Source organism: Vidua chalybeata, chromosome 2 (genome assembly GCF_026979565.1).
Source record: "Vidua chalybeata isolate OUT-0048 chromosome 2, bVidCha1 merged haplotype, whole genome shotgun sequence".
In the NCBI taxonomy this organism is placed as follows: Eukaryota; Metazoa; Chordata; class Aves; order Passeriformes; family Viduidae; genus Vidua; species Vidua chalybeata.
In genome coordinates this window covers 2,627,713-2,732,758 of record NC_071531.1, presented here as the reverse complement: position 1 = coordinate 2,732,758, position 105,046 = coordinate 2,627,713, and the positions used below count along the sequence as shown (strand labels likewise).

The 105,046-nt window shown below is 44.4% G+C and overlaps 1 protein-coding gene and 1 long non-coding RNA gene across 2 annotated transcripts; one reads left to right on the top strand and one right to left on the bottom strand.

Moving 5' to 3' along the window:
• Positions 1-16,932: 16,932 nt before the first annotated feature.
• On the bottom strand, positions 16,933-92,132 carry DYRK1A (dual specificity tyrosine phosphorylation regulated kinase 1A). The gene is given in 14 exon segments (XM_053934602.1): positions 16,933-20,383; positions 21,553-21,677; positions 22,143-22,449; positions 22,685-22,825; positions 23,127-23,273; positions 24,437-24,723; positions 26,083-26,230; positions 26,887-27,063; positions 27,065-27,076; positions 28,034-28,126; positions 40,082-40,287; positions 67,892-67,970; positions 91,597-91,785; positions 92,110-92,132. Coding segments are annotated over 12 exon segments (2,277 nt in total). The 5' UTR covers positions 67,902-67,970; positions 91,597-91,785; positions 92,110-92,132; the 3' UTR covers positions 16,933-19,759.
• Positions 92,133-92,538: 406 nt separating this feature from the next.
• On the top strand, positions 92,539-101,567 carry LOC128783658 (uncharacterized). The gene is made up of 3 exons (XR_008429223.1): positions 92,539-92,622; positions 94,255-94,381; positions 101,166-101,567. It is a non-coding gene; the product is annotated as an uncharacterized LOC128783658 (long non-coding RNA).
• The last annotated feature ends 3,479 nt before the right edge of the window (positions 101,568-105,046 follow it).

The following is a 105,046-nucleotide window of genomic DNA, read 5'->3' as shown; positions in this document are numbered from 1 at the left end:
TCTCACAGTTTTATCAGTTCCTCTGGATTTCCAGAAATTATAACCCAGTGGCAACTCCAGTGTAAAAGTGCAGTTATTTCACCATTTCCACTGCCCTATTTGTTGCCTCTTGATGCTCCAAGAGTTTCCCATGGAGAGCCCAGAGACACATCCAAAAATAGAGTTCCAGAGGGACTCGGATCTTCCTGTTTCACCACAAGTGTGAAATCTGGTTTCTATTCCAAGCAAATTCACAACTACAAACCACAGCTCATCCCTCCTTCTCCCCAGCTCACGTGTCATCCACACAGAGTAAAAACTTCAGAGTTTCTGGTAACATCAGCTGCTTTTAGAGTTTCTTTTTTCAGAGGGCAGGAATAGGGAGAGCTCTCCCTACAGTTTTTCCTTTTTTTTTTTCTTTTTTTTAAATCAAAGGCAGCACCTCCAAACTCACAGCTGAAGCTGTTTTCCCTCAAATCATTACAGGCAATCATTTGCACTGACTTTCCTGGAGAATTTAAACTGTGAGAATTTCAACTGTTATCCCACCAAATTCTCCTCCACGTGTTGGATTGGAGTCCTCTGGAATCATTCCAGCACAGGGAAGGAATGTTCCTGGCTCACCAGGATGGATCCTCACAGTCACCTTCCCTGGCCACTTCCCCATCATCATATCCCAAATCCCTCACTGGAGCATCACATCCCTACAACAGCTCTTTAATCTTCCCAGATCTTCCCAAAATGTAACTCTGATCAAATAGAAAATAGCATTTTTTTTTAAAAGAAGATTATGATATCACAATGAGAAGTCTCTAATCTGAGAAGATCCATGGGATTTGGGCTGGGGAAGCCAAACTGTCACAATTTGGAGTCATTCCAAGGAATCTTGCCCAGAGGGAAGGTGGAAGTCACTTCCTTTTCACAGCAACATTCTTGGTTCAGCTGGATGGGGTCACGGAGCTGCTTCCTGAATCTCAGCTCGTGCTCCTCAGGAATGCTGAACACGGACCAGCTCTTCCCAAAATCACTTGGAATTGGCTGGAAGGGACCTCAAAGCCCATCCAGTGCCACCCCTGCCATGGCAGGGACACCTCCCACTGTGCCAGGCTGCTCCAGCCCCAGTGTCCAACCTGGCCTTGGGCACTGCCAGGGATGGAAATCCAAAAGATTCCTGGAAAGGAGGAATAAAAAGGAGTGCAAAGTGCACAGATGAAGCCAACAGAATTCCTGGGCACAGGGCAGGGCCAGCGGAACCAGGAGTTCAGAGCTCAGCCATGCTGAGCCATTTTTTACAGCTTAATGTGTCATTTCTCTGATATGCACAAAACTCCTATTAATAAATATACTAAATAAAGCATGACCAAAACTATTGCTTAAAAATGTTGGCCAGACAAATCATCACCACAGAATTCCTATTAATAAATATATTAAATACAACACGACCAAATTTATTGCTTTAAATTCTTGGCTGGACAAATCACCACCATGAAATCTCCATGATGAGGATAGACAAGGGAGAAAATTCATAATTTCAACCCCACACAGAATTTTTTCCCCTTGTGAAAGGCAGGAAAGTAACTCCAAGAGAGATGCCATCGTTTCCAAACTCCCCGGATTCAAAAGAAAGAGGGATTTGTTCAATGCACAAAAATCATTTGTGCTCTTCAAGACTCCAACTTCCCTTTGTCACCAAGAATGACACTGAAATTCCCCAGGAAACTGGCAGAGAAAAGTGTGGCTTTATTTCATAAAATTTAAATAATAAATTCCGTTTTCTTTTTTAGGGAGTGTTTGTTCTCTCTTTGTGTCAGTTCTGAATGGTTTGCCAAAAATCTGCACGGCCATATGACCTTCCAAGAGTATTTCTAGCTTTGTAAAAAAAAGTAATTTATTTGAGGTCTTTAATTATTAATTACTGAGGAATCTGTGGATTAGAACTGATAATTAAAACAAGATCAATCCAGTGAACTGTCTCAGAGAAAAAAAATCCCAAAAATTAAATCCCAACACTTCACAGATCAGAACAGAATCTTCCACTTGCAGGTTTTTTTTTTCCCCTCACATTTCCAAAATAAATTAATGAAGCATTTTTGCTATGAGAACAAATGTTTTGTTCATCTGGAGACTTGCTTGAAATAAGTTTAAAAAAAAAACATTTTTGCTCAACTTTGCAGATAATGAACAAATTCAGGCATCAAATTAAATCAGCTCTCCTACTGTAAAATGGAATAGGGATTAATTTTTGTTATTTTAATAAAATACACTGCTGGAGATATCTGGAAATGAAGAAATCTGCCCTCACAATGAGTCAGTCACTGCCAGATTTTGATCACAGATAAAATTAAACTATTCCAAATCTGACATTCCGTACATTTTCATCCCCAAAAAAAATGGATTTTAGGAAGGGTTTGGACCGAAATGTCAAGGACCCACTTGGGATTTAGGAAGTGCAGGCTCAACTTCCTGCTGGAACTGACTCAGAGAGAGATTTTAAATCTTGGATTGTCTTAAATATGGAATTGTAGATGCTCAAACCACAGCTCCTTCCTTGCCTGGCAGGTTCCACCCAGCAGGGTACAAATTATCAAAGTGAGGAGGAGAAAAAGAGAAAATAATGAAAAATGGAGGTAAGGAGAAAGAGGAAAAAAGAAAGAGAAAAGGTAAAAGAGCAGGGGGGAAAGGAGGAAAATTTTAAAAGGGAGAAAATTAAAAAGGGGGGAAAGGGAGAGGGTGGGAAAGGGGGAAAAAGGAGAAAATTGAAAAAAAAGAAAAATGGGAAAAAAAAAGAGAAAAATTGCAAAAAAAGGAAGGGGAAAAGTGGGAAAAAAAGAAAAAAAATAAAAGGGAATAAAGGCTAAAAGGGAGGAAGGGGGAAAGAGAAAAAGGAAAATCTGCAAAAAAGAGAAAGGAAAGAGGGGAAGACAACAGAAAAGAAAAACTCATTCCCAGAAGAGTAAGAAATACTAATGTAGAACCAAATATCAAACTCCTTTTTTCTGCATTTTTGCCTGAATCTCAGAAGTTGAATATTGACAGGACTAGGTTAGACACTCAGGAAATTGTATCTGCCTTAAAATACTCACAGAGAAATTTAGGAATAAAGTAATAAACCAATATTTGCTCAAATCATCTCGGTAAATAAACAGGAACCATCAAAATTCCTGATTTTCCAGGGAAGGTGTGGTCACCTCCTGGCTGTCCCAGCGTGTCCCTGGCGCTGTCCTGCCAGGTGAGAGCAGATGTGAGGCAGAAATAATTCCAGTACACCTGGCAGTGGGTAAAGATCAGAGTATTCCATTTAAAAAGCAGATAAAATAATGTATTTAGAGAGCCAATAAAAGAAAAAAACAGGTGAAAATGTGTTCTAGGAAATGATTTACTCACTTTAAAATGAGGTGATCTCAGTCTCTGGGACATCTTGAAAATTGCTTTTGCACAGTTTCAGGGAGCTTTTTCTCACATTATATCAATGTTTATTTCTCTTTACACCTCCTCTAAATGTTGCACCAGCAGATTATCACACTACAATCAGCTTTCAAATGACAAAATATTTCTTTAAATGTGCTTTTATAATTGGGAAAAATTTAATTTTAATTTACCAGGACTCATTTTCTCAATGAGAACTCAGCCTTTTATTCCATCCCTTGTCCCTTGTCTCTCTGGTCCTTGTCCTGCACTAAATCCTGCCCATCCTTGGGCCACATCCCTGCTCCTCATTGTTCAAATTCTTTCAGAATTTACCTCTGAAAAGCTCACAAGAATGAACTCTAAACCTTATTTGATCATCATTTGGAGTGGAATAAACTGAATTGAAGCCGTTGAAATTTTGAGTGAAGTGCCACAAACTGATTCTGTGCAATCAAACAAATCCACTTCAAACTATTCCAGCAGCTAATTTAGATAAATTTCCCTAAGCAGACAAATCTCAGCTACAAAGAGAGACAGAGATAACAGAACAATATGAAGAGAAAAGGCAGTAATGCAGAATTTTTGTTAAACTAGATAAGGCTTCAATATCAGTGAACACCATTATTAAGGTTTTTGTGACAATCACCAAAAAAAGCAGAAGTTTCAAGGAGGAAAATTAAATCTATACATAAAACTATAATGCTTATTATTTATGGAGAGTTACTCTCCAATACAGAAGAGGAACAGGAGGAAGAAAAGAATACTTTTGATCATTTACACTTTTAATTTATGATGTAAAAATTTGCGTTTAAATATAAATTCCATTTGAATTTCGGGGCCGTCAGTCTGAGTGGAGCTGTAGGAACAGACAAGGGAGGAGGAGAGAGAAGGATCTGAGTTTTCCCCAAGTCACAGGGTGGGATGGGACAGAACTGGGGACAGGTGGGGAGAAGAGAAGGGATCCAGGAGAACAAAGGAGCTCCCCCAGCACACTCTGGAGAGAAATCCTCCGAGGAAAAGCTGCAGGAGCAGCTCCAGAGGGAAGAACTCCAGGAGGTGCCACTGCAAAAACCCAGAGGGAGGGAGAATCCAGGAGGTTTGGTGTTCCAAAGGCTCCAACACCAAGCTGGGGCCACACGAAGGAGCATCCCAGGATTTTCCTGCAGGGAAAGCTCCCCCATCCCTTCTGCTCCAGGGAGAGCAGGGGACAAGGGACAGCAGGAGGAGGTGGCACTGCTGAGGGAGGAACAGCAGGGAGACGGGGAGAGTGCTCGTGCTGTGAGAAAATGTCACCAAACCCACACAGCCAGGTGTTCCCTTTTCCACTCATTTTTTTCCCTCCATATCCTCATCCTGTCTCAGGAAAACCCCCTGTCCTTGCCTATTAAAAATCAGAATTGCATGAGAAGGGTTTCATAAGGGTTTTATTCCTTTCTCTTTTTTTTTGTGGTTCCCTGTAAATTCTTTGCTTTCTTTGAGCTTTATCTCCCTCGGGAGAAAAGGAGGAGACAGAACCAAAACTCCCTGAGGGATCAGCCAGGAGCCCTTCCAGGGGCAGGGATGGAAGGGGACCAAAGGGGGAAAAAAAAACCAAAAGTCAAAGTCCTTTTCCTCTTCCATGAGCTGCTTCTTCTGTTCTCTAGAATTCTGGCTGCTTTTCAGCTTTTTCCAAACGTTGAAAATCGTGGATTATTTGGAAGTTTGCTTGATGTAAGAATTGCCAGGCCAGAGGTTGAACTTTGAGCTACGGGGGAGCCTTGGACAAGGCAAAGATGGACTGGAGAGAAACCTGGAGCTGGCAGCCTGATCATCAGAAACTGCCAGAGCAGACAAAGCTGGGGGCTAAAATAATATTTAAAAATTAATAACTGGAGGGAGTTTTGGAACTGGATGAGTTTTAAGGTCTTTTCCAACCCAAACCATTTTGTGATTCCATAAGAGTGGAGGTCAAACACAGCACCACATCCCCTCTCCACTGAATATTCAGATTGAATGATTCAAATTATTCTTGCTAAAAATCATGAAGAATGGGTAAGAATTTGAGCAAATTCTGTGTAGCAAAAAAAAATCCCTCAAACCTGGGATTATGAATCATTAAAACACAAACCAAGTCCTACACCTAATACATATAAAATATGGTCTAATACATATAAACGGTCTAATACATATAAAATATAAAAAAACTGAAAATCAGGCTCTGAGATTTTATTTTTTTGTGGGAAAAAAAAAAAAAAGAAGAGGAGAAAGAGAATTTTCTATTATTCAGTCCCCTGCTGGTATTAAAGAACTGATTGCACTCAGATCCAGTTTTATATGATGTCCACAGATTATTTATCCCTTCACCCTGAATTTTACACCACATATGTTAACTCCTGGAAAAGCGACAGAGATGACAAAAAGAATCACTGACTTTTCAGGGAAAATTATCATGCACAGAACTCCAGGAAAAGTTGCTTTTATACAAAGAAATCATGAACCCACACCCTCCAACACCAGGAACGTGTTATTTGAATTAACACAGTGATGCTGCTGTTGAATGTTTTGCTAAAATGTGCTGGAAGAAGAACAAGAAAGCAACATTTTAATCAGTATTTGAATTCTGTTTGGTTGGTTTTTGTTGCTTTTTTTTTTTTTTTTCCTCAAGGGAACTGAAGTTGTTGCGGCACCAAATCAGGACATTTGGTGTTCGGGCTCGGGAGCGGAGTCGTGCGCTGAGGTCAGGGGTGTGCAGGGATTCCTTTCCCAAATTAGGGCCTGGCAGTGCCACCAGAGCTGCTCAGCACGTTGTGGGACGGCCTCAGACCCTTCTGGTTTGGTGATGACACATCCCTGAGTTCCAGGGAGCAGCGTGGGCTGCAGAGCTGCTGCTCTGCTCCCCTCGGAGCAATCCCAGCCCCATCCCAGGGCCAGGCTGCTCCCATGGGATCAGCCCCTGCAAGGAGCCGGAGCCACCAGCAGAGCTGGCTGGAATCAACCCAGGAAAATTTGGTTTATTTGGAGCAACAACAATAAAGAAAGAAAATTTTGCTGGTATGGAGAAGTCCTGGTGGTTCTCAGTGAACAGCAGGAAATACAAGGAGATTTTATGTGGAACGATTCATTTCTAGAGGGATTTTTTTATGTTTGATCTTGTTCTGATCGATGAAAATCAATGTTTTCTTCTGAATATCTTAAGATTTGGAGTACTTGGAAGTGTCCAAGCTACCAGTGGTTCACAATTTACCATTTTCACATGGAATCATCAAGGTGGGAAAAGACCTTCAGGATCACCCAGTGCCACCCCAGCCCCACCAGCATCACCCCAAACCCTGTCCCCAAGGGCCACATCCAGACTTCTCCTGAGCACTCCCAGAGACTCCACCACCTCCATGACAGCCTGGATTTTTACATTAATACTGAAAAGGAGAGGAAAGTGGGGTTTTTAGTAAATGTTTCTCCTGTAAAGTGCAAATCAGTCAGAGGGGCTCAAATCATGCAAAAATATTTCACTCTGGCTGGGAAGAAAAGAGGGAACTCTCAGCCAGGCTCTCCCTTCAGCTGTATTTCATGGAAAGGTCCCTGATACCACCCAGGCCAGCCAGGTGTTCCCTTTTCCACTCATTTTTTCCCTCCATATCCTCATCCTGTCTCAAAGACCAGAAAAAAACCCCATCCTTGCCTATCAAAAATCAGAACTGCATGAGAAGGGTGGATGGATTTCATAAGGGTTTTATTCCTTTCTTTTTTGTGGCTCCCTTAAATTCTTCACTTTCTTTGAGCTTTACCCCCTCCACTCTCTTCCTGTCACGTTCCACTCTTGACTGACGTGTCCAAGTGCTCCTGCTCTGGACCCTGGATCAGATCCAGTCACCTGATACAGCAGCTCAGCTGCTTCTCCAAGGTTTTTCCTCTGCTCTGGGCTTGGTCAGCTCCAGAAACCTTCACTTGCCAAGGGACCTCCAGCTCTAGAAAGTTGCATTTTGTATTCCATTCCTGCAGTGGCACGACTGAGAAGCATCCCCTGCAAAGATGCCTTTGCTATTTTTACAGATCCTCCCAGCAGCATTTGTGCTCTCAGGTTTCCTCCCCGGGTGGCTGTGGGATTTTTCCAGTGTCTCTCATTATTAATAGCTGCTCCTCCTTCGTATCTCTTACCTCAAATCCACTCTCAGTTATTTCTGTGTTGACAGTTGCAGCCTCTGCACTTTATCTGATCCATCAAGTGTGGCTTCCCCTTCTGGAATTCTGTTCTGCTGATGCATCGTGGTCTGAGTTAGAACTTCTGCCTCCCTGCCCCAGAAACAGCACAGATTCCACTTTTGCTGCATTGGAGCTTTTAAAATTCCCTAATGAACATCAAAACATCCTTTTTGGTTTTCCCACGTTGTGGAATTCAACCTTGTGAAGTTTCTCTGCCCATGGTACACCCAGGCAAAATCCAGAGCTGCTGGACACTGGGGATTTTGTTTCTTCAGCAGAGTCTTGTGAGCTTTTCCTTTGTCTCTTTACCTGGGATAAGTCACAAACTCCTCAGGACATTCCTTGTTTCCACAGGGAAGGAGCAGGAACACCCATCCAGCAGAACTATAATAATTTGTTTTATTGGGTGGGTCAGTTTGTGCCCAAAAGAGAAGTTATTCCAACAGAACCAAAAAGATGCAAGACTGAAAAAATCTTTTATAAAAAGCTCCCTTGTTTGCATTTGCATCTTTGCTGCAAAGATTTTTGCAGCAGGGTTTGTAACTCAGAAAAATTGAAGGAGTTTGTCTGAAGTTTCACTGTCAAGAATCAGAGCATCGACACAAAAATCAGGGGTCACCATCACTCCAGAGCAGAGGGGAGGGGCTGCACACACCTGAATTTACTCTCCCCACACTGAGGGGATGTGTCCAGACATTTCCTTTCACAGAATCATGGAATGGTTTGGGTTGGAAGGGACCTCAAAGCCCACCCATTCCCACCCCTGCCATGGCAGGGACACCTCCCACTGTGCCAGGCTGCTCCAGCCCCAGTGTCCAACCTGGCCTTGGGCACTGCCAGGGATCCAGGGGCAGCCCCAGCTGCTCTGGGAATTCCATCCCAGCCCCTCCCCACCCTCACAGGGAGGAAATTTTTCCTAATTATCTGATTTAAACCTGTAATTTTCACTTTGAGGCCATTCCCTGGCTCCTGTCCCTGCATCCCCTGGAAATTGTCTCTCTCCAGCTTTCCTGGGGCTCCTCCAGGCCCTGCAAGGCCACCCTGAGCTCAGCCCAAAGCTTCTCCTGTGCAGGTGAACAATGCCAGCTGTGCCAGCCTTTCCTCCCAGCAGAGCTGCTCCAGCCCTCTGCTCATCCTGGAGCCTCCTCTGGGCTCTCTGCAGCAGCTCCAGCTCCTCCCTGGGCTGGGACAGGGCTGGGGCAGCTCTGCAGGTGGGCTCTCACCTGAGGGGGCTCAGGGGCACAATCCCCATCCCAATCCCAATCCCAGCCTCACTCCCAATCCCCATCCCCATCCCAATCCCAGTCCCAATCCCCATCCCCATCCCAATCCCAATCCCAATCCCAATCCCAATCCCAATCCCAATCCCAATCCCTTTCCTGCTGCCCACCTGCTTTGGGTGAAGGCACAGGTAAGAAATATTCTCTCCTTTTCCAAAATTAATACTTGAGGGGAAATCCCAGCGGGGGTGTGTGGGATTAAACCAACGTCATCCCAGATAAGAAATGCACCATCCGTGTCCCAGGCCAAACCAGATTTCAGGAACATTTTCCCTTTAAGAGAACACCTTAAAGTGAAGTTAACCCCTCTAAAAATGAAAATAATTGAATGCTGAGGCACTTGTTTTAGTTGGCTTGAACTTCTGCAGCCTCAGTGCAAAGCATGAGGCCCGTGAGAATTTGGAAGGCTGCTGCTTCTAAACATAGGCTCAGAATTCGGGAGTGCTGAGGGCTGGCAGAGCAGCAGGTAAAATTAGAGCCCGACAAACCATGTCAGATGTGTCAAGAACCCACTGCAACCTCAATATTTTTCACGTTTTTCAAGTAGGCCCTTCCACCCCGGCAGAGCAAAGTTTATTTCAGATAAAGATGGGGAGTTCCTGGTCAGAATTCTTCCAAACTTGAGGAAAAAGAAGTCAGGAGAAATAGCCCTGCTCGGATCTGCTTTTTCCTCCTTCTCCTACGAGCCCTCCTAAATCCTTGGTTGGGTTTTGAACCACGCCTGCTGCAGCTCCCAGCGGTGGGACTGTGGGCAGGGTTCAGAAAGAGAGGGACAAGGAGCTTTTTGTGGGATGCAGCTGAGGCTGGACCTGGATTTGGGACGAGGGAGAAGCTGCAGGACAGGCAGCCCTGGTGGCCCTGACATGGACACAGAGCGGGATCTCCTGTGGGATCTCCAGTAGGATCTCCTATGGAACCTCCTGTGGGACCTCCTGTGGGACCTCCTGTGGGATCTCCTCTGGGATCTCCTCTGGGATCTGTGGGATCTCCTGTGGGATCTCCTATGGGATCAGTGGGAACGCCTGTGGGATATCCAGTGGGATCTCCTGTGGGATCTCCTGTGGGAACTCCTGTGGGATCTCCTGTGGGACCTCCTGTGGGACCTCCTGTGGGATCTCCTGTGGGACCTCCTGTGGGACCTCCTGTGGGATCTCCTGTGGGACCTCCTGTGGGACCTCCTGTGGGACCTCCTGTGGGATCTCCTGTGGGATCTCCTGTGGGATCTCCTGTGGGATCTCCTATGGGACCTCCTGTGGGACCTCCTGTGGGATCTCCTGTGGGATCTCCAGTAGGATCTCCTATGGAACCTCCTGTGGGACCTCCTGTGGGATCTCCTGTGGGACCTCCTGTGGGATCTCCTGTGGGATCTCCAGTAGGATCTCCTATGGAACCTCCTGTGGGACCTCCTGTGGGATCTCCAGTAGGATCTCCTATGGAACCTCCTGTGGGACCTCCTGCGGAATCTCCTGTGGGATCTCCTGTGGGATCTCCTGTGGGATCTCCTCTGGGATTTCCTATGGGATCAGTGGGAACTCCTGTGGGACCTCCTGTGGGACCTCCTGTGGGATCTCCTCTGGGATCTCCAGTGGGATCTCCTGTGGGATTTCCTATGGAACCTCCTGTGGGACCTCCTGTGGGATCTGTGGGATCTCCTGTGGGATCTCCTGTGGGATTTCCTATGGAACCTCCTGTGGGACCTCCTTTGGGATCTGTGGGATCTCCTGGGGGATCTACTGTGGGATTTCCTATGGAACCTCCTGTGGGACCTCCTGTGGGATCTGTGGGATCTCCTGTGGGATCTCCTGTGGGTTCTCCTGTGGGATATCCTGTGGAACCTCCTGTGGGATCTTCTGTGGGATCTGTGGGATCTCCTGTGGGATCTCCTATGGGTTCTCCTGTGGGATATCCTGTGGAACCTCCTGTGGGATCTCCTGTGGGATCTGTGGGATCTCCTCTGGGATCTCTTCTGGGATCTCCTGTGGATCTGTGGGGTCTCCTGTGGGATGTCCTGTGGAACCTCCTCTGGGATCTCCTGTGGGATCTCCTCTGGGGTCTCCTGTGGGATCTGTGGGATCTCCTGTGGGATCTGCAGGATCTCCTGTGGGATCTCCTCCCCAGCCACAGCAGCACCAAATTCCCCAGGGAGCGGGGATGGTTTAAGCAGCTTTTTGTGCCTTCCTGGAAGCAGCCAGGAAGTTTTTCCTGACCTGCACTAATCAGGACTGATGCCCCCAGGGCTGAGGGGGCCTGTTCTCCTCAGGGTGTTAATTCTGATTTACCATTATCCATCAGCTCTGCGACGCTTCCCCGGTGGATCCAGCGGGATTCATGGCACTGAGTTACATCACATGGAAAAATTTGGATTTTCCCACTCAAGAATTCCATTCCATTCCAACTTTTCAAGCAAAACAATTTCACCTGACAAAGTTGTGCAGAAGGTCTGATATAAATACCAGGTGTAAATACCAGGTACAAATATAAATACCAATATAAATACCAGGTGTATTTTTAATTTCTACTTTTTTTTTTTTCTTTTCTCATTAAATAATCAGCCTGAGTCTTTCCAAAGTTACCCAAAAAATTAGGCACTTGTTAAATACAGCCTGCTAAGCTTCTGCTTTACTCAGCCTATTATTTTTTTTTGGACCTGTTCATGCAATCAAGGTCTTTGCCTTCAAGTCTCCATCCGGGAGAGTTTTTCCATTCCCTTCATCCTTTCTTCTCCGAGTCCTTCCCCCTGGGCCTTTCCACGGAGCTGCAGAGATCCCACGTGCCATTCCCTGGATTCCAGCCCCAGGGAGGTTTCTCAGGTTTCTCAGAGCTTTCATGAACTTTGTCCCATTTTGCCACATCATTTCTGGGATCTGCCATCACCCTCTTCCCAAATGTCTGGTGAGGATACAGAAAATGAGAAAATCTGGATTTCAGCACTTCCCAAGAGGGAAAATTACAGCTCTGCTTTACACCACGACACGTTGTGACTCCCAAGTTTTTTCCCTGGGCAACCCTTTTTCTTTAGGAAATTTCCAATTTAGGGAGAAAAGTTCTCTCAACCATTTTCACACCTGCAAAACAAAAGGTTATAAAGACAAAAAAAACTAACCAGAAAATGGGGAAATAGTTGAAAGAGAACTAAAAAGTATTAATGGAGCATTTACAGGTCCAGTAGAATCTAATTAGAATTATATAGGGGGGGGGGGAAAGCACCAAAAAAAAAAAAAAAAAAAGTATGTCCTTTCCTTCCTCAGAAGTGAGAATAAAGATAAGGATAGGGGAGAAAAAGACCTGCAAAGGAGTGAAAATAAGCAGGAAGGGTTAAAAGGATTGAAAAGAGAGAAGGGAAAGGAAAGGGAAAGGGAAAGAAAGGAAAAGGAAAAGGAAAAGGAAAAGGAAAGGAAAAGGAAAAGGAAAAGGAAAAGGAGCAGGGAAATACCAAGAAAGGAATCCAGAGGATTATGAAAAGGAATCTTTTCATGGAGGGAAGAAGAAGGAAAATACCTGAAAAATCAGTGAAAATTAAGTTAAAGCACTGCAGGCAGTGGGAAAGGGCAAATAGGGAAAAGGGAAGGGAAAAGCAAGAAAGGACCTGAAAAGCAAACAAAAGTCTCTTAAGGATTGAAAAGGATAGGGAGTGGGAATAACTGCGTGAAAAGAATGGAATTATAAGAATAGGAAAGCAAGGAAAAGGCAAGGGACCAAGAGAGAAAAAAAATAAATTAACCAGAAAAATATTGGAATAGATGGGAAAAAATGGAAGTCAAAGCAGGGAGGGGATGGAAAATGAACAGAAGGAAGAAGAAATGTACCTGGAAAAACATTTGGAAAAAAAGTGGAGGAGGAAGGGGGAAGAAATTTGAAAAGCACTGAAGTGAGGAGAGGAAGCACAGAAATTCAAAGACTTTCAAGAAGTCTTGAAATAACTGGGGAAAAAAGAAGGGGAAAAGAGAAAAGATTGGGAAGAAGAGGGGGAAAAGACCTGAAGGGAAAGCAAAGTGAGGGGAAAGCAAATGCAAATCAAGGGTGGCAAAGGAAGCAGGAAAGACAAGCAGGAAAAAAACAAGCAGGAAAGATGGGAAGTGAAAATACAGGAAGAATAACAAAAATAAAGGGAGAGTGTTGAAAGATCCTGACAAAATAATGGAAGAGAAGTCAAAGGAAGGGAGGAAAAGTAAAAGCAGGGAAAGATCTGAAAGCAGCAAGAAGAAAAAGGGAGGAAAGACTTGGGAGGAAACCGAAAGGGGGAGGAGGGAGCAGAAGGGAAGAGCAGGGGATGGGGAGCGAGAAAAAACAGGGGAAGAATGGCAGGAAAACAAAAGGAAGGAAGACACAGGAAAAGCTGTGAGAAGAGAGGAAGAGAATAAAGAAATACAGGGAGAAGGAAAAGCAGAAAGAACGGGAAACAACAGGGGAGGGAAAGAAGGGAAAAGTAGTGGGGAGAGAAGGGAAAGACAGAGATGGAAAAAGAAGGGGTGAAAAGAAAAGCAGAGGGAAAATTCAAAGCTGAAAGATGGGAAAAAGAGGGGGGAAAACGTGAAAAGGGAGAAAAAGTGTAGGAAAGGGGAGAAGGGTCAGAGTGGAAAGTAGGGAAGGAGAAAGGACAGGAATTTGGGAGGGGACCAGAAAATACTTTGAAGTTTTCCTGAAGAGGGAAATGAACTACAGCTTCAACTTAAAACCAGACGAAAAGGGCATTAAAATTCCTTTAGCCAAAGTGACAGTGTTGGACTTCTGACAAAACTCTGTCACTGTTCCCATGAAGGAACTCTGGGACATCTCTGCTTTTCCAGGCTCTGGCTCCTGAGATTCCTGGATTTCTCCTCCCAGGCCACTGAGGCTGTGACACTCAAGTTTGGAGAACTTAATTCCCAAATGGGCACGGCCCCGAGGCTGCCAGAGCTCCAGGAGAGTTGGGACAGCACTGCCAGAGACTGGGATTGCTGGGGGGTCTGGGCAGGGCCAGGAGCTGGGGTGGGTGATCCCTGCGGGTTCTCCCCACTCAGGACATTCCATGATTCTCTGATTGAAGTCCCTCAGTTTATTCTTGACTCCAGAGGTCTCTAAAATGGCACTTTCCTTCGAGTACAAATTAGGAGAGGCTTTGTTGAGCTCAGCTCAATGTGCTCGGTTCAGGATGAGCCTTTCTTCCTGTCTTGGGTGAAGGGAACTCCATCATCACCATCATCATCATCACCATCATTATCATCATCCCTGCAGTCTCAGAATAATTAATTCCATCCACCAGCTGCTGATATTGATGGGAAGGAGTCCTGGATTCCTTTTCTGCTTGAGATCTTCCATTAGTTTCTTTAGAACAAACATTTGATTTTCCATGTATCATTTTCCAATCAGTAACTCACTGGTTTTGGACAATCAACATCCATCAAATCCATCTCCTTTCTCAAGGGGAGGCCTGCAGGAGGGGGATTTGGTTATTAATTTCTCCTGCCTTAGCCATGCTCCTCTTTTATTACTCAACACCACAGGCAATACCCATAAAACCTGAAGTTTCAAGAAATTGTTAAAATTTCTGTGATTTCACAAGAGATTCGTAAATCAGTGCTCAGCAGGACTCAGTGATCACACAACGACAGATTTCAGAAGTTTTTAACCCATTTTTAACAGAATCAAAGAAAGATTTGAGTTGGAAGGGACCTTAAAAATAATCCATATCCTCCCCCTGCCATGGGGACACCTTCCACTGTGCCAGGCTGCTCCAAGCCCGTGTCCAACCTGGCCTTGGGCACTGCCAGGGATCCAGGGGCAGCCACAGCTGTGCCAGTGTTTTACCACTCGTGGTAAAAAATGCCTTCCTTATATTTAACCTAAATCCAGCTCCTTAATGTTGAAAGCCATTCCCCCTTGTCCTGCCCCTCCATCCCTTGTCCCACGTCCCTCTCCAGCTCTCCTGGAGAGGTACCAGAAGGGGCTCTAAGATCCCTCTGGAACCTTCTCCAGGCTGAACAACCCCAGCTGTGATTAACTGTGATGCTCCAGAACATCGACCATAAAAGATAATGAGCAGCAACTACAAATCCCCTCAGGTTTAGGCTGATCCCATAAATTTGACAGGGCTCCTATGGAGAACTGCTGAAATCAAATCAAGGCATCAGTGAGGAAGGAACAGCTCAACAGCCACCATGGAAAATGAAAAACCAGCTGCAAATTTCCAACATGAAGCTGTTTCTGTAGAAGCCCACAAAACCAGGGATGTGGAGCAGAAACCACTGCTTGAGCAGGTGCCTTCCTTTGCTGGGCAGGTATCGTGCACTTTAACATGAATCTTTCCAAGTAAAGTATCACAGAATCCCAGAATCCCTGAGGTTGGAAAAGCTCTCCCAGCCCATGGAGTCCCAGCTGTGACAGCTGTGCTGCCACCTTGTCCCCAGCCCAGAGCTCTGAGTGCCACCTCCAGGGGACACCTGCAGGGATGGGCACTGCAAAGCTCCCTGGGCAGCCCCTGCCAAGGCCTGAGCAGCCTTTCCATGGGGAAATTCCTGCTGCTGGCCAAGCTGAGCCTGCCCTGGCCCAGCCTGAGGCCATTCCCTCTCCCCCTGGCTGTCCCCTCCTGTCAGGGACTTGTGCAGAGCCACAAGGTCCCCAGTGAGAGAATTCCAATAAATAAATTATCCAAAAGTCAGGCTAAACACCAACTCCCCTCAGGAGATAACTCTCAGCAGTATCTCTACTCTGCAGCCACTTCCTTGTGTATCTTTGACCAGAAAAAACATTTCCTTTCTATCCAGACTGATCTTACTGGGATGAGTTTGTTCTATAAACCAACACGACAGGTTCTGTGTCACCAGGCTGGAGTCTGCACTCACTCCCTCATTAGGAAGGACGTTCCTGAAGGGCTTCAACAGGAATTCTTCCACAGAGGATCTTTCAAAAGTCTTTTTTTCAGTTGTCCAGTATGAAGTATAAGCACATGGATGGTGTGATGGAAACAAGGATGGCAGAGTGATAAATAATGGAGATGAAGTCACATTTCCAGGTGAATCCAACCCTTGTGGCATCCAGGTCCCTCCAGACACCACGGTACTTACAGGATGGAATCCTAAATCCTGGCAGAGCAGCCATTCCCCAAGGACTGAGCAATCAGGATGGAGAATCATCTAAATTTACAATCTTTTAATGCAAAGAACTGAGGCTGAAAGGCTGAAAACTGCAATCCTGGCAGGGATAAACAGACAAGGAACCGAGTGAGAGGTCCAAGGATGTACCTGCACCTCCTGCACGCACGCAGCAGGACTGGCAGCACTCCCAGGGGCTGTGTGCAGCAATTCCACCTTTTACAATGGGTTTGGAAACATCTGAGGTTTCAGAAGAGCCACAAGAGCTTTACAGTTGAAGGATTTAAGGAGGTGAATCAAGTGAACATATTTTTACGTGGAACAGTTTCAAACCGGAGTTGTTACTCGTCCTTCTGCCAGGCTCTGGTGGCCACCAGCTGTAACTGAGCAGTCCCAGAGCTGAAGGAGGACTGGAAATAACCTGGCTGAATCACTCCAGAGACACAGACAGCTCCTCCCACTTGGCAGAAACTACAGGAAAATCAGCTTTTTCAAAACTAGGTCCTGCTGCACCCAAAGGCAGGGAGTTGGTGAGGCAGGAGGAACTGGGCTGGGCTCTGGGGATAACACCAGGCCAGTCCCAAAATCCCATTCCATGGCCTCAAAACCAGCTCACCTGGGACTGTGCAGAGCACATCACAACACTCAGACTAAGAGATGAGCATTAAAGAACTCAAACTACAAGCACAGTCCATGAGAATCAAGCAGAGCTGTGTTCACACATCAGGGATTTGCAGACCTCGCTGGTTTTCAATTAAAAACTCCAAATTAGCTGTTACGCCTCCAACTTTTACTTTCATATTTTAAGTCTGTTTCAATGTATCTGATATTTACATATTATAGGATAATTATACCTACCATACCATGGCTTGGAGTAGGTTAATTGCATAGGAAGACTTACTACGTTTACATTTTTTCTTTGTTTTTTTGTTAAATTACTCTTTTTTTTTTTTCTTCTTTTTTTTTTTTTTTTTGTTTTTTCCTTTTTAAAAAGCACAGTAAAGAGTCTGAGGACAAATTATTCAACTGTTTATCATACATAAGACTGCATGACTATAATACAAAGGGCTTGTCTTTTCATTTAACGTTACAATATACACAGCAAGTCCGGACTAGATCTTACAATCTGAACACAGGTATTTAACCTTTTCCATGCTGTTTATGTTTACAATGCACAGAAGTCCTGTAACCAAACTGTGTAGTAAAGCACACAAAACTGGACTGTAACATAACACAGTATGCAGAAGCACTGGATTTTATGATTTTTTTTTTTTTCCTTCTTGATGTAGAGGTTATTTCTTTGAACTGCTTTAGGTTTGGTGGGTTTGTTTTTGTTTTTTTTTTTTTTGGCGCTTGCTAAGGGGTGGCAACCGGCGCGCGTGGTGTTACCCAGATTCCCTATTACCCTTATATTCCTAGACAGCAGTAAGAACTGGATTCCTTTTATTTGATATTGCTAAACTCAGCATTCTTTTCTAGAGGTGACAGCCTTCCAAATCCTCTCAACTCCTCTGAATAACTGAGCTTCAAAAGAAAACCAAACAAAAAAAAACGGGGGAGAAAAAAAAATCCACTTTCATCGACAGGGTTGATGTGTCGGTACAAAAAGAAATATTTGATTAGGAAAACCATGATTTACAAAAAAATGCTAATCCCAAGGATTCGTTCCCATTTACATGGTAGTCAGCTGCTGTGTTGCCACTGTGAGTATAAAAAAATTCCACCTTTTCGACTGAAAAAACGACTTGGCCGCATGGAATTGACCATTTGCTGCTAAAATTAACTTTTCCAAGGGCTTACTGGCAGAGGTAGATCACTGCTTCTGTAAGAGAGGATGGGCAACACTGTTCATCTGGGATGGGCAATCAAGGAACTCACCTTCATCCTTTCACCAAGGTTTTTCTCCTCACGCAGCTTTTTTTTTTTTTTTCCTTTTCCCACAAAAAATAAAAAAAAAAAAATCTCTTGGATGGGCCCGTAAATTTTGCAACTGCCAAGCTGACTGTGTTATATTAAGGCAGCATTACCCAAAAATTAGGCACCTGTTAAATACAGCCTGCTAACCTCAGGTCTCCCGTGAGGGTTTTGCTTTACTCAGCCTATGATTTTTTTTTTGGACCTGTTCATGCAATCAAGGTCTTTGCCTTCAAGTTTACAATTTTGTTAATAAGGAATACAAGAATCAACTGCTGGTTTCATAGCTTCTGGATCTAGTGTCCCTTTTAACCTTCAGAAGCCTGAACACATCGATAATGTAACAGATGTTATAGTCTCCAAGTAGATGTCAATCTATTATCTTCAGTACACAGATTGCTGTAAATGTATTGGCTATGAATTCAACAACAGTTCCAGTTTTGTTTAAGCAATAGTACAGCCATAATTTTTCAACTGACATTTAAAAATGGTCTAGTTACACCTTGTGTCAAAGTGCAGAACTGCTACATTATTGGTTACAGACATCTATGTGCTATAAAAACAGCTTTGGTACAATAAATTATCAAAAAAGAAAATAAATTTTTGTAAAATTCACAGCATAATTGTGAGGCAAAAAAGCAGTCACATAAAATTCTGCATTTTTTTTTTTTTTAAAAATGTTCAGGATGAACAGAAGACGTCTTTGTGCAGAAGTAATGGTGGAGAAAACCACGTGCCGAGAAAAAGCAAAAGAAAAAAGTAAAAAGCAGGAAGGGACACAGTTGTAGCTATTTCCATCAAACGCAAACCACTACTCCTGTGACCTTCAACCAATAAGGAAGTCAACTTTATGACACACGCAAAGTGACCTTGCAATACCTTACAATAAGTGGGTCACAAAAGTCTATTTTAAAAGAAAGGCCTCTTGAATTACCCATTCTCTGTGTTTTCAGCATTAAGGACTGTCTGCAAAAGCATGTCCAAAAGTGATTGCATCTGAAATGGTAGGCTCTTCTAACTTAAGAGTCCAAATCCATAAGGCCAAAGGTTATCCCAAAGACCACCACTTAGACCTCCCCAGGACTGGCCAGGACCGACCCGTTGATTGCTTCTCAGTGCACCTCAGTTATGAAACCAGTCAGATTTCCATCCTAACTGCCCGTGGGCTCCAAAAGGTGGCACCCACAGGATTCCCATCACAATTGCTGCTTTGATCCTCAGTAGATTCAGAAAAGGAGAGTTCTGCTCACCGCCACTTCGCATGCTCAATGTGCCTCACAAACTCCGTCACAACCGTCCCTTTTTACAGCTGAAGAATAATATATTTGTGTAATCTGAAGGTCCCTCTTTCTTACAGTACTGCATTTCTGTGCCCATGGTTGTTTGGGGAACTAAAAAAAATATATATATTACTCACTCCCCCTCCCACCCAAAAAACTTCAAAGGGCCTTTTTTTAGAAATCATGTGCAATGCCTTTAAAAAGAAACTAGTTTGCAACTATGACTAACATTTGAACAATAACCCCTGTCGAATGAGAGCAAAAAAAAAAAAAAAAAATTAAAATTTAAAAAAATCAAAACCCCTCCCCAAAAAAACCAAACTATGACTAGGTTGTGGCAAGTTAAAATGGGGGAAGCAAAAGGTGAACACCACTAAGCTATCCGTTAAGGTGGGTCCAGACATGGCTCTTAAAAAATAAAAAACAACCAAAAAAACCTCCCCCCAGCAAAAAACCACCAAAAAAAAAAAACTTCATTGTCCCTTTGCAATCTTTTCAAGTTTAAAAAAATAGTCAACTTTGCCCTCCTGTAGCGGTTCAGTGAGTTTATCTCCTTCTGATTCAAGCAGCTTTGCACTTTGTTTTTTTTTTTTTGGAAAAACACCACTTCTATAAAAACACACAAGAAACAAACTTAGTTTCAGTTTAGTCACGAGCTAGCCACAGGACTTTGCTGAACACAAACTCCTGTCATGGGAGACTCTTCTCTATCAATGCCTTGCCTCATGGCAAGGTGTCCTTCAGTCATGTAATGAGCAGGACCTGTATTAGCAGAAAACTGGTACGTGGGATGTCCAGCTATGCCAGTTTCTTGGCGCGGATTAGAGTAGACTGTTAAATTCATGTCCATAGCTCCGTTCTGTCCAAAGTCCAAGGTATTAGCAGCCACTGGGCGGTTCTGATAGGCCTGATTGCCTTGGTTACCAGTAGAGGAGGAAGATGTAGAGGAAGAAGTAGTTGAGGAAGACAGGGATGTCATGGAGTGGTGACTGTGGCCCACCTCCATAGAATCCTGGGTGGAGGAGCTGTTTGTTGGAGAATTGTAGACTCTCGGCCTGGTCCGGCTGCCCAAGGCTTGCTGTCCATGGTGGTGGTGGTGGTGGTGGTGATGGTGGTGGTGGTGGGAGCTGTTGCCGTGGTGATGGTGTAATGCGTTCTGTTGCTGAGGGTTTACATGGAAGGTGGTTTCCTGAACCGGGTGGTTCTCGACGGTGACCTGGGTGGGAGCTTCGGTGGCGGTCCAACCGATGGGAGGGGGAAACTGCTGCCGAACCTGCAAAATTCCAATTAAAATGCTGACTCAAAGCTGCCATTTCACCCAGTCACAGAATCATAAGGGCTGGGGAAGACCTCCAAGACCATCCAACCTCTGGCCACCTCATCAACTGAGTGCCACATCCAGTTGGTTCTCGAACAACACGAGAGATTAACTTATTCGTATTTATGCCGATTTTAAAAACCTTAACCAAGCCTTGAAGTTGCACAGTTATTCTAGAAATGCAGGCATGTACTTAAGAATAATTTCCAATACTTTTCTATCTTGAACAACACGAGAGATTAACTTATTCGTATTTATGCCGGTTATAAAAACCTTAACCAAGCCTTGAAGTTGCACAATTATTCTAGAAATGCAGGTATGTACTTAAGAATAATTTCTAATACTTTTCTATCTTGAACAACATGAGAGATTAACTTATTCGTATTTATGCCGATTTTAAAAACCTTAACCAAGCCTTGAAGTTGCACAATTATTCTAGAAATGCAGGTATGTAGTTAAGAATAATTTCCAATACTTTTCTATCTTGAACAACACGAGAGATTAACTTATTCGTATTTATGCCGGTTATAAAAACCTTAACCAAGCCTTGAAGTTGCACAGTTATTCTAGAAATGCAGGCATGTACTTAAGAATAATTTCCAATACTTTTCTATCTTGAGCAATAGATGAGAGATTAAGTTATTCGTATTATGCCAATTTTTAAAAATGTTAACCAAGCCTTGAAGCTGCATGATTATTCTAGAAATGCAGGTATGTACTTAAGAATAATTTCCAATACTTTTCTACATATACCTTAAGAAAAATGAATGCACATCCTGGATGTTATTTTCAAACACTTAAGGGAAGTCTGGTAAGTGACTTTGCTGTCAAAATTATAGGAACAGCTTTACGTTATAGTAGTAACAACAGCATTTGTACAACACTTAGAAAAATAAAGCCCTGACCTCTGGCTGAGGAGCCTGGAGACAATAAGCAAAGCAAATGAAATTAAAATGTTGTAGCTCATACCTTGAAAGGTGCCAACAGCATTAGAGGAACCACTGGAACAACACAGCTGATTAAAGGCTACTAAAAAAGCAAGGTCTGTCTACACAGCAATTAACTGTCTGCATGGGGGAGAATCCATGGTTGTATCTGTCCTGCACTAAGATGTTCTGCATTACCTGTGGGCTGTGTGTCTCACAGTCCATAGCTTGCACAGCAGCAGTGAAGTGCCCACCGCTGTGTCGATGCTGGTGCGTGGGGTCCGACCGCGCCCTTCCGCTGTTGCTCGTGCCAGAAGATCCACCTGGAAAACCCCAACATGCTCAGTGACTAAAGGGACACGGAATCCACAGCTATCAAACAATGGCAGCATAAAAGTTTTATAAAATGCTTCAAGGGAAAAGTATGAGATCAACGTTAACCACTCACATTTTTGCTCATCTAGTTGGGCTTTTGGGGGTTTTCTGTTTACCTGTTCCAGCTGATTAAAATCATTGTTTAGTGATCATGACTGGTATTTTTTGACGGTATGGGAAAAAAATAACATTTCACAGAGTCATGGAATATTCTGAGTTGGAAGGGACCCACAGGGATCATCCAGTCCAACTGCACAGACACCCCCACCAAGCCCAGCCTGGGCATCCCTGGCAGTGTCCAAAGGCTCCTGGAGCTCTGGCAGCCTCAGGGCTGTGCCCATTCCCTGGGGAGCCCGTTCAGTGCCCAGCATTAGGAAGCAGAATTTTATCACCTGTTCATGACCAAAACCCACCTGAGCTTGAAGATGTACTAGAGGTGGTTCCTGAAGACTGTGACTGCTCCATGGCAGGACTCGTGGACACGCTGTTACTCGTGTTGGTACCTTCGTCCGCCGTTTTCTTGAAGAAACTGTGCTGCAGGGCGTAGTAGGGCTGGATTCGTGTCTTGGGGTCATAGTCAAGCATCCTTAAGATGAGGTCTTTGAACTTCAAGTAGTCAGCTACAGTATGACCTGACTCCCCAGCACGGCGCCCACCCGGCCCTCCTGTCTCAACTCCCAGGATATTGTGGAGTTTGCGAGTTCCCGGTGGTTTGTATTCCTGTGGGGAGGGAGGAATGGCTTGGAATCAGTGTGTGAAGCACAGATTCTCTGTCAAAACTCAAATCAAATCAGGAAACTATTCAACACAACAGGAAATGCTGTTTAATTGGCAAGAGAGAACAAAACAAAACAACAAAGCTGCATTTTCAATAAGACGATGAAAAACAAAGTAACAGCTCACCATTTTACATATTTTAATATATATTTATTATTATCCTAATTGTTTTACCTACCCTTTTTCCATCTTTGGTCTTCTTCAAGTTCCAAGTGCTATCTGGCAACTTCTCAAAGAACTTTCTTGCTTTGGGTGCTTGGTCGAGGATGTGGGTTGGTGGTATCCCCAGAACTTCCACTATTTTATTCATCTGATCCACCTGTCCCAAATAAAATGGGTTGGTGAAGGACAAGTGACAGCCAGCCCAGCTGTGGCACAAATGTCAGATACTCACACAAGTTCTAAGTTAATTAATTTAAGAAAAATTTAATATGGACAAAACAGATTAAGGAGTAAGAGGGAGACACGGAAAATTATGAGCAGGTAATTTTGTGTCCTGACAAAAGTCCTGTTATTGACGTCTAATCCTTTCAGAATTACCAGATTTATTCCAATAAACGGATTAAAATCATGATGGGGATGAAGAACAAAAGAAAACCAGTTCCTGGTAGATAACTTACCTCATTTGCCCCACTAAAGAGAGGCTCTCCAGTGTGCATCTCGACTAAAATACACCCAAGGGACCACATATCAATTGCAAGGTCATAAGGCATTCCCAGTAGCACCTCTGGTGATCGATAGAAACGACTCTGGATATATTGGTATATCTGCAGGAAAAGCATCTCCAAGTCACAATCACACACAGCATCCAAAAGGAATGGAAATGCCAAGTGACAAAACGCAGCTGCCATGAAATCCCATTTTGGTGCAGGGAAAGATGAGGTATCAGGGATAATAAAATCTATGCATATGTTGCATTAATAGAATTATCTAACTGTTAATTTTTAGGAAAATATTATGGAATTTTGTTTTTTAGGAAAAAAAGCAGGAAAATATTTTTAGGAAAAAATGCAGGAATTTCAGCTTGAGTCATGTCATGTTTTTGTAATTGTGATTCTTAACATTTCAAAATTATCTTACTATTGATAAATAATGGATTTGGAGAAATAATTCAGATGTCACTTCACCTCCTGGTGTCTTCCTTCAGCCCTTCCTTTTAGTTTATAGCAAAAAGTTCTTTTCTTAATCTAAATCTCTGTCTTATTGCTGCTTTCAATGCAATATTCCATATTCTGATCCACTCTTCCTAAATTTATCCTGGGAAAAAGGAATGGGGTGCTACTGGCCAGTGCCAGCTCCTCAAGAGACAATTGGGGCACTTTTGGTGAAGTTAGTCCATGAATTCCTGAATTCTTTTCCTACAGATCCAATCTGCAGTGTGACTAATCATAAACAGGGGGCATTGCTGAAGGAATGTTCATGGAAAGAGGAATATAGATGGAATAAGATAATAATAAAATTAATTTTTACTTAGTTTTTTGTTTTATTTATTAGCACTGCAGATTTCTACAACCAATTGCTGGTGCATTCTCCACTGATAGCACAAAAAACACAGCCAAGGAGAAAGAAAAAAACATGGAAAATTTATCATATGGTGGATTTTTATCTACTGGGGCACTAAAGGAATTGGAAGATTGCCAAATTGTTCAAAATAAGGTGTGGATGTGACACTTCTGGACTGGGTTTAGTGGTGAATGTGGTGCTGCTGCTTCATGGCTGGACTTGATCTTAAAGATCTTTTCCACCCTGACAATTCTGGGATTCTGACACTCATATTTAAAGCTCTTGTGGACTGTGGATCTCTATTTAAAATCGAGTTATTATTTTAAAACCATCATGAATGAAGTTTCAGTGAGCTAGATGAGTATTATAACCTAAAAATCCTGCATTTTTCAGCAGGAAATTCGCCGATTTCCCCCCCCAAACTCACCCTCTGCCCGAGCTGACACGAACTGCCAAAATCCACGATCTTGATGGCGCTCCTTTTGGGGTTGCAGAGCAGGATGTTCTCTGGTTTTAGGTCACAGTGAATGATGCTGAGCTCGGGGGTGGCCAGGAAGAGCAGGGCCGTGCACATCTGCTGCGCGAACTTGCGCGTCAGGTTGAGGGACACGCCGCGGAAGTTGGTGTTCCTCAGCAGGTCGTACAGGTTGTAGGACAGCATCTCAAACACCAAGCACAGGTGGTTCCTGAACATGAAGTGACGCTTCAAATGCACTGGGGACAAGGGGGAAATGTCATTAATGCACACTGAGAATGATGGGTTAATTACAACACAGCACGTAGGAAGGAGGAGCGTCAATAAAATAACTTTTAAACTTAATTTAAATAACTTTTTCTTCCCTGGTTCTGTGGTGTTTACAAAATATTTCTACCACGCTTGGAGGACAGGAAGACATTTTCACATCCTCAGGTGCACCACAGTAAAACTGGAAAATCTTGTGAAATCTTTTAAATGCTTTCATCCATGTGTAGGAAGCTGAGCACCGAGTAAAATAAGAGCATTGGGTTTTTTCCTGGTTCTGTATTATTTACAAAATATTTCTGCCATGCCTGGGGTACAGAGGGACATTTTACACATCCTGGGGTGCAAAAATTTGTGAAATCTTTTAAATGCTTTAATCAAGGTGTAGGGAGCTGAGTGCTGAGTAAAATAAGAACATCAGGTTTTGCCTGGTTCTGTGTTACTTACAAAATATTTCTGCCATGTTTGGAGGACAAGAGGACATTTTCACATCCTCAGGTGCACCTCAATAAAGCTGAATTAACCAAAACTTGTGAAGGGATATATTATCAAAGTAAGTTATCATTCCCTTATGTGTAGAGAGGAAATGTTTAATTGTGAGAATAATTTAAAATACACAACGAAATAGCTGCAATTTATAAGCTGATCAATAAATAAAACTGATCAATATCCCCAAGGAATTGTATTCATTTCCTTCAGGCACAATCTCAGTTGATGAAAGGAACCAATCCAAGCCTTTTTTTGTTTTCATTAAATAAGTGAAATATTCATCACATTCCTCTGTTCAGAGGCCAGCAGGGTTTGCCATTGTCAAACCTTCAACTGCCACAAGAAAATTGAAATAGGAAAAACATTTCAGAGAAAAAGCAACACGCTCTCCTTCCTGGCACAATAAAATCTTGAATATGAGCACCATGAGAATTCAGACTTTTAATTAAGGTGGATTTTTGGTCAGCTTGGTGTCCATGGATTTGTTTTCTCCATTGTCCCACAGCAGTGACTCCGGTGTCCTTTACAACTCACCTGAGAGGGCACATTTTGCTCCCACCCTGATGCCATTTCCTGCCACACATCCGTCTCCAAATTCCTGTTCTCTCACCTTTGGAATTCTCCTCCCACCATTCCATGTCCTGCTGGGCTTCCTACACTTGATTCCAACTCCTCCCCACGCTTCCTGAGCTCACTGGACCCACCAGCTTGGCAGGAACCACCAAATATCATCACAAATATTCCAGAATAGATTTGGCAATCAGCTGAAAGCAGCCTAAGCTCTAGAGCAAGATCTAAACCGTTCATAATACAACAGAAATGAGGAGCAATTCATTCAATACCTATGTAGTACTTCATCTCAGTGTCATGTTTGTTCATCAGCTCGAGCAGTCTCACTTCAATCTGGGCCTGGTTTAGGAAAGCCTTCTTGTTTTTGATGATTTTGATGGCCACCCACTCCTGCTCCACTCGGTCATAAGCCTTCACAACCTGCAAGAGAAGCCAAATCCATCAGGAAAATCCAATTTTCAAACCCCGCCCAAACTCCCTTGTTCACCTTTTTGAATTCAGAATTCTCCTTTTTAGTTCTATTTCTTCTGATGATACAATCAAGCTACAACTCATTTGGTGATGTTTATTGCAGTGATGTCATTTTATATGCAAATGAAATTATCTAAACCAACACTGTAAAAGGACTGGTAAATCTGAGAAAAACTAAAACCAACAAAATAAAAGCTCCATCTTCCTTCCAGCCTTGGCTAAAGCTGCAACCAACAAATGCTGCTAATGACATTTATAGGAGGTAAGATCCAGTACTAACTATTAAGTTAAAAACCCAATTCAAACTAAAATCCTCACTCAAACTAAAAACCTGAATCAAACCAAAACCAAACTCAAGTTAAAAATGTTAACAGATGGCAAAAGGTGGAGGATTTCTCGTTGTAAAATGCTACAGACACTGAAATATATTCAAATATTTTCTATAATAACATGTAATAGCATAAGATATGAGTGTCTGAACAGGCACTCAGGGGAACAGGAGTGAGAAAAAACAGTTTTAATTTCAAAACAAAGCAACAAGAGCACTTCAAATGAAACACAGCTGTGATCCACAGAAAGGATATGAACACCTAACGAGCCATTACCTGTCCAAAGGATCCTTTGCCTATTAAAGAGTCGATTTCATAGCGGTCCATCCACTTCTCCCCATTTTTCACGATGTAGTCGTAGTTGTCATCGTCATAACCATCATTGTAAACTTTCCTCTCCTTTTTGTGACTGGAATCATCTCCCTGGCCCTGCTGATGCCGCCGTTTTTTTTTTTGCATAGTAAACCTGGGAGGGGAAAAGGAGCTTCCTTAAGAGCCCTGCTTAGAACAGCAGCTCAAGAAAGAGGAAAACCAACTTTTATTCAGCGTCCCGTGGTTTGAAAGTGCAACTTCTACAAGTGGAAAACCAAGCAATCCTCTCCTCCTATTGCTGTGTTTGAAGTCAGGTCATTATTCCGAAGGAAAGTCTTGAATAATTGAAGAACTGGGAAAGCAGAGCTGAATAAATGTACTAACACTGATAAGTAATAGCAATAACTCTGATCAATGTGCTAACACTAGTAAATAATTGTAGTAACTCTGATCAATGTGCTAACACTAATAAATTATAATAATAACACCAATTAACGTAGTGACACTGATCTCTGGAGTTCACAGGTGCCAAAGGAACAGGAACACCCCAGCACACTGTGCACACAGTAAAATTCAAAATGCTAACTAGCATGGAAACAAGAATTACCACTTGATGTTCCCACAAGACTGGGGAAGACTTCCAAGGAAGTCATTAATCACCATAAAAATCCCTTCACATTCCCTTTAATTGTCAAAGTTTGAAACTAACTGATGCGTGCCTGTATTAACCTGAACAACTTTGTATTTTCCATTTGTCTATAATATTTAATTCAATAATTAAGGGAAAACAATTCAGCATTTTCCTTATAAGCTCTTAGAAACATTAATAAAGTTTTATTGAGCTCAACATGTGCTTGTGCCACTCGTGTCTCCTCGTCCTGCAAGCTCAACATTTGTTTATAAAACAACAGAAAACAAATCCCAGGATAAAAGATTTCCTGTGTGCTGGACAGAAACAGGACCACGACCGCCATGACCTCCAACAGGATGTGAACAACTGAGAGAAAACTCGAATTTTTGGATCTCTTGATGAGATTATTCATAGAAAATCCATTTAAATCTTGTATTGTAACAAACATCAGAGCACACTGAAGCCAGCTGCAGCCATTACCTCATTAATATGCTTGTATGTTTTGATCAAATCTACGGAGAGTTTCCTCAGTGGAGCAGTGGCTGGATCACGAAAAGTTTGGGGCATCCGCCTCTGGAATGGGAATATGACAGAAATTAGAACAGAAATAGGAATTTAATGGTATAGTTACTACATCAAATTGTGAAATTCCTCACAGAAATGAGTTATTTAAATGTGACACTTTTGTTTTTTTTAACTGACAGTAAAAAAATTCCCACACCCCCTTCTTAGCTATTTTTTAGTATATTAAGAATTTTTAATGTATTAAGAATTTTTCAAACCAGAGTAAATTCCAAGATTCCTACCTCTCCTGCCACTACACCCAACAGATTTAATCCAAATCTCCTCTGACAACAAAGACTCTCCTCCATCACCCCTCAGGACTGACACATGAACTGTCACCATATTTAAGGCACAGCTCCAAAGGAACTTCACAGCAAGTTCCTTTGGAAGTTCACACAAACTGCTGGAGAACTGGGCCAGCTCACCACATTCAACTGCATTAAATTCCAAATAAAACCAAACTCCAGGGCTACCAAGAGACAAACCACCTCCAAAAGCTGTGTCCAGCACTGCTGGGCAAGCTCTGGGAATTCTGTCCCACCCAGCTGGAGCTTTATGGGGACTCTGGAGAGTGGCTGATCCCTCAGCCTGCTCCTCTCTCCATCCCAGAGCACAGATGGCTCTGGAATATCCCAGGGAGGAGAGCCCAGAGCCTCTCTGGGCTCTGCTCAGGGCTGGGCACTGCCCAGGGCAGAAGTTGTGCCTCCTGTGCAGGGAATTGCTGGGCTCAGCCCCTGCCCGTGGCTCTGGGGCCATTGCTGGGCCTGGAGCAGAGCCTGGGGCTGCTCTGCCCTCCTGCACACAGGGACAGACTGGGACAGACAGACAGGGACAGACTGGGACAGACTGGGACAGACTGGGACACACAGGGACACACAGGGACACACAGGGACACACAGGGACACTCTGGGACAGACTGGGACAGACTGGGACAGACTGGGATACACAGGGACAGCCAGGGACACTCTGGGACAGACTGGGACAGACTGGGACACTCTGGGACAGACAGGGACACTCTGGGACAGCCAGGGACAGACTGGGACAGACTGGGACAGACAGGGACACTCTGGGACAGCCAGGGAGAGACTGGGACAGACTGGGACAGACTGGGATACACAGGGACAGCCAGGGACACTCTGGGACAGACTGGGACAGACTGGGACAGACTGGGACACTCTGGGACAGACAGGGACACTCTGGGACAGACTGGGACAGACTGGGACAGACTGGGACAGACAGGGACACTCTGGGACAGACTGGGACAGACTGGGACACACAGGGACACACAGGGACAGCCAGGGACAGCCAGGGCTGAGGCCCCTCTCACTGGGGCTCCTCTCCAGGCTGAGCAGCCCCAGCTCCCTCAGCCTTTCCTGGGCACGGAGATGCTCCAGGCCCTTGCTCAGCTCCAGGAGCTCCTGTCCCTGCTGTGCTGAGGAGCCAGAGCTGGACACAGCACCCAGAGGTGCCTCCAGGGCTGGGCACAGGGGCAGGGTCACCCCAATGTCACACCCTGCAGTGCCCATCCCGATGCACCCCAGGACACTCTGCTGGCCCAGGGACAGCTCGGTGTCCCCAGGTCCTTCCCCAGCAGCTCACCCCAGCCTGGGCTGCTGCCTGGGGTTGGTCCCCTCCAGGTGCAGGACAGAAAAGCTCAGGGTGAGTTTAAGCAATTCCACTGGAGAAAAGCTTGTTGTGTGTATGTTCTCCATCAGAATTATTGAACTAATAAATGAGTTATTAAATGGAGGTGTCTAAGGAAGGCCTGGAGGTGGCACTCAGAGCTCTGGGGTAGGGACAAGGTGGGGACAAGGCACAGCTTGGATTCATCTTGGAGACCTTTCCCAACCTAAATGATCCTGGAATTCGTATCAGTGATATAAACTTGAAAAAGCAGAAGTCACCTTCTGTGACTGAAGAGAGTTTGCCATTGCCAAGTCTACCTGCCCTTCTATTTTTTACAGGATAACTTAATACTTATAAATGGTTGCTGCATGAACAACTCTTTCTTTTCTTCCTCTCAATGACAAAATAAGAAGAATCACATCAAATTGACCCAAAAAAGTTCTCATAGAAAGAAATTATAGAGGGTTTGTGCTTCTGAAACTGGACATGCACTGAGGTACCTGAGGGACCACCCTAGAAAGCCAAACTCCCATTCTCCTCCTGTGTGGGCAGGGGGAAAAAACATTAATTTTATTTTATTACAAGTACAAGCACTTTGTAAACACCAGGGAACTGTCTGAAAGTTTCCTAAACAAACCATCAGACATTTACAAAACATTTTTGTTTCTTCCTTTCATCTGGCAAACAAATGTGGCCCATGCAATAAACCCCACCTAAAGGGGATCTTTAGGTTCTCTCCCACAGCACTGAGCAGCAGCAAGTCCTGATCCAGCTGTCACTGTTAAAAGCATCTTCAAATCCAAATATTTCCTTCAAATTCCTTAATTCTGACTGAGAGAGGGTATGGGAATATGGGAACACTGGTGGGTTTTGCTGGTGAAAGAAACCAGGATGTGGCAGAGGAATATCAGGAATACTGGCAGGGCCCAGCCTCTGAGCAGCACAGGGACTTGATTTTTGAGGGAAAAGTCTCAATCTGGAAGGATTTCATAGTTAGACCAACTATTCCCACAAAAAATTGCTCTAATTTGGAGATGGAGTTTGTATGACAAGTCTTGATGTTTATTTTCTAATTTATAAGTCAAATTTGCTTGCTTACTTCAAAAATAAAGATCTTATTTCCACTCTGAAATAAACAGCATGGTAGAAAAAAAAATTATCTGAATTATCACCATCCAAAAACTGTCAGTAATTTAAATTCTGCAGGCTACAGCAGCCACTCCCTTCTTTACCAATTGTGCATTTTGACATTCACACATTTCTGAGCACACTCCTGAACCTCTATGAACTTTTCCACAGGTTCTATTCTGCTCCCCATGGTTCATAAAGTTTTGGGTTTAATTTTTTTTCCTCACACTTTTATAGTGTGGAATTTGTAATATTCCCTTCTTTTTCCAAGAGAGATTCTTTCTTCCTGATGATGTCAGACCATGGAATGAAGTAATTTTGTGTTTTATACAACAACACTGTCCAATCCTTTATTGTTGGGGTTACTCTGATTTCTGACTTGGATTCGCGGAATGCTCAACCACCAAAGAAAGGGGAAAAGAAAATATGGGGGGAAAGGGGAAAAGGGGAGGAAAGGAAAAGGAAAAGGGGAGGAAAAGGAAAAAGGAAAAGGGGAAAAGGAAAAAGAAAAAAAGGAGAAGGAGAAGGAAAAGGAGAAGGAGGAGAAGGAGAAGGAGAAGGAGAAGGAGAAGGAGAAGGAAAAGGAAAAGGAAAAGGAAAAGGAAAAGGAAAAGGAAAAGGAAAGGAAAAGGAAAAGGAAAAGGAAAAGGAAAAGGAAAAGGAAAAGGAAAAGGAAAAGGAAAAGGAAAAGGAAAAGGAAAAGGAAAAGGAAAAGGAAAAGGAAAAGGAAAAGGAAAAGGAAAAGGAAAAGGAAAAAGGAAAAGGAAAAAGGAGAACTCCCATTTCACAAGCTTCAGTCTCTATCTGGTGGCCAGACAGCAACACTGCAAGCCCAGATCTCCCTAAAACCACAAATCAATGAGATGCTGCATCTCAGGTCTGAGAGACAAGAAACTACTTTAAATTGTAATTAAATAATAATGAAATACCCACAAAAAAGGTCCCATTTATGTGTCCTCAACACATTGGTGACAAAGAACATTTAATGGGAAGTGTGACTTTTAACTCAGGTGTGCTGTTTGTGCTCCCAGCCTTTGGGGATGGAACACAAAACAAATTTCTCTCTTCATTTTCTTTTTTTGTCCAAACAGATGGCATTGTTCCTTTTTAAAATATTTTTATTTTGATTATGGAGACTCCTGAGCCGTTTATGGGCTGCTTTAATTCAGATTCTTTTTACAAATAGAAAGATCCACCACCATCCACATTCATTAAAAGAAGAAAGGAAAAAAAAAAGATCAATTCAGCTTGTGTATAGCACACGTTCCACTTCACAAACAGAATAAATAATGAAGATTTCATTGTGTCAGGGCAACTTTTAGCAAGAATTCCAAGTGTAATTGTTTAACTGACCTGCAAGGCCACACTGATGACAGAGACTGCTGAAGTTAAACCATCACTGACAATAATGTTGAACAGGTAGTGGCAGTATCTGAATTAGGAATTTTAAATTGCTGCTACAACATGAACTTGGTAATAATCTTGATGTGGTCAATAAAATATCTGGCCAAGATCTGGTCAGTAAAACCTCAAATTATGCAGATAATTATTTTTATATAATAATAGATAAAAATTATATCTATATATCTGTATCTATAAATATATATAAATCATGCAAAGTATGTTAGATAAACAGATCTAGAAAGGTGTTTAACAGTCAGCCTGACCTTCCCATGCCAGGTATTTCATGAAAGCTGAACTGCTGGAATTTGTTATCATTTGTTACCAAAATCTCATCTCAATTCCTTTATCAGGTAAATCGATTTTCTAATAATTTTGTAATTAAATGAAGAGAGTTTCAGGCAATCTGAGCATCCATGATGGAGATAAACAGAGCAGCAAAAAAAACTTTGAAGTTGTGACAACTTTTAAGCTCTTTTATTCCCATCAGGCTGCACTGAACTCACAAGATGGAAGCAGTTAAAACTGCACAGAGAAATATTAATTTATTACCACTGCAGGAGAAAAATCCCAGAGATCCCAACTTTTCTGTTCTCCCTGGAACATGTGCTCCCACACTTCCCTGAAACTGAAGCACTCAGCAGCCACAGCCAAGAGCAGGACCCCTCCTGCCAGCACTATTTGAGAAATAAAAGCCTTAAAAAATAACTCCTGAAGGGAAAAAAATGCAAAAAGACAGAGCTGGGAGTTTTTAACTGTAATTTAAGACCTCATAAATAAGTGAAAAACAAAACAATCTGCCTGGTCTTGGAGTATCTTCCTAGAATTCTTTGATCCTTGTCAGTGATGGGTTTGGGGACCAGAGCCAGAAAGCAATAAGTGCAAGAGAAAATTATGTAAATAATCCTTTAAGAGCAACTTATATGTATTTATATTATTTACATTTAATATAAATACAGATCATTTATATAATCTGAATATAAATTGTCATTATTGTTCCCGAACCTTTAATCTGCAACTGTGAATGATTCCCCAAATACCAGAATATGGCTTGCAAGCCACTACAGGCCCAAATGCAAGCAGGACAGAGCAGGAATGAAACAAAGAAATTCACATGCAAGACCTGGCTTCCCTTTCTCTGCTTATGAATTAAAATCATTCCAGGAAGCTGAAGCAGACACTCCATAAAAAAAGGAGTGAGTCTGCAGCAAAGACACACAAATAACCTGATAATCTAATGTAATCTAAATACATAGATTACATAGAATTTGAATATAAATTGTCATTATAGTTCCCTAACTTTAATCTGCAACTGTGAAAGTTTCCCAAAAACCAAACTACAGCCTGCAAGCCACTACAACCCCAAACCTAAGCAGGAATAAAATCAAATAAATTCACATTCCCTTTCTCTGCTAATGAATGAAAATCATTCCAGGAAGCTGAAGCAGACACTCCATAAAAAAAGGAGTGAGTCTGCAGCAAAGACACAAAAATAACCTGATAATCTGATGTAACATATATAGATTTTATACAACTTGAATATAAATTGTCATTATTGTTCCCTAACCTTTAATCTGCAACTGTGAAAGATGCCCCAAAAAACCAAACTACAGCCTGCAAGCCACTACAACCCCAAACCTAAGCAGGAATAAAATCAAATAAATTCACATTCCCTTTCTCTGCTAATGAATTAAAATCATTCCAGGAAGCTGAAGATGAGACTCCATAAAAAAAAGGAGTGAGTCTGCAGCAAAGACACACAAATATCCTGATAATCTAATGTAATCTAAATACATAGATTACATAGAATCTGAATATAAATTGTCATTATTGTTCCCTAACTTTAATCTGCAACTGTGAAAGTTTCCCAAAAACCAAACTACAGCCTGCAAGCCACTACAACCCCAAAACTAAGCAGGAATAAAATCAAATAAATTCACATTCCCTTTCTCTGCTAATGAATGAAAATCATTCCAGGAAGCTGAAGCAGACACTCCATAAAAAAAGGAGTGAGTCTGCAGCAAAGACACAAAAATAACCTGATAATCTGATGTAACATATATAGATTTTATACAACTTGAATATAAATTGTCATTATTGTTCCCTAATAACCCTAACTTTAATCTGCAACTGTAAATGATTCCCCAAAAACCAAACTATGGCCTGCAAGCCACTACAACCCCAAACCTAAGCAGGAATAAAACCAATAATTCACATTCCCTTTCTCTGCTAATGAATGAAAATCATTCCAGGAAGCTGAAGATGAGACTCCATAAAGAAAAGAAGTGAGTCTGCAGCAAAGACACACAAATAACCTGATAATCTAATGTAATCTAAATACATAGATTACATAGAATCTGAATATAAATTGTCATTATTGTTCCCTAACTTTAATCTGCAACTGTGAAAGTTTCCCAAAAACCAAATTATGGCCTGCAAGCCACTACAACCCCAAAACTAAGCAGGAATAAAATCAAATAAATTCACATTCCCTTTCTCTGCTTATGAATGAAAATCATTCCAGGAAGCTGAAGCAGACACTCCATAAAAAAAGGAGTGAGTCTGCAGCAAAGACACAAAAATAACCTGATAATCTGATGTAACATAGATTTTATACAACTTGAATATAAATTGTCATTATTGTTCCCTAACTTTAATCTGCAACTGTGAAAGATGCCCCAAAAAACCAAACTACAGCCTGCAAGCCACTACAACCCCAAACCTAAGCAGGAATAAAATCAAATAAATTCACATTCCCTTTCTCTGCTAATGAATTAAAATCATTCCAGGAAGCTGAAGATGAGACTCCATAAAAAAAGGAGTGAGTCTGCAGCAAAGACACAAAAATAACCTGATAATCTGATGTAACATAGATTTTATACAACTTGAATATAAATTGTCATTATTGTTCCCTAACTTTAATCTGCAACTGTAAACGATTCCCCAAAAACCAAACTATGGCCTCCAAGCCACTACAACCCCAAACCTAAGCAGGAATAAAATAAAAAAAAATCACATTCCCTTTCTCTGCTAATGAATTAGAATCATTCCAGGAAGCTGAAGCAGACACTCCATAAAAAAAGGAGTGAGTCTGCAGCAAAGACACACAAATCAGCCGTGAGAGCACCCTCAGGTGCTCGGTGGAGCTCAGGGATGGGTTTTGGAGAGCAGCTTTCCCGGCAGCAGCAGCTGCGGCCAGCAGAGGGGGGCTGCAGCTCGGGAAAGGCTCCGCTGCAATCCCGAGCTGGGAAAATCCCGGTTTTCCCAAGGCTCCGGCTGCTCCAGCCCCCGGGAACAACGGCAGCAAAGGGGCTCCAGCTCCTGGCAGCCAGTTCTGCCTGCACCCTGGGGCACCAAATGGGGTGTTTTAGGGCACCCTAAAGTTTCTTTTTAGGGCACCCAAAGAAGAGACTTTTGGGGACCCAAAGAAGTTATTTTTAGGGTACCTGAATGAGTTACTTTTAGAGCATCCAAAGAAGTTACTTTTAGGGCAGCCAAATGGGGTGTTTTAGGGCACCCAAAGAAGTTTTAGGGCACCCAAAGATGCTACATCTAGGGTACCTAAGTGAGTTACTTTTAGGGTACCCAAAGAAGTTTTAGGGCACCCAAAGAAGTTATTTTTAGGGTACCTAAATGAGTTACTTTTAGGGTACCCAAAGATTTAGGGCACCCAAAGATGCTACATCTAAGGTACCTAAGTGAGTTACTTTTAGGGTACCCAAAGAAGTTTTAGGGCACCCAAAGAAGTTATTTTTAGGGTACCTAAATGAGTTACTTTTAGGGTACCCAAAGAAGATTTCGGGTACCCAAACAGTTTACTTTTAGGGCATCCAAATGGAGTATTTTAAGGCACCCAAAGAAATTAGTTTTAGGGCATCCAAATGGGGTGTTTTAGGGCATCCAAAGAAGTTACTTTTAGGGTACCTAAATGAGTTACTTTTAGGGTACCCAAAGAAGATTTAGGGCACCCAAACAGTTTACTTTTAGGGCATCCAAATGGGGCCCTAATAGTTTGCTTTTAGGGCACCCAACGAAGTTACTTCTAGGGTACCTGAATTAGTTACTTTTAGAGTACCCAAAGAAGTTTTAGGGCAGCCAAACAGTTTACATTTAGGGCATCCAAATGGGATATTTTAGAGACCCAAAGAAGCTACTTTTAGAGTACCTAAATGAGTTACTTTTAGGGAACCCAAAGAAGTTATTTTTAGGGTACCTAAATTAGTTACTTTTAGGGTACCCAAAGAAGATTTCGGGTACCCAAACAGTTTACTTTTAGGGCATCCAAATGGGGTATTTTAAGGCACCCAAAGAATTTAGTTTTAGGGCATCCAAATGGTGTGTTTTAGGGCATCCAAAGAAGTTACTTTTAGGGTACCTAAATGAGTTACTTTTAGGGTACCCAAAGAAGATTTAGGGCACCCAAACAGCTTACTTTTAGGGCATCCAAAAGGGGCCCTAATAGTTTGCTTTTAGGGCACCCAACGAAGTTACTTCTAGGGTACCTGAATTAGTTACTTTTAGAGTACCCAAAGAAGTTTTAGGGCAGCCAAACAGTTTACATTTAGGGCATCCAAATGGGATATTTTAGAGACCCAAAGAAGCTACTTTTAGAGTACCTAAATGAGTTACTTTTAGGGAACCCAAAGAAGATTTAGGGCACCCAAACAGTTTACTTTTAAGGCATCCAAATGGGGTATTTTAAGGCACCCAAAGAAATTAGTTTTAGGGCATCCAAATGGTGTGTTTTAGGGCATCCAAAGAAGTTATTTTTAGGGTACCTAAATGAGTTACTTTTAGGGTACCCAAAAAACTTAGGGCACCCAAAGAAGTTGCTTTTAGGGCACCCTAACAGATTATTATTTTTATATCTGCACCCTAGCAGATTATTTTAGGGTACCCAAGCAGGATGGTTTTAGGGCACCCAAACAGTTACTTTTAGGCTGTGGAAAGCTGTGGCATCCAAGCTGTCCCGACGGTCCAGGCTGCTGATGTTAGGAAATTCCAGGAAACTGAAGCTCCCAGACCCAATCCTTGTCTGTCTGACTGGATGGGAGCCACTGCATGGAAATGATCCAACCTTAAAGGATCAAACTCCCTGAATCTGCCTGAAATCCCCTTTCTCCTCCTCCTGTTTTTATGGATATATTAAGATCAAACTATCAAGGCTTTTCCAACAGCCAGTTCCTTTTGTTGAATATTAAAACCAGGATTTTCTGGAAGAGAAACATTGGACAAAAGAAGGCTCAGGGGGGACCTTGTGGCTCTGACAGAAGGGGAACAGGGACAGGAGAAGGGGAAATGGCCTGAGGCTGGGCCAGGGCAGGCTCAGCTTGGCCAGCAGCAGGAATTTCCCCATGGAAAGGCTGCTCAGGCCTTGGCAGGGGCTGCCCAGGGAGCTTTGCAGTGCCCATCCCTGCAGGTGTCCCCTGGAGGTGGCACTCAGAGCTCTGGGCTGGGGACAAGGTGGGCATAGGGCACAGCTGGGACTCATCTTGGGAGATTTTTTTCCAGCCTAAATGATCCTGGAATTCTGTGGTATGAACTGGCAAAGGCAGAAGTCACCTTCTGTGACCAAAGAGAGCTTGCTATTATAAAATGCTGCTCTGTGTTAGAAGCTCTACAAGGAGATGACAGAGAGAAGAAGTGGTGGGATTCCACCAGAGGATTGAAACAACCACTTAAAGATGGTTCCAACAATGTTCTCTGCAAGGTTCCTTTCCAGAATTGACATTTACAGGACAGAACTTTATCAAGTTTTTTGATAAAAAACTTTCATCAAGGCCAGAGAGAAGTGGCAGCATATTCATGGCAATACCTTGAATAAAAAAGGATTCCTTGTAGGAATGTCATAAAGAAAGAATCTGTAACATGCAGGGATCAATGGGACACAAACCCCAGATGTTTGCAGATCACATCTGGAGAGAAAAGCACAAAGCCTTCAACCACAGAGGTCAAGGTTTTTGTAAGAAGAAAAAAAGTTATTTTTTAATTAAGATGAACCAGAGCTGTAAAGGGCAACCCAAAAGAAAGAACAAGGAATTTATTCTGCAGAGAGACCAGGTCCAGAGCAGGTGATCTGAGCCACCAGCAGGAAGATCTCAGCTGGATCTGGCTGTGCAGATAAAATCAGAAGTGCAGTGCAAAGGCAAAAAAGTCTTTGAGAGTCCCCACAGAGGCTCACACAGAACTTCCACTCCAAGCAGGAACCTGGTGAGGAGAACTCTTGGTGGGACTGGGTGATGGAGAAGCACAAGAACTTGAGGGAGGAAAGAGGCAGGGAAGGTAAAGTCAGGACACTTCAGGAAGTTGGCCACCATCAAAGCCAAAAACATTGATTCTATAAAATTGTGTTGGTGGTGCAAAGACAGCTTGATTGCCGTGGTCAAGGTGGCAGCTGATTATTTCCTCCAAAATTCCTCCAAAATTTCCTCAAAAAAAAAAAAAAAATTCCTTAAGTTTGTTCCCAAAGTGCCTTGAAAGGATTCAGGTGCAACTTTTCTTGACTGACCAGCCTCATTGTAGAAGCTTTGGGAGACCTCTAACCCAAAAAAACTCACACAAAATGCCTCTGTAAATCCCCAAGCTAAATATTATTATACAGGAGATTTCCTCTTCCTCCTGTTTGGCCCTCAGGGAAGGAAACCCATCCTTGGCCAGCTCCATTCACTGGAGATCTCCAAATCCTGGCCATTCTCATCCTTTCTAATCCTTTCCTCCTCCTGCAGAAGCATCTTCCCACAGCACCAGAGCATCTCTTGATGGTTCTGGAGGCTTTTCTACCTAAAACATCCTGAGCAGAAAACACACTTTAGTGAAACACTCCTCATCAGTCTGCACCAAATTTTCAATTTCTGACCTACAGGCTTTGTTGGAACCCATCTGCCCTTATCTTTCCACAACTGGGCCAGGAAAGTTTTAAAAACCAACAGAACTCCCACTTATCCAGAACCACAGCAGCTCTTGTGGCTCCTGCCACTCCGAGCTGGGGAGCTCTTCCAGCAGTCCTACCTACTCAAATGAAATGTATTTTGTGCAAACATCTGTATTCCAAATACACCAACCAGTGACTCTGCATTGCAAAACTGTCCATTAGGGTAAGTAATAAAGCAATCAGCTGCTAACAAACAGCACAAAAATTTAAAAAAAACAGTTTTTTTTTTTTAAAAAAAAGAGCTTTATAGAGTTCTCCACTTGGCCAATCTTTCTCTCCCCTTACTTAAAAAAATGTTACAAGTAGAATAATCATAATAAATATGTTCCAGAAGTTTAGAAACAACTTTTTTTTTAAGTTATAGTATACATATATACATGTATATACATATATATATAATATAAAAATATATAAAATATAAAACTATATAAAATAGAAATATTTTAAATATACTGTTGTATATTCATTCCATCCTACAGAGTTAGAAGTTAATTAGTTAAAAAAAAAAACCCTACAAGAATAAATGCCCTGATCCTGTAATTTATGGTTGTATAATAGAGGGATAGAGAGGGACGTTTCACAGGGGTTGGGGTGGATGACCTTAAACTGAAGGAGGGCAGGGCTGGATGGGAGATTGGGAATTGGGAATTGTTCTGGCAGGGTGGGGAGAGGCTGGGATGGAATTCCCAGAGCAGCTGGGGCTGCCCCTGGATCCCTGGCAGTGCCCAAGGCCAGGTTGGACACTGGGGCTGGAGCAGCCTGGCACAGTGGGAGCTGTCCCAGGTTGGAACTTGACCTCTAAAGGTCCCTTCCAACCCAGGTTACTCCACAAGTCCACCTTCAAGAGGTGCAGCTGCAGGAGGAGCCGTGCCCCGTACCTGGTTTGTCAGTGGCAGTGGCTGCTCCAGCTGCTCCGCGTAGGATAAGGCCGAGACCTGCTGGTCGCTGATGCTCTGCTGCCGCCGGTCACTGTACTGCTGATGCGAATGGGACATCTGTCCAGCCATCTGAAGGCCAGCAGCATGGAATGAAAACGATGGTGCAAGCCGAACAGATGAAGGTTTGCATGCTGAAGTCTCTCCTCCTGCAAACACAAGGTGAGGGTTAAGGTTGTAAATCTTGCTCTGTGTTCAGGCTACCGGAGCTCATCGGCACCCAGGGGTTGTCACGGGAGATCCCACAGGGAGTGATCCCAGCATCATCCTCAGGGAAAGGTTATCTGCAGGGCTGGACAGGAAGGGACTTCTCACAAGGACAGGGGGAATGGCTTTAGGCTGAGAGAGGGCAGGGTTGGATGGGATATTGGGAATCAGGAGCTGTTCCCTGGCAGGGTGGGCAGGCCCTGGCACAGGTGCCCAGAGCAGCTGTGGCTGCCCCTGGATCCCTGGCAGTGCCCAAGGCCAGGCTGGAGCAAGCTGGTCTGGTGGAAGTGTCCCTGACCATCAGAACTCCATCTTTAAAGGTCCCTTCCAAGCCAAAGCATGCTGCGACTCTAATCCTGAGCATCCCTTTTCTCACATCTCCACCTGGGTGCCATAACTCAGTCAGAGTTTGACAGGGGTTATTCCAAACACACAAATTCCACGTATGGATTCCACAAAAGCCAGAAAAACACACAAGTTCTGCCTTTCAGGGCTGCTCCCAGCAGCTTTCTGGACTGACTGTACCAAAGGAAAATCCAGTGTCCAGCCTCAGCAGCTCATCTTTGTTTGGGGATAAGGTTTAGGGGTGATGATGGTGGGACTGGGATGATCCCAACGGGCTCTTCCAGCCCTGGTGATTCTCTGAATCCCCGATTCCTCTGTGTTTATGCCTCCCTACAAAGCACAGCAAACAAAGAGCAGCTGCAATCTGAAAGCAAAATTATCACTAAAGATTAAATTTAGAAGGAAGGTGTTAAACAGCCAAGCACCTGACCAGCAAAGGGAAATCCCCACTTCCTTTACAGTCCAAACCTTGCAAGAAAATACAAGCACTAGAAAACAGTAGATGAGTACAGCCAAAATTTGGCTTTCTTAAAAAATAACTCTGTCAAAAGAAAACTAAAATATTAAAATTGATACTGCACCATTGACTCAACACCTATCAGGGCAACAGAAGAATTGCATGGATGAAGTCAAACACCATTTTACATTGATTATATTAAAATATTAACCATTTTAAGCTAGCATTGCACAGAAAATTACTTTTAACTCTTCTACAAAATGTCCATTAAAAACTGAGAATCAGAGTTAATCTTCCATCTCTACAACTTGGTGGATTTAGTGAACATTTCCTTTTCAAGATTCACTGAACACTCCTGTAAGAATGGCTGAACATATGTAAGACATCATCCAGTATCTCTACTTTTTGCTCTTTTAATTTCTGAGGTTCTGCTTAACCTGAAAAAAATCATAATCTCACTTAGCAACATCACAGTGACTGAAGTAAAAGTCAAAACAATATTTAAATCAGAGAGTCAAAAATACCACTAATTCTGAAGTGTAGAGCCAGTTACTTTCAAAGGTTTAAATCTTGTATTTTCTTACCTCAGGCCATAGGTTTCCAGGAGAGAGATACCTGGCCAATTACATAACGTAATAAAAACAAATTTTATTTCAAAAAATTCTGCCCTCCCATGCATTCCTGAAAAAGCAGAAAGCTCAAATATAAACCCAAAAATCCTGGCACCACGGGGGTTCCCATTTACAGTCTGACTTCATAGGATCTTCTGACATTCCAAAAATCACAACAAGTCTGAGGATAAACTGAATAACGCACTACACACATTTAAAATAAAGTAAAAATGAAAAGCAGAATAGTGTTCAAAGTTTAATTATCCCACAACACAACAGTTGTGATGTTTTGGTTCAGCTGGAAACTTTTCATGCTTGTAGACCTTTTCCTCCCAAGTCCACCTGTACCCAAATCTGTAATTTTGATTTTTTAGTTTATTATTTTTTTTTTTTTTTTTTTGAGATTTGCTGTTTATGACTAATAAAAAGGTCCCTGTTGGCTTGGAGGACAGCCCCACACCAAATGTGACACCACGAATCCAAACTGTGTCCAACAAGAACCTTCTCAGCCCAGGAACACAAACGGTTCCACAGCAAACCTCAGACAAAAGGACAAGATCAGAGCCTGAGCAGCCCGGTGACGTGAAGGATGTCAAGGAGATGGATGGGAATTGGCCACCTCATCCCTGTGTTCCCATCCCAAATGGAAAAGGATTTGAGTCACCCCTGGAATGGGACCGACCTCACCCACCTCAGCAACCACTGGCTCAGAATGTGGGAGCTGTAAGCACAAGGATCAGGGACCATGGAATTCCCCCCTCCCAGCTGGTCCCTGTGCCTGCCAGGAAGGCCCCGGGGCTCACAGCCCTGGCCACCAGCACAGACAAGCCACGCTCAGCCCTGATGGAGCCCCTGCCCTTGCCACATCCCAGGCTCTGCTCCTGACCCCTGCAATCCTATCCCAGCACAGCTAATCCCAAGGGAACACGCCGAGAGACACTCTGTGACACAGCAGGAGGAAAGGAGGGGAAAGAAGGACTGGTTAGAATAGAAATCTCGACCTCCTTTAGTTTTAGGTCGAGGAGTGGCTCCAGAAATAGGGACATTTGTGCACAGCCATTAATTGAGGCTCACACAGCCTCTGGTGGCTCTGAGATTGGTTTTTTGGCTCATCTGGAGAGCTCCAGACACCCAAAAAAATCAGAGATCTGCTGACCACCAGGGCAGGACGAAAATCCACGGGCACTTGATCCCACAGCACATCCAGAAGTTCCACAGGACAGAAATATCTGTGAACAAGGTGTAGTCAATCATCAGTTTTCCTTTTTAACCACTACGAGTTCAAGTGATCACACCTTGTAAAGCACCTTGGGAAGAAAATGAAGCAAAAAACCCCAAAACATCTGCCAGGATCTCTAAGCATGAAGTACATTAAGGGAAAAGATTATGGATTTGGAGTGGGTAGAATTGTCTTACAAATAGGTCTTACCTAATGTTAGTTCAGGGGAGGCATAAAAATACCCACCTTGATTTGTATTTGCACTCAAAAGAGTCACACAGAACTCTCTGAAAATAGACACACTGCAAAAATGGATTCCCTCAGAAAGGAGAAGGTTCATTTCTTAAAGCATCATCTCAACACAGTGGAAGAAGTTCAAGAATATATTTATTTATTTGGTGAGGATGGAAAATACTTCTGTCATTCAAAATAGCTGTGTTTTAAATGGATTTTTTTTTAAATGGATGTTTTAGGCCTCTCCATCCCTGGAAGTGTCCAAGGCCAGGTGGGATAGTGGAAGTTATCCCTGCCCATGGCAGGGGGTGGAACTGGATGATTTTTAAGGTCCCTTTCAACCCAAACCATTCTGTGATTTTATGATTTTTCCAAGCAACAAAGAAATTATTAACTGCAGACGTAACAAATATTTGAGACTGTGATTACTGAGGAGTCTGTGAATGAACTACAACTGGTGTAGTATTGGAAATGCTTGTGTAAATTTTTGCATAGATTTTTAAGAACTCAATGCAGATTCAATTTCCTACCTCATCCATTTGAGATCCTCTTATTCCCATTTTGACATCAGTCCACGTAACTCATTTAACTCAGCTAAACTTCCTCCCAAAAAAAGTATTTTTGGTGGTAAAACACATCCCTGGCCTTTCCTTTCAGCTCCAGCGAGGCACAAACATTCACTGACTGATGGGGGAGAGCTGCAGGTGACTGAGTGATCCCAAGAGTGGATCATCAATGCAGAAAACAATCAGTGGATTGTAGCCAAAGCCCAACTGGCCACAGGACTGGGCAACCTCCAAAGGTCTCCTCCAGCCTCAAGGTTTCCATATTTGTGGGTCACAAAAGTCAGCACAAAGTGAGATTTCTCTCTGGATCAGGAGTTGTTAGAGTAGCTCCTCTCTTGGGTGGGACTGCACCTGAAAATCCCAACAGGAATTCCAAGGTTTCTTTGCATTCCTGTCACCCAGCTCATTAAAGATCTACTTTGCTTCTCAAAGTATCTTTGTGACTCTCTTTGTCCCTCTGTCAAACCTTAGTGTTCTATTGAGGTGTATTCATAGTGAAATTTAAAAAAAGAGGCAAAGTCAGACAAAAACCACTAGAGCATTAAAAAAGTGACATTTCCTTAATACGTCTTCCTACTTCTCATCTCACAATTAAAAATTAGCCCCCCAAAAAGGTGACAGTTTGCACCCTGTGAGTGATGGAAATCTGCCTTCAGGACTGTCAAAAGCATCTCCCAAGTGCAGCAGCAGATCTTGGTTCCATGACATGATAAAGAGTTATCTTGCTGATAACAGAACCTTTTTAACAGCCTTAAACACTTCCCTGCCTGCTGATGGTTGTGCAAGATGAAGCAGGTAAAAGCAGTGAAAGTCCCATCAGCATTTATTTCACACTTCTAAAAGTTTAAATGCAGGAATTCCCCAAGTTTGGAAGCATCCAAGGCCACGTTGGACAGGGTTTGGAGCAACCTGGGATAGTGGGAGGTTTCCTGCCCATGGCAGGGGGTGGAATTAACATGATCCATGATCTCAGGCTGAAGTGTGAAACTTCCTCTGCACAATTCATCTGCCACTCTCTTTGCCTTGCTAGAACTTTTCTTCCTTTTCTTCAACATTTTCCCTCCTAAGATCATTGCTTTGACCCAAAATGTTGTGAGCTTCAGTCTCTCCCTCCTATCCCACCCTCCCTTTCCATGTTTGGGCTGTTGAGCCATGTGCAGATATTCCCTCTACTCCCTCTCGGGGCTATGCTGAGTGAGAACCTGCCAGAAAACAGAGAATAAAAGTGTGAAGTGTCTCGTTCACCACGAAGGGTGTTCTGCTTCCCACACTCAGAGTTCAGGAGCTTTTGGGGCCACACCACAGAACAAGCACGGTTCTTACTGTGCAGGACAGGTTCACACTTTAAATCTTTTTATTTCCAACCCCTGCTAAACCACCACAGGTGAAGGCAAGCAATTCTTGTTGCTTTTTTCTGTCTTTAAATTAGTTATGTGAAAGCAGCCCAGTGTCCACTCTAAGTGTGTTAGCTGAGGAATTGTACAACCCTCTTCCTTCACAGAAGATTCGTTGTTTTGCAGAGTTCTGGTCAACTTTATTTTTCAAAATCTCTGCTTGGAAAAGCTCTCAGCACCCATGAGCACTATGACAGCTCAGCTATTGAAGAGTGTCTGGAAAAGGGAGCCAGATCCCTGCACTGCTCTAATACCCAACCACCTCTGAGGTGTATCAGCACATCCTGAAACAGCCAGGGAGCAATCAGCAACAAGCACTTGTATCTGAGAACTCTCTGTTCAAATAAACCCACGCTGAAGACGAGTTAGACCTACCAGAGTTCTGCCTGAGCATCACAAACGTCAGCCCTGGGGGGCTGCAGAGTTTAGAACAATCATCCTTCAGGCAATGAGCAAACGCCAACCTGAACTCTGCGTGAACTCCTGCAGCCCTGCTCTGCCCATTGTCCCCACACACGGGTTTGGAGTGACTGCCTGAGGACGTGGGGGTCCAGGGACCTCACTCTGCTTGGTCTGGAGTGGGAAAAGCTGAGAAAACCCAGGGAAAAGCTGAGAGAACTCAGGGAACAAAGGGAAATTACCTGCGGCAGCTACCGGAGAACAATCCCGTTATAAATATCCCACAGAGTTCCTCCTCTGGAGGAACTTTATTATTGTGGGGGAATTATTAAGAATGGCTGCTTCAGAAGTTATCCTACAATAACTATTCAGGCAACTTCCCTGTACAGAAATGCCAAACACTGCTTTCCCTCCCAGCAGAATGGAACCCTAAACTTAGAAACAACCCCGCTCTCCAACCCCATTCACGGGCCAACACACCCACGGGTTCCTCCTGCTGGCCAGAGCTGCAGGGAAGTGCTCAGGAGGTGACATCAAACTCCTGGGTGCCATCTTTTCCCAGCCTGGAGGAAAAGCAGGCCAGGAGAGGTTCATGAACTGTCGTGCCACTGCTGAGCCTGTCTTGGCCAGCTCCTTGCCTGGATGAGCTGCACAAGGAGGTGGACTTTGGGCAGGACTTGTGGTCTGTGGCTTTTGTGCAATCAGAGGACACCAGTTCCCTTTCCTGGAGAAAAACTGGAGCTCAGACCTGTCACAGGGAAACACTGTGGGAAATATCTTCAAAAAAAAAAAAAAAAGCCACTTCAAAAATCTGGTACCAGAAGGACTGAACGGTGCTGCTCATTGTAATTCTCCCACTACAAGAGAAAGAAGTTTCCAAAACTCATTTCATCCACTGGCAACACAGTATATAAATCTGTGTTTCATTAACTTATAAATATGACTTTGAGTACACTCCGGAGAATCTCAGAACTGAGAAAATGTTGTGAAAGTGAAACCACTTTTTTTAAATAAATGAAGCCCAAGATTGCCAAAATTCTCAGCTAAGACCTACAGGAAACACAGGCACTCTGAACTTTCAAAGTCCAAATTAAGCTCTCTGAGACCTCTGCTTCTCCATTTCTGCCCTGGAGAAGCACCTGCTTGAAAGCACAGCTAAAAACCACCTGGAATTCCACAAGGAAACAGGGACAGGCCCACAAAGGACTGAATGGACTGAAAACCCACTCAAATGAAGAGAACTGTGCCCAGAAATTAGGAAAGCCCAGAATCCTTCCCCAGCTTTAATTCTGTGCCTCCATGTCAATAAGTTATGATTCTGTTTAGCTCCATGAATGCCCTGTTTGTTTTAGGGGGCAGAATGGAAGCAGTGCTCGCTGAATAGGTGGCCATACAATAGATCTTTTTATTTTCATTGTGTTTAACATAATATCCCTTGCCACTCTTCAGACTGTGCTCCAAATAAAATTATTCCTGGCTGCTTATATATTCTATAGAGCGGTCATTGTTTTTGCATCCTCGGAATTCACAAACAATCATTTCCTTCTGTAGAATTCTGGATTTTCTCCTGTTCTGCACAAAAACGGCCAGACATGGGATGAACACAAAAGGGCTTCATAATTTAAATTTCTGCACATTCAGGACTTTGCAAAGACAAGGGGACACATCCTAGCAGGTAAATCTCAGTTTCACAGAGCTCCACAGAGGAGCAGCTGTACAGGTTAGGTTAAAAAAGCTCCTTTTTGATGCACTGCCCTGGTGTGATCCTCCGAGAGAGGATATCCCAGGATTTAGAGAGGAAACGACTGGACACACACCAACAGAGCTCTTAGTGAAGCTTTTCCCCTTTTCTAACACACTTCAAGCTCTTCCCAAGTTTTCCTGCCACACTGGAACTCTGTCCAGCTCCTCAGGAGCACTGGTCAAACTCAAGGACTTTGGCTGCTGATTCACCCCAGAGTGTATTTATTTATTTAATGACAAATGAGTGAGTGAAACAATATCTCAGCAGTCAATACTTTATTACTGAATCTTTAATGACCTGTATTTCAAGAAGAGACCTAACTTTTATTTCAAAACTGACAAATAAAAATTACCCAAATCCTCGTTTTCCAGAGGTCACTGATGCTGGTGAAAATGTGCCCAGGCTGAGTTTCTGAGGTTTTTTGTCTCCCCCTACAAATTCATGTGCAATTTAAGATTTGATGCAATTATTCTAAGGTTTATCATTTTTCTAATTGAATGAAAAGCCTGCCATTAAATGGAGGGAATATAAAGGAGAGAGGAAATGGAGATAAACTTTATGATCATGGTGAAAGTTCAAAGACTCACAGAAACAATAATGTTGGAAAATACCTCCAAGATCATCAAGTCCAACCTTTGACTGAACAAACATAACAGCTCTTAAAGCAGAAATAAAGACTGAAGTGTGAATATTATTCCAAACACAGGTTTCCAGTAATTACTTAACACCAACTACCTCTGCATCTTTAATCCTGCTGAAAGACCCACACCTGCCCCTCAGTTCCGAGTGAAAACCACAAATACAAACAAAAAAATTCTGTCAAATTCAGTTAATAAGGAAAAAAATCTTTTATAAACCGTGGTAATCTCCTAATACAGCAGAAATTTAGTGACAAGAAGTTTAAATGGACATTATTTTATTCCTTAAACATGCTGTAAAAGAACCTCTAAACTTACTCTTCAGAAGGCTTCAAGCAAACTCCCAAGTACACACAATTTTTATTAAATCTAAGTTTTTGGTTCTAGAAATCACTAAGTTTCTCTATGAAAATATTGGCTTTATCCAAGAGAAACTAAATTCCCCTCTGTTGAACCTGAAGTTTTCTGAAGGGTTTAGAAAACAGCCTAAAAATTAAAATTCCACCACAGTAAAAATCAGACTTAACTAAAAATCTGCTCTGGTGACAGGAATTCCCACCATTACTAGCAAATGCCAGGTGGTATCAAACCACAGACACATACTGATACTAATGAGAAAGGGAAGAGGAAAAAAAGGAAAAAATAGCAGGGAATGTAGCTGGATTGACTCAGTTAAACAATGTGTTACCCTCACAGCCAGTTTTAGTGAGTTGGAAGGAGAGAATGTGAGCAGTTATGGAAGAAAATACAGGAACTGGACACTGAGGAAGGCGGAGGGAGGGAGTGGGGAACAGGAGTGAAGGAGTAAAGTGATCCATGACTGAACAGGAGAAAAAGCTGCTTGGGAAAGCAGGGAAAGGAAGAAAGGACAGATACAGATGCAGATTTAAGCAGCAGAATATATTTTAAGCTCAGATTCCCCAATATTCTTAGACAGGAATGATATATAGGACAGAATAAAAATCCAGGACTCAACTTAGAGCTGAGGAAAGGCTTGGTCTTTGGTGTGGAGTTTTTTTTTTTGTTTTTTTTTTTTTTTTTGGTTTTTTTGGGTTTTTTTTGGTCGGCTGAGATGTGAACACCCCATTTTTGAAAGGTGAGCGTGTGCGTTCCAGAAATAGATTATTCTGAAGAATAATCAGATTCAGATCCTAACCTCGGACAGCGAGAAGGGGGCGAGGCGAGTGTATCAGCGTTCCGCTTTCTGCGGGAAGCTGGCTACTTTAAGGCGTTTTATTTTAAAAAAAATAAATTTAAAAACGGAGGGGCAGCAGCAATTAGACGGAGCGGCGGGCGGCTCGGGGCCCGCCGCAGCCCGGTGTGAGGGCGGCGCGCACCGCGCAGGCGCGCGCGTGAGGGGGAAGCCGAGCCCGGCGCTCCCCTCAGCGCATCCCCGGCTGCCGCAGCGCGCCCCAGCAACAGCGCCTCATTAGCATAGCCCACCCCGGGCCGCGCCGCGCCATTGGCCCGCAGCGCCGCGGCGCGGACCAATAGCGGCGCGCTATGCAAATGCGGGCGCGCAGTTGCCAGGGCAGAGCTGGCGCGCGGCGGCCAATGGGCGCGGGCTCCATAAACAAGGAGCGCGATTGAGCTTTGTCACATTCGCCGGGCGCTGTTAACACTTTCCAGTTTAGGGCGAAATTAGCTCCATCTCCCGAGGATCAGGCTCATGTTCTACATTTCACCCCCACAGCAAGGGCAGGGCGGCGCAGCCATGATACACGGGATTTACGGATAAGCGCGCCCGCGTTAGGATTTCGCCTTGCCCGGCTGCGGGACGCCTTCTCCAGGGCTGGGATGCGAAAGATTTCCCCCAACGCTGGCGGGTGGGAGCGAGCCCGGCTGGAATTCTTGCCGGGGCTTTAAAAAGCTCTAAAGTTCCCTGTCGCTGCCTTCCTTAGGCAGGTCACCTCCTAAAATTACTGTGTCAGGCTACTCATGTCCTTCCCTTTTTCCTTCCCTTTTTCTCAAAGATCTGAATTTATGTTTCACTGGTTTGGGTTTAACCCTAAAGACACAACATCCTTTATTATTATTATTATTATTATTATTATTATTATTATTATTATTATTACTAAAATTCTCCCCCCAACCCCGCGACAGATTTTAAGCAAATGAAATTTCAGCTCCTTCCACCGCCGCTAACGACTGAACATGAGCGATGCTGAAGCATCCTACGAGAAATAAGCAGATTTTTTTTTTCTTTTAAAGGAAAAAAAAAAATTATTATCTGACAGCATATTGGTGTCTCTGTGCCTGTGACGGTGTGAATCCATCACTGACCAGCACCGCTCGCAGGGCTGCTGGGGAGATCCCCTTCCCACGCGCAGGGGGGATGCGGATGTGGAAAACCGGCGGCTGGAAATGCAAAGGGTGACAGACAGACAGACTTACTCTGGAAGCCCCCGGCTGTCCCTGCAGCAGCAGCAGCACTGTCCCCCCTCTCTCTCTCTCTCTCTTCTCTCTCTCTACGCCGTGGCGGCCGCAGCGGTGCCGGGCATGTTTTACTGCACTTTGCCGAGCCCGGCAGCGATGTGCCAGCGCCGCTGCGAGTCACTCACCTGCCGAGGGGGGTGGGGGGTGCTTCCTGTTCTCCGGGGCTCCGCCAAGGTGCCACCGGCCAGGGGACAAGGTGCCACCGGCCAGGGGACAGGGCACGGAGCCCCCCGAGCCGCCGGGGTGGCCTGGCCGCGCTGGCACGGCGGGGACAGCACCTGTACCTGGGCACGGGGAAGGAGGGGGCACGGGCAGAGCGATCCCTGCTTTTAGGGGTCCCTGGCACGGCCCAGCTTTGCGGAGCTGCAGCGGGGAACCTGATTTTACCAAGCGCCCGAAATGTCAGTTCCAACAGAACTTCAAAGTTTTACCGGCTCCCCTCATTCAACAGCTTCATTTTGGACATCTTAGCAGCAGTGAAACTACTGCAGTATCTCCCTCCATGCCTTGGAACACCAGCAGCTCCCTCAGTGAAGCTCCTGAAATCTCTCCCTCATTCAACAACTTCATTTTAGACATTTTAGCAGGAGTGAAACTACTGAAATCTCTCCCTGTATGCCCTAAAACACCAGCAACTCTCTCAGTGAAGCTCCTGAAATCTCGCCCTCATTTAACAACTTCATTTTGGACATTTTAGCAGCAGTGAAACTACTGAACTATCTCCTTCCATGCCCTAAACACCAGCAACTCTCTCAGTGAAGCTCCTGAAATCTCTCCCTGTATGCCCTAAACACCAGCAACTCCCTCACAGTGAAGCTCCTGAAATCTCCCTCTCATTCAACAACTTCATTTTGGACATTTTAGCAGCAGTGAAACTACTGCAATATCTCTCTCCATGCCTTGGAACACCGGCAACTCCCTCAGTGAAGTTCCTGAAATCTCTCTTTCATTCAACAACTTCATTTTGGACATTTTAGTAGCAGTGAAACTACTGAAATATCTCCTTCCATGCCCTAAAACACCAGCAAGTTCCTCAGTGAAGCTCCTGAAATCTCTCCCTCATTCAACAACTTCATTTTGGACATTTTAGCAAACTACTGAACTATCTCCCTCCATGCCCTGGAACACCAGCAGCTCCCTCAGTGTGTGTGCACTACACACCCCAAAAATCAGTGCCGCCCATTCTTTATCTGGTGGCAGCTTTTGGAACCCATTTATTGCATTCATTCCGTGCTCATCTCGCAGCCCCTGCAGCAGCAGCAGCAGCGTTACCTGACCAGGGGCTTACAAGATTTTCCGAGCAATCCGGGCTGGGCCGGGACTTTGCAGCACTAATCCTTGTGCTGGGCTGCTCCGCTGGCCTTTCAGGGAAATACTTTTCTCAGCACTTAACCGAGAGTTCCCCGTGTTGGTGCAGCGCCTCCTCCTTCCCCCACCTCCAAAGAACATTACTCACAATTTGCAGTTTGCAGCGCAAAACTAATTAGAGATGGAATAAATTACCTGCTACATGGCAGCACGTCAAACCGCACGAGAGGTGAAAAACACCCAATGTTTTATCCCAAATCAATACCTGGCCTGATGGCTCAGGCATTTCCAGCTGAACATAAAGTTAGCATAAATATCGGCATCGTTTTTAAAGCTCTCCTTTTGTACAAACAGATATGTATTAAAAAAAAAAAAATTAAAGAAATCTTTTCCTACACATCAAACCTATCAAGGGAAATTACTTGAATTATTCTATTTCCCATTTGTAGTTACTGAGGCACAAGATATATTTAAACAGTTGGTAGAGAAAAAATGGGAAGCATCTCCCATATCAATGTACAGCCAGCATGCCAAACCATGAATGTAAGCGCTAAACAAGGGATGAATACATCATGTGCAAGAGTCTCACATGATATAAATTATTCAATACCTGACCAAAGAGAACAGCTTTCAGGAGAGAGGGGGAGGATCTCAAAGTACTTTTGTAGTTTGAATACAGGCAGGGTTAGGAATTGATGCAGAATCTTTTGAACTCGGTTAAATAATCCCATGTATTTTCAAACTATTTCACTGGGTGACATCCACCCAGCTCTGGTGTCTACCATAAATAAAGGTGGATTTCATCTAACGCAGCGATGACAATTTTAAAATAAAACCAACTGTAAAAATAAAATAACTTGGCACATGGGCAAGTGTGTATTTTCAGAATTTGGGCTGTCCCCTCCTTCCACTTGCAGGATTTGCACAGCCCTATTGATATTAAAAGTCTTTTTTCCTTTACTAATCCCAAACTGCCCTTACAGTTTGGGATTTTTGGGATTGGATTTGAGATTGCTGTTAACCTATCACACACCTTTAATAAGGACCAACACACACACACGCAGAGGCTTTTCAAGTGAAAAAGTGAACTACAAAAAAAAATCCACCATTATAAATTCCACCTCGATTATGGGGAAGCTGCTGGTGTGATGATTCCAGGGAATTCCCTCGCTGGCTGATTTCATGGATGATTTTCAAGTAATTCATGTCACTCCAAGGGAAATTTATAGCACTTAAATTTTAGCTACAGAGCAGTTCCGTTGCATTTGAAGACATTGCACTGCTTTGATACTCTGTATTAATAACACAAATTCTGACAGAGTTCCTAAAAACCAGAATACTTTGTATTAATAACACAAATTCTGACAGAGTTCCTAAAAACCAGAATACTTTAAAACTCTTATGCACACTGTCCTTATTAATCCATATCACAGTTCATAAAATAATAACATTCCAGGTTTTATCCTCACTCCAAAGTTGCCTGGAAGCACCAGAACTATTCCATAAAATCCTCACAGGCTGTGAACTCCACCTTAAACCATTTTTCTGCTGCTTTGTCAATGATTTGATAACTGATATTCTGACACCTGCATTTTACAGCAGGAATCTGAAGCCAGTCCTGACAAACTCCACTCGAGTTCCCAAGTCACTAAACAATAAATCATTCCCCAGTAAAAAGTTTCAGTATTTCCATATCCAGCTTAGCGTTCATCACAGAAAATCAAAAAGAAAAATCAGAAATAAATCCAGGCAAGAGGGTTGAAAAGTCCAGTCAAACCTCACAATTCCAAAGCACACATCTGAAAGCCCAATTTCCTGCCTTTGTAATAATTCCTGTATTTAGTACACACACTTTTAAGTTTAAGCAATTACTTCTTTTGATTTGCCTCACCTTGAAGTAGCAGCTTTTAAGGAGAAAAAAACTTTAAGTGTGGTTGGATCTGTACTTCCAGCTGGAAACCACCAAAACTTGGGGATGCCAAACTTCACTAATCCAAACACTATGACCCCAAAGTGGGGCTCACTGTAATCTGTATTGATTTCTCTCAAGTAACACAAATTTCAACCCGGAAAATTTATAACACAACAACAAAACAAACAAAAAATTATCATTATTCCTTTAGGATAATACTGTGATTATTTTTGAAATGTAACTTACATTTTTCCTTCTAAGGTTTTACTGTTTCTAGCATAAACTAAAGAGCAGGTATTAAAGCTATGAAAACTGGGGGTTTGTTCACACTAATAATAACGATGAGAGCAACACTACCCAAGTATCAAGAGTTGTGCAAATTTTAAAAAATACATTTTGTCTGCATCTTATAGAATCCTAGAATGGTTTGGGTTGGAAGGGATCTCAAAGCCCACCCAGTGCCACCCCTGCCATGGCAGGGACACCTCCCACTGTGCCAGGCTGCTCCAGCCCCAGTGTCCAACCTGGCCTTGGGCACTGCCAGGAATCCAGAGGGATCCAGATCTGGGAATTCCATCCCAGCCCCTCCCAGGAAACAATTCCTGCCCAATATCCCACCCAACCCTGCTTTTCTTCAGCTGATCTGCATCCATAAATCTGATTCCCAGTTACAACAACTCCCATTTGCCATGAGTGGGCTCCTCCTTTCCAAGAAGTGCCACCTGTCCCCTGCAGGGACATCATGGAAGATGCACAAACCAACGACACCCTGTTCTGGCTGGAACATTTGAGCCTCTCCTTCCATCAGTCTCTGGTTTTTCTGGAATGTCAATTCCCTGAGCAAGCTCCTGACAGCTGCCTGTCACCTGCACCTACAGCATCCATATGGGCCACCAAAAAAAGCAGGTGACTTCCAAGGGGTGCAGGGAGGGAAGGAATCATTCCAGCATTTCCTGAAGGATCTGTAAACGACACCAAGGAAAAGCTGAGCGGATAATTCGCCATGGTTTGGTGTTGGGTTGGGTTTCCTCACCTCCAGAGAGGTGCAGAGGAAGCATTTCACCTGAGGAAAGAGTTGGATATTCCTAAGGAAAGGTGATGATGGAAAATTATTTACAGGATCTAAACACCAAACACAGAAGGAATTCTTCAAGGTTCATCCAACAACTGTGTTCTGGGAAGAGATCACCCCAAGTCCTGTTCATAGCAGAAATGTTAATGAAGTTCCAGCCTCTAAAGGTTTTTAATTCAAACAAAACTGTGCCCTGGTCTAGTCAGGGAATGTTCCCAGTTCCTGAGGACACTGTGAAAACCACTTCTACAGGCACTAGACATGACTGTCCTGCAATGCAAAGGAACCATGACCTCCTACAAAGTCATGTCACCAAGGCTGAAGTCACTGCAAGTCAAGAAAAGTGAAATAATAACACACAAACTCTTTATTTAGAAGATCAGGTATTAGTGAGCTTCGAAGCTTCAGCACTGAGGATTTCAAAGTGTTCTCAGGGAACAGAACACTCAGCTCCATGCATGGCACAGGCAGGACTCTGAACACACATGTGAGGATGAGTCTTGGAACAGCCTGACTCTTCCCTGCCAGGCAGATGCTGGAAGAAAAGGGAAGAAGTTGGAAGTGCCCTCCTGCCATGAGTGCCACTCATTGGAGTGAGGGCTGTGCCAGGCTGTGGTGGGAAGAGATGACTGAGAAGGGGTGCAAAGAAATGTCACCCCAGAGAAATGTCACCCCAAAGAAATGCCACAATACAGTCCCAAGAAATGTTACTCCAAAGAAATGTCCCCCCAAGCAGGACATCACTGAGGGCAGTTATCAAACACTCCTCAAGGTAATGGGACTTTAGGTTGGCCAGAGCAGCTGGGGCTGCACCTGGATCCCTGGCAGTGCCCAAGGCCAGGTTGGACACTGGGGCTTGGAGCAGCCTGGGACAATGGAAGGTGTCTCTGCCATGGCAGGGGTGGCACTGGATGGGTTTTAAGGTCCCTCCCAACCCAAACCATCCTGGGATTCCATGAATTTAGAGGAGAAAGTATTAAACAAGCCCAGGATCTGCCACCTGTAAGATGTTTGTAGAAGACAAGAGCCACGTAACTCATTATTCTCATCACTGCCACAGAGCCCAACTTTTCACCAAGTCCACTGAAGAGCTGAAAAGCCCTACCAGAAAACAAGAGCAATATTGTTTATTGTGCTCCAAAGCCACTGCAGAAAGCAGGGCCTTGGTGCAGAAGGAGCAGCAAAAGCCCAAAGCACCTGCTCCTGCTCTGCAGCACCAGTTGTTCTGCCAAGCAGTGGCGACACTCGAGGCTGTGCTTTGCCAAAGCATCTGGGTTGAAAGCACCACGGTGTTGTTCTCTGGCCCTGCTGGCCAAGCGAGCACAGAACTGCTTCCAAATGTCACTCAAGCTCACACAGCTCCTCAAGACTTCTTTGGGAATTTGTGGGATTGCTGTGATTTCTTAGCAGCTTCAGAGCCCAACCGTGTCTGAGCAGAAGATGCCAGAGAGGACTTCCCTTCTTTTTCTGCTCCACAAAAGGGGAGACTTCCCAACATCTCTGCAAACAGGAGGGAATGGACAGAGGTGGAAAATTGTCTTTGCCATCATTTGTGAGAGGAAAGCATGGCAGATTCTCCAGAGGTCATGGCATTGACCACCTTTAGCCAACACTCCAATGGTTCAAAGCATCATCAAAGATGAAATTGTTTTGCCAGGGGAGGTTCTGATTGGATATCTGGAAAAACTTTCCATGCAAGAGTGGTCAGGCCTTGGGCTGAGCTGCCCAGGGAGGTTTGGAGTCACTGTCTGTGGGAGTGCTCAGGAGGAGTCTGGAGTGGCCCTTGGGGACAGGGTTTGGGGTGATGCTGGTGCTGCTGGGATGAGGTGGGACTGGATGATCTCGAACACCAATATTTCACAACCCTTCCAGCAAAGAAATTCCTCCTGCTGTCCATCCCAAGCCTCCCCTGGCACAGCTTGAGGCCTTTTCCTCTTGTCCTGTCCCTGTTCCCTGAGTGAGCAGAGCCTCCTGTTCCCTGGGAAGCTCAGACACCAGGGCAATTTCGTGTTCCCAGCTCACAGGATTTCACTCCTGAGGGCCAGAAGCACATCAGGCACAGAGTCACACCTGGAATTTCCTGGGCTTGTCCCTTCCCTTGTAACTGTGTTGAGGACCCCAGAAAGGGCTGGAGTAAAGACCCCCCTGACTCTCCAAAGCTGAGCACAGCAATGCTTCTCCATGGAGCACCTTGTCCAGGTGCTTCCAAAAACTTCCCGAGGCATTTCTTGTTCTCCAAAACTGATCAGTTCCTATCTCTGAATGGGGAAAGCCAGGCCCCTGTCAGAGGTGCCATTACTCCAAAGGTGCAGTACCTGTCTAATTACCTGGTCTTTGATGAAATTCCCACGATTCACTAGGAGCTGATGCTGAAAGGAGCCCAAATCACTTTGTTTAAGTGGCTGCCACCCGGACTTGCTCAGAAGACACCGATTCACTTTTCTCTAAATTGATCAAAAGGCTTATCCAGGAGGGAGATTAACCATCTTCCTAATGGGTTAGGGCAGCTTCTTGGGAAGACAAAGCTACTGCTAATCTGTTATCGAGGATAATGTGGATTTTTGATAGCAAAAAATACTGCTAATAAACTGGGATCCACGGGAGAAAGTGTGACACGAAGTCAAACCCTAAAATATTGTAACCAATCTGTAAATGCTGAGCACCTGTAGCTGTGCAAAGGGCATTTGTAGGGAAGGAATTGGTCCCTGTGAGGATGGGGCAGAGGTTGTCCAGAGAAGCTGTGGATGTCCCATCCCTGGAAGTGTCCAAGGCCAGGTTGGACAGGGCTTGGAGCAACCTGGGATCATGGAATGTGTCCCTGCCCATGGCAGGGGTGGGAGTGGGATGAGTTTTAAGGTCCCTTCCAACCCAAATCATTCCATGATTCTAGGAAAGCAAGAATTCCCTTCTCCTTTACCAACCCCTTCCCAGAAAAAAAAAGTGAAGCAGGTTTTTCATTCATGTTGCACAGGCTATAATTCATGGGATTACAGGACACAAATGATTCCTCAGGTGTCTGAATATTCACGGAGTGTTTACTCAAATACCTGTAGCCAGAGTGAAAGACTTGAAGTGAAAAGACGTCAGTACGGATCTGGAAGTGTTTTGAACCCAAATCCCTGCTCCAGACGAAGTTAGCTCCCAAATTCTATTTAAGGAAACTGCCTTCTATTGAAGAAGTGGAGTATTCAGCTGGCTCCGTTTTGGTGGCACTTTTTCTGAGCAGAGAAGTGTCAGAATTTTTGCATTTGGATGGCAGCCTATAGAGCCTGGATTTCTCCCAAGAAAAAATGAAGTTGTGCTTCTTGCCTTCCCCTGGAGCTCCACATGCCTCCAGACATAAAAGAAAACACCAAACAAAGAAAAAACACAACAACTACTTTTTGCCTTTCTCAGGATCCAAACAGTTGTTGCCTGGGGCCTTTTGCTACCAGAATCTTTGTTGGAAAACAAAGCCGAACACACAATTTAAGCTGAAGGTGCAGAATCTTAACTTGAAAACTGACCCATTGATTTGGGTGTGAAACAGCCTCTTTTTTTCAGAGGAAAAATCTCTTTTCTTCACAAGAGAAGTCATGAAGACTCCTGAAGTCCATGAAGTCAGCCCAAGCCAGAGGACAAGAACAACTTTACAGATAAAATTTCTCAGAAGATGGAAGAAAAGCTGAACTTTCGAAGGAAAGTAACACAAAATTCTCCCAGGCTTTGTAAGGGAGAAAGAAGCAAAGGAATATTCCTGCAGCTGCAGGTCAGGAAAAAAGAAGTTATATTTATATATAATATATTTATATATTATGTATATATAACAAAAGATAGAGCAACCCTGGGGTTTTTTGCTTTGACAAGAGGAGGAAAAAAGATATTTTCTTGTGAGACATCCGAAGTCCAAAGAGAAAGGAAAAAGGATTTAAGGACAACAGTGGAATTAACAGCTGAGGAAGCATGGAAGCAGCAGCTGAGTACCCCTGGATCCAGCACATCCCAGGAATCCTTCCCAGCAGGCAGGCAGGACAGGGAAGCAGCAGAGATGTGTGCTGCTCCATGGGATGGGCTCCAAGGCTGGGAATGCTCCGGGTACTGACAGGGAAACAGCTCTTTTAGTCTGGGAACTGGTGCTCTGAAACCTCCTCTGACCACATCTGCTCCTGCAGCTCTCTGCTGGCACAGTTTACACATCAAGTCTCTTCCTTGAGACAGCCTCCTTCCAACCAGTGAAAATGGCAAAGCAGGAGAGGCTCAGCTGTGAACTGAATTTTGTAAAATCCTGGGGTGTAAAGAAAGGAAAACACGTCAACAGCATCGGCCAATGACTGCTCTGCTCAGCTCCAGATTTTGGGCTGTGACCCTTTTCCTTTGCAAGATTTAAAAGAGGCTCATGCTCTTATCAAACACCTGCCCAGGGGCATTAAAGGTGAGGAATAATCAGTTTATTCTGAGGCTCACCAATGACAAAACACAAGATCATCACTAAGTTAAAGCACACAAGACTAAATTGTATTTTTCCCAGTTATTTATTTATTACAATTATCTGGGATCAAAGTTTTCCTTCAACATCTCAGCTTGCCCAGAGCAGCTGGGGCTGCCCCTGGATCCCTGGCAGTGCCCAAGGCCAGGTTGGACACTGGGGCTGGAGCAGCCTGGCACAGTGGGAGGTGTCCCTGCCATGGCAGGGTAGGAATGAGATGATCTTTTAACTCCCTCCACATTCTGGGATTCCATGACCTCAACAAGCCAAAAATGGAATTTTGGAGAAAACTCCAGAGATGTGAACATTGAAGCCCAAAAAGAAACACTGCCCAGAAATACCCTAAAACTCCACACCGTGGATCCATCACTGCACTCAGGGAAGTCTCCAAGAATTACTCAGCATTGTGAAATGATTACTGTAAAATTACTCTACAGCTGGAAGTTTTAGAAAGGTCTAACTTCAGAAACAAGAATAAATCAATGACCAGAATGCTGCTTTTTTTACACAGGCTTGAAGGGCCTAACACAGAGCCTACCATGAACATCTGGAACTCACCTGAAGTGAAGCTGTAGATGGAATTATGATGGACATCTGCTGCCTTTCAGGTATTTTGCTAACCTTCAGTAAGTGAAATATTTCAAAGGGCCTAATTCCTATTTTTATTCCAAACTAGAACAAAGCCTCTGCATTACTGGAAGGTACAAAACTTGGTAAATAGATTTGGTGGGGTGTTTAAATTTATTTTATATTTTATAAGCTAATATATGTAAGCCATTATTGCATACCTACATGAAGATAAAATCAGTTTTATATTCAGCTCAACTTGTGGATCTACTGAGAGGCATTAACAGCAAGTCAGAACTCACATTAATATGGCAGGTGAAATCACAGATACTTTTACCAATAGACAAAATCTTGGAGAAGCAGTTCCTTTTAGGCACCTTCAGGACCTTGGAGGAGCATGAAGATGTCAGCCCTGTTACAGCCAAGCTACAAAACCATGTCTGGATCTCCAGGTATTGCCAGAAACAGTTTATTTTCCTGGAGTGGAAAGGCAGTCCTGAGGAATTGTGGGCTTTAATCACAGTATTAAATATTTTTGCTATTTAAAGGCCTCACTGCCTACAAAACCAGGTAAAAATGAAACCAATTTCATCCACCTTTACAGACAACATCCTTCTGTTTATTTCTTGGCACAGCACATCTGCTGATCCCCCTCCATCACATCTGAGGGAGCACAAACAAGTGGCAAGGTCACCCCAAAATACTGAGCTCAAATAGGCAAGATGCTCAAATATTAAAATTTTCTGTGATTTTAGTAAAGAAAAAGCAAAGTGCTGGATGGTTTAGCCAACTTGAGGCTGGATTCTCTGTTCACAAAGTGGATTCAATGAGGTGAAGGAGAAGTTAAGAGCATGCACAAAAAGAAACCAGTTAGAAGATCCAAAATCAATCAGTAAAAGAACTCCACACTCTGCTCTCTGCTTGTATCCCCAGATTTTTAAGGGATTTACAACAACTAATTTATTAGGAAAATGCCAGCACCAACAGATTCCCACAGGGAAGGAGGAAATCAGGAACAAATCTATTTTCTCAGCCTGGAACAAAATTTCAGCCACCTGTTCCACCTGTCCAGCAAAGATGTTCAACAGCTGGCTCTGTGTGCAATGAACTCAAAGCTAGGTCCCCAAAGATATTTTGGGATTTAACTCAGGCAGAAGTCACCAGGGGTTAGGTGTGAGTGTCAGGGAGTGCTGAGCCTCAGGAACCAGGATTTTCCCTTGGGCTGATTGATCCATGCTGGGCTGGGTATTCCCTGCTCTTCCCAGGACAGATGCAAGGTCAGAACCTCAAATCTGATGTGTCACTGCTAAAAACAAATTCTGTTTCTTGCTTTCTAATCTAATCTCTGTCCTTAACAGCTTATCAACAAATGTGGTTTTGAGACTGTGGCATCACAACAGAAATCTGAGAGTCAAACATTCCCACTTTTCCATTTTCCAAGCTTAGTTGTGTTCCTAAATCCAGCAGGGTTTAACCAGACCTGCTCAGATGACGTCTTAGCTGCACCCAGTGACATCAGAGGGCTGACAAATGTGTCCTGGAGCTGCCTGATGGAAATGTCCAAGCTGTCCATGGAGAGCTGATTGCACACTGAGACATGGAAACTCTGGTAAAACCTGCTGAGAAGGACTTCTCCCCTGTGCATAACCAGGAAAGAACTCTGTCATCAAGCTGAGCACATCCTGGGTTGCTCTGGAAAGCTGGGAATCCACCAGCCTGATCCCAGTGAGGAATCAAGCAAACACCACTGCCTGGGCAGAGGGTTTGATATAAACATCAAAAACCACACAGCACAAGATGAACTGAACAGGAAGCACCAGCCTGACTAGAAAAAGAGAAATACAAACCTTGCAAGTCACAATGTCCAATTTCAGCAAGATTTAGGAGCAATATTTGCCCAGTTCTTGCCTCCACCTGCCTGATAAAGTATGATAAATGGAATCCTTACCAAGAACTACTCAGGCCTGGCCGTTAAGAGAACCATCCTATGGTGTCTGTCTGTATTTTAAAACCTAACCCCAAAGGAACAGAACTTTAGGGATGGGGGGAGAGGTTGTTTCCACCTGGCTCCATGATTTATGAAGGATGCCTCCTACAAACATCTGCTGCCCTGCTTATGGATTCAACACAGAATATGCTCAGGAACTGAAGTGGTACCATTTTACATCAAGCTTGTCCAATGATGAGGAATTTTGGGTCTTGTGTCTCCAGAAAGGCTGCTCAGGCCTTGGCAGGGGCTGCCCAGGGAGCTTTGCAGTGCCCATCCCTGCAGGTGTCCCCTGGAGGTGGCACTCAGAGCTCTGGGCTGGGGACAAGGTGGGCACAGCTGGCACTGCCTGGGCTGGGAGGGCTTTTCCAGCCCCAGGGATTCCATGAAACACCCCTGGAGTGCTGCTGGTGCAGCCCTGCCCCCTGGGAGTCCTTCAGGAGCACCAATTTCAGGTGTGATCCTTGGAAAGCTGCAGAAGCTCCCAAACTGGAGCCAAAGCCATGGGAAGGAACTCCCTGAGGGCATTTCCCTGGAGCACAGGGCTGAGATTCCCTTCAACACCCAAACCCTCACTCCAAACTTCAAACCCTCCCAAGCCAGGCCAGCAGGACCAACCCAGGAACGTTTGCTGCCAAAAGCAGCAGGAACAGGACACAAAATGGGATGGACAAGACAGGGCCACTCCCAGCAGCCCTGAGCCAAGGTGTCCCAAATCCCAGGGACAAGGCACAATTCTGAGACCCCATGGGCAGCTCCAAACTCAGTCTCACATCCCATTGCTGCCTTGCCCAAGAGAACCTTTCCTTTTTGTTCCCACCCTGAACACTGACTTTAAAGGCTGCAGAAAAACCTCTGCATTTCCAGCATTATGTTCATTATAGACTTCAGGCATTCTCAGTGTACTGACCACTCATTGAGGAAATGGGAAATAAATTTTAATAGTTATTATTGCAATTTTTGATCTGAATTTTAATTTGGTTTTGTTCAAAATCCATTTTTTCTTTGCTCTTAGAAATCAGCAACAGAAAAAAAATTCAGTCTTGCAATAAAGAAATCTCCTCACAATTTAAAACTTCATTGAAAGTCACTTCAACAGGTTTTAAGCAGAGGGTCACATGTATTGGGAGGTAAAATAGATAGAAATTACTTTTCCAGAATATTAGAACTACATATAAGAACAGCAGCATCTAAAGATTTTCTGGTTCAGATGCTGTGGTCTGTTCTTGAGTAAGGAAAGCAGCATCCTCCACCAAGCTCTAATTCCATGCCAAAATCCTGGAACAGGATTTTTGTTTCCTCTTAGATGGGGGTTGAGGCTGAAAACTTCAGTTTTCAATATCACGGGTAGTGAGCCATTCTGGAGGAGGGGAATAAAAACCCCTTTTCTTTTAAATAGGCAATTCTTAAATATGGATGCACGAATCTAACTTTAGCTGTCCAGGTTTTCACATTGCTGCTCTCAAATCCAGAAAGTAGAGCATTAATTTAGTCTGTTGACTTCAAGGTTATCATTCATTGAGGTCAATGACTCCATCTCTGAAAAGCAGAACTTCCACTTGCAGGCTGAGGAGCAACTGCAGTGGCACAAAAACTCCCAAAACCAGCACCAAGCCCTGCTGCAAAGGGATTTATTTACCCATGGAAAACCAGGGCTTAATACCAGGAATATCCAGGGATTAATAATAATAATAATAATAATAATAATAATAATAATAATAATAATAATAATAATAATAATTTCCCAGGAATATCCAAGCCCTCATTAGCTGCTTGTATTTCAGACTTTCAGCTCTGTTTCAGACATGATTTGGGTGGGATCTTCTGGGCTGGACCTGAACATCCACCACAAACCCCCTGGGAGGACCCAGCCAGCCAGAACCCAACGGGAACCAGAAATAAAACCAGTGGGAGCCACGCTGTGCCCCAGCAGGGAATCAGCACCTGGACCTGTTCTGCTCTTTCCAAACCTGGCTTTTTGCCACCAGCTGGACCCTCCAGGTGTGCAGTCACCTCAGTGGAGCCAGGGCCAGCATCTCCACTGGCACAGGAACAGCCAGGGCAGGGAAAACTCAGTGCTGGCCCAGGAATTCCTGGATTTTCCTGGTAAATCTTCCAGTGGCTGTGGCTGAGCCAGTTCAGGTAACACAGGTGAGCTCCAAACACCACGGACACACTTTGTTCTGACTGCACAACAACAGAGGGGTTTTCTGCTTTGGTCTGTGACTTTTTTAACTACTGACATATAAAAATATCCTTTAAAATAGCTACAGGCTCAATGAAATCAGCAACTAAAACATGAAATAGGAGATGTGAGAGCCATGGGCCAATTCTCCACTTCCACTGTATTCTTCCAGAAAATAAACACCTGGACACCTGCAGGCCCTAAACTCAGCCCAATGCAGGAACTTCTCAGAAATCCCTCCTCTGGATTTGTTGGATTTTAATAAGGGATCCAGCTAGGGGAGGACAGGTATCAGTGTGAGAACTGACTATTTAACTGCTCTTGCAGTATCCTTACTGAAAAGTACTGCATTGGCTTTTTCTCTTTTCCAAAAATGACCATTTTTATAAAATTAAGAGCAATATGAGCACCTCCAATGTCTTATCAAACTTGACTACAGCATTATCACATTTCCTTGGTTCTCAGCATCTCTGGTGCATCCAAGATAATTCCATGTTGATGAGAATAATTTGCTGTAACCATTATGTTACTCTGTTTTCTTACAAAGGTTACAAAAAGAAGCTTTGAGCTCTTCAAAAGCTTAAAAATCAGACAACTCAGTATTTTTAGATCCATATTCCTTAGGCTCCAGCATAACTACAAAAGTCAAAACCAGAAAGCTGTTATAAAACCAAATGATTTTTATAAGGAAATCTCCATAAAAAAAGAGAAAAAAAAAGAACAACCAACCACTGAGTTACACAGGAGCAGGACAAGGGGTAGCAGGAACTCTGGAAACACCAACTTTTAAACCCAAGATGAATCTCAGCTTGTAGGAACCCACACAATCCCAAATTTGATGCCACCACACCATGAAAAGTGAATATGGGCAGGATGATTGATCACCAGCCTAACTACACCCAGAAGTGTCTGCTTCCTTGCTTTCCCAAAAGGTCCTGGAGAGACTTGTAAAGGACAAAGAAGTGGAAAATTCCCATTCCGAAAACACTTTTTAATCACATTCTAAGGTATTACCTGTGTTATCACAACATGACTGAAATACAAACTTGGCTTTTCCTGTGAAGAGCTGAACCCCAGCTTTGCTTATTGCAGTGTTTCAGGGAAAAGCAGAACAGATCCTAAAAAATCCACAAGTAAACATGGAATCAGAGAATCACTAAGGCTGGAGAACACCTCTAAGATCATCAAAGTCCAACCATTACCCCAGCTCTGCCCGGTCCTTCTCTAGACCATGAACTCAGGTGCCACATCCACAGGTTTCTGAACATTTCCAGGTGTGGTGATTCCAGCACCTCCCTGGGCAGCCCCTGCCAAGGCCTGAGCAGCCTTTCCATGGGGAAATTCCTGCTGCTGGCCAAGCTGAGCCTGCCCTGGCCCAGCCTGAGGCTGTTCCCTCTCCTCCTGTCCCTGTTCCCTGGAGCAGAGCCCGACCCCCCCGGCTGTCCCCTCCTGGCAGGAGCTGTGCAGAGCCACAAGGTCCCCCCTGAGCCTCCTTTTCTCCAGGCTCAGCCCCTTCCCAGCTCCCTCAGGAATTCTCCAGCCCCTTCCCAGCTCCCTTCCCTGCCCTGGACACGCTCCAGCCCCTCCAGGTCTCTCCTGCAGGACCAGAACTGGGCACAGCCCTCGAGGGGCCTCTCAGAGCCAGCCCAGAGGGACAATCCCTGCCCTGCTCCTGCTGGACACACAATTCCTCACCCAGCCCTGCTGCCAGTGGCCTCTTGCCCCCCTGGGCCCCCCTGGGCTCGTGTCCAGCCCCTGGCACCAGCACCCCCAGGGCCTTTCCCAGCTTTCCAGCCCCTCTGCCCAGCCCGGAGCTCCTGGGGTTGTTGTGACCCAAGGGCAGGACCAGCCCTCGGCCTGGCTGACCCCATCCCATGGGCCCAGCCTGTCCTGGTCCCTCTGCAGAGCCTTCCCACTCTCCACGTCCACACTCCTGCCCAAACTGGTGCTGCCCACAAAGTGACTGAGGCTGCACTCGATCCCCTGCTCCAGATCATCGATGAAATTACTGAAAATCTTTCAGTTCTCCAAACAGCACCTTCAAGTGCCCTTTTGCTGAGTGTCCCACATATTATACAGGGCAAAAAGAGAAGTTAAACATACTGCAAGTTTGTTTTCCTGGTGAGTCAAACTGGAAAACAGCATTTAATATCCCCATTTCTTCAAATTTTCTTTTTTTTTTTTTTTTTTTTAAGCAGTGGACCTTAATACATTTCTGTGTTTTCAACCTAAGGGGTGATCTAAAATTAAAGTATTCCATGGCAGAAATGAAAAATTCTTCTTCTTTAGGGGATTGTTTCCCCAGTTGTGCTGTGGTTGATTGTAAGGCTTTAGAGCAGCTTCCAGGACAATGAAGTGAAGCCCACTGAAACAAAGAATTTATTGACCCTGTAGAAGCTTCCCCACTTTAACCAAAGGTAGTTTAGACATTACCAGGCACCTCTGATCAATCACCCTCGAGAAACCTTTTGAAAATGCAGGAGAGCCATCCTCAAGAACCACAAAACCTTTCAATTTCAGGCCTGAGCTCTCCCCAGCCACTCTGAACTTGGGACCAAGATCAGCAGAGTCACCAAATGACTCCTCCTGTCACTGCACCACAAAATTATCACAGGGCAGGGTCTCATTTTAAGGCCTGCAAATCTTCATTCTCAGAACCTCAGCACACCAAGCCTGGCTCTCCTAACAAACAGAAAATGCAAATAAATCTGGGGGCATAAACATCTCTGTCCTGGTTTTTCATCTGTATTTATCAAGGGGCTTGTAAATAAAGAATTTGGGCTGCAGGAGACAGAATTATCACTTAAATTTCAAAATCTTGTATCCATTTCTATTCTGCAAGCTCATAATTCTACAAGCTCAACACCATCAGAAATTCTGACCAGAACTGAAAGTGCTGAAGTTGGAAGTTTTACATCAGATTAAAGTATTGCAATGTGAAACTGAATTCTCTCAAACACTGCCATACATAAGGTACAATTTCATAACATTATCTTTCCTTTCACTTGTGGGATGAGTATTTTTAAAGCTTTCAAAACATTTTCTCAATATTTAGGTTCTATTTTAATCTGTCACTGCCTACTACACAGAGCTCCCCAAATCTGATGGGACATCAATTTTCTACACTTTTAATGCTGCTCCTCTAGATTAAGATACTGAAAATGAAGTATGAAAATAAAATATCCCTTTGGAAAAGTTTTTCCTTCTCCTCTCCTTTGCCCAACCTAATTTTAGAATTCTTTAGACCTGCTTTGACTTGAGCTTTCAGCACACAACTCACAAACATGGGAGTGGAATGAGCGATGTTTGGTTTTCAGGGAATGAAATCTCCACTTCCAGCATCTTGGTCCTAATCCAAAGGCTCCATGTAAACAGACCCTCCAAAGCTGTTTATGCACCAACAGCTGATGCAACTGAAAACTGTCAATCAGGAGATGAGCTGGATGCACACGGAAATCTGCCTGGCTTTTTTTTTTTTTTTCCCCAGCCCTAAGGATTCCTGGGGTTTAAAGCTGAACAAGCAAACCAAAGATCTGGTTGAAATAAGGGCATTTGGGTAGAAAAAATTAGACCAACCCTCTTGGACAAATTCAATTTTATTCTATTTCTACTGCTCGTGATTTTCTGTGCTGTGTATTTCCAGCAAAAGTAAAAATCAGCCACTGAATCTGCAAATACACTTGGCACTTCCAGGATTTTTGATTAGCCAAAACATGGGAGAACTTCCTAAAAATATCAATCAGCACCTTCAGAATCATTCCCATAACAACTTTGAAAACAGTGTTTCCATTCAGGAAAACCATTTTCTTCTTGGAAGAAGAAGAGTTTTCCAAGTTGCAGAAGAGTTTCGAGAGGGCAAAGAAAGATTTCCAAATTCTGTCAGTTCTTCAATATTCTACTAAGTTGGAACAACGTCATTTGGGGGGACAGAGAATGGAACAGCAACAAGAAGCACATCAAGAACATCCATCATTTTTCATTGTAAAAAATCCTAAATATCAAATCACCTGTATGCATCGTCTTCTTTCAAGTCTCATATCATCCTGCGGGGTTGTGGGGACAGGGGGAGTCCAGCAGCAAACAACACTGAAAAAGGGAAAATAAACAAGAATAAACTTCTTAAACTGCAGCCACCACTGCTCAGTTCAACCCCGAGCTAAACTGAGGAAATCCAAATAGAAAATGAAGTTTTCCAATAGGAAAAGCAAAGAGAGGCATCACAAAGACTTATCTTCTACTGATATCTGGTTCTAGAAAAATTTTGTAAGTGTCAAAATGGCAAGTATTAACTTAAATTTCAACTAGGCATTGAATAAATCTCAAAATTAACATAATCCCAAAAAATTGTCAGTTACCCATCTTTACCAAGCACTTAAATGTTTGGATTTCCACAGAAATTCAGTACAATATTTCTAAATGAAAATTTAACTGAACTTGTGGGATTTTCCCAAATCTACAAGATACAGAACTATAAATGCATATCAATTCCTAAATGTTAAAGTTCATTTCTCCTCATAGCCTGATGAAATTAAATTAGGTTCACTTTGCTGCAAATAATTAAAATATGCTCAGAAAAATAAAATTGTATTTTCCATAGACAAAGAGATATAAAGACAGGAGTTTCTGCCTATGTATTATATATAATATATAATATATGGTATATATGATATTGTATATATTGTATTTTATATATTATATGTTTTATGTTATAATTATATATATATATAATATATGTTACATTATGTATTCTATATTATAACAATTATTATATATTTCTGTCTTTTTAAAAGAAAATTCCAACAGAAATTAAGAAGAACAGCAGGATTATGAACAAAAAAAATTAAATTAAAACCCCAAACACAACACCCAGCAACTAAGACTGGTCAAAGTATTTCTCAGGGAATTGTTTTTCACTTGTTCTCCAACAATCATTGGTACTCTACAACCTATGGAAACACCAAACCCCTTTAGAATTACTGAGACTTTTAGAGAACTCTGCAAATGACTGACCAGCTGGAATTGGAGAGTTATTATTATTTAAACACCTCCTGAAATATGTAACTTCAGGCAAGTGTGAGCAGCCTAAAATGCTCTCAGACCCTGCACAACCGGCGCCGTTCGCTCCATTTCCCCCCGACAATGAGAGTTCAAAGCCTGCACAGCCCACCCTGGGCCCTGCCTGCCCTCCTGCCACCACGCTGGCCTTGTCCCTGTGCCACTCCAGAGTCACACACGCCAAAGGGAAGAGGGCAGGAGGACAAGGAACTGCTTTTTGGATCCATATAGGAGCAGGTGTTGCAGTGGTGGTGTTTTAGGAGCGGGTGAATTTTTGCTGTCGTGCCCCCCCAAAAAAGGGGAAACCCTAAAAGTGACCATTCCACATCCTGAACCCACAGCCTTTTTATGGCTGAGGTTCCACAGAGCCCTGGGATGGCACTGCCACATCCACAGCTGCCAGGAGCACTGCTGAGGCCACACCAGCTCCTACAAACTGGGCACTCCTGTGCCTAAATCACTTTGGTTTGAGTGAAAGGTGCTGAGGGAACACCTCCCACAGAGAGCTGAGCCCCCTGACCCAGCTCAGGCAGTCTGGGACCCAACAGCAAAGAAGAAGGAAGAGCAAACTCTTCTTTAAATGAATTAACAGTGGAATCCCAGTGTGGTTTGGGTGGGAAGGGATCTTAAAGCCCACCCAGTGCTACCCCCCTGCCATGGCAGGGACACCTCCCACTGTCCCAGGCTGCTCCAAGCCCCAGTGTCCAACCTGGCCTTGGGCACTGCCAGGGATCCAGGGGCAGCCCCAGCTGCTCTGGGAATTCCATCCCAGCCCCTGCCCACCCTGCCAGGGAACAATTCCTAATTCCCAATATCCCATCTAACCTTTCCTCCTTCAGTTTAAAATCATTCCCCCTTGTCCTGTCCCTCTCTGCCCACTTAAAAAGTCCCTCTCTCTCTTTTCTTCTAACCCCCTTTAGGTACTGGAAGGGCTCTAAGGTCTCCCTGATCCTTCTCCTGTGCAGGTGAACAATGCCAGCTGTGCCAGCCTTTCCTCCCAGCAGAGCTGCTCCAGCCCTCTGCTCATCCTGGAGCCTCCTCTGGGCTCTCTGCAGCAGCTCCAAGTCCTGGAGCACCAGGTTTGTCCATCCCACACAGGTGCCCTGAGGCTGCAGAGCCTCAGTCCCATCTCTGAAAGCTCTCTCTGGCCCATATCCTTTATTCCCTTTGCCTGCAGCACCTCTGGGTTTACAGCAGGATTACAGGAAGCCTTTGCCACAGCAGCAGCTCAAGGACTGAAGGACTCTCTTGTCTTTACCCCCCTGCAGCTCAAGCACTGCTTGACCCCTCCCAGTGCCACCAGTGCACGAGCAGTTTCAATCCTGACCCAGCTTAGTTCACACTACCACCAGAGCTGGAGCAATTTTCAGCCAAAATATCATGGAGTGTTCAACCACTGCCTCCTGCCCATTCCAGAGTGGGAATGCTCAGCTCCCAAAGCAGCTGCAGAGGTAACCACTGAGCCCTGAGTTATTTTAGAATTTCGAAGACACTTTAAGAGCTACCAGCACTAAGGAAGAGCTGCTGATGTGAGAAAGTCATTAACAGGTTATTAACAGGAATCAACACATTTGTGCATTTCAGAGCTGACCAGGAACACAGATCCACCCCAGCTTCAGTCTCCTTCCAGCTCTCCATCAGCCCACCCTGGAGAACTGGAGAATTCCAGAGTGGAAAAGCAGGTGGAGCCCTGTTTTCCAAGGAGGGGGTTGAAATCTTAGCAGAGCCCAGAGCTGGTGAGTCCCTGTGACAGTAACAGTGTCACAGACACACCACATAAAAGGGTAACGATTTTAGGGTTTTTTTAAATAGGTACAACCAAATTGCACCCCGTGGCTGCAGGGGCAGCACCTTAAACTCAGTCAGTGTCCTCGGCTGTGTCTGTATTGCCAAGTTCTTAAAGCAAAAGGCCTTTTAGACAGCCTGCACAAAGGCTTCCTGGTTTAGATAATAAATTGATGATAAGAGGAGGCAAGAGCAAATCCTATTCATCACACAGTCTGTAAGATCATTACTAGAAGAATCCCCTCAGTAAAAACATTTACTGGGCTTCAGGAACCCAGTTTGATCTCCTTACCAGTATAGAACAGAAGTGAATTGGAAATAAAGGAGGAGAGGAAGGAGCAGATGACAGGAAAGGTGTTAAAAAGCAAATTATTGAAAGTGGTACAGCAAAGAGAAGAATAAAAGCTGAAGTCTTTTATTTAAACAAAGAGAGCAATTCTTCGAAATCATCTGTGCTACAACTTTACCTCGTGCTTTTGTTTCCTGCTTTCCTCTTCCCTCCCCAGCCGAGGCTCCTGGATCTCCCAGGGAATGGGATCCCCAAGCAGAGCCACTCCCTGGCCATGAGCAATCTCAGTGTGGAGTCACACAAGGCTTAGTCAGCCACGCCGAGGATGCTGAGCACGTTCCATTCCAGGTTACATCCACAACATTGTGGAGATGGGGACACTGAATAACAAAACTTCCTCACGTCTCTGACTTCTCCTCACATCCCAAGCCTGCTTTCCTTGCTGGCCTCTTGGAGAATTAAAGTTTTATTCCCTGTATTCCTTAGGAGCATCCATCCCTTCCTGCAAAACTCAATACCTAATACACATCAATAGGTTCAGTGCAGATCAAAGCTGGGTTTAGAGCAATCAGATTTCTAAACCCCCAAAAGTTAAAGTGCAAAAACCATTATTAACATGAAAATTTAATTAAAAGAGAAGTCTGCTGGGGAGGGGTTTACTTTTTACATTTTACTAATTAAAACCCTTCATAGAAGGACTTCTTTTCCTTATTCAGGAACACTGTATTGTAAGATTCAATATGGAATCTTTTTATAAAGCCAGATTCAAGTTTTTCCTCTGTGAAAAGATTATTTTGTGATTTTTAAAGTCATAGTGGTGGAATACAAGAAACCCCTGCATTTCTCATGACTACACACACTGCTGGCAGAGCTGAGCATAATTCAGGTCACTGACCTTCGGTGAACACAGGCAGGCCTGTTGCTAGCAACATAAAATATAAATACTTACTTAGAAACCGAATTTTTTTATTTATTTACTAGGAAAATTATCCTGAGGTACCCACCATGAAATGGGAGTTATTAACACAATGGAATATAATGGATTTAGACATCTGAACTATGCAGAGGCAACCAATGATGTGGTTTGGTGTAAAACAAAGTGAGCAAGAGATTCCTCAAAGACCCAGATTTGATGTTTTATTTCAAACACTGCACAGGGAAATGTGAAGTAAAATTAATCCAATTGGAATTAGATTAATAAATCTGCCAGGGTGCTCCGTGACTGACAGCCTCCCAGAGGGACAAAGCTGAGGAATTTCAGCATCATTGTTTTGCCAGCACCCAGCACATGCAGAGTGCTTTGTTACCAGGGAAATCCCGTGTGTTTAATGTCCAAATTAACACCCATCTGAAAGCTGAACACACCCAAATTCACTGCTGTTCTTGTGACCAACACAGCCGATGTTCCACCTAAGGAATAATTCACGAGAATGAAAAGGGGAAAAAAATGGCCAAGCTGGACTGAGTTCTGCTTTGTACAACAACTCGGGTTCACCTGCAAAATCACAGCAGAAAATTCAAAGTAGATTATGATTCCAGCATGAAAGTCCAATATATCCCTTCCTTTTCTGGGCACCTGCAGGTTCCTATGTACCCCACAGCAAATGTATTGAGTACTAAACACAGGTAAATTAATTTGTGATCAGCATCACATCTGTCCTGTTCCCAAAGAAGTCACAGATCCCCTTCTCCAGCTTTAAGTCCTGTGGGATTCTGGAACACCTTTTAGCTGAATGTTTTCACTGAAACAGCAACTACTTTAGGACTACAGAATCAGGGAATCATGGAATGGTTTGGGATAGAAGGGACCTTAAAGATCATCCCTGGGCAGGGACACCTTCCACTGTCCCAGAATGCTCCAAGCCTGGCCTGGGACACTTCCAGGGATCCGGGAGCAGCCACAGCTGCTCTGGGCAAAGGTTTTAAAATTCACCATCTTCAGGTTTTAAAATTCATAGTTCAGTAAAAATGAAGTACCTCTCTTCAGGTGACTGTGTGTATTCTACAGAACCATGAGCAGAGTGACCTTCTGAAGGCAGCTCACCCTCACACATGGGCTGCAGGTTTCTCCTTCTTAAACGTGGAAAGAGAACGTTCAAAATCTGGAAATGGACCATTTTCCTACATCACTGGGCAAAAGTCAACAACAAGCAAAACTGAGTTGATAGCAGACTTCCCCAGCACAGCCCTCATCTCCTGAGGAGCTGCAATGTGCACTGGGAGCTCCCACATCAGGACTTGTGAGATGCCCAAGCACAGCTCAACCAAAACATGCCCAACCATGATTTTTTTTTTTTGTGTGTGCTGCAAATGATTTTCAGGGTTCCAAAAGCACTGGTTCCTCTGAAACCAAGATGCTGTGAATGACTGGTTTCACTCTCACGCTGAATTTACACCACGTGATGCAAGAAGCCATCGGTGAGGTGTGAAAGCTTGTGGAAGCAGCTTTGCTGAAATCACCGAGTTTCTCACCCAATTTCAGACCTGGCACAGCAGATCTGCAGTTGCAGCAGAGCAGGGATTTCTTTCCAGCAGCAGCAGAACTGAAGCAGCCTCTGCCCTTCCCACTGCTGCAGCTGCAGTGGGACAGGGGCACTCAGCAAAGTGCACTGGGGGAATGGGGAGCAGCAGAAATCCACAATTCTTCATCCCAGTTCAGTGCTCTAAGCTGGGCCACTGCAGATGTGCAGTGGTGGTGTCAAAATACCCTCAAATGCACCTAAAACACAACCAAGTGTGATTTTATCACCCACAGAGCAGTGGTGTCACACCAGGATTAATCCAGGCAGATTTCAGAGTGCAGTTTGAGTCTCTGAAATACCTGATTTATAACACGCCCGTTTTTCTATAATACACAATTTTTTAAAGTCTATTTAGGAAATGTATCACTTCTAAACATTAATTGCTTCCCAGGTGTCTGAAGGAACTGAAATGTTAAATTTATAACTGACCCATCCAGCCAGAGAAGTCAGGATTTGTTTTTTTAAATATTCATTAATTCATGTGAACCCCAGAATAAAGCCTGTGGTTTTAGGAAGAATTAAACTGACACAGTGAGGGGGGAGAGGAGGGGAAGAAAAACCCCACAACAAAGGTTGAAATACTTGAGATTTTTTAGATAATTTGCATCTGATGCTTAACTTACTGACTAAAAAAAAAAAATTAATTTTAGAAGCACAAACTGCAAATATTTTCAGTCCACTGACCTTATAAGGAACCTCCAATTAGAGGGGGGAGTGGCTCTTTTTTCCACCCACTTAGTAGTGCCAGACAAAAGTCAAACCACTGGATTTGCATTCCCCTCCCTCCAGCAAACAAAAGAAAAAGATGCTACAGCTGGAACTGCCCATCCCCTGCAGTATCAGGAGCATGGGAATAAAGTCATGTTCCAAAGCAGAACATACATAAAGGCTGTAAATTACTTTATCCAGAGGAATATAACATTTTTTGCAGAGCTGAGATTTTTTTTTCTGCAGGTATTTTTTTCCTACAGATGTCCTCAACAAGGCAAATAATTCCATGTACAAAAACTGTTTCTGTTCCTTGTGGTTGGGAAAAGAACTTGAGAAATGCAAAGCCAAACATGCCCTGCTACAGAATTGCATTCATCACTTCAGAACGTCAGACCCAGAAGTCTCAAGGGAGCACAACCTTCCTACTTCTCCCTGAATTTCTGAGCCATAGAGGAAGAAGAATTACAGAACACCTAAAGCTGCCTCAAGTTTCCACAGAACGTGGCCAAACCACTCAATTTACAGATTTTTTTACTGCAACCTTGATATTACTACAGCTGATTATTCTTCCACTTTAGTGGTCACTACTATTCCTCTTATTTTTGGTTGTATTCTTTATTTACAAACTGGGCTGTTTCTCAGACACCTGGCAAGGGAGGGGACTCAGGTGCAGCCACCTGAACTTTTACATCCAGGACTAGAGCTGGAAAAATCAAAATCAACCTTACTCAGACCACAACAAAGATAAATAGTTTATGTATTTATGAAGAGTCTGTGCAGCTGCTGTCCCATATTTAAACAAAATAAAACTACTTCTCCAGCTCCATTTTGGCACAAGACAGTTCTGGTGTTGCTCTCAAAGATTTAAAGTTACTTATTTCAAGTATAACAGTGTAGATGTTTGTTGCCCTGGTACCTTTAATCTTGAAAGTTTCCAAAATATTTTAATACATGGAGATAGGCACAGATTTAGTCTCCCAAATTAAAAAAAAAAAAAAAAAAAAAACACCAAACAAAAACCAAAATAAAATAAGCAAACACACAAAACCAATCAAACCAAGGTGTAAGTGCTGGCTGGCTCTGCACAGAAATGGTGCTAATTTGTAAAATTTTGGTTAGTGGCTTTTTTTTTTTTTTAGCCATGTATAGGTTTGTGAGCATTTTTAAGGACTTTTGGAGCTTTTCAAACACACCAGGAACTGCTGTTTAAATGCTGCCCCTCACAGCTCCCACTGACACTGCAATGCCACAACCTTTGCCTTTCATTATTCAGATTTAGACTGGACAGACATAGCTGGGTCCTTTCCAACTGCTCTTCCAGCTCCTTTTAACTTGGAAAACACCACACCAGCTCCAGCTTTCCCCAGACATGTCAAGATAGAAGCACCAGGTTTAAAATCCTTGCTCATCACACTTTCAAACAGCACTTCCCGTGAAGTTCATCACCTCTGAAAACTGACAGAGGCCAGGTTCAGCCTCCACGACAATCAGATGCATTCAACTCCACGGGAATAAATGGAATTATTTCATTAAAATCATTACTTTTAGGCTGAAGTCTCCCAAAAGCCAAAGGTGATGCTGAGGTGGCTGCTGTGCTCCCAGAGGCCTCCCTGTGCCACACCTGGCACTGCCCTGCTGTGAGTCAGGGCTGCAGCTCAGCAGCGCCGAAAGCCCGGCTGCAGTTCGGTCACTGCCCTGCTGACTCTGCACAGCTCCACAGGATCCCGAGTGACAATTCCTGCCTTGGAAGGGACCTGAGAGTCACCCAGTGCCACCCCTGCCATGGCAGGGCCACCTCCCACTGTGCCAGGCTGCTCCAGCCCCAGTGTCCAACCTGGCCTTGGGCACTGCCAGGGATCCAGGGGCAGCCCCAGCTGCTCTGGCAATTCCATCCCAGCCCCTGCCCACCCTGCCAGGGAACAATTCCCAATTCCCAATCTCCCATCCAGCCCTGCCCTCTGGCACTGGGAGCCATTCCCTGGCTCCTGTCCCTCCAGGCCTTGTCCCCAGTCCCTCTGCAGCTCTCCTGGAGCCCCTTCAGGCCCTGCCAGGGGCTCTGAGCTCTCCCTGGAGCTCCTCTCCAGCCCCAGCTCCCCCAGCCTGTCCCCAGCACAGAGGGGCTGGGACCATGTTTATGTCCCTCCTCTGGGCTCGCTCCAGCAGCTCCACACTCTGATGCTGAGGTCCCCAGAGCTGGAAGCAGCATTCCAGGTGGGATCTCACGAGAGCAGAGGGGGAAATTCACTCTACATGAAAGACATGAATAAATAAAGCTCCCACATTTTCCTCACATTGTTCACTCCAAGCCCTTCCATTTCTCAGAACACACACCCTCATCAGCTCCAAACGTTTTTCACTAAATATGAATCATCCCTGGGACAGTGTTTGTTAACTTGCCATCATTCAGGATGGGTTTACGTTCCATCTGTAGCACATTTGCCATGGCCTTATTCCCCGGTTCAGGAACCGCTGACCTAGAAACTCTCAGTGAAGGAGGAGATAAACTAAGGAACTTCAGGAAATTCTCAGATCATCTGGGGGTGGAGTCAAAATACCTTCTTCAGACTCACAATTCCAAGGTCTTGTTGCATTATCTTTTCAGCCTCCATCCATCCCTGCTGTTAAGCATAATATTCAAGCAAATCTTGGTATATCCCAAGGTATACTGAGATACAGAGGCAGGGGGAGGTAATAAGCTGCAAATTCCTCTGGTTTAAGTGGTATTATAATCCATAAGAATAATTCAGGCATCCCATCCAAGTGATAAAAGTACATGGATGCAAGGGAGAAAAGCCAGTGCAGACACTGGGTGCAGATCAGTCCGTCAAAGCTTTACTGGGTATGTTTATTATCACACTGAATAGAGATTTCATCAAACATTCACCCCCAAAAATACAGTTACTGGTAGCTCATTGGAGACTGCAGAATATTTCTTCTCCTACATAAAGCCATTGTCTTTAATGTCAAAAAAATAATAAGATCAGAATGTGCTAATTATAATCTGATATGTACCCAAACTCCTTACAGTTTCCTCCAGGAATTCTTCATCAACCTTTCATCCATGTATGGATACCTCCAAAAATAATTCACCATTTATAAAGCCTTCAATGACCAAAAAGCCATGACACTCTTTCAAGTGAACTGCTTGCCAATCACCCCCAGAAACTGATTATCTCCTGCTTATTAATATGGAAAACAATGATTTTCTGAGCTTCAGGAATTCAACAAGAGGCTGGAGGTGACTCAATCCCGAGTGGACAGGTCCTGGTTGTGCAGTTCAAGCTCAGTCTGTAAATTTGGGATAACGTTGGCTTGAATCCCTTTTTGAGAACAGGCACTATAGAGAAGCATGGAATTCACTTGGGATTATTCTGTGATGGCAGCTGTAAGATAAAAGTCTAAGAGAGATCCCTCAGTGACATAAAAGTCCAGGAAAAGTCTCTCCAGCAGAGCTCTCTCACATTCATTTGGTCTAACTCAACTTTTATGAGGAAAAACAGAAAAAGTTGAACCTTTGGGACAAGTTTATGGGAACTTCACCAATTCCAGCATCTCAATGTGGAGTTGACACTGATCAGTCTGATGCTCTCCAAGATACTTCTCATTTGTTCAAGAAGTAGACATTGCACTAAATCTTTGACAAACTTATCCATTTGAGTATTTAGGTCACAGTAAGACTATACAATTTTTATTAAATAACAGTATCTCTGCCAGCATCAGAAGTTGGTAAGGGCCTTACCAGAGAAATTTGCTTTCCTGTGGCATTTTTTTGCTTGATAACAATTCCTAAAATGATTTTAATACGGCAGGTTGCAGGAAGGAAATGAGGACAAATTAAAAAAGAAAAAAAAAAAGCTTTTAAATCCTGACCTTATAACCCTCCAAAGAGCACTCAGGATTGCCAAGTCCAAGGTATCCAGGAAATAAAAAAGCAAGAAAACCTCTATTGTCCCACTGAAGTTCACACTCCCAAGAGTAGCTTGAGATAGATGGAAAGACTCCAGAACAAAGCCACTTTTCCAGCAGATCTTTTCTTTACTTTTGTACTAATGACAGAGCTGGTGTATTCCATGGAATGTGCTTCTTAGGGAAGACTGCTGGGAAAAGGGAACTTTTGATACAGTGCTGCTCCTGTTCCCATGTTGTGAAATAGCTCAACAAGAGGGTCCTGAGTGTGCTCTGACACATTCCAGGGGCTGCCCAGGGAGCTTTGCAGTGCCCATCCCTGCAGGTGTCCCCTGGAGGTGGCACTCAGAGCTCTGGGCTGGGCACAAGGTGGGCACAGCTGGGACTGCCTGGGCTGGGAGGGTTTTCCCAACCATTCTCCAAATGATTCTGGGATTGGAACTCACCCTTTTTTGCTCAGACATTTTTGTCTGAAATATTTCATGGACAGTCAACCCAAAGAGAAATTTGCCTTCAGGAGAAGTGCCATGGAATACCAAAGAAGGGGATGGAGGGGGGGAAGACAAGCACCAAACTCCACAGCAGCTTCAGAATTCTGTGCCTAAGGAGCCTCAGCTACTCCTGGAACTGAGCAGTGCCACGTTGTTCAGCACAAGACAAGTCTTTAGCCATGAAAAAAAAACACACAGAAACCAAGCAAGATGGACAAGAGTTCACTGGAAAACTACTCAAATGGATTAAGAAAATTAAGAAAGAAAATCATTTCAAGCTGTGAGTCAGCAGAGATACAGCATTTATGAGCAGCAATTTTATTTACTAAGAGGGAACCACTGAACATCTCTGAAGACCATCACAATTCACACTCTCACTTGTGTTTATTATCATATAAGAATTCCAAAGATTGCAATGGCATGGAGAAAGTAGGTCTTGCTGGGTACCTCCCATGCTCCTGCCCTCAGTCCACCCAAAAACTCAGAGAAGCAAAGGGGATGGGCAGAAGAATTTCACTGCTTTTTTCCTGCCATAAAGAGTAAGTGTACTGCTCAATTTTCCTGTTTTATTTGAAGTTACTTTGGATTGTTAAAATATGGGTGGACATTCAAATGGATGGATTCAGATATTAAAGCATGAACACGTCTGCCTATTTTCCCAACTAACAGGTAAATAATGATCAACAAGATTTAAATAATTTGGGCTAAAATATTGTGTATCTGAATGCATGGATGTGAAACTGGTAGCCTATTTAAGAGGACAAGCAAGCATGGAATTTCCCAAAGAGTTTGGGTTGGTTTCTAACATAACTGGCCCAGCTGGTGGTTGTGTGGAATAGAAATATTTTTTATGTCTCCTTTGTTGAGCAGGAAGAAGAAAACAAAGCATTTTTACTCCACAATTCAGTATCTGGTATCAGCAGGTTCTGCTCACAGCTTATACAGTGAAAATACCTTTTCTTAGAAGTTAACTTTGGGAACTTCAACTCATTTTTCATTTTGTCCAAAAAGGAAAAACACATTTTGTGCGTGCATGCCTATCTTAAGGCAATACAGAAGTCAAGTGAAAATTCAAAAGTGAATGAGACAGAGATGAAGCCTGTATGTTGTACTGATTTGTGGTATTGTTTTGGGGGGATGCACAGAAAATTAAAAACTTGGGGTTTTTAAAGATGTTTTATGTTTAAAATGGGGATTTTTTTCCTATTGGGGAAGAGAAAGGAGAAAGAACAAGCAACTGAGCAAATTACAATAAGAGAGGTGCTGGCAGTGACCTGGGAGAAAAAGGGCACAAGCAGAAGTTAGAAAACTGTTAAAAAGGCAAGGAAAAACTCCAAGAGGAACAGAAGGGAAAAGAGAGCAAGAAGAGAAGCATCAGGAGCCAGAACTGATTCCCAAGTTCAGGCTGCGGCCGAGCGGGAATGCCGAGCGCGGAGCGCGCAAGCTTGAGACAGCAGAAAGTCAGAGAGGCAGAGCGAGGAGGGGACAGAGATGACAGAGGATGATTTACTGCAGGAGGGGTGGCAAGAATTCCTGGGAATGGTGCTCTCCACGCAGTGCCAGTGCTCTCAGGGGCAGTTACCCAAGCCCTGCCCCTGCTGCTGCCCACCCACACAGCCCATTCCACCACCCCTGCGGCGGCTCCGGACCGAGCTGCTGCAGTGTAACCCGACTCCCACCCCCACACACACCCCAACGGTAAAAATATAAAATTATCTATTTCAGCCAACTCACCCTGCAAGCCTGATTCACTGGCTGGGCTGACAAACAGCTGTGCCAGCACAAAGCAGGTGGGAGCAGGCAGCCTCAGGGGAGGGAAGGGGAGCTGCTCAAGGGGTCACTGCCTTCAAAGAACTCCTGGCTGCACTCTTCGTCTTGGAAGAACTCTTCCAACAATTTCCCTCCAAGCTCTTCCATCATCTACACCCTGTGCAGGAACCTGCCATCAAACCTTCATCCATGTATGGATACCTCCAAAAAAAAAATTCACCATTTATAAAGCCTTCAATGACCAAAAAGCCATGACACTCTTTCAAGTGGACTGACTGCCAGAAGTTGATTATCTCCTGCTTGCCAACACTTGTAACATCAGCAGGTTAATGCTGGCCCTCACCCCTCATAGATGAAACACAAAACCAATTCTTTCTTTTCATCTTTATGCTTCTTTTGAATCAATTATTTCAAATTGGAGTAGGTACAGGTTTGGGGAGAGCAAGGTCATTTTCACCAGCCCCAGGAAAACATAGACAGATCTGGGTGGGTGGAAGGAAAAAGGGGAAGAAAATCAACATTGTGTTTTTCTCTGAATACGCTGTTCTTGCTGCCCTTCAGCATCCTCTCAGCACTGGAATTATGTACCTGCCTATGGCCTTATCTCATTCCAGAAGACTGATCTGGATGAAAAAGAGATCATGAATTCTGCTTGAATTTCCCCCAAATTTAAGAGGGTGTAGCCACAGAAGACCAACAATTGCAATCTCTATTCCCCAGCTCCAGTAACTCTGCTTCCCTCCACTGCCAGCACTACCAGCAGCGTCTCAGGACTCTGTCACAAGTTTGGTCAGCTGAAACCAGAACACATTATTTTGGAAGAGTTTTATTTGAGACATTTAGTCAGTTTTCCCTCTAAAATCCAAGCAGATTCAAGCACAGAAAAAGGTGGGTCACACACCCAGAGGACACTCTCTGTTCCCCAAACTGGTCATTCCTGAAGGCTCAGAAATCAGCCCTGCCAGAAAAATTGGAGCTTTTGGACTGGTAAGATGGAGCTGTGGATGTCCCACCCCTGGAAGTGTCCAAGGCCAGGCTGGATGGGGCATGGGAAGGTGTCCTTGCCTAGGGCAGGGGGTTGGAATGAGAAAATCTTTACAGTCCCTTCCAACCCAAACCATTCCATGATTCCATATTCCAATCACACAAAGAGGGCAAATTCCGTAAATGCCTCCTTCCCCTTCCATATGAAAGAAGTTGTATAAATGTCATATCCATTGAAATTCACATTTATTCATTGCACAGATGCTTCTCGTGTGCACCAGGAGGAGGGCACAGAAAACAACCTACCCAGACAATCCAGCTATCCCAAAATACTTCCTGAAATACCCCATCACTTTTCCCAAAATTGAGGTATGAGGATCAAATGGGGAAAGAGGTTGCAAATTAAAAATCAGCATTTTTTTTAAGACAAACTCAGTTTGGGAAAAACGAGTTCAAACCCTAATTCCCCCAAATTTCCAAGCAAATCCTAAATTCCTTGAGCAGACCTCTATGTGGATGTGCTGAGTCACTCTCCAACCTTAAGAGGCTGCTTTTTCAAGTTACAGAGCACTCAGAATACAAACTCCAGGCAAATGAAACTGCAAATGCAAAGAGCATCCTGCTATTAAAGCATCAGACACGGAAACCCTTCAGCTCAGCTCCGCCCGCTGCGTCACCCGGTGACTTTGGGCACTCACTGGGTCACCAAGGGAAATATAAAAAAATATAAAAAGTTTTTTACAGAAAGGTGATAAAGTTGTGGAGTGGCTGCCCGGGGAGGTGGTGCAGTCACCATCCCTGGGTGTGTTTAACAAAGCCTGGATGTGGCACTGGGTGCCAGGGCTGAGCTGAGGTGTTGGGGCTGGGTTGGACTCGATGCTCTTGAAGGTCTCTTCCAACCCAGTGATTCTGGGAATTCTGTGACTTTGGGCACTCACCAGGTGATTTTGGGCACTCACCAGGTGACTCTGGCCTGTCACTTCACCTTTTGGCTTTCACTCCCTTGCTGAAGGGCAGCTCAGGGAGTTCTTTATCTCATGCTGTGTGCATGGAAAGCACACAAAGCTCTACAAGATGCCAAAAATCCCTGAATTCCCTCTCTTCATCACAAAAAAAAAAACAGGAGCTCATTGCTTTAGGTCAGGCTGGCAATAGGATAGAGAAAGTTTGGGTGGATGGGGTTTTTCTGTATGTTAGATCCCAATCACTGAAGAACTCTTCCAAGGGATGCTGGAAAAATCCCTTAGAATTCACTTGATTCAGGTACTAAAACGTGGCATGAGAAAGTCCCAAACCTGAAACCAAGTGCAGGGTCTGGACAGTGATCAGTTACTAACTTTCACTTGAAAAAATTAAATTTATATATTTACTACATGATAAAAGATAGTTCAGACCAGCAAAGGCAAGAGATGATTCTCCCATTTTTGTCAGTGCTTGTGTGCTTGACTTAGTTTGGGAATTTTCATGGAAATAATGAATAAAGCCAAGTGCAACTCCACAGAGACAGTCAAGACTGAAATGTTGGGAGGAAGACCACACTTCCAACCTAAGGAATACAATCCAGATCTGTTTTCTCAAGTACATCAAGGAAGTTTATGTATTTGGCACTGTCAGGTTGGGGGTTCAGAGGTTTCAGAACACACATAATGACAAACACAAAACTTAGAAATTGCATTCTGGGCCCACTCTGTGATTGCTAAAAATGCATCTTGAGCTTCAGCCTCACCTCAAACCACAGCCCTCAGATTCTTCTGTTTTATGCAACCAAAATCATGCAAAGATGAAAATTAAGATTTGTTTTTTAAAGTAGCAGTGGTCCAGAGGAAGAAAGTAACAGCAAAGCAGCTAAAGAAACCTGTATCAGAAAATACCAAGGGGCTTTTTTTTTTGCAAATATGGAAGTCTGAACATCAAATTCTTCATCCCATATTCAAAGTCCAGTATAGAAATAATCACAAGTTCTCACATTTCAATAAAATTAGGTAGGAACTACAAGACCCAAAATCTCAACAGAAGAGTGAGGCCAACACTTACAAAATAATGGGTTCTACCATGTAGGCCCAGGATTATACTTCTGAGTTAGAAAAAAATAGTGATAAATATTTAAAAAATGAGGAATGACATAAGGAAGGTCAGTTAAGTCCACCCTCTCTCCTAGCAGACTTTGGAAATACACATTAAAGGACAGCAAATATAAGCTTAGGAAATCTTTGTCACACACACACAAAAAATTATTGGCTGATCTCAATCAGAACATGTAACTGATTTAAAAAAAAAAGAAGAACTGGAAGTTATTACACTGGACAGAAAAGGGGGAATAAAAGAAAGGAAAAAAACCCCAAACAAACTCCACCCCAAGACAGAAAACCTCCTGTGCCTCAGAAGGTGAGCCCACCACGAACTTCTCAGTTCCAGGAGGAGATTTAATGACATGAACTACTCCAATGTGGTCTTTTCCTTATTTTCAGATTTTTAAAGAATGACTGAGGTTGGGTTTTGTGCTGTGGAATCAAAGCCCCAGACCCTGCCCAGCCCAGAGGTCACTGCTCACCTCCCTTCGGTGTTTCCAACCCAAAGCATCACGTGGCAGGAGCCCTCAGAAAAATGCCACTTTGTCACATCAGGACATTCCTTCCCCCACACACCAAACCCAGGGGCAGAGGGCCTGTGGCACTCCATCTTTTACATTTCAGCTGAACTGAAAGAGGTTTTTCAATCAATCTGTTCCATTTAAGTGGCATTTTTATAAGTTTTGCAGGAGGGGTGATTTCAAGATGCATCACTGGAACTTTGTGAACTGTAAGGAGAACTTGTTTTCTCCTTTCTTGAAATAACTGGGTGCTGATTAAGAACATCCAGCAGAAAACCAGAATTAAATACTCACTTTATGCAGGTAGAATACAACCATTATACAATAGTTACACAACTCTTTCTTTGCATAATAAGAAGAGAAAAAAGTGGGGTTTTTAAACCTGCCTTCAGAAGAGAGAACTTGATAACACCACGACTTGGCCAACTGGTTTTCCTTGCTTTATTGGCTTCTGCAATAAATTAAATGGAAATATAATAGCAAAAACTTGGGTTTGGGTTTACTTTGTGGCAGTAACCAAGTAAATGGGCACTGGGTAGAACCTTCAACCCACTTTTAGAAATCTGTGTCCAATTCCAATAGGAGAAAAGCATTTCTGGTGCCCATCACATGGAGCAAAGTCCTCTGGACTCCAGACTGAGACCCAAAGCAGTCAGAGCTGCCAACAAGCACCAAGGAAGGCAGTGCAGGGCCTGTGCTCCATCTGTCTCCACCTGTGCTCCTGGACTTCTCAAGGTTTCAACACCAAGCTCATAAAGTTTTAAAAGGTCCATGCTGTGAACATGACTCTGGTTAATTTAACTCCACAGAGATACATAAATGAATGTTGTGATGGGTCAGAGACTGCAAGGCTCACACGGACACTGCACTGCAATCGTGGCAAACGCAGCTGAGAACATCCCCAGAGCAACCCTGCAAGGACACAGGACCAACCTTCCTGAAGGGCCACATCAGAGAAACTATTTCCATCCACACCTCCAGAATCTGAGTTTTAGACCTTCTATCATTAAGCTTTTGTACAGCAGGCTATCAAATTACAATTATTACCAGAACTCACAATCTTTTTATTTACAGAAGAAAACCCAAACCACAAACACACGGACTTCCCCAAGGTTGTGCTAGAAATTCTGTAGAGCAGCACGTGAGGAATGGACAGGGAGCTCCAAGTCAGGAAATCTGACACAAAAAGAAACAATACTTACTCCACTTTGTAAATACAAACCAAAACAGAAATCAAAACCCAGGAAAGGTCCCTGATTAATACAACACAAACTCAAGCAATTCTCAATTGTCCTTATAGAAACTTGACCTGTATAACAGTCTCTTATACTCTTTTCACTCAGACTTGAACTGACTCGTTTGTGATGCTGTCTCTAGCAGAGATAGTTCACAATTCACTTTGAATTTAAGCTTTATAATTAGGTTTATAATTGAACTTTACAATTAATATATACTAAGCTTCTTAAAAATAATAAACCACCACAGAAAGTTTAAAGAGCTACAAGAGCCATTCCAAGTGAAGCTGTAGTAACTGGGTAGTTGCAGGGTAGTTACCACTACCCAGAGTTGCACCTACTACTGCCTCTGATTTTGGGGCAAAGAGCCAGGAAAGTTTGGAGCCTTTGGTTAGAGCTTGACTTCAGCAAAAGTTTAAAAACTCTGTCAGGGACACAGACAGGGGGACTCACAGCACCCTCACAAGTGACAAGACACAGAGCTGTGTGGACAGACACAGAGGAGGGGTGGCATCCAGAGGGACCCGGACAGGCTGGAGAGGTGGGGCTGGGAGAACCTCATGGAGTTCAGCAAGGCCAAGAGCCAAGGTCCTGGGCTGCCGTGGGGAATCCCAAACACAAACCAGGTGGGTGGGGAAAGCATGGAGAGCAGCCCTGGGGAGGGGACTGGGGGTGTTGGTCGGTGAGAAGCTCAGTGTGTTCTCAGCCCAGAGCCCCCCATGCCCTGGGCTGGAAGAGGGATTGGGATTGTGCCCCTGTGCCCCCCAAGGTGAGAGCTCACCTGCAGAGCTGCCCCAGCCCTGCCCCAGCCCAGGGAGGAGCTGGAGCTGCTGCAGAGAGCCCAGAGGAGGCTCCAGGATGAGCAGAGGGCTGGAGCAGCTCTGCTGGGAGGAAAGGCTGGCACAGCTGGCATTGTTCACCTGCACAGGAGAAGCTTTGGGCTGAGCTCAGGGTGGCCTTGCAGGGCCTGGAGGAGCCCCAGGAAAGCTGGAGAGAGACAATTTCCAGGGGATGCAGGGACAGGACACAGGGAATGGCCTCAAAGTGAGAGAAGAAAGGCTTATATTGGGTATTAGGAATTAGGAATTGTTCCCTGTGATGGAAATGAGGGGCTGGGATGGAATTCCCAGAGCAGCTGTGGCTGCCCCTGGATCCCTGGCAGTGCCCAAGGCCAGATTGGACACTGGGGCTTGGAGCAGCCTGGGACAGTGGGAGGTGTCCCTGCCATGGCAGGGGTGGCACTGGATGGGCTTTGAGGTCCCTTCCAACCCAAACCATCCTGGGATTCCATGAAAAATCTGATTTTCTTGGGAAGGCAGAGGTCCATAGGTGCAATCTCACACACATCCAGCATTTGCAGGAATGCTCCTGTTCCTGCACAGGGCCTGCCACAACAATCTCAGTTTCTGAAGGAACACTCTGACATTGACAGAAAGTCACCCCAAGTACAAGAGCACAGAATTCTAAGCTTAGGAACATCTCATGATGGTGAAACATGTGCATAAAGCTGTTATTCCACGACACTGACCCAGTGTTTGTCACAGTTATGAGTAACTTCTACAGAAATAAAAACTCCCAAGATCTTGTAACATTAACAAAGAAATCAATGTATTTCAAACACTAACTCTGGCACAGCATTACATTAATGCCTAATTATCCACAAGTTGGAAAGAATAACAATAAAGAAGCCAGAATCAGACATGATCCTGGAAAGTTACTGAGCTTCCAGTATCAATCAGATTTTGAAAGGGTGTATGGAAACTGATTTGTCTGTGAGCACACACACCCCCTCTATGTATTTAATGTGTAAGTCCTGTTCAAACTGCAGTTAAAAAGAGGAATACATGTGGTTCTACAGCTGAAAGTAGGGAAAAGCTGTAGTTACAACCTGACAGGGCAGAGATCAGTGTGAGGGAACTCTCAGTGACCAGGAAAATACAGAACTGAGGAAGTACCAACACATTCACTTCCCTGACAAGATTTCTCTCCTCTTTTAACCCTTCCTCGAGTTTTAACTCCAGCTGATACCAGGGGCACAAAGCTGCTCTCTCTGTAAAGGAGATGCTGGATGTTCCAAGAGCACCATGGTAAATGAGTTATTAGCAATTTATGGAGTTCACAGAAGCACCAATCATGAGCTGAACACACACAGGGAAAGGGGATTTGGAATGAAATGTGTTTGCAGTCAAGAAACCACAAAACCAGTGAATAACAGGTTTTTGGGACACTGAAATTTAAAAGTTTCACTGGCAAGTTCAATTTAATTATTAAAATTATTTACTTATGCTTTTGTGAACTAGTCATCCTACTAATTTGATTTTTTTTCAGTAACTCAACAAAATTCAGTCTAAATTTTTCCCATTATTTTTTGAAGGAATGACTCCGCCATCAGAAATCTATTTGTACCTTTCCATCCTTCTCTTATTTCACCATCCAAACAGTTACCAAAATGAAAGAGGAAACTTTTCAACACAAAGAAGTATTAATGTATTATTAACTATTCCTTAAACTGACTCAACACAGTCTATTTTTATTTGCCTCTGGGGGAAAAGAAAAAGGAGGGGGGGAAAGGAATACTAGGAGGCTTTGGAACTTTATGTAACAGCAATTGAAAGCCTGGTCTCTCACAGCTGGAACAAAACTGACACTTTAATAGAGTTAATTTTACTTTCATTTGCTGTTTCACTTTCAGGTACTTGGTGCTACCCAGACCTGGAAACTTTGCATGGAGAATGTTTACAAACAGGCGTCAGCTCGTGGGGTTTCAGTTACAGCAGCATTTCCCTGCTTTTCCAAAATTCAGAGCTGGGATTTCACTGATTTTGTTTTCATCCAGGGGCCTGAAGCAGCACCAGAGTTTTCCCACTGTATGGATGCAGGCAGAGCTGACTGGGAGTTGTCTCCCACATTTCCCTGGCCCTTCCGTAGGGATTCTCCTCAAAAATCAGAAGGACAGGACATTTTGGAATAAATGAGGAGATGATAAAGCCAATACCCTTCAAAGTGATCCATACCAAGGGTCAGGACAAAGCAGAACCCAGCTCTGAAGGAATGAAATCCATTGGTACCAGCAAAAGCAGCCCAGTTATTTTTCCAGTCATTCTGGGATAAATGAGAGAATTAAATGCAGAATCTTACCTTCCTTCCCCAAAAGAGGAAAAGATGGATAAAACAATGGATAATCACTGCAATTCTACTGGTATATTGTGTCACCTTGAAGAGCCAGCACTGAGGAACTCCACATATGGAACGTGTCTTTGTGGAAGTAACCATTCATGATTTTCCAAAGTTTCTCTGGCATTTTTAAGGCATCCAAAGACTACAGTTCCCACAAGCCTCCTCCTGAAGGACCCATGGAGGTGAGGAAGGAAAGGAAGAGCATTCCCCTTCTCCTGATTACTTCTTTCTCCCCTCAGAAGCTCACAAGAAAAGCAGTTCACTTAGAGAGGTTTTGGTATTAGTTCAAATTATAAAAATAATAACAAATAACAAAAAAAAGTCTTAGAACAAAAAAGAACTCTCATTGCATAAACATCAGAGTCTGAGTAGCCAGAAAGTTATTACATAATTTTTGCAAAAATGTATTTCTTATCAACCTCTTTGCAGAGATGAAACTGTAAACTCAACAAATAATGTATTGTACTCAGTTATAAAGACAAAAGCAGCAGTTCTCTGTAAATAATCCTATTCTACAACAACAGATCTATTTACAAAAGGATTTCAGAAGTTATACAACTCCCATAATTTAAAGGTATCAGAAAGTTTTGTACTTTAATGTGGAGAACAGCTCTCCAAATGGCATTCAAAATTACCATGGAAAGGTTAAACAGATACCAGGCTGCAATTCTCACCCAAAACCACAAACTGTCACACAACTTTCAACCTGCAGTCCCACTGCCAGGCTTAAAAACACCTGAAATGAACAGGTTTTAAGAGGAATTCCCGAAAGATAATCTAATTATAGCAACAAAAAGTGCTTTTTTTGGTACCAGTAGGTTTTAGTCTTCAAATCAGCACCCATTTGAGCTCAGATGAAGCTGTGAAATGCCTGCATGGCAAATAAAAGCTCAGTTTTTGTGTGTTTATTCTTTTCACATACCATCTGAGCAGGTGGTCCAGTTTCAAACATGACTTTAAGAGGTGGCACATGTAAGCAAGTCTGTCCTAATTAAATGTCACTTGAAAAGCCCCGACAAGGCACAGTTTTCCCCGGACACCAGTGGTGCTGTGCCGCTTTGTTTGAACTATCAGCCACTTTGCAGAACTCCCCTGTGGCCATCAGGTGCTCGTTCCCACCCTGCACAACCCCCCAGACTCCCAAACGGGATAAATTCCCCGTGAGTCCCTGGTTGTTTCACACGAGGAAGGGAATCCTGCACTGAAAGGGAGAACTCTTGGCTGCTATTAGGTAAAATTATCCTTGTCACTGTCCAGCTGGGGGAGGGGATGCCAATGACAAGTCCTAAACCCATCCAAGTATTGATGCAGGAACTGTAACACTTGCTCCTGTAACCAACCCTACCTGTAAGCCTGGAAACAATATCAAACTCTTGACCTATTGCCCTCCTGGCTTAAGAAAACCCTGCTGGCTCTTCAATTTTGAACAAGATATACTTGCTTCACCCAAGGAATATTCCAAAGCCATGAATTAAACTCAAAAAGCTTCATAAACTTGGATGGAATTTTTAATTCACAGCAGAAAATGTAAATTTAACACTTCACACACATATTCTACTTCAGACTGCAAATAAAAAGTCTAGTTCTAAATAATTCATGTAAGCCAAAAACATGAAGCGTAGCCTACAAAAGTATCTATATATACACACACCAAATATATATAGATAATAGTTAACAAATACTAGCTCAGAGTTATTTTCAGTGTTATTATTCTAATTCTATAAAGTATAATTAATTTTCCAAAAATATCCAACCTACAGAGGCTGGGGGAAGGGCGGCGTGGAGAAAGAGAGAAACAAGTTTACCAAAACTTTTTAGGGCTACAGACTATTCCAAGGAGGGAAGTTAAATTCTGCTTGGTTACAGGCAGAGAATTAAATACTACCAGAAACTAAATGGTTGCTGATTTATCACCAGATATCATCTATGTGTTCTTCGACTCCACACACCTTTCTTGAAGAAAAGGTAAGGAAACACCAAGAAGATAATAAAAAAGTTGTTAACTTGTTCAAATCCAGGCCCCCATGAAACTCCATCCACCTCAGTGTGACTTCAAGTACCTCCTGGCAAAAGTTAACACCACACACTCATTCGGATTCAACCAGGATGGCTGTCAAAAACACGCTTGTCGATTTATTTTGGAGCCAGTTACTCTGTCTTTGTTGATTCTAAATAACAATAAATGTTAATTTATTTATTTATTATTATACTCCTCGATGGCTGTGGAGTAATAGGAGAACTAAGTAACAGCAGCAATCGAGAGACATGATCAAAGAAGCCCTACCTGGTCTTTGGAGGGGCTAAACCCAAAACTTCAAAGCCGACTGAGATCCAAAACCGCACCAATTTCTAAATTTCGAATTCGAGGACTTTAAAACGCGTTTTGTGATCCCGCGGCGGCGGGAGGGAACTCTGGCCACTCCAGAGGAGCACCCAGTGCATCCGAGAAGAGCCCCAATTCCTCCCACAACACAAAGCTGAACCCCTAAAAGGCCGCGGCCAGCTACTAAAATATGGAATCAGGGAATCATTAATGATGGAAAAAAGACCTCCGAGATCATCGAGTCCAACCTACGGCCACCTTGTCAACCAGACCATGGCACCGAGAGCCACGTCCAGCCTTTCCTTAAGGACCTGCGGGGACGGTGCCTCCACCACCTCCCCGGGGAGTGCCCGTGTGTCCCTGCGTGTCCCTGTGCCTCTGTGTCCCTGCGTGTCCCTGTGTCTATTCCCAACGCTGCTCCCTCCTCCTCCCCACCCCCACCGAAGGGATGACAGGCACCTCGCTCAGGTAACTCCTTCCCCATCTGCCCGCACCTTCCCCACCCGCCCCACCGGCCCCTCACAGGTGCCGGGGCATCCCAATCCTCCCCTACAACAGGTGATGCTCCAAGTCCTGCCGCCCTCCTCACCGCCAGCCCGGCCCGAGCCCTCGCACCCGCCCACCGCAGGGCGTTGCGCATAACACCGAGAGGCTCCAGGCGAGCTCCCTTCCTCCATCGCCGCTCCCAAGGCCCGAGAAGCCACAGCCGCGCTCCAAGGGGAAAAAGGCCGCGGGCTGCGGCGGGGCGGGCGGGGATGGATCCCGGCCCTGCCGCCGCTCCCGCTCTAAGATGGCAGCGAAGCGCTGCGGCCCCTCCGCCGCGGGCCCGGGCGAGGCGGCCCCGGCTCGTCCCGCGGTGCGGCGTCTCACTCACCCGTGCGGCGGCTTCTCCCGGGGCGAGGCCTCTCCCTCCGCGGGGCGAATGCCGGGCGCGTCCTCCCGCTCTTCCCCGGGGGCCTCGGCGGCGGCGGCGCCTCCTCCTCCCTCGGGCCGCGGGTCTGCCCGCGGTGGGAAGGGGAGCCCGGGCGGCCCGGCGGGTCCCCGGCCGGGCTCTGGGTGTTCGCTGCCCTCACAAAATGGCGCGCGGTCCAAACCTGCGCAGCGCCCGGCGGCGGCTCGGCCTCGCCTCGGCTCGGCTGCGATCGGCGGCCTGAGCCCCGGCCGGGAGCGCGGGGACAGCGGCGGGGGGAGCGGGAGGAGCGGGAGGAGGAGGAGGAGAAGGAGGAGGAGGAGGGGATGGGGGGAAGCGCAGCGCCGTACCGAGCCCCCGGGAACTCCTCGCTCCCTCCCTCCCTCCCCCGCCTGCCAGCCGCTACCTCCTCCCCCTCCCTCCCTCCCTCCCCGCCCGCTCCTCCTTCCCTCCCTCCCTCCCTTCTTCCTCACGAACCGGCTTCGCTTCCCGCACCGCCGCCGCCGCCTCAAGCCCGGCCGCGCATCCCCGGCGGGACCCTCGGAGCGCACTTTTTTTGCGTCCCTTCTTTTCCTTTTCCTTTCGCGGTGGAGGTCGGAAGAAGGAGAAGGAAAAAAAAAAAACTTTAAAAAAATAATAACCCTCGAGATTCTGGCGGAAACTGAGCTCTTTGCTCTTGTTTTTTGTTACTATTTTATTTTATTTTAATTTTTTAAATATTTTTTTTTTAATTAAAAAAAAAAAACCCAACTGACAAAATGGCGGCGGGGGCGAGCCTGTTGCCGTGGCAACTGTCAATCACCCGCGGCCGGGCGGGAGACGGCGCTGACGTGGGGAGGCAAGGGCGGGCCGCGCTCGCCATGGCAACGGCTCCTTCCCCCTCCTTCCCTGATCCATGCCCGCCCGCCCTCCGGCGTGTGACGGTGTCGGCGGCGCTGCGGGCCGGGATGGCCCCGGCGGGGCGGGGAAGGAGAGCGGCCGCCATTCCCGGTGAGGGGGGACCCGGCGGTTGAGGCGGTGCCGGCCCCGGCCCGCAGGGGGCGCCGGCAGCGCGAGGCCGAGCCCGCCGGGGCTTCCCGCCCGCCGCCTGTGGGGAGGGACAGGGCCGGGCACGGCCCCCTCGGAACCCGAGACATCCCCGAAAAACCGTTCAAAAAACGCACTGGAAGGAGCCTGGAGTGCCTGAACCTGCTGAGGGAAGGCTCCTCTCCCCTCCCCTCGGCACTGCGTCCACGGGTCTTTCTCGACCCGCTTGAAAATATCACCCCCAAAAAACGAGTTGGGAAATGCGCTTAAAAGTCGCTCCGGTGTGGGAGCTCCGGCATGCTCGGGGAGTCACAGGATTCTAGAAGGTTTCTTGCCCCTCAGAATTGCGTCCTGGGGTCTTTCTCGTCCCCTCAGAAAATCTGTATTCCCCAGGAACAAGTTTAAAAACGCACTAAAAGTCACCCGGTGTGGGAGTCTTGAGCTGCTGAGGGAAGGGCTCCTTTCCCCTTGGAATTCTGTCCAGGATTTTTCTAATTCTCATCAGAAAAAAAAAAAATATATATTACCCCAGAAGTGAGTTAGATGTGGGAGCCTCAAGCTGCTGAGGTAAAGCTCCTTTCCCCTCACAACTGCATTCAGGGGTCTTTCTCATCCCCGCTGAAAATCAATATATTCCCCAAAAGTGAGTTTAAAAATGCACTAAAAGTAGCTTGGTGTGGGAGCCTTCAGGTGCTGAGGGAATCACAGAATAAAAAGCTCTTTTCCCCTTGGAATTGCATCATGGGGTCTTCCTCATCCCCCTCAAAAAATCAACAGATTTCCCAAAAAATGAGTTAAAATATGCAGTATAAGTAGCCCAGTGTGGGAGCCTTGAACTGCTGATGGAAGGCTCCTTTCCCCTCGGAACTGACAGATCAGTGCTTCCAGCCTAAATCTGTGACAGGGGGTTTTTAATAGTGGTGGGGTTTTTTTTGTTTTTTTGGTTGGTTTTTTTTGGGTTTTTTTTTTTTTTTTTGTGTGTGTGTTTGCTTTTTTTGTTTGTTTGTTTGTTTTAGTTTTTTGGGGTTTTCTTTGGTTTTTTTTTGGGTTTTTTTTTTTTTTTTTTTTTTTGTTTTTTTTTTTTAGTTTCTGGAATGCCCACAAAGATCAAAAAGTAGAGCCTGGCCTTTATCTAATACTTTAATTCTGACGTGTGATACTTTAATCTAGTCATTTCAGTTCCCAGCCAACCTCCTTGGAGAAATTAGGACATGTTACTTGTTCCATTTGCTTTTTCTTCCTGTTTTAATTTTTTTTTTTTATCTTGGCTTAAAAGGTGCGAATAAGCAGCCAAGGATTGGCAGACGGATGCAGCCACAGCCAAAGCCCCCAAATAATTCAAGTGTTGAGAATTTTACTTAAATTGTGTGATCACAGAATCCCAGAGTGGGTTGGGGTGGAAAGGACCTTAAAGGCCACCCAGTGCCAGCCCTGCCATGGCAGGGACACCTCCCACTGTCCCAGGCTGCTCCAGCCCCAGTGTCCAACCTGGCCTTGGGCACTGCCAGGGATCCAGGGGCAGCCCCAGCTGCTCTGGGAATTCCATCCCAAGGAAGGATTTCTCCCTGGTATCCCATCTTAACCTCTCTTTTTCAGCTTAAGGCCATCCCTGTTTGTCTTTTCACCCCAGTCTTTTGTGAGAAGTCCCTCTCCAGGGACAGGGGTGCACAGGGAAGAGCTGGGGAATCGTGGGACCACCCCAGGAGTGACAGAGAGGTGTTAGGTGAGTTGAAATTATCTATGGAACTGCCCCTTGCAGCCCTGGGAGGTGCTTGGGAGCACTGTGGTTTAAGTGGTCCTTTCTCCTTCCCCTCAGCCCCAGAAGGATTTGTGGTCACTTGGAGCTGCTTTTGACACTTCTCTCGTTGACTCTGAGTGTGGCCAGAGTGTGGCTCTTGTCCTGGGATGTGGAAAGCTGAGGGAGCTGGGAAGGGGCTGAGCCTGGAGCAAAGGAGGCTCAGGGGGGACCTTGTGGCTCTGCACAGCTCCTGCCAGGAGGGGACAGCCGGGGGGTCGGGCTCTGCTGCCGTGTCCCAAGGGAAAGGAGGAGAGGAAATGGCCTCAGATGGCACCAGGGGAGGCTCAGGTGGGAGACTGGAAACAAATTTTTCCCAAATTCTTCCTGGCAGAGTGGTCAGGCCTTGGGCTGAGCTGTCCAGGGAGGTTTGGAGTCACTGTCTGTGGCAGTGTTCAGGAGGAGTCTGGATGTGGCCCCTGGGGACAGGGTTTGGGGTGATGCTGGTGGCGCTGGGGTGGCACTGGATGATCCTGGAGGGCTCTTCCAAGATGGACAATTCCAAGATCTCAAAGGCCAACCTCTGCCCAGTCCCTTGGTCAGGAAGAACAGCTCCACTCTTGGAGATGAGCAGGGGGGCATTCCCTGAGGATTTTTCCCCTCTAAAATCTCTTGCTGGTCTTTGTGAGTGCAGTGACAGAAGAGTTTCTCTGTTGCTCAGTGTAGGTAACTACAAAACTCACAGAAATTTGTTACACTGTTCACTGCATTACTGTAACTTCCTGGGACTTGGGGTTTTTGTCAGGTTTTGAGGAGGTTTTTTGTTAACACAAATATTACAGAGTTTTCAAGAGTTTTTGCATTTGCTCAGTCATCCTCTGCTTTTATTTTGCTGGCTATACCCAAGCTCTGGCACCTTGGGCAGAGATAAAACGTCCTTTAAAAGGTGATGACATCTTTTAAAAATGTTATTTTCCAGCACAAACATCTAGATATTTTTGGCTTGTTAATTTTATTTGGATAATGAATAACCTGAATGGTTCTTCCCTTCTACAAAAGTGTTCTCTTCAATATCCATTTCATTAAAAAGCAAGGGGAGGTTCAGGTTGGACATCAGGAGGAATTCCTTCCTGGAAAGGGCTGTCAGGAACTGAACTTGTGTTCTCTGCTGGAGGTTTGGGGCTCGGGTCAGGGATCCTCCAGGCTGGGATTCCACCAGAATCCTGCCTCACCTGGAAACTTTGCACATGAGTTGTGACCTGCATGAAGGGAATCCAAGTTCTTGCTTATCAAAAATTATCAAATCTTACTCCTTTTTATTTTCTTTAGGAAGGGAGGGACTGCCAAGACAGGAAAGACTTGAGAGACCTTTTTTTTTTTTTAACTCTCCATCACAATCCACCTGGAGTAGGTTTGCAGTACTTGAAAACAGGAGTTTGTGAACATTTTATATAAATTAGTGGATAGGCTCGTAAGAAATACTTGGATTTAATTTCCTAAGAGACCACCTCTCAGAAAGCAGAGTATTTGGGACCAAAAAACCCCAATAATAAGCGGAAAAATTGAGAAAAAATACGATAAAAGCAGATTAAAAATGAGGAGGAAAGAGAGTGGAGAAATGAGCTCTAAGAGAGAAAATAACATACAGCAGTCTAGAGAAATGGAACAGATGTAAAAGAAACAACAAAACAGCTGAAGAGTTGGGATTGTTCAACCTGGAGAAGAGAAGGTTGTGTGGAGACCTCAGCACCTTCCAGTGTCTGAGGGGCTACAGGGAAGTTGGAGAGGGACAATTCATCAGGAACTGGAGTGACAGGGCAAGGGGGAGTGACTTCAAACTGAAAGAGGGGAATTTTAGGTTAGGTATATGAAGAAGTTCTCCATGGGAGGGTGGCCAGGCCCTGGGCTGCCCCTGGATCCCTGGCAGTGCCCAAGGCCAGGTTAGACATCGGAGCAGCCTGGGACAGGGGAGGTGTCCCTGCCATGGCAGGGGTGGCACTGGATGGTTTCTAATGTCCCTTCTGACCCAAACTATGATTCTGTGGCAGTGGAGTGTGATTATGGGTAATATGTCTCAGTTTTTCCCTTTCCAGCCTTCCTGCATGGAGTAGAGAGGCCCATTTGCCTCATCACTGTGTGCTCTGGAAGGCTTCATTCCCTGCTCCAACCTGCCCTTGTAGCCCTGCATTTTTCTTCCTGGAGCATTTCCAGCTCTGCCTGAACTCCAGGCTTCCTTCACAGCAGCCACGGGCACCCTGACTTTTCCAGGGCTCAACATTTGCTGTGTTGGACCAGCAGCAATTCCAACAATCCTCTGTATCCTGCTGCAAGAGGGGCCTTCTTAGGTCACCAGACCCAAGCTGGAAGATCTTCAGGAAGAATTCCATCACAATACAAAAAGAAAGATTCTGCTGTTGTGTTTCTCCACCAAAGCCACCACACAGCTCAGTTCCTTTGGTGCTGGGCCCCAAACCCAAGTGAAGTCCCAGCAGAAGTTCTCCTCCATGAGTTACATCATCAACACTTCCCAGAGCACCGCGGCAGCTCCCAGACAGCCTCAGTTGGACATGAAACCATCATCTGGAGGGAGCAGCTTGTGTTTCGCCTGTCAAAAAGGTGCTGCTAAGTAACTAATGTGGTCCAGCTCTTTTTAGGCCAGAGGGGTTGCCATGGCAACCCATTTGGATGGAGATAGATCGGCTTTTGAGTCATCATCAGAGCCGGCTTCGATAGTACCGGCTTTGGATTGACAGCCAGAGCTGCACATTGTGTAGGTTGGCACGCCTCTGGACCAGAAGGTCCTGGAATTGCTGCTGGATGAGGCTTGTTCCCAAAAAAAAGTGCATCTCCCTGATACTCTCTGGAATTGTGCTCCTTGGTGTTCACACTCATGGTGAAGGTCATGCTCCTGAGTATGAAAAGTTTCTTTTCCCATTTAAAACGTCAGGCAGGAATTTCTGGACATCAGGAGGAATTTTTTTTTTTTTTTTTTCATGGAAATGGTTGTTAAGTATTGGAAGAGGCTGCCCAGGGAGGTTTGGAGTCCCCATCCCTGGAGGTGTCCAAGGAACACCTGGAGGTGGCACTCTGTGCTCTGGGCTGGTGACAAGGTGGGCATCGGGCACAGCTTGGACTTGATGATCTTGGGAGATCTTTTCCAACCTCAGTGATTCTGTGAAAATCCTTCCCCAAAACCATGGAGTTTTCTGAGGAAGAAGTCTCCAGGAAAAAGGCTGTGTTAGTTATCCTAGGGAAAGTGCATACTTGGAAGTTGTATCCCAGAAGTCCTCCTAAGACCACTTTCCATGCTAAATACATTTGTGGGAGTGTAGAACAGTTCCTGTTGAAATCAGGCATTCTGAAGAATTGTGATTCTTTAAACTTTTGTAAATCAAGTGCTACGATGTCAAGTATTTCCCATCAATTTCCAGCTTTTAGAGGAATCTGGTTTCCCTACATTAGAAAATATGGAAAACAAACAAACAAAAAAAAAAAGGGTAATTTAATCATAAAGTTCCCCTCACATCCAAAAGGACCAGTACAATCCATGGCTCTTTAAAAGTCTCTGGTTCTGCTGACTGTAACATCATTGGATCTACACCTGTTCAATGCCCAGCTTTTGCTTCTCTGTCAGAATTCCTGCAAGAGTCAAAAACTGTCCTGAATTCCATTAAAATTCCATTTCTCTTTCATTGGCCTCTTCCCTTTTCAATACCAGTTCCTGCTCTCTTGTGCAGCAGGATTGGTGTCTTTGCTGGCCAAAATGAAAACTTGGTTCTTGCTGTCAGGAGAAAACTCCTTGTGCAGCTTCCACAGGGATTTTGTTCTTGAAATTCCAGACCATGATATTTGTGGTATCCTGACACAAATCCATTCAAGAAAGTTCTTAGAAGTATGTTCTGCTTGGTGTCCACTCGATCAACCTCCTGCTAGAAAAGAAAAAGAATTTGTGATGGATTTTAAATAATTTTGTCTAAAATTGTCACTTACGGAGCTTCATTAAACTAGTAAGTCATTCTTCAGTAGAAGCAGGAATGCTTTGTTGTCTGTTCCTTTGTCCCTCCCAGATCCTCTATCCCATCCCAGTTCAGAAGAAAAATGGAGAGAGACTTTTTACCAAGAGCATGGAGTGATGGGACAAAGAGGAATGACTCTTTCAGCTGAAAAAGAGTACATTTAAATTAGAGATTATAGGGTGGTGAGGCCCTGGCAGAGGGTGCCCAGAGAAGTCCAGTGCTCACTCACTGCACAGGAAAGTTCTTGCTGATGTTCAGGTGAAACTTCCCATAACAGTTCAGCTTTTCCCAAAGTGAGAGATGGTTTAGTGATTAGCCAGGATCAATCCTCCACCCAGCCACCAGCTTCCAGATCTTCTCTGAATCTCTTTATTCACCACCTCTGCCCAAGGTGGGTCTGTCAGAGGTGGCTGAGCACTGTGAGGAATAAAAAACCATGACAAGAGCTGAGGCTCTAATCAAGGAGCGATCCACTCAGAATTATTAACCAGAACAAAGCTGTATTTTCTGCTGTGCACATAAACCAGGGGAGCTGTGCGTACCTCACCTCCCTGTGAGGTGCATTTCAGCCCCAGTTCCTGGGTGTCCCCACTGCCAGGCCCTGGAGCTGCTCTGTGGCATCACTAATGTAGGCTAATTGCTCTGCACTCCTCTTTTGTAGGCCACCGTTTTTGGGGCCTGCATTTCCCCTCCGTGAGCTATTCCAGGGAACTGGCAAGGCAAGGTCGGTGCTGACCTTCTGCTGAGATCCCTGCTGGAATTCCAGAGGGACCAGCCAGGCCTGCAGGGCCCAGTCCTGCCAGGATGGAGCTCCCAAAATAACTGCTGGGCAGGGCTGTGCTGCCAGGGCAGGGCTGTGCTCCCAGGGCAGCTCCCCCAGGCTGGTGAAACTCTGGAGAGGGCACAACACCACGGGCACCTGAGGGGGAAGCACCGTGGGCACCAACCTGGAACTGCTGTGGGAAGGACAAGAGCACACAAACCATCTGGGGCTGGAGCCAGCCCACTCTGCCATGGGTAAATCAGGCCCACTTCCCTCTGAGGTGTAAAGGGTGGAGGAGTCCAGCAGACCTTTCAGTTCTCCAACCCTGTCCTTTTAAAGAAGCTTCAGGGCTCCCTGTTCCCACTGGCACTGTCAGGGACTCCCAGCTGCAGAACTGCCAGGGTGAGCTAAAAAACAGCCATGGAGAAGTCCTGGCTTTCAGGTCTCAGAACATCAGAAAACTTTGCAAAGAGTCCAGCACCCCAAAAACAAATCTGGGGTGGAATTACAGAATCTGGTTTGTGTTGGAAGGGACCACAAGGGAGTGACAGGACAAGGGGGAATGGCTTCAAACTGACAGAAGGTAGGATTAGATGGGATATTGGGAACAATTGCTGAGGGTGGGCAGGCCTTGGCACAGGTGCCCAGAGCAGCTGTGGCTGCCCCTGGATCCCTGGCAGTGCCCAAGGCCAGGTTGGACACTGGGGCTGGAGCAGCCTGGCACAGTGGGAGGTGTCCCTGCCATGGCAGGGGTGGCACTGGATGGGCTTTAAGATCCCAAACCAAACCATTCTGGGATCTGTGATTCCCTGATAAAAGGAATATTTAAAAATGGGTTTGAATTGGGGACAATTGGCAGGCACTGGTAGCACAATGGAAGACGAGGTGTGTTGCTTGTTTAAGTGATATTTCATAAACATTAAATTGTTTCCCAAGAAATCTGTCAGGTTTGAAATTGTCCAGTGGCTTTGGTAAAGTTGGCAAATCTGTGGAGCTGGAAAAGCTTTCACTGAGCAGCAGCTGCACATGAAACTCTGTGGCAGGGGCACCAAACCACTTCTGTGCTCTGTGCTAACAGCATTGCCCATCAAGTCTTTCCTTTCTGGAGAATAAAATTACCAGAACTCCAGGTATTTGATATTTTTGTGTGCAGGGCCCATCAGGGTGATGAATAAATTGAATTAAATGATGGTTTTAGATCTCTTTCCACTAAAATATTCTCTCCTGAGTGCTCACATCCACAGGACACACAACACTTCTGCTCCCAACACAGAAAGTTTCCCTCTTGATTTATAAAACCAAATTACAAAAATCAAAAGCTTAAAAATCACCCCAATCCCATTGTTTTTCCCTCTCCCAACCTATGTGTAACATAGCAAGTCTTTTCACAACAAACCTCAACTGAATTTTCATATATTGGCAGAGCAGTTTTTGAAAGGGATTACCTCAAATAGGTGAAACTGGACTGCTGAACCCAAATTTCAAGCAGAACATAAAGACTTCCAGTTAAAAATTAAAATAAAGCTAAATGAAAAGCATTGAGAAAATTCCAAATAGCCAAATGCACCTGTAGTAGTTTAAAAATATTTTAAAATGCAATCAAGGTAACATAACCTACTCTGTATATTTATTTTATTTATGCTGTTTGAATAAACTCTAGTCCATTCTAGGTGTATGAGTATCAAATCTAAGTCTCATTTTTGACACACAAAAGTCTGAATTAATACATTTTTGAGGAATTCTATTAATTAAATACTAATTAATGCCATTTATATACATGAAAATCAATGCTCAAATTTACACAGGAACTTTGTATCTGGGATGGGCAGAGCACACAGGGGATTTTCCAACATGAAACATCAGGAACAGAACACTTCCTGACCTTATTTTGGGGATTTGAGGATAGTTTGGGAGGTTTTGTGTGTGTCCAGAACATTCAGGCTGAGACAAACATTCAACTGATCCTTGTTTGTTTGTTTTCCATTGTTTGCAGGTTTGCCAAGCTTTAACTGCTTGGAAGAAGTTTCCTGTCCTGGGTGTTGCTTCAGGCTGATTTTTTATTCTTTAAACCTCTCCTGTCTTTTTTTTTCTTTCTTCTGTTTTAAGTGGAAATAACATGGAGAATTTGGGGGGTTTTTTGGAAGGGTAATATTTTGGTCAGGGAAATTTATAAGCAACTTCAAGTTTCAAAGGCTGAAAACAGCAGCTAAAAAATATTTCTTGCTTAAATTGTCACAAGAAAGAACTTTTTGTTGTCTTTTTTATGTTGCTTTTCAAGGCAGTGAAATTGATACGTAATAAATTATAGTAAATACGCCAACTCTGTGGTATTAATTTTTACCCAGATTCCAGATTCTGAGCATCACCTTCTTAGCCAAAGGGACAACAATACAAGGTTTTTACAGGCAACATGGATCTGTTCCACAGGGGAAAATTTCCTTTAAAGTTACTTCCAAAGTGGGAAACTTTTCCAAACATTTGCTGTTGATTTTCCCAAGTGTCATGGACTCCAAACCCAGGGCTCTGTGCAGCAGCTTCCAGTTGTCCTTGAAGGCCATGGCTAAGGTGGGGAGGGAATGCTGGCAGGAGGAGTTTTCTCCAAAATTCTGTGGTTCAGAATTGGCATGTTGAGATCTCAGAATCCCAGAACCACAGAAATCCCAGAATGGTTTGGGCTGGAAGGGACCTCAAAGCCCATCCAGTGCCACCCCTGCCATGGCAGGGACACCTCCCACTGTCCCAGGCTGCTCCAGCCCCAGTGTCCAACCTGGCCTTGGGCACTGCCAGGGATCCAGGGGCAGCCCCAGCTGCTCTGGCAATTCCATCCCAGCCCCTGCCCACCCTGCCAGGGAACAATTCCCAATTCCCAATCTCCCATCCAGCCCTGCCCTCTGGCACTGGGAGCCATTCCCTGGCTCCTGTCCCTGCATCCCCTGGAAATTGTCTCTCTCCAGCTTTCCTGGGGCTCCTCCAGGCCCTGCAAGGCCACCCTGAGCTCAGCCCAAAGCTTCTCCTGTGCAGGTGAACAATGCCAGCTGTGCCAGCCTTTCCTGCCAGCAGAGCTGCTCCAGCCCTCTGCTCATCCTGGTGGCCATAAAATCTCTCCAGCATCGTTCCCTTCCTTACCTGAACAGCCACCACCCTTGTGTGAGGATTGGGAATGGCAGTGGAAGCCATTCCCTGTGTCCTGTCCCTCCATCCCCTGGAAATTGTCTCTCTCCATCTTTTTTGTCAACTCCTTCAGGTCGTGGAAGCCTTTTTAGGATGTCTGGAAAAGAACTGCACACGCTGCTCCATATACACAGAACTATGGATTTATACCAGGGCAGGTGTGCTACAATGTTCTCTGGTTTGTTCTTTATTTTGTGCTCTTAATAATTCCAAATATTTGATTTGTTTCTCTCAGTAAAAGGGAACATTGTGCCAATATTTTCATGGCAGTATTAATCAGAACCCAAAGATTTCAGTTGTGAGTAGGAAAACAGGAGAGTCCATCCTTGTGTACACAGAATTCCCCCCATGTGCACTACTTTACTACATCAGATTTTCTCTGCCCTTTTATTATCCAGTCCCTCAGTCTTGTAAGGTCTTTACTCAGTTCTCCAGCCAGCCCTTTATCTGCACCTCGATTTGTGCTCTACCTTTCCTTTACCTGAACACCCCAATACCTTCAGCAGTCTGTGGTGTGGCCCTGCTCAGCCCCTCTCCCCAGATCATTGAGGGAGACGTGAAGCAGCACCAAGCACAGCAGAGCTCCCTGCAGACCCCTCCTGTGACCTCCCTCCTCTGAAAACCAACCTTTTAGTTCTGTTTCATTTCTTTCCTCTCATCCTACCAGTTTTTGATCCATTCTTCTCTTGCTTCTTTTGCATAAAGGCTTTATTATTATTATTATTTTCCACATGATGCTTTGTCTGGGAAGCTCATTGTCCCAGGAAATCCTGGGTTTGCCTTCCCCCCCTGCTTGGTGGGGAGCACACTGGAGGCAGTTCTTCAGCTCTTGGACAACACAGATTTGGGACAACACAGATTTCACATTGAGGGCTGTGTCCAGTTCTGGTCCTGCAGGAGAGACCTGGAGGGGCTGGAGCGTGTCCAGGGCAGGGAAGGGAGCTGGGAAGGGGCTGGAGAATTCCTGAGGGAGCTGGGAAGGGGCTGAGCCTGGAGCAAAGGAGGCTCAGGGGGGACCTTGTGGCTCTGCACAGCTCCTGCCAGGAGGGGACAGCCGGGGGGGTCGGGCTCTGCTCCCAGGGAACGGGGACAGGAGGAGAGGGAACGGCCTCAGGCTGGGCCAGGGCAGGCTCAGCTTGGCCAGCAGCAGGAATTTCCCCATGGAAAGGCTGCTCAGGCCTTGGCAGGGGCTGCCCAGGGAGCTTTGCAGTGCCCATCCCTGCAGGTGTCCCCTGGAGGTGGCACTCAGAGCTCTGGGCTGGGGACAAGGTGGGCACGGGGCACAGCTGGCACTGCATGGGTTGGGAGGGCTTTTCCAGCCTCAGGGATCCTGGGATTCTGTGGAACTGTTGCACTGTGAACTCGGAGGCAAGAACAGGAATTTTATTTTCTCTGTGATATTGCTTTCTCTGTGTGTTCCTTTAACACCCTGATGCTCTTTGGGCCCTGCCCACTCTGCTCCTGATCCTGACAGAAAGGATTTGGGTTTGGGAGTCACTCCTCAAGCTCAGCTCAGATATCACAGAACCATGGGTGGTTTGGGTTGGAAAGGACCTCAAAGCCCATCCAGTGCCACCCCTGCCATGGCAGGGACACCTCCCACTGTGCCAGGCTGCTCCAAGCTCCACCCAGCCTTCTATGAAAGTTAAAAATAATTTCCATACTGTCCATTGCTCCAATCTAAAATACTGAAAATATATCATTAAAACCATGAAATCACTCAACATTTTTGGTTGTTGTCTCCTGTCTATAATGGAAAAATCTATTTAAGGGGCTGAGTTACACAGTTTTCCTCCTGTTTGACAAGAAAAAAACTTTAAAAATCTGTGTTCACTGCCTCAGAAAGCTCCAACCACCTGAACAATCAGGGTGGAAATATCCTGCCCTCGGCACACCTCACACTGCAGCCCCAGTTACACACTCCTTACAACCAGGAGAAAAAAAACTGAGCCATGAATTGTAATCTTACACTCGGGAGTTTCAAAAGCTATTTATGTCACAGGAAAATGTAAACAGCTGAGGGTGTGGGGATCATTCACTGGTATAATTTTTTTCCCCTGGTCCCAAATCAATATTTAAAAAAAATAAATTAAAAAAGTTCTTTTTCCATTCCAATCCCCTTTGAGGTCACTACAAAACTTTGCTTCCACATAAATGTTGGGCACCACAATTTATGTTTAATACACCTGTCAATGTTTTCAATATCTGCATAAATCTCAAATTCTTTTTTCAAGGGCTATCAGCCCTCAACTTTACACATTAACTTGTCATTATTATTTTAATATTACTTGAAAATACTTTTAACAAAGCACCTTTTTTAGCACTGTCCATTCCAATTCATTGCTGCTGGCTGAATATTCAAGTTTTAGTTGGAATGTGCATTTATTTTGTATTTTTTGTGGTTTTAATCTGCAGACCTGTATCCTGCCATAGGTTATCTGCCAAATTCCCAAACAATTCCTCCATATCCATCAGTTCTCACACACAAGCCTGCAAAATTCACTGTTTTGTAAAGAGTTTCTTATACCATGACATTTTTAAAGATATCAACTTGCCCATCATGATTCAGAATCTCTCAGCATCCAGTAACAACTTTTTACTAGGAAAAATTACCTAATTAATACCTAATTATTTCATTCTTTAAATTTTTTTTCTGATTCCTAAGTACTTTTTATTCAGGATATTCAGTCGTTATTTTCTTTC